This window comes from Cajanus cajan, chromosome 1 (assembly GCF_000230855.2).
Source record: "Cajanus cajan strain Asha chromosome 1, NIPB_CcT2T_4, whole genome shotgun sequence".
NCBI classification, from domain to species: Eukaryota; Viridiplantae; Streptophyta; class Magnoliopsida; order Fabales; family Fabaceae; genus Cajanus; species Cajanus cajan.
In genome coordinates this window covers 90,054,947-90,186,299 of record NC_138517.1, presented here as the reverse complement: position 1 = coordinate 90,186,299, position 131,353 = coordinate 90,054,947, and the positions used below count along the sequence as shown (strand labels likewise).

The following is a 131,353-nucleotide window of genomic DNA, read 5'->3' as shown; positions in this document are numbered from 1 at the left end:
AAAATTTATGGATACGTGCATTATGGAAGTCAGACCAAACACATACAAAATATAATATATTAAAACTTATACACTTTTTACACTGACAATCAATTATATTTTTTAATAGTACCATGTCAGTTGCTTATTTAATAAAATAAAAATAAAATAAAATAATTTAAAAAATTTTATTAGTTGTTAATGTAAAAAACTTTATACTAGAGTGTATAATACTTCACATATTACCGAGTGTACAGCGTTAAGGGTGCTCAAAGTCATATAACTAGCTGAATGTCTATTTGTTCGGCTTGTCTCAAATCTCAGTAGCTTTTTTTTTTTTTAGGTTCGTTCTTGGAGTATCATATAGCGGTGACTAATCTCTTCGTTACGAGGGATTCGAACCTCTAACCTTACTTAAGCGTGAATCAACCTCTACCGCTGAACCATACGCTTGGAGTTTCTCAAATCTCAGTAGTAACTAGTCATGAAACAAAGATGATCTCATTTCTGAATAAAGAATAGTATATTTTTCTTCAATGTCCTACATTGAAAAAAAAATGAAAATTTATTCAAATTTTATTTCCCAAAAATTATAAGAGAAATTCTACGGTACCCATCTTATTTGAGAAGGTACCAGAGGGTACCGGTACAGTTTTTTTATATTTTATATTTTTAATAATTTATTTAAATAATATTTATAATATTTTATTCTTTTAATTTTTAAATTATTTAGTTATTTTATTTTTATTTTATATATTCCAGTTTATTTGTAATAATATTATTTTATATTTAAATAGTTTAATTTTAATAATTTTTTAAGTATATTTTTATCTTTTTATTTAAAAATTTTGAATTTCTATATTTTAATTTTAATAATTTTTTAAGTATATTTTTTTTTGTCTTTTTGTCTTAAATTTTAGAATTTTTATATTGTAATTTTAATAATTTTTTATTTTTACTATTTATTAATTTTTTTCTTTTTTAATATTTTATAATATTATTAAAATCTTATAATTTTAATTTCTATAATTTTATCTTACTTTTTATTTTATAAGTATAATTTAGATTATTCATTTTATAATTAAATTAATTTTTTTAAAATATTTTATGAATTTATATAAAAAAATGTATTGAAACCCCTCTATTTTTGAGGGTACCATAGTAACTCCCAAATTATAAATTTTATGAGATTGAATTGACTTAAAAATATAAAAATTAATCATTTGATATATGATAATGTTGTCATGCTTAGTGTGCGACTCGTTGAAAGAAGCACGGAAATTATCGAGGTGAGTCTGTGAGTCATACGAAATAAGGGATTTTGTTATAATTAGGCATGCAGGAAGCACACCGGAAGAAATAAACATAAGAATTGATGAGACAAATAAAGATGACAACTTGCAAGAAAACTATGCTCAATAATTTCAATGAAATGCACGCGTATCATAATTTAATGATTTTTTTTTCTTATACGTATTTATTATAAAACTATTAATTTTTTTTTGTCACCACAAATTTCAATAGACTTTTCTCTAATGCATTACACTTTTTTACCTATTGTATACATACTTTAATCCACGTGAAAAACATATTACATGTTAATTTGAATTAATAAAATAAATATTAAATAATTTTTAAATTTTAAAAAAAATTATAGAGTTAATCTATTCAATAAAAATTTATAATTTAATGATTTCATCATTAAATTCAATGAAATCAGTTGGTTTAATTTTCGAAACGATCGTATTTAAGATAATTCTTGATTATATATACAAGGTCAAGGTTTGTTAACATTACATGTCAAGGTTTTCATAAAAATAAAAAAAGTACTATGTCAAAATTAGTGAAATTATACATTCAATAATTAAAAAAAAAAAAAAATTTAATCAATTTGACCATTGTAATTAATGTTCTTATTAATTGGATTAAATATACAAAATTTTATATAATTTCAAAATGATTTTATAGATAATTAAATTTCTTTACTTTAATGTAGAAAATGATATTAAAAAATTTGTAAATATTTATTGTTAAATAACATATTTAAAGAAGTTCAAATCTTGTAAATATTGATATACACAATTGTGAGTAAAGTGATATGATGAATTACCAAATAATTGTATAGTTGTATGTAATTTTATATATTTAATCTAATTAATAATATTATTAAATACAAATTAGATCAATTAAATTTACATTCTATAAAAATTACTAAAAATATTATTTTATTAATTTAATATTATGGTGTCAACAAATTTTGACTATATATATGAAAGAGATCTATTTATTTTAAAAGTATCTTTTAACGAAGTTATTATACTCATTGACTCATAAGTTGCATTGAATTATAATGATTCAATCGTTAAATTATAAATTTTTAAAATATATATATAAAGACTAAATAATTTTTGAAAATATTTAAAATTTCATTTTATTAATTTAAATTGACATATATTCATAAAAATATATTTTATATTAACATTACATTTATAAAATATAATAATTAATATTGTCAAAAATATCCATTTATTTAAATATTTATAAAATATTATATTAATAACATCAGTTAAATATATTTTTTTAGAATCAGTTAAATATTCCTAAATACATATATATTACCTTTAATCTTTAATATATATATATATATATATATATATTATTTTTAATTTGATAACTTCAAAACATATTTCATGAAAATAATTAAAGATTCTTTTAAAATGAAATTAACATATATTCATTTTTAGTAAGTTGTATATTTTAAATTCTCAAAGAAGTTGGTAATATTAATAATCATATTTATTATACAGTTTGCTGAATTATATGAATTGATATCTTGTTTTGATCTAAACTTTTAACTTTACAAAAAAAAATTGTATATTTTAACATAAGAAAAATGTTATAATATTTTCATATTAAAATTTATATAATTTTAAAACTATTTAATAATTTATTATATTATTTTATTTTAACATATAAAATAATATTTAAATTATGTACAAATATTCATTATTAAATAATATATCTAAAAAAGCATAAATAATATAAAATTTGATACACATAATTATGAGTATAATATTAATATTACATAATTCTACTATTTGATCATTTAAGTTTATATTATAAAAAAAATATTTAAAGTATAAAACTTGGTATGTATTTTTAGACTTATACATGATAAAATATTTTATTTATTTTCTTATGAAGATTTAAGGAGATTATTTTATTAAAAAAATTGATAAATATTAAGGAGGGGCTTTATTTTATTTATTAACATAAGAGGAGTGAAGTATAATATTTAAATTTACCAGGAAAGAAAAATATAATTTACCTTATAAGTAATATATTAACTAATCCATATATATTACCTATGATACATTTTAGAATGAACTAAATCAATCTGACCCAAGAACATTAAGTCAATTAACATTAACTAATACAATACAATGTTAAAAGAAAATCAATCAAATATAATACAAAAACTCAATTAACATCATTAAATCATAGTTGTTACATGTGTGTATAACAAAGATATAATACATCAAAAAATAAAATAGCCATAGTTGTTACATATGTGTATAATAAAGATAAATAATACATAAAAAAATAAAATAGAAAACAATGTGCCTAACGCCATCAAATAATAGATCGGAAGGATATGCATTTTGATATCATTTTCCACTTTGGTCTTCATAGGATTAGAAGGATGTATTTTAATTAGTACCATTTTTAACCTTCATTCCTTAAATCTTCAATAGAAAGGAGGGGTGAAATATGTTTATTGATATCATTTTGAATTTTCTTCCTTAGATCTTCATTAGACCCAAAGGATGCCTTTTTTCAATCATTTCCCCCCTTCAATTTCATTTTATTATCCACTTAAGAGTGGATTTAATAACAATCAAGTCCCTATCACTGCATAAACTAATTTTAAAAAGAATAATTCGTGACCATTAAGACAGAGACTTGATTAGAATATTAACTAAGGAAATCACAGTTGTTGAAAAATTCATTGAGGTAACCTTATTCAAGATCGGATCAACGCAGAATAAAAATGAGAAAGATATGCAGGCCATTTTTTTGGTACTAGAAGATCTAGAAGGGAGAGAGTTGAAGAATAGAGTGAAGGAATAAGATATGATAAATGGATGAATGAAGAAGAAATTAAAATTGGTGAGAGATGGAGGAGAGGATTTTTGTGTGGCTACATTGGATTGAAAGAGAAACCCTACCAATGTTGGATTGTGTTGTGTGTGAAGAGTGAGAAGGCATGCAGTGAATTTAAAGGAGTTGCCGCACGTGCTGATATCTCAGCCGCACGTACAAAATGACTTATTTAAAAAAAAATGGAAAATGAGAGGCTATTTGATTTTAACTGCAGGTGCAGATGCTTGTTGTATGGCAACCGCATAGGATCCATCAAGATAAAATTGTTTGCTGTTAGAATGTAATCGACGGCTGAAGTTGTACTTCTAGAAGAAGTTGATTATAAATTATTATTTCCTATCTTTAGTGTAAGAAACACTTCAGAAAATAAAAATGTAATACTTTTTATAAAACTTTTACAATTTTTATAAAATATTAATTTTATATTTCATGTTTTGTTTCTATTCTCTTTAGATCTATATATAAGAAAATAATAATAATTTTTTTGAATTTATATTATAAGTCTATTCTAATTCAATTAACTTTATTTAATATTTTTTAATCCAAAAATATATTTAAAACAATAAATAAGAATATTATTTGTTATAAATATGATTAAAAATATTTTAGTAAATGTATTGTATATTTTATATGAATTTTTAAAAATTAAATACATTAATTATCTTTCTTAATACGTATAAAATTAGTTATTTTTTCTTATATATAAATTAGAGAGAATATTAAAGATTATGAAAATAGAATTTGATAAATAAATATTTTCTTTCATTTCTTAAATTCTCATTAAATATTGAAGTATAAGTTTTGATATTAAATAATATTTTGACTTTTGTCTTATAAATCTAATAATACATTAAAAATGATAAAATAGTTACATTATTACTTTATTTTATAAATTTAATAAAATCAACTAATATAATTACTTTTAAAAGTATTTCATAATAAATTTCAGAAAGAGTAATGTTTATGCCTTTTTTATAAACAACTGCAGAAAGGGCATCATATATAACTTGAAAAGTGTGCTTTGAAGTAAATAGCCATTCACTAAGAATCTAAAAGTGAACTCTAGATTTTGCGGTGAAAAGTGCCCCTAGATTTCTAATGGAAAAACATTTAAAACGAAAACTAAATATTGTCAATTGTGTGTGGGACCCTTGTGAATTGTGATCGATTGTTAATTTAGTGTTCTGAACTGCTCAGCAAATGGGGAAAAAACAAATTAGGCTTGGAATTTACTATGGTGATGCTCAGAGAAATCCCAACACGTAGGACTGAATTATCATGTGCAATTGTGCATTACAACTTGAATAATGTTCTTACAATACATTACAAGATATATTTTATAACAATTAGTGTCTAGGAAACGCTTGTCGTTATTTTTCTTGTATAACTATATTTGGCTGTTGTTCCTTTTGTTGAGTGTCTGGATTCTATGCATTTTAAGTCTTTTATAGCTTTAGGTAAGGTGATATCTCTTTTGTGGAATTTCTGGATTCTGTGAATTATTTTAGCTTGTGTACCTGTTCGAAGGGCATACTAGTAATTTTCTCGTACTCTGAAGGCCGAACGAGAGATCCAAACGAATATTCCGGTGAGGGGGAGGGTACCTGCAAAAGACACTCTGACGCTCAAGTTAAGTATATCGAATTAATGAACAGTGACGTTACCTCGAGATATGAATTATTTATAGTGACATTATAATGGGTCCTGTCCTGTATAGGCCCGTGCTAGGTATATCGAATTAGGTAATACGTCATTAATCTTCTTACGTATGCGATTAGCCTCTAATCACTATTGGGGGTTGTTTATTTTGCAAATCATTCCTTAAGTCTAATCAGCAGTCAAGCATGTCGATTGGGTGTCGGGGACCAGGGACAGTCCTTTCGGGTCCTAATTATCTTTCTAAAATGATTCTCTTCGGCACTTGGCAAAATTGAACTAGTACGATGTCATCTGGTCTTTGTTAATGCTTCGTCTTGATGGGTTGTGTCGACATTCGGCCGTGTCGACATTCCCGATACCGAGTGGGGTGGCCGAACTGAAGGGTATGGCCGAAAGGCCTTACCCGTACACTTGCCCCCCAACCTTGAAGAGCTTGTAATTCACTTGTGTATTCTACTTGTACACGGGTTTGTGTGTGTCCTTAAAATATCTAATGGTTCATCGCGAGATTATATAACTCATTTTAGTGGAACATCATATATTAATATTTTTTTGCCAGTTGTCTTCATTATATTTCATTGCAGGATATATAGTGTGGGTAAGAAAATTGCATCGTCTTGTGTGATGTTGGAACAAGTCCATTATATACTCTTAGTGTAATGTTTAGAAAGGCTCCTATTAATGAAAATGAAGTTTGTTATGATCTTTGAAAAGTCATTAAAAATCTTTAACTCAAAAAAACTCTACTAAAACTAGTGCTTGCTTGTACTTTTACGATGATTGCTAATATCTGTATTGATACGATGATATGTTGTTACATGTATTCATGACCAACTATATATATATTGCTTTCATTTTTTTCTATCTCTGCCTTGCGGCAGTATTGTCATTCTTACAGATTCAAAAGTTGGGCAGATCGATGTAATAAAAAAGTAATATGTAATTTATTTATAAACTCTATCATCTGTAATAGTTATCAGTTTGAATGCTGATAAATGCTAAGAATTTCAGTTTAGACTTCTATATTTTCTTTCTTCTTTGCCTAAATCATGTAATCTTAACATAATTTACTCCATAAATAATATTAATTAATTTATATTATCTAAATCAATCTCTCTGTGAGAGAGAATATGTATAACAAATATAAATAATACATCAAATAATAAAATAGAACACAACCCTCGATATCATTTTCCATCTCTGTGCATGTTGTTGGAGTGCTTCTTGACATTATTTTTCACCTTCATTCTATTATCCACTCCATGGCAAACTTTAGAATATACAAATATTCTTAATCTATTTTTAAAAATAAAATTATGTCATCATTGAGACTGAGACTTTATAAAATCACTAAGTAAGAAAATCACAGTTGTTGATAAATTCATTGACATGATCCTACTCAAGATCAGATCACAACAAAGATGGAAAAGAAAAGCAGATCATCTTTTCAATGGCTCTCATATCACCAGATGTTAAACAATTGTACTCAAAAGTGGGATGACATGTTTGTAGGCTTAAGGGCATGATTCTCTTTGGTGCAGCGAGGTTGCATATTTGTAGATAGGTTTAGTTACATAAGAAAAAGTAAAAGGCAGAAACCCTACAAAAGTTGGGTGTGTGAAGAGTAAGTAGGCATGTTATGAATTTATGGGAGTTGCGTCACCTGTTAAATGTGTTTCTTCAACTTATGTTGCTGAATGCAGGTGATCATGAATTGAATATGTCAGCTGAGTAAGAGCCATTTGAAAAAGAAAAAAAAATAATTTCACTTTTTGGTACTTATAATTTTGCGAATGAACAAATTTGATCTTTCAAAAAAATTTATTACAAATTTGGTCTCATAATTTTTAAAATTAAGCAATGGTTCACTTATTAATATAATATCTAAAATTAAGTAAAAATATAGTTTAAGAAAAGTAAAAACTAAAAAATATTTTTCTCTTTATTTATTGCTATAGATGTATAAAATTAATAATAATAAAATATTAATCAATCTTAAACATGAATAATTAATATAAATTAGTGCCTAATATAAATAATTGTACGTTATATATCAAATTATACTTCTCCTAAGATATTAAAGTGTTATATCATTTTGTATTAAAATATACAATTCAAGTTATTTAACTTAAGGTAAGTATTACAATATATATCTTTCCTTTGTTAAAATGTTAAATAAATAACACTTTTCTTTTTTGAAAAATATGAGAATTATATTGTTATCTCTCACACACATTAAAATAATAACAATCCTAGATTAAAATAAATAATTTAGATTAAAATATTATAAATAAAACTATTACAAATTATCACTCAATAAATTATGTTAAATTAAAATATTAAAATTCTTAATGAATAGATCAAGTTTATAAATCCTTAAAAAATTTGAAAACAATATAATACTTATTTCATCAGCTCAAATTGACGGATAGTCAGAAAAACGTTATATACATTGATTTAAATTTAAATAAAAAATATATGATTTTCAAATTTTTTAAAAGAATTAAACTTAAATTATGGATTTTTTTTTTAATTTAACAGTTGAATCATTATAATTTGATATAGAGCATAAGTTATTGAGTGAAGTAAGTTTCTCATAACTTAATATTTGAGTAAATGGATCTTCTCTCTCTCTCTCTATATATATATATATATATTTATGAGTCAAAATTTGTTAATACTAAGTAAAAACTTACACCAAAACTTTTTGTATGATATGTACAAATTTAATCGATCCAACCATTAAATAATATGATATTATACTCAAGATCATAAATATCAAGTTTCTCATGATCATTCCAAAATTATTTAATATTTCATATCTAAAACAAAAATTTAACCTTAATCTTTATTTAAGACACACAAATGTCAATCTACTTGAGTTGGCGACTTTTGGTATATTATTTTTATGAGTCAAAATTTGTTAACACTAAGAAAAAATTTACACTAAATCTTATATTTTCAAAAAAAAAATTGTATAATACAAATTTAATTGATCTAACCATTAAATAATATAATATTATATTCAAAATCGCAAATATCAAATTTTACATTATTCTAAAATTATTTAATATTTTATGTCTAAGACAAAAATCTAATGCCAATATCCTTATTTAAAACGCACAAATGTTGATCTACTTGAGTTGGCAACTTTTAATATATTAATTTTAATTTGATATCTTTAAAATATATTTTATGAAAATAATAACTAAAAAATATTTTAAATATATAAATTTAATAGAACTCTTAAACAAAATAATTAATAATTAAATAAGTAAATTAGGAGATATAATGTTAAAGTGTAACATATTTACATTTGTTAAGAAAGTGAAGTGTTTAATACTAGAAAGAAAGGTGATATTATATTTGTATATCAAAAAAAATATCAATCTCTATATATTAAACATGAACTTCTATTTTGCACAAAAGTATTTTGTAGGAATTTTTTTAATTTTTTTATTTAGTTCAATTTTTGTTTATTATAAATATTTATGAATTAAATATTAATATTTTAAAATAAATTATCAATGAATAAAAATATTTTTTTACAATATAAACTATTTATCATAAATATAAAATATAATTTATATATTTAAATATAGTATTTATGTATATATATATATATATGACTTTAAATCTTAATTATATATAATAAATATATATGTATTACATAAATTAAAATACTAATTATTCTAAATATTGTTTTGATAATATTTTTTTTACACAAAATATTAACAAAATATTGAAAAAATAAATATAATATCATATATTAGAATCTTTCAAGCGAACTAACCGCGCATTTTAATATAGGTGAGGGAAGTTCAATATTCATATTTATCAAAGAGAAAAGTGTATAATTTACTCCATAAGTAATATTAATTAATCCAAATTACCCATAACAAATATAAATATTACATCAAATGATAAAACTTGAAACAAGTTGACATCATTTTTCATCTATGTTCTTGTTGTTGGAGGTGCTTTTTGATATAATTTATAAAATGCATAACAAATATAAATATTACATCAAATAATAAAACAGAAAATAACTTGACATCATTGTCCATCTATGTTCTTGTTGTTGAAGGTGCTTTTTGATATAATATATAAATGCATAACAAATATAAATATTACATCAAATAATAAAACAGAAAACAACTTGATATCATCTTCCATCTCCGTGCATGTTGTTGGAGCTGTTTTTTTATATAATTTTCCACCTTCATTTACTCAATTTACCTTGTCAGAGTGCTATGATATCATTCCTCAATTTCACTGTACTCTACAGCCAATGTCAAAAGATATCAATCATCACAATCTATTTTTAATAAAATTATTCACCATTAAGACAGAGACCTTATAAGAGCATTCAAAGAAAATCAGAGTTGTTGACAAATTCATTGACGTCAAAACAAAGATGGAAAAGAAATGCAAACCATCTTTTTAATGGTTGCCATATATATAATAATTAACAAGATCTTCAACAATTATAGGCTTAAAGATCTTGGTGTGGAGAGAGTTCAAGAAGCTTATACAACAGATTCAAAGGTACAAACTACAAGGTGAAGGAATTAAACATAATGTATGTATGGTTGAAGAAGAAAATAAAATTGATGAGGGATGAAAGAGAGGCTACATTGGGTTGAAAGAGGAATGACTCTTTTAGAAGATAGGTTTATTCATGTCAGAAGAAGTAAACTGCAGAAACCCTAACAATGTTGGGTGGGTGTGAAGTGTTAGAAGAAAAAGAAATGTGGTGAATTTATAGGAGTTGCGGCACGTGCTGATGTGTGTCTAGAACTTACTGTTTCCCAACCCACGTGATGTTAGTCAAATGAATATCTCAGCCGCACGTACAAAAAGAGTATATACGTATTTAGAAAATTGGAAATAGCAATCAAAAATTAAAAAATAAATGAAGGTAATTTAATTTTAACAGCAGGTGCAGTTGGTTGCTGTATGACAAGTTGACAACCGCAGAGGATAAAATTGTTTGCCTTTCGATATAATCTACGCGCTTTGCAGTTTCGTAATCCCACAGTTATATATAAAAGTTAATTACTCATTTCTTTTTATTTTGTTTTAAATTTTAATAATTTTTGTCTTAGTTGTTTCAGTTGATCCTTACAGTAAATATTAATGACTATCTTATATAACAGTATTTTTAGAGATTTTTTTTAAGAATTATTTTTTATTTACATTGATTATTTATGAATTAAAGTTTAATATTTTAAAATAAATATTAATAAATAAAAATATTCTGCTACAATATATTATTTTTAATAAAGCTAAAATATAATTTATAGGTTTCAAAATATTAATATATAAATTTTAATATAATTTATTTAAAATATAATATTTTGATATTTGAAATGTTAAGTGTATATAAAGTTTAATATTATATTTTTAAATAAAATTAACTTTAAATATACTTATAAAATTTAATATTATATTAATTTAATTAATGTTATATTTTTAAATAAAATTAACTTTAAATATATTTAATTATAAACATAGTTACCTTTAAATATATTTAATTATTTATAATCTGGAACAATATACAAATATAAATCTAAATAAATTTAAATTTAAATTTAAATTCAATTATAATTAACTTTTATATTTAATTCTAACATAATCTAAACAAATATACAACTTTAGTTAATTTTTTATTTTAATATTTTTCAATAAAAATGTAATAATATAATTTATCTAATTATTTTTGTTCAACTTTTATCCTATTTCATATTTTTACAAACTAAATTATTAAATATATCTAAAAACATTTCTTTTATTTGTACAAAATACGTTATTAAATATTAAATATAATGATTTTTTTTTTCATAAAATTTTAAAATATAAAATTACATTTATAAATTTCTTTATTTAAAGTCTAAAAATTATTAAAATCAGTTACAATATTTCTTTATTTAGTTTTACATATTAAGTAATTAATATTATAATTATAATATTTCACAAAATAATTTCAACATAATAAAATAATCACGATCATAAATATTATCAAATTAATTATATTTTCATATTTAAAACTTGTAACTAACTTTTAGTGAAAATATTAATCCAGATACAAGTTTTGAGATTAGATAAACACCACCTTATAAGATAAATATACAATATATATTAAAAATAAATAAAATTAAATATCAAGAAAAAAAAATATAATATAACAAATAATAATAAAAATATAATATAAAACACAAAAATCAATCAAGAAAGTGCACACCTCTTATCTTTCCTTTTCCGTCAGCTTTTCTAACAACGTGGCAAGGAGTGTTTTTTTCCGTCAGCTTTTCTGACAACGTGGCAAGGAGTGTGGTAGCGTGTGTATAGAAGGGGCACCACCCCTCCTCTTTCAATACAAACCGCAACGTGCATGGGCATATGCATATTGTGTGTGTCATACATTTTGCTTGAATATGCACTCCTTTAATAAAACAATTACGGTCACAAATATGACCAAATTAATTATATTTTCAAATTTAAAACTTGTAACTAACCTTTAGTGAAAATATTAATCCAAATACAAGTTATGAGATTAGATGAACACCACTCAACAAGATAAATTTATAATATATATTAAAAATAAATAAAATCAAAGATCAAGAACAAAGACAAAATACAATATAACAAATAATGATAAAAAATATAATATAAAACACAAAAATTAATCAAGAAGGTGCACACCCCCTCCTTTTATTTTTTCATCAACGTCCGCAGGAAGTGTGGCTTCCTGTGTATAAAAGGCGTACCACCCCCTCTTCTTTCCATACAAACTGCAACGCGCATGAAGGTATGCATATTGTATCTTGCCACACATTTTGCTTAAATGCGCACCCCGTGTATACCAGCCCCTGTTCTTTCGGTACAAACCGCAACACACATGGAAGTATGCATATTGTGTCTTGCCACACATTTTGCTTGAATGCACACTCCCCCGTCCCCACCCCACCTTTTGTTTTGCTTCTTTTGTAGACCATGTTGACAAAACTATTTATTTTGGTAAAAATAAAAATAAAAATTATTTTAGGTATTTTTATTTTTTAATTTATATTAGTTAAAAAAGCCACTAAAATAACAAATTGATGAAAATAGAAGAAGTAAAAGTATAATTTATAAAAAATATTTATTGAAACTCCAGAGATGTTTAGGTATACTTTATTTATTATATGGAATGAATTAAAAAAAACAACTGCTAGAGAAAGATGAAGTTTTAAAATTATAGTTTTTTATAATTGTAAGCAAACACAAATCATCCTCTGCTTACATAAAAATTTCTTAAAAATAAATTACTTGTACGAAAATTACTTTTTTTTAGCCTAAACAAACAGCCAAATAGCACCCTTTGCAAGCAACAAATTTTATATTAAAATCACCACAACTTAATTTGTATTTATGTTCCTAAAATTGGCATATTGACTAATATATAAAATAACCTTGGTCCTTAATAAAATTCTAGTTTTATTATAAATTGCCAATATTTTTATCAAATTTTAAAAATAATTAGTTTGTTATAAAAGTTTTGTCTGAGGATAGCAAGGCTCTATTCAAAATTCTAATCATCATCCTAACTTTGAGTCAGCCCAACAGATTGTGTTTCGTGACTAGAGTCGTGAGATTACACACATGATTGTTTCATCAATCATTCATCCAGGGCGCTGATACTTAGATTTTAATTTTCAAGTATGCTATGAACATCATCATATTATCAACATCCAGAAGAAATAATTTGTCAATTGTCATGGAAAATGGAAATCACCCAGAAAATGTAATCATAGACAAATCCCAACCAATTCCGAATGAACGAGTGCGCAAAATTCATGATAAATACAGGATCTCTAATATTAGATTTGTACATGGACAAATTCTACAACATGCAGGGCCACCAGAGCACATAGCCACAGACATGGCTCTCCAACAATCACCATTAAGCTGTCACAGAAACTCACCTATTCACCGGAAGGAAGAAATCATAACGTCAATAATTGTTTAATTGTCTTTAAAACATATCTTACATATCTGAGAATGGGGGATATAAGATTTTCAAACAGTTTAAACCTCTAAAAGACATACCATTGACTCCAGAGAACCACTTTTTTGATTTATATGATGAAATAATAACTCCTTCAGTTGCTATCTTTTTGATCTGTCACTTAACCCAAACAATGGTCATGTTAATAAAATTATAGTATTCAACATGCATAACGACTGCTAAGTGATCAACGAAAGACCTTAGCGGAGTAAATCTCCATCATCATATTTAAGGTTATTTTTTGGTAGATTCATATTTAAGTATTTTAAGTGGACGTATTTAACAATTCAAAGGTATAACTATGAGCAACAACAGAGCAATTAGTTAACAATTCTGATGACAAGTTGAGTTTGAAGACATGTAATATATTGAAAAGAGCAAATAGAATGAGTCCTTATTATAGGTCCTACTAATATGGGATGGTCAAAGGGGTAAAATATTGAAAAGAATAACCAAAGAAGCATACAATTTTATGAAAATTCGACTGGTAACTCTTGGTAAAAGCCACTAACATAGAAGGATTTTCAAATTCTCATTTATATTAATTTTGTTAATATCAATAAAAGGAGTTGTATTGAGTGGTAGATTAAGGAGAAAGGAATGCAAGCATTGTACATGAGAAGGAAACAAATGACTACAAAATCCCCTCAGTATTCATGCACCCCCTTGTACCTTTCCGAACATCCTTCATTTGTTTTGTTGGGGGAAAACAGTGATAGATGGATATCCTATTCTTGTAAACACTCATTTGATTTGACGCTCCTTACTTTATTGTTACATCTTATCACCTACCATATCTATATTTTTCTTTCTCAAGGTATCAAATAGCATGGGGGTGTCCAAGCATTTTCAAAAAAAAAATCATTTCAATAAGTTACCTTTCATCTATAGAATTAAGTAATTAACACCTCGTTACCTTTCTTCTATATATTGATAAAACTTCATAAAAACAAATATAGTGACATTTGCAACACTGAACAGCAAAATGAAAACTAAATGCAACAACGACAATCTAAAATAACCATACCTCGAAGAGCTGAAGTGAAACCACATGTAGTTAAATGCTGTGCAAGTTCCTCCCCCAATTGCTTCAGGTCATTTGGTGCAGTTTTTTGTTCAGGCAAAGGGGAAACAATTGCTGTCTCGGATGCCAGACTTACAATTGCAGATAACACTTGTGGCTGTCCACTCCATTAATCATTCGATATAAACAGATAAGAACACAAACTTAGGTTACAATAATAATATTCAAAGTATGTATAATTGAAGGGAAAATTGAAATCAGAACAAAGTCAATACTATTATCACTATCACTCTTATTACTTACTCGGCTTTCTAATATTTTTTTGACGCTATTTGCACATCCCTCGCACATCATTCCCTAAAGAGTGAGAAGTGAATTTGAATTTCTGGAATTTGATACCGTTTCAGAAAATGGAAATAGAGGAAGCGAGGAGGTCCAACTTACCCCGACGTGGAGATTAATGACGGCATCGCCGTCGGAAGAGCACCGCAAAGGCGTAACAGCGTTGAGGCGGCGACGAAGTGGCGTAACTCTGCCTCTCACCAAATGGCGATGCTTTAGAGGCTTGAAAAGCGCCACCGGAGTCAGCGTCGCACGCGGCGCAGAATCCATTGCGACCGGAATCGGAAACGGAATTGAAAGAGACGAAGACATGAGCACCTCACAAGACCAATTACTCAACGCTCTTGTTATCGTCAATGCTAGAATAATTATTAATAGGTTAAAATTCATTTTTATTCTCGATACATTTTTTATTTATTTAAAGTTTCTATAGTTTTTTTTACAACAAATTGTGATTTAATGATTTATTATATAATTATTAAATTATAATAAATATTGATTCTCTATAAAATTATTTAACCTCTTCATTTTTATTTTTGAAAGAAAGGGACAAAACACTTGAATCATAAGCTAAATTAAAATTCACGGGAAAAACTAGTCATACAAATATAAGTCCTAATGACAAATAAAATAAAAGATAATATAAAAGATTACATAATAGATAAACTCACATGTTTTATTATTTATATTTATGGTGTTGACTTTGTGTGTCATATCATTTGGTTTTTATTGTTGTATCTTATGGTTTAACTTCTTTTAATGTGCACATGAATTAAATTTTAATGTGACTTGTTTCGAATAGTAGTATTGAAAGTTTAAATATTTTGTTGTAATTGATTAAGACTCGTCTATCAAGTTAATCATGTCAATTGATATCCAATAGTTGATCCTTGATAAATATTAGTTGACCTTTAATTAATAGAATCAAATTAGTATAAATTAAATTTGGATCAATGATTCAAGATTTAAAAGATACAAAACTAATCATCAGTTGAAATTTAAATATTAATCATTACACCGCGAGTTGTAGTAGCTACAATCCATGTACGGTAAAGAAAGTCAAAATCAAGCATAAGTTGCAAACTAGACAACCAACCTAATTTTTTAACTCTATAAGAAGATCAAGGCATTCTATCATGTGAATGTGTAATGTGTCCAAACACTTGAGACCGGCAAGTTCCATCCCCAAAAACACCTATAGTTTTATTGAATTCCTAAAGTGTAAGCTACAAAAGGCATTTTGAGTTGTTCAAAATTTTAACATAAAGAAATAATAATAAAGTCAAAATAACAAATAATTTGAGTAATAATACAATGACAAAATAATAGTCCTAATTTTTTTATAAGACTCAAATATTTAATTTATCAAAACTAAGAAACTTAGTTAATTTATTTAATAACATCAAATTAGTCCTAGTTTTTTTTTTCAAAAGTATCCTTAATATTAATGAGACTCTTTTTTTACCAACTACTTATTTAAATGAGAGATGATTATAATTAAGAGTATTTCTTGTAAAAAATAATTAATGCAAAAAGACATTTTAGATTGATTATCATGAAGAAAACCAACTAACACATTCATTTTGGGTCTTATAATTTTTATTTTAAAAATTATTCCTAACATTAATGAGACTTTTATTCTACTAGTTATTTATTGAATAAAGAAATACAACTTTAATGAATAATATTTCTTGTAAAAAAAATTAATGCAAGAGACATTTTAAATTGATTCATATAAAAAGAACCAAATAACACTTTTAGTTTGGATCTTAAAAAAAGGGAAGGAATAAGGAAGTTGCAAAACATAATGCAACCATCACAATAATATCACATATAAGTAAAAGTATATTTACTAAAAGGAATTATATCACTTTACAAATATATTAAAAATCTTGAGTTTTTTTAACAATATATTCATTAGTATGAAATGTAATAGACAAAATGCATGTAACCACCTAAAGTTCATAAAAAGATTCTTATAATCAAATGAAGGATCAAGAGAACATATGTTCTATATCCATTAGTCAAATTTTGCATATATACATGGTTACTATGAATTTAAAGTATTGATACAAAGTTTTAGCGATTTAGTCAAGCTTATTATTATTGAGTATCCATTATCCAATACAGTATTATAAGAGTCATTAACTAACCTTTTGTGATTTCAGTTATGTCATAATGTACTTAATAATTTTCTATCTTATTCAATTAGTCACTTATAAACCAATATGGTTCGCCTTGACCCCCATGTTGTTTAATATAAAAATATAGAGGAAACAATTTAAAAACAACTTTTCATTTAAGAGACAATGTACCCACTAAAGATTTTCAACTTTGAGATCTTAGAGCACCACAATTTATATCCATAAAATAAGATATTTTAATTTTTAAAATAATTTTCCCTCCTCTAGTTTTTATGTAACTCAACTTAAATATGCATCACATGTCTATACAACTCAACTTGATCAAGATACTTCATACCACTTAAGCAACATACAACTTAATTAACTTCTCACAATAGACAACTTCCAAAATAATTAACTTAAAAAATTATTGTATATCATTATAGATTAATACATAATGAACTAGAATAAATCATCAACATATATATCATGTAAACCACCAACCTATTTCAATATTTAATCAACTAAGTTAAAAATTTCATTTAGCATAACTACGCTCAAAGCCATTCCTCCTGCATTAGACACCAATGAGGCGAAGAACCTCTCCTCACTCACATCTAATGTTAAACCACCTACACTAAGCGAAAATGAGATAAAGAGTCCTTATACTTATTTATTATAAGATATTTTTTTTTTATAAATATCAATAAAAACTATTCCATTATGTGAGGCATCTCATGTAACCTCTTGTTATTAAAACTTTTTGTAGTCTCATGTTAAAACAAAATGATGTTGGATTCAAGTGTAAATTTGAGATTTGAAACAAAGTATGTAAATAGAATTGAAGTGTAATAAAATGTCACAATGGGATTTGTGCCTTGGAGAATGACAAACTTAAGTGTGAAACAACTTTAAGGACTTTCACCAAGTTTCATATTAAAACAAAAAGTTAAGAATCGATTAGATAGAATTTGACACGTATTTTATATATTGATTTTAATTAATTTTGATTTTTTGGTCTTAAATCTAAATCCATCAAAATCATTCATATTTGAATTATTTTTTATCTAATGATTGATTTTATTACTAAAATAATTAGACAAATAAAAATATTATATTAGAAAACTTGTAAAACACAATGTCATGATATAAAGTCCAACTAATAATGATTACATACTTAAAAATATTTTAAAACTTGGATAGTGATTAACTTGGTAACATAGTTTTAAAAATTGGTTTGCATCAGTTGAAAATCGATTTGGGCATTTAATTCAATCAGATGCAATCAACTTGGTATAAATTCGCTATTTTTTTTTTGGTTGAATCACAAAACTAACAAGTCAAGGTTGGATCGATCCATCATTTTTAAAAACATTTAAAAATGGTCACTGGTAGGTAAGTATCATGGGGTTTAAATAATAAAATTTATAATGAGAGTCATGGTTTTAATTGTGAGTCATAGTAACCACTAGAGTACCATACAATTTTTTTTTTTTGATCAGCTAGAGTACCATACTATTAGTCTATCTCAACATTAAAGTGTCACGTTAAAGTTAACATGTCATGTCATTTATTATCATTCGTTACAATTGATAGAGGAAACTAAGAACTTGTTTAAATAATTTTTTTTTTAAAAAATACTTCCAAAAAAAAAAAAAGAAGAAAAATTGAAATAAGTTTTTTTTATAGATAAAAACTAGCGAGGAGATTAGTCACTGGTTGGCGGTAGATACTCTAGGGACGAACAAAAAAAAAAGCTTATGCATAAATTAAACATAATATTTTGAAGGAATTAATAGGAGAAATTTTTTAAAAATTAGACTATTAATAAACTAATTTTAGCTCAGAGAAAAATGAATTTTCTCTTTATTTTTCTATCCTATAAGTATTTTTTAAAAGAAATTTACCTAAATAATCTATAAAATTTTGTGATTTTAAAAATTAAAAGACCAAAATTACATAATTAAAAAAGGAAGATCAATATCACTAATAAAAATTGTGAGAGATTAAGAATATATTTTATCTAACTTAATTTAATTTTAATATAAACTAATTTTAGTTCATATAAATTTTTAAATTTATTTTTTTACGATAAAATTTACAATTTCTTTATATACAACCATATCTACCCTTGGAAATCCTACATCCTACTAATGGGAGAAATTATCTACATGAATTTACAGCTGGAGAAAGTCGGGTAATCAGGTTATTCAATCACCTATTCTATCCAATCCATAACGCGTCACTCAACTACTGGTCTCAAACCCCATTTGCATAAAATAATTACAGACAACGTTTTTAAATATTTTTACCTTTTCTCTTTACTTTTGACTTTTTTATTTCTCTCTACGTTTTTCTACTATATAAAAATTATACAGAAGTACCATTACTCTTTTGCAAATAAGAAAACGTTAATTCTATTCAGAATATATATATTTTTGTTAATAATAAGTTTTATTAAAGAAATGTGAGAGAGACTACGTTACTCTGTGTAGTACAGTATAAATACTAAAGAGTAGTAGCACACAGTATCAGTTTTTCCCTTTCTCACGTTACTTTCAGAATTGTGGTGGAAAGGAAAAAAAAAAAAAAAACTAAAAGAAAAGAACAAAGTCTCTGTCTCTCTGTCGTTCGCGTTGATCTCAGATTCAGTCTTCGCCATGGCGGAGGGTGCTTCATACGGACTGCGTCGCTCATTAGGTCATTTTCTAATTGCTTTTTTCTAATCGTATCTATTGCTTCTTAATTTCTCCTTCAATGCTTCGATCCTGTAATTTTAATTGCTTATTTGACGCGATTTCTCGTCACGGAGCTTGCTGGAATTTCAATCCTCAGCCACTGAATTGTGTTTCCTTCGTTGAATGAGACTAAGTGTCAGTTACTGTTTAGTGTTAATGGCTTCGCTAATGAATTGACCCAAACTTCGGCTCTTACTTAGGTCGATTTGGGGATAACTATTTTGGGATTTTTGAGTCCAATTAGGCTCTGTAGGTGGAAATGCGTATTTGGCACTAGGTTCGGACGATATGAACTATTGATAGGTATTGCTTCACTGCATCCGATTTTCCACTTGACTGGATTGTAAGTGGTGAACTAACACGCAGCTCCAATCCCCCCAAATGATAGTGTTGTTAAATTTGTAACTTTTCAAAATGATTTAGTTGGATGTAGAAAGCACGGTGCGTTCGAGGGATTTTACTTGCAGAGAAAACTAAAGATAACTAAAAGAAGCATCGATTTTTCCTAAGTCAGATTTGTTATTAGAGACTAAATTAAAGGCTATAATTTGTCAATTTCTTTTTACATCCTATCCTTGTTGATGCAAAACGTACAAGAAAAGGTTGGATTCAGATCAGTGGTATGGTATGGTAAGGTAAGACAGCCGCTTTTACTGTTCTTGTTTACTTTTATGTTATGTGAAGAGATTTGACGCTTTAAATGAAGATTCATTGAGGAAAGAAGAAATGAATTTGAATGAAGGATACATATCAGCTATTTAATTCTATCCATATTGAGATCTGATGGCTAAAAGAAGAGCCTGGAGGAATTAACAATCATTCAGACGAAATAGTGACGGAGTAGATTTTCTGTTATTCTCTCTTAAATGGTGGGTTGCTATCATGAACCTCTAGCCTTGTTTGTTACTTCAATCTTACACATCTATTCATTCAAAGAGAAAGTTAAAAGGTTGGTAACTGACATGTGATTTAATTTTTTGAAGCAAGCAAATGCCTCTTGTCATGATATGATGTAACGCCTTAACTTGGTGCTTGGTGGAGATGCTACCTATTTTATCACACAGATGATTGACATATTAGTTATTCTTATCAGTTATATACAAAATGGTTGGCGAATTCTGACCATACCTGCTAACAATCATTAGCTGGATCAGAGAAGAGGATGTAATGATAGGGACTTGGGTATTATGGGATGCTCATGTCCCACATTGAGTATTATGGGGTGCCCAAGTCCCACATCAAGTATCATGGGAAGCTTGGTGGAGTACTTAAGTGGCTTGGTTCTCCCCCTTGGTAGCTACCTTTTAAGAGAGGGTTCTCCAAGTGCTTGAGTGCTAATCATGTAGTGTCTGTATTTGATAATTTTACTCAAAACCAATGATGTCAAAATCATGTTAAAGATCACAGGATTGCACAATCCTATGATTTTCCAGCCAAATTGTGTTCAAAATTGGTTGTGGGGTTGTTTTTCTGTAAGATTGTTTTGAATTGTGATCTTCCTTGTCCTAGATTGTATGATCTGTGCTGTATTGATCTTCCTTTGGGTAGGGTTTTGAAACAAAACCTGTTTTCTGATCTGATCAACTTCACATACCCTAAGAAATATTGACCTTCTCCCTCTCTTAGTACTCGCTGACTCTGATTTGCACAGTATCTCACACTCTCTTGCTTGCTTTGCCTCATCTCAGCAATAACTCCCTCTGTTGCTTGCTTTGTCTCTGCCATTACACACTGGGGTTCTTCTTCTTGTCTTTGTCTCACACTTTCTTAGAGGTTTTGCTCACTTCATCTGCCATAAGTGGTACACTGGGGTTCTTCTTCTTGCCTTCTGCTGTGCCTTATCTTTGCTGTTGTTTACAAGCATATCCTTGGTTCTGCCTCATTCTCTGTAATAAGAAAATCTCCATTTTTGACTTTGATTTATTGCAGTTCTGACTTTGATTTTTTTACTTTAATTTGCTAAGTTTTGGCTCACATATTGGCTAGTTATAAAATACTAGTCTTGTATTAGCTAACTTTCCTAGATAATATGTTAGTATGTTACGTACACTATATATATATATATATATATATATGGATTATGTAACTTAATATCACATATTCATGTTTATACAATTAATATATAGTTATCAACAATCCCTAAAAATGTAATTATCATATACACCGTGTAGTATTTGTTTTCACTTGTAATTACAGGGTATCTAAAGAGATCACCCTTAACAAAATCAGTATTTATCAAGTTATCCTGTGTACGTGACATACATTATATAGGTTAATATGAGTATAAGAAAAGTTGCCCATATAAATCTTTGAATATAGCTTAAGTTTAGTTCAGTATTATCATTTATAAGATATTTTTCTTGTCTCTGTCATTTTTATCACATGTATATCTTTATGTATAATTCTGCTTCATTTGGTAGGATCTAATGATCTGTGTTACAACCCTTCAATTTATGATTTTTCATCCCCTGATCCGGTGTAAGATTTTGATTTGGCAACATTGCTCAAAACAGCTTTTCAGACCAAAACACCACAACATTTTGATTTTAAACTATTTTGAACACAAACTAAACTATTCCAAATAATCGCATAAAAAGACTAAAATCAAACAGATTCTGAAGAAAGGAATATTTTGGGTAGATAAAATGATGTTTTGGATGGACTAATAGGATGCTAAATTTGTATACTGGGATACATTGACCTCAATACTGCACTCATGACTGACAGTGTAGGTGTTCTTTTCATGTCTTTTTTATCTTTCCTTTTGATTATGTAACAAAAATATTCTTATTGATTTATGTGACTTTTGTGGCCTTGTTTTGATTCTTTACTCTTTCTTGAATAATTGTATATGTGATGTAATTCAATGATCAAATGTTTGACTGAATGCCTTATTATCAATGTGCAGATATTCAGCAATTACAATTTGAAGCCCAGCATCGGTGGTTGCGACCTGCAGAAATTTGTGAAATTCTTCGTAATTATCGGATGTTTCATATCACATCAGAACCTCATAACAGACCCCCAAGTATGGTTACTGCATGTTACTGATAGATTAATTGGCACCTGTATATATTATTATATAAATTTGTATATATATGGATTAGACACATCTTTCTTGTTGCCGAACAATGTGTTTTGACATGGATGTATTGCCCTCCATGATTTAATTTAACTGTGTTTTGGCTGAACAATTTGTGTAAATTTTTTAATTGTTTGTTATCTGAACTTAAGGTATTCATGTTCCAATAGATCCTATATATTTCAGTTCAAGGAATACAGGCACATTGGGTAATTTTGTAAATATTTTCTTCATGAAGTATGGTAGAGAAAAAGCATCTCATGATTAGTGCATAATCTTGACAATTCTGTAGTTTTTAGGATATTATTAGTAGTATTTTGTTGTTTTGCTTAAATCTTTCTTTGTTTTTAACTTGTGTCCATCTTTTAGCTCCTAAACCTATTCCTATCATTACTTCATGCTTATCAAGGCGTCAGTTAATTACTTGCATTTCATGATTCCAGGTGGTTCACTTTTTCTTTTTGATCGGAAGGTTTTGAGATACTTTAGAAAGGATGGGCATAATTGGAGAAAGAAAAAAGATGGAAAAACTGTGAAAGAAGCTCACGAAAAGTTGAAGGTAAGCTTATAATTTGCTTCAGTTTTGAGTTTATAGTTAATCAAATCTTTGTTAGACTAGCATATATATACAAAGATGATTGGAATTTTTTCAATTAGTCTTATCCAATTGGAAAACATTTTTTTATTATTATGATTATATAGTTGTTCACTGGGGTTGTAACATCATTCAAGCAAATTTAGGTTGGAAGTGTTGATGTGTTGCACTGCTACTATGCCCATGGAGAAGAAAACGAAAATTTTCAAAGACGAAGTTATTGGATGCTTGAACCGTGAGTATGAATTAATTTACTTACAAGATTTTGTGTAATAAGTCTTGGAAATTAAAGTACATTCATATTTCATGTCTTTGTTGCTTTGAAAGTTTCTTAGCAAATACTGTATTAGTGCATTTGCTATCATATCTGATGTCAATTTGTTGATAAAAATTTTAAAGGGTGTTTTTACCCTTAAACTTAGTGAACAGAGCTAAATTTTTGTCTTTCCTTTGGTGTTTGTATGCTTCAAAGGAGTTGCTAGCTTAGACATGTTGATTGAGAAGAGAAGATATACTGCATTCTTCTTACCTGTTCCTTTTGTTTTTAATATTTTTGAAGGATTTCTTGTCCTACCCTTATTAGTGATCCACTAATACACCTATTTCTCCCTAATATAATTTCTTTTTTATCTAATAAATTGTAGGTAACGGTTTTTAATTTTATTGGGTTGTAGCTTGGTACAGATATTGTGGATATATTACAGATATTGTGGATACAAACATTATGGTTATTATCCTCACTATCAATTAGGAATATGATTAGATTAGTTTCCAAATATTAGAGATTAGTATCTTTATCATTTATTGTATTCTCTCTATAAATAAGATTGGTGTGTGTACAACAATCCACACAATTCCTGAATTACAACATAGCTATTTTGCTGCATCTTAGTTAATTTGAGTTTTCAATGTATGTCTGCTGAAATATTTTATGTCTTTGTATATTTAATGAGAATATGGTTTTCTTTTTAATTTTCTTTTATTGCAGGGATATGATGCACATAGTATTTGTCCATTACTTGGAAGTTAAGGTATTTTGTTCACTTCTTTATATTGTTGCTGTTATCATTCTTTCTTGTTTCTACAAGCGGTTGTGTATATTTACCAGTTATAACTCTTTCATTTCTAGCTTTTGGACTATATCTATTTTGACTTTGTTGGAACATTTTACATACATAACTTTATTGTAGTCTGTGTCTTCCATCATGAATAATTAACAATACCATTGTAAATTAACAATATCATTCAGTCATTTCTGTGGAAGGATATGGTGGCTGTGTCAATTTGCAAGTAAAAAAGGCATTGTTATGGTCAATTTTGGTTTTGGTTATTTTTGAAAAAATAATCATATTCTTAATGCTTGTTTGGTTTCATGTTAGATTTCTATAGAATTATGTTGAAATACCAATTAACATGATTTTAGGTAAATTTTCACATGTTAGGTTCCACGTTGAGGAATTGATTCTGAGTTGAAACAATGTCGGGTAGCTTATGTTAGATAAAAAATTTAAACTGAGTTTTACTACTAACTTGCTTTTAAATAAATCACATCACTCCAAAATCAATTTCATTCAAAATCAATTTTGCCAACATTAATCCAAACACACACTTGATAGTTCTCGAGAAGTCAGAAGACAAGTGAATTATTTCTCCAATATAGGTGTGTTTGTTTAAGTTTTTTTTTTAAAAACATTTCTCCAAAAAAGTGAATCCAAACAGTTTTTGTTTTTGTTTTTTTTATTAAGCAACTCCTATCTGCTTAAAAAACACCTTTTTTAGAATATATTTTTTTAAAATTTTAAACCAACTGGCCCATAAGGTGACCAGACATGCACACCCATTTATCTTTACTAGAAAGGGAATTTTATCTGGGCTTGCTTGATGAAGGAGTTTAGGAAAGTCTAAAAAGGTTAAGTATAGATATATAGGAAGGGTATGGTTTAAGCCTTTATGGCTTCTCAGGGTACAAACCAGATTTGTTCTCTTCTATTTCTTCTTTAGTTGTCCATCTAATCTGGAAGGAGGGTATTACATATACTTTTTTCCCCTTCTAATTCAGATGCTATATGAGTTCCTTCTGTATATCTTGCCATGAGGATTGTGGAAAATATGCATTTAGTATTTGTGGTTGGATTCAAGCTGGTGGCCTGTGTCCAATGGGTTAACTAGGAAAGTGCTTTTGTTTGATGCAAAGTATTCCGCGTCAAGAGTTGTGCCTCTACCAACAACTTAAGCTTTTGGCATGGTGATAAAAGCACATGTGGTCATATACAATATTTTTTTTTTTAAAAGATTGTGAAATCAGGCAGAAAGAATTTGATGCTGTTCAATATAGAAGAATATGTATTTTGATTTTTTGGTCTTGATTGATTTGAGTGTATGGGTGACTTATTCATAGATTTATTATGGCTTTTTTTATTTCTCAGGGTAACAAAAATATTGTAGTAAATACTGAAGGTGATGAGGTCCTATCAGATTCCCAAAAGGTCACTTCTCCATCATCTAGCTTTCCCACAAATCATAGTGGTGTTCCTTCACTGAGTACAGATTCTGTGAGCCCAACATCCAGTTTGATGTCTTTACGTGAAGATGCTGATTCTGGTAATTCTGCTTAAATATATTTTACAAGGGTTCAAAATTTTATGTGGTCTGTGAAGTGAATTAATGAGCTAACTCTTCAAATATCTTATGTACTGTTCAACAAATATTTGCATAATAGTTTGGCCCATTTGGTCACCCACCCTTAAATGGTTTAATCATAATTCTTTCCAGAGGATATCCACCAAGCAAGTTCTGGGTTGCGCCCATTACATGAGTCACAACATATGGGGAATGGTCCATTTACGGGAAAGATTGATGCTGGTTTGAACAGTTCATATCCTATGCATCCCCTTTCAGGTTACCTTCCCTTCTTTTTCCTTATTTTTGTTGTCTCATGTATTTTCTAACTCTACTAGGAAATATCTGACACATGGTTCCCCCCATATATATCTTAAAAAATATTTTTAGGTGATCATGGACAATCAACAATTTCTGGAGTGGATTATATCCCAGTCCCAGTTGCTCACGGGGATAAATTTAGAGGAAATGATACTGCTTATATTGATGGTCATAAAACACATGGTGTGGCACCATGGGACACTGTCTTGGAAAGCACCGCCAAATTTCATAATGATCCTTCTCTTGCATCATTTCCTTCCATCACATCTAGTTCAACAGGAAACGTCCTTGAACAAGACCATACCATTTTTGGTGACCTCATAATGAGCAAAAAAGGTCTCACTGCGGATGCAGAGATCTCTCAGTCTCTCCAAGCAAATTGGCAGGTACATACTATTGCTGCATAGTATATGTACCAATAGCATTATCTCTCATCTGTGATTTTTTTGTTTGGAATGGAAATCCTAGTTTCTTGAACTGCTATTTTCATTAATAACATAGTTAAGCTAGCTCAATGATGAATTTATTGGCTATCTGGTATTGGGCTGCTTGTGTCATATCAAAAGGTTTTGAATTGTTTCTGAAACTTTAGAAATGCTACAATTCCAAATTTCCGTTTAATTTGTGACTTGAACTTTCTCCAGATGTATCCATATCAAACCTTTTGTCGAGATGAATATTTATTAGCTCAAACTCTTACTAGACAACTCACTGGGTAGCCATGGCTTGGTATTAGCTTGGCTTGGTGTCAGTTTTATCTTTTTATTGCTTAATTTGAAACATATTTTTAACTTTGGTTTCTCTTATATGTAATTTCAACTTACTACTACTTATGAGATTTAGCCAAAAATGTAAATTTATTCATTTTGTTATTTAATTTTATGCAGATCCCTTTTGAAGACAATTCAGGAGACACGCCAACTTTAACCCAATCATTTGGCCTACAATTTGGATCTGATTATGGCACCGGTTTACTAGGGAACTATACTCGTAATGCAAGTTCTGAAATTGCTCCAGTCCTGTATAATTTTCATGGTGAATCAAAAGAGCAGACTATGCAGCAAAACTATCCAGAAGAGCATGCAGATGAACAATCTCAATATGCAGTAAAATCCAATTCTGCAAATAAAATTCCTGATGAAGAAACCATCAATTATGGCTTAAATGTGAAGTACGCATTATTAGACAGAGACGAGAGCCTGAAGAAGGTTGATAGCTTCTCTCGATGGGTTACTAAAGAACTTGGAGAGGTGGCTGATTTGAATATGCAGTCCTCACCTGGTATTTCATGGAGTACAGATGAATGCCAGCATGTGATAGATGATACCTCATTGAGTCCATCTCTCTCTCAGGACCAACTGTTTAGTATAAATGATTTTTCACCTAAATGGGCTTATGCTGAGTCAGAAATTGAGGTACTGATTTTGTGGATATCTACATCTATATCTATAATTATATATATCTAGATATATTATGACCGATGGTTCTCTATCCAATTTTTTTTCCAACCCTACTTTCCCTTCTAATATTATCACATCATATATTATAGTATTATACTATTATATTATTATTACTATTATATCATTATCATATATTCATACATTATATTAATATAATATTCTATATGTAAAAATATTAAATTTCTTACATATATTATTATAATATTTATGTCTACAAAATCAAAACTTTAAAATTAATAATAAAAATGTTTTATTATTATTTATATAAAAATATTATTAATGTTTATTATTATTATTATTATTATTATTATTATTGTCTATGCATATTATAATTAAGGAATCATACAACCTCCAATTTGTTTTAATCATTTATATGATTTTTTTCATGTCTATTTTTCTGCCAATTTAAATAATCTTTTCATGCTAATTTTCACTTTTTTTTTTTGTTTATTTGCATTATTTTTTCACTAATTTGAATTATTTTTTCTCACCCATTGGAATGATTTTTGTCTTTTAATTTTTCACTCATTTGCATTTTTTTCTGGTTCGTTTAAATGAATTTTCCCCACTATTTTTTTGTTTTGCCTGTTTACTAATTGCATGTTTTTATGATCAATTTTATAATTTTTATCCCTGTTTAAATAATTTTTCTTGCCTATTTATATAGTTTTTAGTTATTCATCTGATTTTTTTTTGCTAGTTTTACTTGTTTTAATCATTTTTCCTACTTATTTTTCTTGCTCATTTGCATGATTTTTTCTCTTATCCATTTTGTGCGTATGTTAATTCACATAAGATTTATGTTTTTATAATAAATGTGTATGCACATCGTACATGAAATCTAGGTCATTTGATTAGGATTGTATATAATAACACCAGTGTAACTTTTACTAAGTATTATACCTCTCAATAACTTTATATTAAATGTGAATTTTGTAAATACAACCGTTAAATTGAAAGTTCTTTACTCTTATATCATATATACAAAATTTTATATTAATCCAAGATAATTTGATACTTCATTCTTATAAAACAAAATTGACATAATGTATATATTTCAAAATATATTAAAATATGAACAATTTGATTACCTTCAAGTTGTTGTTCAATTTTAACAAAATTTGATATAAACATATAAAGTGGTTGGATTTACAAAATTTACATTTAATATAAAGTTATTGAGCGGTGTAATACTTAGTAAAAGTTATACCGGTTTTATTATAACCTTCCTTTATATATATATATATATATATATATATATGTTTTATAAGCATTTTATAAAGTATAAGAATTTTAACCGTGGGTAGCTTGGGAAATTAAACTAGTACTTTCAATATTAGTACTTTCAATATTGAAGAAAGGAAAAACAGTTCAAAGAAAATAAGAAGGTATCAACTTATACAATGTCAGGTTTCAAGCCATTTTTTTTTCTGCTAACCTTATATAAATATGTGTACATGGCATTTTCATCGATCATAAGGACTTTTTCTTTTCTCCTCAAATATCAAATGCTTGTCCTAGTCAGAAGTTTGCATTTTTTGCTCTTAATTTTTTAATTTGTAATGTTCTCCATTTTTTATATTTCTTCTACATCTTGGTATTTCATAATGCATCCTGACAATCTTCCTTCTTTTCCCCTCCGCATTAGTATGTTATATATGATAATTGGTTTTACTCCTTTTCTATTTGAGATTGAGTTTGTTTCGAGATAAAATGAAAAACCATTTTTTGTTTGATTGACATCTTATCCTGTTAAAACCAATACAGGTGTTGATTATTGGATCATTTTTGAAGAGTCAGCCAGAGGTGACAACCTGTAAATGGTCCTGTATGTTTGGGGAAGTTGAGGTTCCTGCTGAGGTTTTAGCTGATGGAATTTTGTGCTGTCAAGCTCCACGTCATAAGGTTGGTCGGGTACCTTTCTATGTAACATGTTCGAATAGGTTAGCTTGCAGTGAAGTGCGGGAATTCGATTTCAGAGAGGGCTTTGCTAGAAATGTAGATTTTGCAGATTTTTATAACAGTTCGACTGAAATGTTGCTTCATTTGAGACTGGAGGATTTTCTATCTTTGAAGCCAGTGGACCCTTCAAATCATGCTTTTGAGGGTGACTTGGAGAAAAGAAACGTGATTTTTAAGCTTATATCACTGAGAGAGGAAGAGGAATATTCGATTAAGGAAGAGTCAACTACAGAATTAGATATATCTCAACACAAAGCGAAGGAGCATCTGTTTCTCAGGCAGGTTAAAGAGAAGCTGTACTCATGGCTTCTTCACAAAGTAACTGAGAGTGGTAAAGGGCCAAATATATTAGATGAGGATGGGCAGGGTGTGCTACATTTAGCAGCTGTTCTTGATTATGATTGGGCCATAAATCCAATTATATCAGCTGGAGTTAATATCAACTTCAGAGATGTTAATGGATGGACAGCTCTTCATTGGGCTGCATCCTATGGCAGGTAAGGTTCCTTGAGATTTATTCCTCTTTATTGAGTTGATTGAGCATAAGTTACGTCTGATAATCTGGTTCCCTGATATTCCTAATGCATTTTGACTTGTTTCAAGTTTGAATTTGTTTGTCCTAGCATATGAATCTAATTTAAATATTTGCATGAATGGACTCGTTCCCCCATCCACTCCCTAATATTTAAATTGTTTGGTGCTATGTTATGAAGAAATTTTTAGAATAAGATTTGTGGCTTGTATCCTTGCTAAGTCAGCAAGTCAGTTAGTTGTCAGTTTCTGTTTTGGAAAGGAAGTTAGAGTTTAAATAGTGGCTGGATAGACTGATTTCATGGATTCTTGAATTGTAATCTTTCCTGTATTTTTCCTATCAATAATAATACTCGCTTTGGATTCCTTTCTCATATAGGTATTCCTATTCATTCTTGTTCTTTGAATTGTTATGGTTCCTAGTTCTAAGAGAGTTCTTAACATGCTAAACATTAGAACAGTTTTTCTTGTGTAAATTATCTAACATAGAGTTATCCCTACAGCAATTGCGTTGGTTAGGCAAAGGCAAATCACTGAAGATTTTCTATTGTTTATTTTGCTTTCAGCATTAGTCAAAAGTATAGGGTTTTTATCCTCAAAAACTGTTCTCAATATATTTTGTTCAGCATAACGTAAAACTTTTCCTTATGTTATTCTTTCTCCTCCTTTTTTCAGAGAGCGGACAGTAGCTGTCCTTGTCTCCATGGGTGCAGATTGTGGAGCATCAACAGATCCATCTCCAGCATTTCGATCAGGTAGATCTGCTGCAGATCTTGCCTCTAGTAATGGACACAAAGGAATCTCTGGTTTTCTTGCTGAGTCTTCATTAACTCACCACCTTGAAACCCTCACAATGGATGATCAAAAGAGCGGTCAACAAGAAATTTCAGGAATGAAAGTGGTGCAGACAGTTTCAGAAAGAACTGCAACACCTGTGATCTATGGTGATATGCCAGATGCCCTCTGCCTGAAGGATTCACTTACTGCCGTGCGCAATGCAACACAAGCTGCTGATCGTATACATCAAGTATACAGAATGCAATCATTTCAGAGGAAGCAGTTAACTCAGTGTGAAGGTGATGATCAGCTTGGGTTGTCAGATCAACAAGCTCTTTCCCTTCTAGCTTCTAGGGCAGGCAAATCTGGACAAGGAGATGGTTTAGCCAATGCTGCTGCAACACAGATACAGAAAAAGTTTCGTGGTTGGAAGAAAAGAAAAGAATTCTTGATGATTCGTCAAAGAATTGTTAAAATTCAGGTTCATTGATCTGCCCTTTTTACTTGATTTATTTTTTTTAATCTTCTGGACGTTTTTTTAAGTAAACTAGAATGTTGTTAGATGTTCTTGATTTCTCATTGAATCATCTTATCAATTATTATGCCACTATGGAAATTAAAGTTGTTAAATTGATTACCTTGGAGATTTTGATCGATAATAACTCGGTATAAGAATGGAATAATGCTTCTGTTAACTTTTCCATCTCTTTGCCTCTTCTATAACTTGTGTATACATGTGGATCACACATTGGATTGTCAAAAATTGGAGAAAACAGTCCAGAATGTGAGGAAATCATACATTAAAATATTCTTTATAGTGAGTTCATCTTTCCATGCATTTACTTGTTGAGTTTTTGTTTAATATTCATCAAAACATGAGATTGGTCACCTAGTGGGCCTTAAAAGCATTCATATGTCATGGCAGATCCAGTGACAATTAAGAACCCTCTAGGGAGCAGTTTTCTCCCAAGAAAGTACACCAGAGGAAATCAAATATAGCACTATTGCCTTAAAAGTCTTTCCTTCCTTGCCCTCCTGCCACGACCTGTAAAGTAGTAAATTCAAATTGTGGACACAGCTGATATTCACAAAAAAAGGCTTTAGTTAAAAAAAAAAATGTAAAACTTAGGTGTGAAATTGATTTTCCCAGGCAACTCTGCTCTTCCCCTACTCTGCTAATTGTACCTCATCCTCCCTTTTCCCACAAGAAAATGACTACTTAGACTTTCCTGTTTTTGTTCGTTGTTGTTCCTATTCTTCATTTCTGTGTCCCTATACTCTTAATACATGCCTCCACTGACTGTTGAATTCTGTGGTGTCAAGGCCCATGTAAGAGGTCACCAGGTAAGGAAACAGTATAAAACAATTATCTGGTCCGTGGGAATCCTGGAGAAGGTCATATTACGTTGGAGGCGCAAGGGTAGTGGTTTACGTGGATTTCGACCAGATGCTGTTAATAAAGTCCCCAGTCAACAAAATGATTCTCCGAAAGAGGATGATTATGATTATCTCAAGGAGGGACGGAAACAAAAGGAGGAAATAATCCAAAAGGCCCTATCAAGGGTGAAGTCCATGGCTCAATATCCAGAGGCACGTGCTCAGTACCGGCGTCTGCTAAACGTTGTTGAGGACTTCCGTCAAACCAAGGTATTTGTTAACATCTGGCAGGTGTCTAAACTCACTAATATTTGGCTAAATAATGTGCTCATAGTCATTTGATATCTGACAGGCATCTGACAAGGGTTTCCTCAATTCTGAAGAGACAGTCGAAAGTGTGGAGGATTTGATTGATATTGATATGCTTTTAGATGATGATAATTTCATTCCTATAGCATTTGATTGATCTGCAGCTCCCATCTTCCCCACTGTAAATACATGGCCAGTTGGCTTTATTTGGCATTGGGGAGTCCTAACATCGCCTTGATGTATATATTTCTAATCAAAATTACTTGGATCCAAGGCTGCATATAAGTAGATTATGATAACTAGCATGCACTCTGCTTTGACAAGATATTGTAGTCTAATCAAACATGGTTTGATTTTATTTATGATTATTTTAGTATGACAGGATGATTCTGTTTATAGATGGTTGGGGATTATAACATAAATGATGTATCTTGCTAAAGTATTAAACTGCAATTTGTACAGAAGTTTACTGTGGCGAGAGGAATTATATACTAAGTCTTAATTATGATATCAAGCTTGTTTTATCGCTTGCATTTAAATTTCTTTTTTTACGAGTTAGTTCTACTTCTGCAAGTTGTCATTTTAGTTATAGTTTTTCTATAGAATTTTAACGTCGACATTGTAGAGGATATATAGTTTGTTTCTGATTATCCCCTTCACTCATATCCCTGCACGGACTGATAAATGCTGAGTTTTTGTTAGTGATCATGACATAAATTGGTGAATTTAGCACATTTTCAACTTGAAAAACTTGAGGAACTCATCTTTGTTTCAATCTTCTGTATGTCCTACGCCTGTCTTAAACTTGTAACGCGGGTTGGTCATGAGCTTACAAATACCATCGTGAAATAGATTTTTAAGTTTAACCAAGAGTAATGTTATATTAGTCTATACTTAATTTTCTTAATATTTTATAAAGAAAGTATTAAATGAAAAATAAATATATTTAATATTTTAAAATATAAAAAAATAATACTATCTTTTTTAGTAAATAAAATGATTAATTAAGAATATGAAAGATTTAGTATTCACTTCATGTAATTTTCTGTTTAATTATTTTTCTTTGCTTGATTTTGAAATGAAAAGAATCGTAATCAATGACTGTTAATAGTCAATTATGAAATATGATAGTCTATATATAATGTTAATAGTCAATTATGAAATATGGTAGTCTATATATAATTTTAATAGTCAATTATGAAATATGATAGTCTATATATAGATATTAAATAATAAGTTTGTATTTTACATTTTTATCTAATCAGTCTGTATAAATAATAAGTTCAAGTTTTACATTCTCATCCAATAATAATTTACATAAATAATAAGTTTATTAACTTTAATAATAATTATCTTAAAATTTATATAAATTGTGATTTATTGATTTTTTATAACTTTTTTTATATTGACAATGTATTATTATTAAATTCTTCCTATATTATTTTTGTGTAGAAAAAAGGAAAAAGATAATAGAAAGACTCCAACGAATTCTATGAGTGAGAGGTTATTATGAAGAGAAAGACTTACTTTGTACTTTTTTTTCTTCTTTTAATATAGTTTAAGCAAGACATTTTCTTTTATTCGCTTGAATCTATTCTCATAGCTTGTCGTATATCAAGATGACCATAAGTCCCAGCACTAATTCATCCATCAAGTGGGAGATTTTCACTGTTGTGCATATATGTGCACTGCATATGGATCATTAGGGGGCAAGTTCCTGTGTTCTTCAGAAAGGGGGGTGTACACGTGGCAATACCCCACCTCGTACACCTAAGTGACTGTTTGTTTCCACGCGTGTGATCTCGTGGCTTGTTGGATGCGATGATGACAATGCTAACGTTAACAAATAACAACAGCTTTTTCTTTTTGATTCCTTTTGTTTTGGGCCATCAAATCTGGATGGGATTTGACTTGGCTTTTGTGCTATTTATTCATTCCACCAAACACAAACACTGCATGCAGCGTTGACCCTTTCAAGTTTGTAATAATAACCACATCCACTATCATATGCTTATGCCATTTTTTTTAAGGATTAAAATATTTTTTTATTTCTATACTTTCATTAAAATATTTTTTAAGTTCTTTTTTTTTTTTTAATTTTTATAATTTAAGATAAATTATTTAGTTATTATATTTATAATTTTTTAATCTTTTTAATCACCGACATCAATTTTTTTTTAATGTTGTTATGTTTATTTTTGATGTAATAGATATATTAATTTAATTTTATATGTCAAATTTATTTTACTGATTATTCTGAATTAGAACTCTTTTTGTATTTTCATATGCGACATTAATTATTAAAAAAAAATTTTCTTATAAAATTGTAAATTTTTACTATGTCAACACAAAATAGATAATATTATTAAAAAAATTAATGATAAAGACTAAAATTTAGAAAATTCTAAATATAGAAACTAAAAAAGTTTATCTTAAAAGGATTAAAAAGGATAAAATAAATATAAATATAAAAATAAAAATATTTATTTTAAATTACAAAGACTAAACGATAAAATAAGTAAAAGTGTGAAATTATAAAGATTAAGAAGTATATTTTACTTTTTTTTTTCATTTTTCTTTTCCAATCTAAAATTTTATTAGTTATCCATTTTACAAATGTTAATCCTTAACATTTCATCGACTAATTTCAGATGGTGAGACTGAGATGTTGAATATTCTTTTTTGACAGATTTTTTTTGCGTCCAGGGACTGCATATATGTTTTAATATTAACTTTATAATGAAACATGTTGGATGACACATTTTATTTTATAATGAAATATAAATTCTGTATGTGATTTTGTCCTGAAAACGGTAAATAAACAAATAAATAAATGTTGACATTATGTGATTTTTTTTTTTGATTTATATGCTTTATATAAATTATTTTTACATTCTTTAAATTTGGAAAAAAAATTATTGTATTAATTTTTTAATTTAGATTTGGAGTGAAAAACTTGATATCAATTTTTTTTAATTGAAAAAAATAAATTAAATAAAGGATATTTTAAAATCATATCATGAAATTAATTTAAAATATTCTTATATTTTGATTCACCTGTCATGAAGATTTATTTATAATTTAAAGAGAGTAAATATATATATATATATATATATATATATATATATATATTGATAAATTAATTATTTTATGAAAGTTCTTTTACAAAATTGATAAAATCAAGTGATTATTTTTCAAAATATATTAAATAAAACATATATGAAGTCACAAAACAGAATATGGATGTCTTTATTATATATATATATATATATATATATATATTATAATAATAATAATAATATTAATATAAAATAATTATTAAATTTGTTGATTATTAATTTCTATCAATAAATTTTATTAGTCACTTTTAATAAGGTCTTCTCTTTTAAATCTCAATTATTATTTTTTTATTCAAAAGACTTGAATCCTAAATATTGTTTAAGACTAAACTTTGTAATACTAAAACTACCTATTTATTAGAATTATATGTAGATATTTATGAATACTAATAAAAGTTTTTAACTATTTAAAAAATAGATATAACCTATGATGATAATAATTTTTTACTAATCAATAAATTAGAAATATAAAGAATAATAATTTAAAATGTTATAAATAAATTTAAATTTTAATGTATTGTTAATATAAAAATAATTTTAAATGACCAATCAATTAATGTTTTCCTAAACGGTTAAAATAATTACTAAAAATTAAATAATTTATGATATACATATATATAAGAAGGAATCAAATGATACTAATGTAGTTTTTATCGATTATTACACCATTTAATAACTTTATTTTAACTGTGAATTTTATTGATATAACTGTTAAATTATAATTTCATATCAACTTATATGTTTGTAATAAATTTTGTTAAAATTGAACAATAATTTAAAAATAATCAAATTGTTCATATTTTATATTTTTAAAATGTATATATTACATAATTTTGATCTATATTAGTGAGGTATCAAATCATCTTAAATTAATATAAAATTTTTGTATATATGATATATAAATAAAAAACTTTTAATCTAATGATAAATTTTGAAAAATTCACATATAATACAAAGTGTAATGATTGATATAATTTATAATGGTATCATTTGATCCTCTCTCTTTATATATATAACAATTTTTGATGGTATTATTTGATGATTTTTTTTTTAATTTTTTACTACAAATATAGGAGAAGTCAAAATTTATTATACCAATAATTTGAATAAATCAATTAACTGAAGGAAGGAAAAAAATTAACAGTCACCCTATATATAAAAATATCTGTGTATCTAAACAAAAAAAAATTGTGATCTTCAAAATTTATTATACCAATAATTTGAATAAATCAATTAACTGATGAAAGAAAAAAAAATAACAGTCATCCTATATATAACAATATATGTGTATCTAAAAAAAAAAAATATTTGTGATCTTCAAAATTTATTATATTGAATAAATCAATTAACTGATAAAAGGAAAAATATTAACAGTCATCCTATATATATAACCATATTTGTGTATCTAAAAAAAATTGTGATATTCAAAATTTATTATACTAATGATTTGAATAAATCAATTAACTGACGAAAGGAAAAATAAAAATAAAAAAAAACAGTCATACTATATATAACAATATTTGTGATCTTAATAGTTACAACCAATACAGAAGAATTATAACAAAAGAGTTGAGTGAATCAATTACCTGATGAAGGGGAGAAAAAAGGGCAATTTAGTTTGAACATGGTTTTAATAGTTTTTTTTTAATGGTTTGAAATTTAAATTTGAAACTGAAATCCCACAATTTTGGGTGAAATGCTTGTTAGGGACATAGGACATGTTGCAGAGGCACATGAACAACCAAACAACTCTGGTACTGGAATTTGACCATTCAGCTTTTGCTGGTACATATACTAGTTGGTGGACCTGCACTATAATTTAGAACAAAAAACAAAAATTGGAGCAGGATGGTTGCTGACTTTCTGACCCTAACATTTTTAACTTCATCTAAAATTAAACCTGAGCCCCACAAGATTCCTTGCCTTCAAAGTTGCAGCTTCTCAGTTCTTCACTCTCACATTTGGCATTTAATGTCTCGTTTATAGGAAATAAAATAAGATCAAAGATTAAACCCATGATCCTCTTTTGTCGTCAATTGCTGATTGTATGTTTCTATGCTCAGAAAGTTAATGTCCTGTCTGAAAAATCTAACCTGCGGAGTTGACTTATTTAATGCAGATCCAATTCTACCTTATTATATCATATAGTACTATCATATAAAAGAATACTAACAAATTTATTTAATTTATATGTCAAATAAAAATTATAACAAGTATGACTCTTCTTTTTAATAATTATTGAAAAAGTTAATAATTTTTTTATTTATAATATTTGTAAAATTCCTTTATATTTCAAATATATATATATATATATATATACTCTAGTGATAAAAATTTTTGAGATAAATATATAAGAATCTAAATTTAATATTTATTATTTTTGTAATTTTTTATTAACTAGAAAACTATAGATAATGAAACATTATAAATAAGATATCACGTTATAAAGAGAATAAATAAGATAAATATATATCTTATTTATTATAAAGAGAATAAATTATAAATAACTATCTTTTATTTTTATTTTTAATGCATCATTATATCACGTTATATCTATTATAAATAAGATATATGATGAATAACTGTTTTTAGTTTTTACTTTTAATGAAATATTATATTTCTCGTATTTTCTAAGTAACCACCATCAATCATCTATTCAATTTATCTTTTCTATTTTATTTATAATTTTTAAAAAATAAGAGGTAGGAAATAACTCTTTTTCTTACTATTAAATCATAATATTTATAAGAATTTAATGATTTTCTACTGTTTTATGCTATTAATTAATAAAACTTATTAATAAATAAAAGTTACAAATTTATCTCACTTAATAATTTTTATTAGATGATAGTGTAAATAGCTTATTATTTTTATTCATATTGTTTGCTTAAGCAAGTGAAATTAAATAAAAAAATTCAAAGACTTAGGAGAATAAAATTGTTTTTGTTATCCTTTTGGGACAAGAGCTGTATCTGTGGGAGGGGAAATCAAATGAGAGAATTAATAGGAAGATACAGAGAGAGAAATTGTGAGGCTAGAAAGTGTTGCTGACTTTTGAAGTCTATGAGAAGTCCCCACTCCACCCAGGGATGAGAGAGAGAAAACTATGAAACCTCAAAACAGCTGTATGAAATAATCAAACAAAGTGTGTCAGCATAGCAATAAAACAACTACAAAACTGCAAAGTCAATAAGGGCAACCTTTGCCTTTTGTTCTCAACAACAACCAGACGGTTACACCCTTTCATCTTCTGTTCTATTCTTTCTTATTAATATCCTCTTTTTATCACAAGTTTTTGCTTTCTCTTCCTTTTCCATAAAGGAGACGACCCACTTCCCATACCGATCTCTCCTCTCGTTTTTCTCATTAAAGTTGAGATTTTTGGATTGGTTGGGGAATTTTTTGAGCCAGTTGATCATCTAGGCGTTGAAAATTTTCCTTTTTGCCCCCTCTTTTTAGGGGAGGGTTGTTGGAATTGCTTGCTTGAGTGATCGGAATGTTTTGCTGATAATTCGCTGTTGTTGGAGAGTTTTGGAGTTTCTCTGACGTCAAGCTTTTGTGAAATTTTCGGTTTTGAAGATTTGCAGAAGAGTTATATGTTGAGTGATAGAGGAGGAAGGTGAGGTGGGGCTGAATTATTAAATGGCTTGTTTCTGTTGCTTCGACTCTAAGGTGAGGATTTCTGGCCTCTTTATTAATGTTTTATTTATCAATCTTCATGCGTATACAAATCCTTTGGTGATTTCCATGTATTTTAGAGGGGGCGTTTGTGCAGTGAATGGTTCAGAACTGTCTCAAAATTTATTTTTCTATGCTTACTTGATAATGAAAATTGAAACTTAAGGATTGTTTTTGTGCTTTTAATCTGTAACCTCAGAAAAGTAGCAGATACTGATTGGGGGTAACATGGATATGAGCATTCGTGGATAATAACTAGATATGAGCATATGCTATACGTTTCGTGTTTCAAGACAGCTTTTTTATTGATATGATCATATATGGGATTCTCTACTTTCTTTGTGGCCTGAAAAATTTAAATGCAAAACCAAATACTGGCTTGTTTCTTGAGTCTTGACATGGATTAGGTACTTTACAGTGCTGGAGTAGTTTGAGCATTTAGCATTGAACTTTCTGATGTAAGTTAATTTTGCGAGACACCTCTCGATTCAAATGGTTGCTTTAAACACCAAAGCTGTCTAATAAATCCACTTTTGACCCTTGGATGTTTCATGAGTGCGTTTTGGTCTACTTATGAGCAAGGTTTTAAATTGTAGTCACGGTTTTGTGGTGATTATTCACATTGTGGGAAATTGCAAACACAATTGCAGTTGTGATGCTGCAGTTGTAGGGGTTCTAAAATCCTTGACATTGCAGCCGAAATTGCAGTTGTGGGCTGTTTCTTAAAACATTGTTTATGATCTATGTTTTATTTCTATCTCCTTTGGTTGTTGGTGGTGCTGATAAATAGTTAATATTCTGGGGGCTTGGCATTTTAAATCTGACACTTAAAACCGGAGTTATGTAGTACAGAATGTGTTTCTCTGTTTTATTTTTGAATGGTGTGTATTGACATTTGACAACTTCCTCTTTCCTTGCATTGCATTTATGTTATGTTCCTTTGATAATGAACTATGTTCCTTTGTTTTTTAATCATTTCTTTAATACTTGAATCATGTTCCTTGCATTGTATTTTATGTTAAACAGTAGATTCTTTTGTTACTGTATTTTAACTTCCATAGTTTTCAGGTGGTTGGAGGAAACTCTTCATGTAGCTCTGGCAAGGGTAAGGGCCATCAGTGCTCAGTTAAGTATGGCTTTAGCCTAGTTAAAGGGAAAGCAAACCACCCAATGGAGGACTACCATGTAGCGAAAATTGCCAAGTTTGGCGAGCGGGAATTAGGACTTTTTGCTATATATGATGGACACTTGGGGGACACTGTGCCGGCCTATTTACAAAAGCATCTCTTTTCTAATATCTTGGAGGAAGTGAGTCACTGAACCAATTTTAAGAAGTATCATGCATCAAATATTACCTTAATCACATTTGATTCCTTGGCCAAAGTTTCCCCCCTTTTTTTCCTAGTTTCTTCCCATACTCTTTTTTTTTGTGATCAATATAGACAATATGAAATATAGGGTCTGTTTGGATAATCTTTTCCAAAAGCACTTCTAGGAGAGAAAAATAAAAAGGAAATTTGAAATAAATTTCTTCATAAGTTAAAACTAGCTTATGCATTTGTTAAAATTAAGATTTTGAAGAAACCAAAAGTAGAGAACTTCTATAAATTAGCTTATGCATAAGTTAATTTCAGTTTATAGAGAAATTTATTTTGTTTTTCCTTCCTATTTTTCTCTCCTATAAGTACTTTTGGGAAAGTTTACCCAATCGAGCCCATAGTCTGATTGAACTTGATCTCTTGATGAAATCTGTAAAAACATCGCTCTTGTCAAACAAACTTGTAGTTTGGCCTAATTTTATTTTTGAATCCTTGTAATGACTCATGGCATAATTTTATTTTGGATTATTGCAGGAGGATTTCTGGACTGATACAGCCAGTTCCATCATTAAAGCTTATGAGACAACAGATCAGGCCATTCTTTCTCACAGTTCTGATTTGGGGAGAGGAGGATCAACTGCAGTGACAGCAATTCTTATTAATAATCAGAAGTTATGGGTAGCAAATGTTGGAGATTCACGAGCTGTTCTGTCAAGAAGAGGGGAAGCCATACAGATGACCATTGATCATGAGCCCAATACTGAAAGGGGCATCATCGAGAACAAAGGCGGCTTTGTCTCTAACATGCCAGGTTCTTTTATAAACCTTAATGTGTATATGTCTGTGAGATATTGCTTACATCTTCAATGCGGGATATATCTTGTCATTCTATGAGTTTTCAATGATGTGAAGTTCTTGTGAAAGGTATTTATACATCATGAGTTTCATTTGCATTTTCAAAGAGGAAGGGAAAGACACATGGTGATATACATCTTACCTTGTCTTTAAAAATAGTTTACTAACATCCAGTTGAAGTAAGGGTGAGCATGGACCAACTCGGCACGCTAATCTGATGTTAGCCCAAAATTGATTTGGACGAGCTTGAGCTTTGAAATTGAATCCAATGCATTTTTAGGATGTGTTTAAGTTATGTTTCCGGTTGTTCAACCTGATTTAATATATAACAATTTCTTAAAAAGCATAGTTTTTATTGAATTATTATGTATTAATAATAAAAATTTATTTAGTTATTAATAATTTTATAATACGATATTCTATTTATAATGGAATTATTTATTCTAAAAATATATATTATAAAATATACCTTATTTTTCCCCTCAATTCCACTCTTGTCTCGCAATTTGTTCACGTATTTGTATTTTATTCCGATATTTTTTTGGTAGGAATGACATGTCTTGAGTTGAGCAGTGTTATAAAAAAAATAAAATTCACATCATTTCCCAGCACAGATAGCAAAATGGAGTGACATGAAATGAGTTTTAACTTTTAACAATGTAAGGGCTGATTATTATATATTTTAAATCATTGACTAAATTGCAATTGTTGTACATTTTAGGCTCCAGACATTAAAAGTTTAAGATTTAAGGCACATATCATTTTTAAAGCTGGCAAGTGGCATCTACTGAAATATAAGATCTTACTAATAACAAAAGTTCTAATATAAGTCAATTATAGAATCTCTGTTATAACTTTGGGTGTGAAAAAATATGTTTTTTGTTTCTGATTAAAAAACTCTCACTTTTATGTAATTCTCACAAAGAATGTATTTCTGAGAAGTCATTGGCTTTGGCTTTACTGCAACTGTTCATATCTGTTGGCTGCATGCCTACATAATCCATAATAATAATAGATACAGATGCAATCTCCAGTTTTAATAACTCGCTGATCACATTAGGATTGTCCCACAGTGCTAGAGAGTGCCGATGACTTGGATAGTCAATTAAACAAGACTGTAAGTCTTGATTTTTGTGCTCTTCCAAAAGCTTTTGCTTGTCCTCTGCAAGAACAAGTTTCTTCTTGCTTTTGTGTCCTATCCTTGAACAGAATGGTGAACTTAAATTCACAATTTTAACAAGTTGTTTAGTATCTAGGTTAGCACTTAAACTTCATGGTACTTAACTGTAAAATCTTGCTTGAGATTTTCTGTGTGTGAAGAATTAAATTGTTTACTACTTCTTGGTGTTGAGTGTTTTAAGTCTTTTAATTTGGTTGTAATTTCAGTGGCTTTGACCATGCCCCTCTGAATAGACACGGTGATGAATAACAGTAATTAAGTCATGAACATGTTGGTAAATGTATATTGCATGTGACCAATCAATTTGACTTTTGTGGAATCATTTGTTTTGGCAAAAAACACTTCAGGTGCCACTTATGTTGAACTATCTTGACAGAAGTCATGGACCAAATGGAAATCCAAGTTTGGTTCAAATTTGTTAAATGCTATTAGTGGAACATGCTACTAATTTTTACGATCATTCAATCATGTTCTGATTCAAGGCATCTGATCAATTTGTCGAATAACTCTGAGCTTCACTTATAGAGAGTACAATCATCATTCCCCAATGAGTATATGATGCCTCACAAATGCTAATTAGCGATTACTATATATGCAAGCATAGTCACATACACAAGCATATGTCAATTCTACTCCAGTAACTTTTTATAAAATTAGATAATGAAGGATGAGTAGGATAGTTTTAATAAAACTGTACCCTTAGCATGGTTTTAAAAAACAGTCCACGACTGCAATTTTGACCATTGTCAAGGTTTTTAGTTCAGCCACATGTGGCTATTTGCCCACTAAATAAAATATTACATAGAAATTGCCAGAACCATGATCATAATCACAATTTAAAACCTCGACTCTTATTAAGGTTTATATGGCATGTTGATGATAGTATAGAAGGGTATTCGCAACATTAGCGAGTCCTTTTTGTTTGTGTTATGTAAATTGGAGTAATTTGTTCACTTGTGGGGGATTATATCAGGAGATGTTGCAAGAGTGAATGGGCAGCTTGCAGTTTCTCGAGCATTTGGAGACAAAAACCTAAAATCACACCTACGATCTGATCCTGATGTGCAACATGTTGATATTGACTCAGATTCTGAGCTTTTGATACTTGCTAGTGATGGTCTTTGGAAGGTTATCCATCAATATAACATCTTTCTGTCCATTATTTCTTAAAGAGAAATATACTTATACAACAATTTGTATAACATCATTTGTTGTGTCTATCTATCTCTTTATCACATCATTTATTATATTTATTAATGATGTAAAAAGATAGATACATAATATGATGCTGTATAAATTGTTGTATGGATTATTGTGCATGTATCATAACTCAAATATTGTACATAAAATATAATCGTTCATTTCATTCAATTTCAGGTAATGGGAAACCAAGAGGCAGTTGATATTGCAAGAAGGGTAAAAGATCCACAAAAGGCAGCGAAACAACTAGTTGCTGAGGCATTGAGCAGAGAGAGTAAAGATGATATTTCGTGCATTGTAGTTCGTTTCAAGGGATGAAAAACGGAACACAGCATAACTACTACCTAAATTTTCATGGTATATATTAGTCAATCTTGACTTCCAATATCCCTTCCATTTGTTGGGAGATCTCATGAAATTCATTTTCTACAACATAGGTTTTGCTCATTCCTCTGTAAAATTGAAGCTCTTCAAATTAGGCGGTGCCATTTAGTATCTCATGATTTGTTTTCTGTAGATTAATAGCATAATTTTTCTTTTGTAATTTGCATTATTATTTGTGGCAGTGTGGAGATGGACATAGTTTTTACATTTGAACGAAGGAGTTTTGCGTTTATCATAAACAACATTTACGATGTACTCAAAATTCCACTAGCTCGAATGCCTTATTTTCTTGCTTCTTGAAATCGTTTTATTTATTTATTTTTTTGAAGGAGATGTTGAAATAATTTAGCTTCTTGAACATCTGAAATTTTTAAATTTTTTTCAAACTTCAAATTCATCATAAATCAGTAGGCATAGATCCTCTCCTGATGATTTAAAATGGGAGTTTCATGTTCTAAAAATGAACCATTAAAATTTTCGTGTTCATTATCTTTGGGAACAGAGTTGTGGCTAAATTAAGTCCTAGATAAACTTTTTGAAAAATACTTTTATGTGAAAGATACAATTTCATGAAATCTCTTTTATGGATATAAGGAATATTCATTTCAAGAAGAATGTTAAATTATACTTTCAGATTTTTTTTTAAAGATTCATCTTAATCTTTTATATCTTTTAAATGTTCAATTTGATTTTTTATTTCTTAAATTTAAGTTGATTTATCTATTTTGAAATGATGATTATTTTTTAATTTTGAGACATGATTTTAATTTATAGCCTTTTGGATTTAAGTGTTGAATTTTATAGTTTTAAATTTTATATTTTTAATGATGATGTTTTAACAATCAACTAATATCATCATTTATTCACAATTGTTCTCTTTCATAATTTATCTTTCCTAAACATTAATATAGGTACCTCAACCTATTCATAAGATCATATATTTAAAAGTTAAGGTAATTCATGTCACCATTCACATACTACATTTTAATAACCTAATCTTTTATGAGCTTGTATGGTACAAATACAATATTTAAAGGTATATATTTGTTATCAAGTTGATCTTAACTGTGTTAGAAAGTTAAGGAAATTATTTATAAATTCTATGTTAACCTCCAGAGTTAATGTTGCCATCTATTATTTTTTAAAATTACAAAACTTAAGTGTTTTAGCTTAAATCCAATAGCTTGACATCTTCTCATTAATCTAATCATCATTTGAGTTCTAGACTTCATTTTTGAGTAATTTCAATGACATTTGAAAGCTAACATCTAGTGATACAATTTTTATGGATATCATAAACTTGATTTTGATGTTATCATGTTTGACATGTAGAGGACAACACCCTCTCTGCAACACTCAACCCAACATAGTTAAGGTCACGGTTATGTACGAACAATGTCAAATGACATTCGGCATGGGCCATTTAACGCCCAACACAATACTAATTCATGGAAAATTTGTAAGATGTGCGAAAATCACACATTACAAACTCGAAATGCCAAAACTTCAAATCAATCAATAAAAATCATGATTAAAGATTAATAATACTCTGTTATATTATTAATTACTTAAATATAATACCAATTTCACATTCTCACATGTTCATCTCTATTACCCCATATTAAATCAATGTGTATGTTTCCTAGGGTTCTCACAAGAACCCATGAACAATCCAAAATCCATAAAACTAATTTATATAACAATTAAACATACATATACATCAACATTATCAATTAGAATACTAAAGAATCATATATAATCATATGGGAAGAAAAAATACAAGTTAAGGCTAGAAGTTGAGATTGCCCTGTCATGCAACACATACAAGTAAGGATGTTCATAATTGATCTAGTCCAATGTAAACCGCATAAATTGAACCAAAAAATTCAAAAATTAAAACAAAAAAAATTGATTTTTTTAATTGGACTGAATCAATTTTTGATTCCAATAAGAAAACCAATCCAATCCAAATTGAATTGAACACTTATCTCTTTCTCTCTCTCTCTCTCTCTCTCTCTCTATATATATATATATATATATATATATATATATATATCTAATTATTGTCTTTTATGATTTTATACTTAAATCTATTGGTTTACTTCTTTATTTTAAGGTAGTGATTTTATCATGTTATTTAATGTTGATAGATTATCTCAATTCGTAATTTTGTATATTGTGACTTATATTATTATTGATGAATAATATTAATAAATTTTTTTGGCACATAATATTATAACTTTTTTTTCTCATAAATATATTATAGCTATGTTTGAAAAATTGGAAACCTATTCAATCTAAATTGAAATATACTTGAATTGGATTAGATTGGATTTGTTTTTTTAAACCAAATCGATTGAATGATCAATGAACAAAATTGAAGAGATTGAATCAGATGATTTTCTCCTCAAAATTGATCCAATTCAATATGTGAACATCATACAATGGAGAAAGAGATTGAGGTCAATCTTACTATCCAACATATATTCCACACAAGGAGTGAAACTACTCATTCCCCCTTGCCTCAATGAAAACTAGACAAAGGGTGCGAATCTCTATGACGATCCTCAGGTTCTTTAAAGTACATAAATATAAAGAAGAAAATAAAAAGCGTAAAAACATAAAACTGACCTAAACCCTTATAAAACTTTCTAAATCATATTTAACCCATTAGTTAATCACATAATTTGTGGTTACATTTTTCTTCACTTTAATTGATTAAAACTTATAAATAAATAATATATAAAATAAACATATTTCTCCTAACATAATTATAAATAAAATACATAAAAAAATTATAATAAAAATAATTTTTTCAAATACTTACTATACCAAAATAATTTGAATGCCTTGCTTTATTTAATTTAAAACACTCATAATTATTTAAAAGTCTCTAAATATGTTTATAAAACTCATAATTTAAAACATTCTTTTAATGATTTTAAAAAACTTAAAGTATTATAAGGAGAAGGGAGGAGAAGGCGAAGGGGAGGGAAATTAAGGAGGGAAAACCCTCATAATCTAGTTTTATCTTTTGTTCGATATTGTGTGATTTGGAAGAGAGAGAATATGAGAAATTTAAAAATATTTTTAGTAAAATGTATAAAATATTTTTATTTATGTTTTTAAATTTAAAATTATAGGAATACAATGGTAAATTTATTTTTAAAATTTGTCTACTTTTTTTATGAATAAAACAAGAAAAAATATACATTCCTTTTCTCTCAACTAAAAAAAAATTTCTAACTCCTTTTATCCTTTCTCATTCCTTCTTCTCCTCTCAATGAACAAAATCTATAACTTCTCTTCTACCTTCGTATTTCCTTTCTCCTTTCAACTAAATAAAATTTAGACCCCTCCTTTCCTTTTATCCCCCCTTTTTTGCTTCGCATTCTCACCCTTTTTTTTAATCAAAGAGATCCTTTGAGTACTTCATCTTTTTTCTTTCTTGTTTTTTACGCTCATTAATTTATTTGACATCATTTTTTTATCCTTTTCAATTAATAAAGTATTTTGTTTATCTTGCCATTCTTTCACTTTCATTATTATAAAAAAAATATTTTATATCATTTTAAATTTATCAATTAATTTTATTAAACTCTTTTAATTCAACCGGTTAACTTATGAACTTTTTACTTTTCAAACAACTTATAGTTTAAAAGTTCTCAACTAACTTATGAGTTAATTTTACCAAACACATCCTTAATACTCTCTTTCTCTCTCTCTATATATATATTAAGAATAATCTTCATCATATATAACTATATATCTTATATTAATCATTTTTATTTCTAATTATAACGAGTTATCAACGATAATCTTGAGCGGAATTAAGGTGGAGAATTGTCTTGGGTCCCATTTTAAAAAGGACACCATTTTTTTAATTATATATATATAATTTACATAATTAATTTTTATTAAAAATATATTATTATAAAAATAAATTAATTAACAACAATTAATGATCAATTGATATGTGATTATTGGCCCATTTTCTCTAATTTCTCTAATCCTATCCTTTTGGTCATTTAAAATATAAAAGAAATAAACAAATTGGTAGTGATATTGATTTTTAAAAGGATACTCTTGATAAATTTATTTTAAACATCATGTAATTTTTCTTTTAAAATGATAGAAATCTAAATAATCTACATTTCAAAGCTAATCTTTTTTAGGATAAAGAACTATATAAGAATAATGAAGAGCTTGATATTCTAGTTAAAATTAATAAAAATAAAGATGACTATCATGATAAAATTAAATATTTTAATAATAAAAATTAACATACTAAATAATCAAATCAGTATAATTTATTAGACATTTATAATCTAATAATATAAAATAACTTTAAAAGTGATTAATAAGATAAATAACTAAAAAATAATACTAAATAACACGATCATTTATGTCAGAAGTTATAAATCATATCATGTATTAAGTCCATGATTAAATAATATATATATATATTTATAACGATGTATTTAAAATTTAAATTGAATCCATCTAACTTGTTTAAAAAGAGAATAGCAAAGCGTCTTACAAAAACAAAACATTTAATAATCACGACTCGTGGCTGGATATATGAAAGAAGTGAAACATACATACATTCTCTCATTCTAAACTTTTAAAGTTGAAAAAAGAAATGAAGAGAGTGATTAGAAGAGTAGAGTAGATTGGCGCGACTGTTGGTGTTGGTTAAAATTTAATGATAGCATAGACATTCCTCTCTCTCTCTCTCTCTCTCTAAAACCCTTTTTCTGTTCCGTTGGATCACATTCACGATCATGCCCAAATTGTTGAAGCTCAATGCCTCCAACCCTAAACTATGGCTTCTCATCGGAATAGGAATCGCCGGCGTCGTCGTTCTGGCCGAGACCCGCCGCAGGCGCCGCCGGAAGCCTCTCAAAGAGGACTTTGGCGCATTCATCCAGCGTTTCGAACTTCTTCCCATTTCCCAGCCCTACCAAACGCAGAACCTCTCCGCTCTAACCTTCGCCATCAAAGACGTGTTCGTTTCTTCCTCCCTCACTTCCTTATTGTTTCAATGTTTGCATCGAATATATGTTTAGTAATTTTTGACGAGTCCTGTGTTCGCGGCAGATTCGATGTGAAAGGCTACGTGACGGGGTTTGGAAACCCTCAGTGGAAGAAGACGCACGGTGAGGCTGGGAAGACTGCGATTGTCATCACTGCTCTTCTCTCCAACGGTGCCACCTGCGTTGGCAAGACTGTTATGGATGAATTCTCTTTTGGGTATGTGATTGTAAGTGAAACCCTTCATTATCATTAAGACATGCATTAACCTTTTCCATTCTCAACTTGTTTACTTTACTCACTGTGGCTGCCATCCATCATCCATCGGCATGACAGGATTTCCGGTGAGAACAAGTTTTATGGAACGCCAACCAATCCTCTCATGCCCTCGTGTATCCCTGGAGGCTCTTCCAGTGGTTCAGCAGTGGCTGTTGCTGCTCGCCTCGTTGATTTTGCCATTGGTGAGTTTAGTTTACTTTACTAGCTCATATTTCATTTGAAAATGCTGTTCTCTCAATCACTTATTAGCCTGCCTATTCAATGTAACAATCAATCAACACCTCTATTTTGTTTGGGGCATTGGGATTGTTCTTGTGTTCAACTGTATTCCTGGAAAGTGCTTTTTGCTTTTGTGTGTATTATTTGGCCTTTCCTGTAGTTTAAGTCGATTGTACTAATAATTAACTTATGACTTTAGTTCCAACTATTTCTTAAAGGTTAAAAGTAGTATTTCACTCACTGCATTTGTCATGCATAATCCCACCTGGATCAATTTTCTATGAGATGACGAGGTTGTATCTGTCAACTTTCTTCTTAAGGTTCCTTTATATGATCTATATATTAACATCTATTTTAATTTCTCATTAAAAAAACTATATTTGAATTTTTCCTCCTTATTTCTAATTGTAAATCTTCTTCAGTGGTTAAATGAGTTTTAATTTGCTAACGCTGATAACTAACTTAAAATTCAGTTCCACGGTTACGGTGATTTACACATTATATTCTGATAGTTGTATGGTTAAATTTCAGGATTCCAGCTGTTAGTTTGTTATTTTGATCTCTTCCATGTATTATTGCAGCATGGTTTGCCATGCATGTCTGTCTCTTCTGATCCATATTAGGCTTAATGGACACAAACCGATTGTAATTGTATTGTGCTCAAAATTCATTTGCTTGAATTTTTCTCTCTCAAGTATTTGAATGTGGAAAAATATTGCATTTTTGTAGGTACTGATACTACAGGATGTGTTAGAATTCCTGCAGCATTCTGTGGTATTCTTGGGTTTCGACCATCTCATGGGGTTATATCCACCATTGGAGTTCTTCCAAATGCACAAAGCTTGGACACTGTTGGTATGATGCATAATTATATGATTTTGTCGCTCTGCTTTTGATTTTGTCATATATTAATATTATGAGGTTTTATCTCTTGGAACTATTCACATATACCTTTAATCTCTTTGAAATCATTGATCTCTGTATCATTTTTCCACGTGTCTAGTAGTAACTGGGGAAATTTGAGATGATGGGTTAATAAATTTACGTGAGTTCTATATAAAGAAATATGGTTGGCTGTGCTTTCTACAGTGTGACATGTCTTGTACATATATGCTCAAGGTCTTTGGTTTGCCATCCCAGTTTAACATATGATTACCTTAATTAAAAATTACTGCTCAGTGTGTCGTATTGGGACTTCTCTAATATTGCTCCTTTTTTGTACGCAGTTTTAATATTCTCTTCTTTCATTACTTATTCCCTCATACCGTAATTGCATTGTAGGATGGTTTGCTTGGGATCCTTCTGTTCTACATCGTGTTGGACTTGTTTTACTTCCATCAAATTCAGTGGAGCTCAAAAGGACAAGGCGTATTATTTTTGCTGACGATCTTTTTCAATTATCTAATGTTCCTTCACAGAAGACAGTATATATTATTGGCAAAGCTATTGAGTCTTTGTCTGGTTGTAAGTTTCCAGACCTTTGAACATCAATTTGTGATTCCTTTATACATACATATTTAATATAATTTTTGTGGCTGATTGTTAATACCTAGTGGAATAAGGCTTTTGTTGTTGTTGTATGGTTGGTTGTTAATGCAGTGGGTGAAACGGTTCTGAATATACCAGATAACAAGGAAATTTGTGTGTATTATGAACAATAGTCTTTTGGTTCTATTGGTTTTGCAGACCAGTCTCCGCAGCATGTGAATCTTTGCCAGTATATTGCTTCTAATGTGCCCAGTCTGAAGGGGTTTCTTGAGCGACTAACACTCCAACAGAATGGAGTATCTATATTGAAAGCTCTCACTTCGGTTATGGTTTCCTTACAAGGGTATTCTGATACATCCTTTAATATTTTATCATTGGATTTATGTTAGGTTATTCTTTATATTTTCATATGGTTGGCGATTAATCATATCCTGTTCTAATAAATATATTGCATTTTATATTTTGTCGAGGGCCTTATATAACCCTGTAATTGCAATTTTGCACTACAGATATGAATTCAAAACCAATCATGAAGAATGGGTTAAATCTGTCAAACCCAGGCTAGGGCGTGGTGTGTCTGATCGTGTTATTGCGGCCATGAATACTACACATGATAATATAAAAACCTTGTATAAAGTAAGAACTGAAATGCGGGGTGCTTTTCAACGTTTGTTAAAGGTACTGTAATATCTGCGGTAATTTTGTAAGTATTGCGTTAGTGTAATGTTATCAAGTTTCAAATGACGTTAAAACTAGCATGGTGACCTGTGCAATGCAGTCTGTATTTCATATAATTTAAAAATATTAAAAAAAAGAATATTTTTTACTAAAAAATTGTACAAAAGAAAATTTCTATGATATAATTTACCATCAAACTATTTTATTTATAGGTAATTTTTTTAGTGTAAATACTATTCATTTTAAAATACAAATTAAAAAAATAATTATATAACTAAAATATTTATATATGAATCAGAATATTATATATGATAATGAAATTATCATTTTTACTCTTTGGACTTATGGCCTAAATAAGAAAATAGTCATTAAACATTTTGAATGAAATAGTTGTAAAAATAAAAGATTATAATTTAAAGAGTTACAAAAAATAAAAAGAAAAATTATAGAAAAATAGTGTTTAATATATTAATATTGAATCAAATCCATAATATGTATGAAAAATGTAATTTTAAACTATTTATTTATCTAAACAATTTAAATGCTAATACCCTTTCATTTAACATTTTACTATAGTATGATGTATATATTTATTATAGATATATTAATATTAATATAGTTATATTAATGTTTTTCATAACTACAAGTTTTTAAATTTTGATGGTGAGAATATGCATGAGAAGATGACGCTTGTACAAACTTTCCAAATTATAGTCTTACATTACACACACACACACACACACACACACACACATATATATATATATATATATATATATAATAGAATATAGATTATATGTTACGGATAGATTATTACACCCAAATGGAAAAGCAAAATAAAGAGACTAATCTTGTCGCTTACCTCTCCCATTCTGGGTTTTTGGTTTTGAAAGTGACTTTTCTGAACTTGTTATATACAAGATTAGGGAAAGATGGAAAATAAATTAGTCGTCTAAAGTTGCATTTTCATACCAATTTTTGGAATAAGTTTTATGTCTTAAACTTCTAACATGGAGTTTCATTACCTTGAAAGACAATCAAGAATTCTTATTATGAAATGACAAATAACTTTTCTTAAGCTTACTGTATTTGTCCATGCTCTTTCGATTGTCCCACAGGATGATGGAATACTAGTTATTCCCACTGTTGCAGATGATCCATTAAAGCTTAATACAGATAAAGGGTTTTCTTCCGAGTTTCATGACAGAGCTTTTGCATTATCTAGCATTGCTAGTATCTCTGGATGTTGTCAGGTAATTTTGATATCTTTATGGCTCTGAAGAATGAATATATTTCCGTCTTCTTAATTTTTATTTATTTTGCTGAAATTTTGGTTGATTTTTATGTTTGCTTTTGTATCATTTACAGGTTGCAATTCCATTAGGATGTGACAAGAATTTTTGTGTTTCTGTTTCGTTCATCTCAGCACATGGGGCCGATAAGTTTCTTCTTGATACGGTTTTGGATATGTATACAACTCTTCAGGAGCAAGTTAGTGTTGCTTATGCTTTGCCACTGCCATATGCAAATGGTAGTATGGAAACTTCTGAGCTTTTGAAGGAGAAGGTTAGTCCTCTTTCAACATTGTCCGTATGGATCCTTTATAAAAATTCTTTTGTAAATGAAGTCATCTTGTAAAACTCACTAGACTTGATCACTTGATTAATAATGAATGTGAACTTCAATGTTGGGTTCTACAACTATTAAAGCTTACTGATACTTGGTTTGTGGGCTGCTCAATTAAATATATATATTTTTTGTTATATTTTTACATACTTATAATTGTAATAAATAATTAAAAAGTTAAATATGTTTTTAGTCCTTATAAATTATACTTTTGGTTTTAGTCTTTCAAAAAAAAATTATTGCTTTTATTTCTCATAAATTTATTTATTTTTTCAACATTGTCCCTATCCCTATCATCATTTAGTGATGATGTGACATACATCTAGATATGATGCATGAGCAATTACATATCATGTGACAAGTCTAGTTGCATGCCACACCATCAATAAATGGCAAGAGAGATCATATTCAAAACTTTTAAAATTTGTAATGATTAAAACCAACAAATTTTTTTTGGACTAAAATCATATTAAACCTACAATTAAATTTACTTTTAATTGTAATTTTTGATATTATAAGTTTAAACATTTTAAAATTATAATTTGAATCAATCCAATTTTATTTTTTAAATTGGTCTTTAGCTCAAGGCTGAATTCAGTTTCTAAACCTTAACTCAAGTTGAATATGGTATTTTTTTTTGTTTAAATCCTCTCCTAGTCTGAAGTTGGAAGCAAGAAACTGCTTTAATTGAAATAGTTTTTGAAAACTCATGTCTTGTGCATTACAAGGTCTGGCTACAGGCAATTAAAAATGTTATGATAAAAATGACTTTGAGGAGATCCGAGTAAAAATGTAACGACTCTGTTTTTAGCATTATGTTTAAATTCGAAGATATATAATAATCCTTCTGTGTTTCAAGTTGTTTATTTATACAATCTTTCGTGTAGTAATTTGAAAATATTATTGAGAAGGCAAGTTTTCTGCTGCTGCTCATTAGGGTTCTTTTGAACTATCGAAAGTTAAATGTTTTGAAGTTTGTGGTATTATACTATTATTCTGTCATTTGTATCTGGAAATCAATTTTGTTACGTATGGAATTTTTTCTTGATTAACGAGGGGATTTATAATCTTTTCTCTGTTGAAAATTTCTTCCTTGTGAAATCCAAAAATTATTTTGTTATTATTCTGTACATGTGTTGTTTGTTGCATTAGTGAGTGTAATTTGAGAACAACTTTTGTATACAATCTTGGCTGGATTTTTTTTATAGTTTTATTTTAGATTTTATTAATTATTTATCCAATTCTCTATTAATACAGAAAAAAAGAAATGAAATGTAAAATTCAATTGGATCTAATTGTATAAAAGTTTCTCAAGATGGGTCAATTGTTATATATGGGAAGAAGGTGTTGGAATGGTGGTAGTTTTCAGGATGTGGCATGGATCACTAAAAGGCATTTCTTCAGGGAAATGCGGCCTTTAAAGGAAGGCTGTGGAATAAAGCAGTTGATTACTACACAGAGGCTATTAACTTGAATGGCACAAATGCAACTTACTACAGCAACCGGGCAGCTGCTTTCTTAGAGTTAGGATGGTACGAGGTCTCTTCTGTTTTTACGATTGGTACTTTCACCATTTCTCTGTATATTGTGTAATTGGTGTATACCCTAATTATGCAGCTTTCAGCAAGCTGAAGAGGACTGCAATAAGGCCATATTACATGATAAGAAGGTGAGAAGATGGGCACGTGGCAATGACAATCATGAAAAGCTTGTATTCTAAAATCTGTCTTATATGATAATCAATGTTTTTAAAATCAGATCGGGCATTGAACCGGTTGAAGAACTAATTCAAAGTTCAATTGTTCTACCGTAGTTGAATTGAAGTTAAACCAGTATTAATAAAATAATGATTAAGTAATATGAATAATCTTAAATAAATATAATATCATGATTTAATAACACTAAAAATTAAAATAAAAATTTAATATTCAAAGTAAAATTTATAGTCCAAATATAATATTTAAGTTTAAATTTAATAAAATATAACAATGTCCATTAACAACAACAATTTTGCATCTATAATAAAAAATGTCATTTTATTGTACAATAAAATTGAAAAATATGAAGATATAAAATATTGTAAATTAATATAAATTACTAAATTATTCTTTATAGTTTATGAGAAAGTTATTAAAAAATAAAGAAATAATTTATTCCAATTTATAATCTTTATCAAGTATGTTTTTATTTATTATAAAATATTTTAAATACATTTTAAAATAAAAAAAACTGTCAAAATATAAAAAGTAAAAAAATATTTTTTAAATATTTGGTCCAACCTGGTTTTCTACACTGGTTACACCACTTGTAGACTGATTTGCACCGGTTCTGAAATCTACCAGTTTTTTCTTGTTGCTAGATTGGTCACCAGGTCTGCTCCCAGTTGCTAGGTCGGTTCCTGGTCAGACAGGTTGAACCGGTCTGTCCGGTCAAGTTTTGACGACTGTGATAATAATAAGTAATGAACTCTAAAAACTAGATGTCGTAGATAGGGTATTCCTAATATTATGCTAAATGTTATCTTCTAATACCTCAAAATGCTGGTCACATCATCTTACCTAATGGTCTTAGGAGCTTAATAGTGTGCTAATTCTCATTGATTTTAGCAATATACATTTACTATATTACTATATCTTGCAATTCTGTAGATTTTGACATCTGAATCTGTACAAATATCTACAAGATATATGAATGACATGAATATTTTATTTTATTCAGAATGTGAAGGCATATCTGAGACGTGGGACTGCTAGAGAATTACAGCTTCGTAATAAGGAGGCTCTAAAAGGTGTGTTTACTTTCAAAAAACTGTCTTGCATGTCATTTGTATCCGATTTGGAATGCTGGAGTTCTTGACAAGGACATCGTAGAACAGCCATGACTAGTTGATTTTGATACTGCACAGGCTGCCAATAATGTTTGGACTTTTTTTAATTTCGATGTTTGCTTTCTTGATTCTAAGTTGTGGATCCTGTAGAGCATGATGACATTTAAAAACACGTCAAACAAAACTGTTGACTGCAGAAGATGCAGATATGGGAATAATCATATTATATACCGGGTCTGTACTACTTTGGTCCTTTTAGATCTTTTCTTCTTTGAGGAAATGGAATGCTTAGTAATAAAGGTAGGAGAGAAAGGTTTGTTTTAGAGTTCAGTTGTTAGACTTCTGGACGTCTTAATTGTAAGTCTCGCATTAGTGTAGGCCGAGTTATTTGTTGTGTCCAGTATTTACTGGGGCAGATCCACTTAGGGAGTTGTGGGGGCAATTTCCGCCACAAAGTTTTTTTAATAGTTAAATATATGTAATAAAAAACAAATTTTCCCCATTAAACTATTTTTTAAATAAGCATTGAAAATTATAAATAAGTCAACTGTAATACAATGTAAATAAGTCACATAAAATTATAAATACATACCTTAATACAATATATCAAACTGAGAGAGAAAAAGGAGAAATCGTTGCTCTATCTATGAGACAACTGTAATTTATAGAAACTTAGGCATTTTGAATTTTTTTTAATCATGAAAATATGTATTTTGTAAAATCTTATTATATTTTTCTTCTATAAAAATATTACAGACTATTTTCTTGCCCCTATTAAAAAAATTTCTGGAGCCGATTTATTGCCTATTCTTGGCTCATTCTCTGACCATTACCATTGCCTTTTACCAGTTTAAGTGGGTCTATTTGTTAGCTTTCTGGGCCATCAACCTCTTTTATTCTTATTGCTGTTCCCTTTCCTTTGCCATTTTTTCATGCTATGCAGATTTCCAGCATGCTCTCGTTCTTGAACCACAGAACAAGACTGCTAGTCTTGCAGAGAAAAGACTCAGAAAATTGGTGAGTTGATACAAGCTGTTCTTTCAACACTGACCTTCCTCCTCCTTGAGAATGTCAATGCTGTGGAAATATGATTATGGCTCTTTTCTTGCATTATATACCTTGGATGTGAAGAAGGTAAGTCGAAGACAAAGGGAAGACTAGTCTATATGTTCCATTTTTGGTCTCATTTTGGGAATTTTGTTGTAAAAAATCTTATTCAATAGTGCATATAAGTTTTGGACTACGTATATGCTGCTATCTCACCGCTCCTTTTCTCCCTTCCCTCCTCTGTGTGCATGCATAATGCAACAGATGAGTTTTGTCTGCATAAGAGTTTGGCCTAACAGCCTCTTGTACATTTTAAGTTCTCTCTATAATGCTTTGCACTTTTGATTGTACGGAAAGGAACTTAGTTTCTGCTGATGTAATAGGATTTACCTTCTCTAAAGTGAGGGTACACTTTGGAGGATAAACTGTAGTTATAATTGTTAGAGAACCTATGTAATGCCTTACACAATGTCAGTCCCTTGGCTTCCTTGTAGGAGTGCAGGGACTAAAGTATGTCGGTGTCTGGAAGGGTAGCGATTCCATCACACTGTTCCATCGCTGATAATTGTTCCATATTCTTGGTCATTGACGTTTTTAAGTTGATACAATGGCTGAGGAGCCCAAAGATTGCAAGATGGATCTGGATGAGATTAGAGGACCGTAGAGGGATACTATGACATTCTTGACGTTGTCACGGTGAGAAGGGTTGTGACTGATGACGTAGTGTGGAATTTAGTATGTCTAGACTCTAGAGTAATCCTAGCTGAGATTTTTTGCTATTTGAGTCTCCTTTAAATGCTCAATCCTTTGGTTATGCCCTTAGATTAATAGAGTCAACTCCCAAATCATGTTGAGGAGTTCTTGAATCTTGATGCTCGAGAGCATGGCCGTTAGGAGGGAAATGATCCAAATCTTCAGTTTCTCGTCGCGGTGGAGGACAAAACTCTTATGCCTTTATCTGCCTTTCTGATGGAGGAAAGCGGCAATTTTACCACATTGTTGCCGGTGAGAAGCATTCTTGTAAGTGTCCACCATAGCTGGACATGAGGGGATAGATAATTGACGCGGAGAAGCAAGCAAGCACGATCAAGAATGGAGGTCAAGTTCATCAGTGGATTAAAGAGAGATTCCACGAATGACGTCAATGTTATCAAATCCTTAGGGGGAGTGATCTCACGTTATGGTGATTGCTGCGAGCTTTTTGACGTTGGTGATGTTAGGGGTTTACCTTTGTCACAGTATCGAATCCAAGGCTTACAAAGCTTTGTTGACTTATCTTTTAGCAATAAATGTAGTTATGAATGTGATTTGTTTTTTGAAATGTTAGGAGATGTTAGTTTCTTTTTATAGTAAGTGTCATTTTAGGTTAGTCGTTATATATCGACCAAGAAAAGTTAATAAATAAATAAAAAGTAATTATTTTATAAAATTAATCTTATATTTAATTTTTCTTACTAAAAATGTAGCACAATAATCACTTTATAAAAAAATATCATGAGAGTATAAATGAACAAGAGATAATTATTATCATATAAATGCTAACATGACATTTATTACGAGATTTTTTTTAATACTATTATTATGGGATGGAGAGTTGTTGGTTTTTACATGATTAAAATAGATAGCTACTAATTATCATATAATAGATATTTGGAAGGCTTTCTTGTATTTAGATATTATGATGAGTTACATCACAACTTTATGGGTTGGTTTTTGGTTGATCCCTAAAAAGAAAATAATGAGATGAAATGAAACAACACTAATTCTTTATGCACATGTTTATTTTTTTCTCATTAGTCAGGCATTAAATAAAAAATAACAAATTATTTCTTGTAAGTGTGGAACGGTTTAGCATGAAACACTTCCAAGTGCCTTATCGATGTAGAGAATTTAAAAAAAAAATTATTTTATTAGATAATTTATTTTATAATAATTTTTTTATGTTTAATAATTTTAAATTTTGCTTTAGTTAAATATTGGTGGTTACAAATAAAAATAACCTTTGTCTCTTGACCTCCTTACCGCCACGAACTGACGTTGGAGTTGACTTGTGTAAGTCTCAACACATCTTGGTAGAGTGTCATGAACCTTTCACTTCTGGGAGAAGACCCCTGACCCTTCCTTAGGACCCACGATGACGTCATGTGCGATGAGTTGCTTAAGAGGGAGAAGGAGGAAGAGGAGGTTGTGAGGGTTGCACCACTGTAACAAAAGCAGAAGATGAAAAGGAACTTGTGGTACTGGTCGCATGATGAAGGCGGCGTTGCAGCAACATAAAAGGCGAAAACCTAAGATTGGGACATGCTGGGCACCACGTGGAGTAGTAGGATGCGATCCCGACAATGGGGAGGGTCACGAATGTGACTTCGGGGAGGAGGATTCGGTACGGTAGGATGAAACTCCCATCCTTGGTTTAGTTGCGAATTTTGATGCTCATCAACGAGGCATTTGCTCAAGTGCTTCGTACAAGTTTTGTAAATGTGACACTGTCAACTATGTCAAAACATAAACATGTTTTACCTTGTACGTTTCTCTTCTAGACTGATTCACTTGATTTGTCACATTTCTCACTTATTGTGTACTTTTTTTTTCGTGATTAGGGTTACGACACAACGTTATGATGCCTTCTATAATTTATTATATACATATATAAATTTTATTCTTAAAATTTTAAATAATAAAAAATAATATTAAAAATTAATTATTTTTTATAAAAATAAAGTTTGAATTTAAGATCTTAATTAAGATAGTCTTATATAAAATAAATAATGTCATAAAAATAATAATTATGCTTTGTGTTAAAGTTTTTATTCATTTATTTATATTTTTATTGAAGAGCTAGTTCCATTATATCATTATATTCATGCATGTTGTCAATTTAAATAAAACTGCTTACAATAAGAAGTTATTGTTTTCCTTAAATATTATTAAATTAATAATCATATGCAAATGCAATCATGTTTGTCTATTTTTAGTCAGTTATAAAATAAAATAAATGATATATAATTATCCAGTATCCACCTACGTACCTGGATGGACGCCAGGTGTAAAGCTTATATGAAGGGTATACATTAGTCATTTCATTTTCCATGTTCCTCCTTGAGGCACAGAACAAAAACGGGGAACACTGAGTCAGTCCTGGATTCTTCTGTTTAATTGTTCTGTTCTCTCGAGGATCAAGTGATTAAATTTGAAAAGAAAAAAAATATTGGGTCGGTGTTAATGTTGAGTTTGGTTTGTTCCGTCCTTGAATAGTGTAAGGAAAAGAAAAACAGAAAAGGGAAGAGGTGGAGGGGCACGTGTGTGACATGAAATGGCAGGCCGCGTTTGTTGCATGAGGTCCTGTCGTGTTGGCCTGCCCTGATCTCGAATTGTCCGGATGTTTGCATAAACGTCCAATGCCATATGCAAAGCAACCAATGTCTCACACAAAACAACGCCAAACATTAATTTGGTGTTCCTTCCATCCCCTCCCAACCCATATCTTCCATGTTGCCCAAACTCTCCAAATGCATCAGCTTCACCGCTTCCCGCGACTGGCTCTACCGCCACCTCTTCGCCGCCGCCGGCCTCCGCTCCGTCGCCACCGACCTCGGCGAGGGCACCACCATGCACTGCTGGGTCCCTAAACTCCACAAGCCATGCAAGCCCAGCCTCCTCCTCGTGCACGGCTTCGGCGCCAACGCCATGTGGCAATACGGCGAACACATTCGCCACTTCATGCCGCACTTCAACGTCTACGTCCCTGACCTCGTCTTCTTCGGCGACTCTTTCACGTCGCGCCCCGAGAGGACCGAGTCCTTTCAGGCCCAATGCGTTGTCAAGATGATGGAGGCTCACGGGGTGCACCGTATGAGCCTCGTCGGGATCAGCTACGGCGGCTTTGTCGGCTACAGCGTGGCGGTTCAGTTCCCCGAGGTGGTGGAGAAGTTGGTGCTGTGTTGCGCCGGCGTTTGCTTGGAGGAGGTTGACATGGAAAATGGCTTGTTTAGGGTTTCCAATTTGGATGAGGCTTCCAGCATTTTGGTGCCGCAGACGCCTGACAAGCTCAGGGAGTTGATGAAGCTCTCCTTTGTTAGGCCCGCCAGGGGTGTTCCTACTTGGTTCCTTCAAGATTTCATTCATGTACCTCCTTATGTCTACGTTTCTTTCATCTTTTTCTCTTTCTCTTTTCGGTTCTCATCAAGAATCAACATGTTTGCTTACCATTCAATGAAAAATAGATGATATATTATTATTATTATTATTATTATTATTTTGTCTTTGGATGGATATCTTGATACTAATTTAATTAGACAACAAGATACCCATAAAAAATGTGAAGGCTGCATCAGCATTCAACTCTTGATGGTTGTAATGTCCTCTGTTTACTACTTTGGACAGGTGATGTGTACAGTCCACATTGAAGAGAAGAGAGAATTGCTTGAGGCAATATTGAAAGATAGGCAACTTTCTGATCTTCCCAAGATCCAACTGGTATCAATTCTTTCCTATTAAATTATGCCTTAAGGTTTTGGATTTGGCATGCTTGTCATTGTTGTTAATTCTTTTAGATTTTATATTATAGTGTACTGTGTCTGTGTCTGTGTATTTTTTGCAAATTTTTTCTTGATCACTCATGAACAACTAGGACTCTGAGTGTTTTATCATCTATTTTTGACTACTAGAATCCATATGCAGCAATAAACAAATAAAAGACAGGAAGGAGGAGAGGACATCTTCAACACTGAAAATGCCTAGCCAAATAATTGCCATCCTCTAATTTTGAGATGCATTGATTTTTAGTACTCAGAAAAAAATACCAAACAAGTAGATTATATGTTTCACCTTCTTTTGAATATTTAGTTCTATGAATATTTACAATATTGTGGGTTTTACATTGGAGCAGCCAACTCTAATTTTATGGGGAGATCAAGATCAGGTATTCCCATTGGAGTTAGGCCACAGATTAAAAAGGTGAGATTTCAATTCGGTGGAAGTTCATGTTGTTGCTCATGAATTGCATTCAAACATCATCTGAAACTGGCCAGTGTCTTTGGAGCAGGCATATAGGGGAAAATGCTCAAATGGTAGTCATAAAGAATGCAGGGCATGCAGTGAACCTAGAAAAGGCTAAAGAGTTTAGCAAGCACTTGAAAGCATTCCTAATAGATACTCAAACTACAAAGTCATGTCCCTCCTCACCACTTTCTTCTGGGGAGAAAGACGATTTATAACTTTATCTCATTTAGAAGCTAGAACCAACTTCCTTGCCAGTGATTTCAGCTTTTCCTAAATAAGAGCTTTTGTCAGATCCAATTTTCGATATTTTCTGGGGGAATTACTCGTATTTTTTAATTTGGAAGGGGGTGGGGGGTGGAATATAATTTTTTTTTTCTTCTGATTTAATGCAAAGAAAGGCTTAGCGTGCTAGTTTCTTCCATTTTTGGTAACGGTTGGATGTGGGGAAGGTTCTCTGTTATTTATTTATTTTTGTTTCTCAGGACATATGTACAAGAATAAATAATTTCAGAACATATGTACAAGAATAAATAATAAATGCCCCAACTTTTATACTGTAAAGGATTTTTGATTTATCTTGTTGGCTTTCATAATAGTTATCTTAGAACTTATATCAAAGATAATTTCTGTAAAAACTTTTATTATGACAATGCATGATTGTTAAACTCTGTACAATTGACTGAAGAAATCTCAATATATATCACTTTATTTTCCTCAGCAGTTAGAAATTGGTCAGGTAGGGTTGCATTGGCATGGTGTGGTGCTCTATTATGAAACCAAGTTGTTAGTAATAGCGAAAAATTTTCTTATCTTTATTCTAAATTAACGTGTGGTTGTCATTTTTCTTTTAATAATTAAGATGAGCCAAAAACGGTATCATTTGGTGCAATTGGGAACTAATGTGGTTTGGAGTCAGAATCGAATCATTGTTTTCTTTCTTAGTTGGCATATAGACCTGTTTGAGTTCAAAATATCCCATTTTCTAAGAATTTCTGTTCTGCTCTCGCTGGCCAATGTGATCGTGGACAATGTTTTTGTATTGATGAACCTGTGAGTTACTCATCAAATGCTGCTGCACAATAGCAGGACTAACCTATATATGCTCATTAATTCGCTAAATAAAACAAAATAATAAGCAACCACATTAAACATTTCCATTATAAGCCGGATAATGAGAGAGGCAATTTTTTCCTTCTAATTAATATCTTTTTTCTTATTTTTATGAGTAGGCAGAAATAGCATAGTAATTGCCCTCTTAGAAGCCAAACCTCTTCATCATTCCTTTATTTGTCTCTTTCCAACTTGACATTATTCATTTTCTGCCAACAAGACTAACGGTGTGTTTGGAAACACCGGTACAAACGCCATAAACCATATATATCAATATACTAAAAGACGTAGAAGCTATACCTGATAGCTTTACAGGTAACGCGAGAAAGGATATCAAGAATGTGTGACTTAACAAGCTGTAACCTCACCTATTCCTCTTGGTTTCTTTCTTTTTTTTCTTTTTCAATGCTTCTACCAATTACGTGTCACATTACAATCGGCTTTGAATAAATATCAAACTTCTCAGAACACGAAAGTTGTGGCTCCTGCAAACAAAACCCATATAGAATCATCAACTTCACATAAATTATGGTATGTCATCAATACATTAGAGAAAGGAATGGATCATATATAGAGTAATTGATGTAATACATGAGCATACTGCTGCCGTGTGTTCATGGCATGGTCTTGATCGTTTAGGCCAAATTCTTTTTCTTTAGCTCCACGGATTGTAGAGCGCATGGAATTAAGCAATTGGCCATAAGTCAAATTAGGTTCATCTTGCATGGCTTGGATGAAACTGAAAGTCAAGGCTCCAGAGCTTTCCTCACTGCTAAAGGCCTAATCAACCAATTAAAGCCTTGGAGGTTATGATAAAGTCTGCTTTATAATTCCATTATATGCATATAGAATTGGAAAGGAAAAAAAACTAGCAGAGTTGCCAACGAATCAAACCAACTCAACATTAGTTCGAGACTTAATTTGATAATTTATTGATCTTAGTTATTGTATTAAATGAATTGAACTTATAATCGGTCAATAATTGAGTTGAACTTGTACCAAGTATATTTGATTTATATACTGACTTTACATAAATAATATACTACCAACTTTACATAAATAATATATATAGTAATGTAATCAAAATAGTTTTAATTTGAATCAAGTTGGTTAGCAAACTTAGATCGAGTTTGAATTAAAAGAAAAGGTTGATATCAAATTTGAATAGTAGAATCCATTCTTATTGACATGAGTCAAACCCGATCTAAATCAAGTTGAAGTCCCAAGAAAAGAGATGCATGAATGACTAACCGAAGTGTCCGCTGCATTTCCATCATCATCACAAGCTGAAATGCAAACTGCTAGCCCTCCTCTTGTGCCTTTGTAACCAGATCTGGGGTGTCTATGATCTTCCCATCCATAATAACCTTTTCTGTTGGAACTCAAAAAAAAAAATCAGATTCAGACATACTCAGGACAAGATATAAAGCATTTTTAATTAAGTAACTAACTAACCGGTTCACCCTGCACATAAAAGGTAAATCAAGAATTGTCCCACTAAAGCACGTATCAACAAGGGCATGAAGTTTGGCACCACGAGGGAGAGGCCTAACAATTGTAGCGTTGATTTCATCGTCAATTATCTTGCCCTCGTGCTCGTAGTCAACGGGGCATATTGCTTCATCATATCCATCAACCTCATCCATGTTGGTGTCTACTTGCCGTGATCCATGTCCAGAGTAATGAAACACCAACGAGTCCCCTGATCTGCAACCCTCAACCAACCACCTCATTGCCATTCGCATGTTATACTTTGTTGGGATCCTCAATGGGTTCTTTTCCTCTGGATCATCTGCACATAGTTTCTCAGCCTTATAATGAGATTGTTGGTAGCTACTAGTTTTTGTTAGCCTTATAAAACTTGCATGCAATGTCGTAGGCTATGAAGCACCGATTTTGACATCGACAAAACTAAAGTCTAAAACATAGGGAACGGGATAGGGCACTTACACACATATAAAATTAAGAGACATCATTATCATTGAAAAGAAAATTTCACAATATCTAAATGAAAAAAATTGACTAACAACTCGGTAAGATCTTTAATATAAATCCCCAAAAAATTATTAAAAAAGAAAAATAGGAAATTTATTTATTACAATTATAATCTTATTTTTAAAATGATTGATAAAAAAGGTAACTATATCTATAACACATGTTCAATCATGTAAGATATGTATGTGTTAAGATACAAATAAGTCACACATCGATAAAATAACATGTAATAACATCCGTAATAAGATATTTAATTGAATATCAACATATATAATTAGATAAAGTTATAATTATGATAAAATAATAATAATATTATATGTGTATAGAAAATGAAATTCAAGTGAATTAATTTGGATAAGTTTCTCAATAAATATCTATCATATAAGAAAATAAAAAGAGGAAAAATAATTAAACTTTTGTCATATTATAGGCGTCAATTTTTATGAAAACCCTTTCATCTAACTTGAAGTTTATCCACGCAAAATAAGTACCTGTGAGCACGCGAATGGAATCACTGGGGAAACCCATCTTGTTAATGAGAAAATATTTCATGCTCTGAGCATCATTGACAGAGCCTTTAAGGCTGTGAATCTGATCAGCATAACTAATGCCAACTAACACAGCTTTCTTGTTGCCATGCGCAGAAGGAGGTGTCAATGAAGGTGGTGGTGCCCTCAGTCGCAAAGGCTGAGGATAATGCAACTGGTTAGGTGCCCTAGGTGCATAGCCATAGCCATAGCCATAGCCACAGCCATATCCATAGCCATATCCATAGCCACCAGCAGGATGATTAACGTAGGGTGGTGCAACATTGTTCACAAAAGCATAATTATTTGGTTGGTTTCTGCCTTGGCATGCATAACACATAACAATGGGAATGGAATAGGCTTCCATTGACACTAGCACGGGCCTTCCACATTGTGTGCAACTTGCTCTTCGAGTTGCCATCTCTTGGATTCAAGCTTCACACAAATTATATATTTTGTGAGTGACGAAGGAATTTATATATATTTTAGGTAGCCATAGATCATAGTGCATGCGAATGGACGTGTCTTTGCGTGACAGTATGGCCTTCTACGGAATCACATTCTATTTTCCTTTTCTAATAGATAGCTAATATATCAATGTATAGCCCACCGTTGATTATTATTATTATTATTATTAGAATTAGAATAAATATCTGTGCACTGTGCATGCATATAATTTCAATAGAGAATCAAGTCTTAGTCAGAAGAATAGTTTCACTCTATATCTCAACGTCTGAGAGAATATAATAATGCCACTTGATAATAGAGATTGATTAAAATAATGGCATAATCGCTGTGGTAAAAGATGTAGCGGTGATGCTTGCTCATTAGAATAATCCGCATATGTTCCGTTCCAAATACAATTAAAAAAAAAGCTTCTAACTTTTATATTTGGACCAGGTATTTTCTTTCTCTCAAATTCAAAAGTGATTCTTTTAGTATTCTTAATTTTGAAATAGCCCACTTTTGGTCATTGTAAAGGACTAAAATGATACAAATTAAGGACAAAAAAGAGTTCTTTCCAAATAACAAGAAATTAAAAAAAAAAAACACTTTTAAATTTGAAAAACCAAAAACAAATTTTGAAAGATGACTAATGATTTCTTATCTAATTAGTTGTATTTTTTTCCCCTTAATTTATCCTTATTAATTTTCGTATGTGTAGATGACAAACGGTCGAACCTCATCACTCTCTAAGAAGCATATGTAGTTTTGTTGTTAATTTGATTCTTACTTTGTAAGTCATTCAAGTATATTGTTATTGAAATTTTGTAGATATATAATAATTAATCAATAATATATGTTAATATTTTAATATAGTCAATTATGGGCAGAACTTTATTATTTTGGATATTTTCTGGACATTTAAGTTAATATTTTTATTTTGGGATTTATGTGTTTGCTATTCGACCAAAGCAAATTTAAGGTGCTTTTAATTTAATTGTGTAACAAATTATGAGACTTACAATGTTATTAATTATTATTTTGAGATTTTACAGAACAAATATATTTAGCAATGCATTGCACAATAATGGTAAAGGATGCAATAATAATTGTTATGGATATGTTTCTTTTTTATCACATACATTATATATAGTATTGGTTAACTTTTAATGTTCTTTCTTCTTAGTAGGTCTCTGTTTTTGTTGAAATTTGATAAAATCATGAGTTATATCAGGAAAAAAAATAAAAATCAATTATTACTTACTTTTTTCGATTAATAGTTTTAAAGCGGATTCAAAGGGGTGTTCAGGGAAGTTGTATGCATCCTTTTGCAAGTTTGTCTACCTGCACACATTCAATTCTATAAAAAAAAAATGTGCCTCATAACTTTCTTTGCATGTTTGAAGCCTTTTTCAGTATACACATTTATAGTCTTAACTATTTAAAATTCAGAGATCACTCGTTGCTATTTTAGCATACAAATGCAAATAATTGTGGACTCCAGATTTTTCTTCTGTCCTTCCATTGATTCAATCAACCACAATGATAGAGTTGTAAATTTGTGAATTGATTTTTTAATTTATTTAAATGTGGTAATCGTTGTCGACCTTATCAAACACTCCCATTATTAATTTTGTATGCATAATTAAATAATAAATACATAATCATTTTATAATTAAATTACATTATTAAGTATATGAAAAATATCACTTTTTCTATCTTGATATGATTCAATTATAATAAAAATGCATAAATATTTATCTTATTAACTTCAAATTTTAAATATTTATCTTTCTAAATAATATAAAATATTACACCTCACACAGGTCGAAGGTCTAGTTTAGTAAATAATTGTATTTTTAGTATTTCTCTTCCGTAAGATACTATTAGATTTAGACCCAAATATGTATGCAGTTGATCAATGGAAATATTTTAGATTTTATTTAGTTATAATATTTTTTGAGGAATATAATATATTTTTATTTTAATAGATGTTATTAAAAAGTAAAGTAAATAATTTAATAAATCTTTGAGAAGGTGTGAAATTTTTGCGAGATTCAAAATATTGTCTTCTTATTAGAGAAATCAACCGAGTGTTTGTGAAAATATTTGTTGAGAAGTAAAAGTTTTACTCACCAAGTGACTAAGCCCATAACAAGTGTTGTTTTATGGTTTTTTTTATGAGACAAAAGTTATTTACCATAAAAGATATAACACATCCTAAAAGATATTGTTAGAGACATAAATGAAAAATAATAATTAGAGAAAACTAAAATGATGAGGCTTAATTTGAAACTTATTTTTATGAGAGAGAGAGAGAGAGAGTATATTATAATAATTGTAAATATAATTATATAAGTAATTCATTATATTGAGTAATAATAACACTTAATAAAATTCATTATTTTGAGTAATTTGAGTAACTCATGGATTCTAATTTATTTGAAAACTAGAAATAAAAATAGAAATTATAGATGTAGGTATAGATTAGTTAAGGGAAAATGAAACAGTTGAAGTATCGAACAGACAATAATAAAAATGATAATGTGAAAGGAAAACGTTAGCTTAGTTGTCAACATTACACCTTATGCTTGAAGAAATAGATATAAATAGATAGATTGCCAATTGTTCAAGGGTTTAATTGAATGTGCAAAAAGGTTAAGGGATTAAACTTTTTGCATTCGGTTTAAAATCTTGCCCTGTTTATTTTATCTTCTGTTGTTGTAGAAACATCTCCACCAACACAATTACTTCTTTTGTCATGACAGCTATGAATCTATGGTGAATAGCCAACATTTGGTCCTGATCCTGACCTTGTCAACCAAATAGCAAATGAGATAATTGTCTTTTCCAACTCCCATGCTCACAATTCAAATTTTGTATTAGAAATATCAAATTCCTCTGACGATGATAAAAGAGGGTCCTGCCATGCACCAAAGAAAAGAATAAAATTTCATGGTAAAAATAAAACATCAGTAACTGCCAATTATGATTTATAATAAATTTTGATTGAGTTGGATAAACGTCTCACATTTAATGAGGAATAGAAGTTGATATAAATTCTTGATGCCGTTTCAAAGATATAACATATATCTCCTTTCAAATAGAATCATAGATGATGGTATAATTTTGGGTATAAAACAAAAATGCTAAAGTGATAAAATAAGATTACGTGCTCTAGAAATTGAAAATGAATATCACTGATTTTAGAGAATCTAAAACTCTTCTTTTCGTGGTGGTTCATACTTCATACTGATATGGCCTGTAGGGTGCAGATAACAATGCTTGGATGCAAGAAAACCAGATACTTAATTTCTATAATGCTATATCTTATACATTGAAAGGATAAAATCCACTTAAACAGGATTTGAGAAGATTATGTCAGGTAGTATCTTACACTCTTCTTAAAAGCTTTAGGACAAAAAATGCATTTATAAGAGGTAAAACAATGTTATGGCCAATAATGAAGGTTGGCTCCTAGGATTACCATTAAACAACATCTTGGATTGATGACACTTGAAACATGAAAGCAATTGCGACTAAAGAAGATGGAACATGGAAGCCTACCTGGTCAATTTTTCGATAAAAAATACGTCTCAAGCAGCCGTTATAGAATTTGCTTTGATGGATCATTCCAATTTCCTCATGTATATTTTCTAGTAACCTGGCATATGTTATTTCAGAATCTTCTCTGACTATTTTTGAGAAAAGATAGGTCATAATACCATTCTCATTTTTTCCATCAAAAGCCTGCACAGATTGGTCACAACTCAATTCAAGATGTGAAAGTGTCTAAATTTATTTCATTGCATTTCATCAGAGAGGGAACAAATGAAAATATAAAAGATTCTTACTGCACTATCACCAGCCATCTGACTATCATCACAGGCACTGAAGCAAATAGCAAGTCCACCATTTGTTTGTTTTGTCTTAGATGCTTTGTTATCCTCCCATTTCCAACTACCTCTGCAAGCATGCAAGAGACTAGTTAGTTGGATTTCAAGGGGCAAGAGTGATTTTATAATAGAAGCATCCTACAAAGAGTAAATTACAATAGCACAACCTAATAATTTGTGAAATTACACATAATTCTCTTGATCTTTTAGTGTTTACAACAACACTTTTATCGATGAGGGTGTAATATTTTTCAAACAATTAAGGGATTAATATATGTTATGTACAAACAAAGTTGCACATCATTGGATTATGAAGAAAAATAAAGATTTATAAAGTATAAAAAGTCTCTATTAGTATGGGGTCTTTTGGAAGATGATCAAAAACAAAATTATAAAAGTTTAGTCTCAAAGTGGATAATATCATATTAATGTGGATACATGTGTATATGTGAATCTCGAGTATCCTCTGATATCAGAGTCAATGATTGACTATGTGAATCTCATTATTTATAAAACACACATAGCCTTCATTGCATGAGACCTTTTGGGAGATGATCAAAAGTAAAATCATGAAAGTTTAAGTTCAAAGTAGACAATATCATACCAATATGAAAACATATGTATGTGAACCTTAAGTATCCAACAATATAAATTTAATATCTAAGAGTGTTGCTGTTATGTTTTTTAAACATTTAAGGAAAGTTAGTGTAAGAGTAAAAAAAACAAAAAACAAAGGGTTCATCTATAATCTCGTAAAACTTCACGCGAGGGTCAGTGTAATTTACTGTAAAATTAAGTGAAAGCAAGCATTAAACAAGTACTTACTTTTCTTTTTTGTAAACACATCTAAGATCAAGTGTTGTTCCACTATGACAAGCATCTATAATAGCATGAAGTTTGAAACCTTTCTTGAGAGGTCGAATAATGATAGAATTTAAGTCATTGTCAGTGATAACTCCATCTCCAACAAAATCAACAGGACAAATAGTTTCATCAAGCCCATCAACTTCATCTCCTTTTTTATGTTCTGGTTGTTGCGAACCATGTCCGGAGAAGTAGAACACTAATGAACCCTCTGACTGGCTGTCGCAGTTCTCCACAAGCCAATGCAAGGAGTTAAGTAAGTTCCTCCTAGTTGGAATTAAATTAGGATCCCTCTGATCTTCTGCAATTGTTAAGTTTTGGAATAAAATAATATGTATTTTTCCTTATAACTACCGAAAATAAAGAGTCTTTTTTTTTAAGAAAATTTCAAAAACTCTTTCAGTTTGTACCCTAAGAGGCTCTAAATCTGGCACTTTCAATGCATACTGACACTCATGCACAGGGAAAGTCCAATATAAGATATTACTCAAGTGAAAAACAAACCTTACTATTTATTTGCAAAATTGGTTCAACAAAAATCCCCAACAATAGCATAGCACTCGGTCTTTCAATACAGGTATTGACAATCTACTATAATATATACATTCTAGTCATAAGAAGTATCAAAATTATGTTCAGAAAGAGCTTTCAATTTTATTTTGTTATGCATTGAAACAAACATGAATCATACAAAATTCACATACCAATTAGAAAAAAAAGAAGACTAGGAGATACCTGTGAGGACACGTATGCACTCATTTGGGAATTTAAATTTATCAAGCAAAAGACTTTTGATGTTTTTAACATCATTAATGGTTCCTTTGAGCTTGAATTTTCTTTTCCCATACGTAACTCCACATATAACTGCACGCTTGTATCTTGGTGTGGAGAAGGACGAGGAAGAAGCTGGTGAAGGAGATAAACTTTTCTGTAAAGCTCCATTTTTGTTAGCACTGTTCAATTCATCATGTTTGAACACTTTGGCTCTACTCTCTTTCCTTGATTTCTCAGAACCTGAAATTGAATGACTGACACATAGACATTTATAGCAACGGTATGCAGTTGTGCTTATAGGTACTAGAAACTTGTGTTGGCAACCACTGCAGGCAAGTGTTGCTTCCCCCATAAGCTTTGAACTACTAATCTTCTGGTAAACAAAGCAACGAGTTGTAGAACTGTAACTAGTGTTTGTGGGATGAAAAATACTGTTTCCCCTTGTTCTAGTTTTTTGCTTACAATCCATTGTTTTAAAAATAGTTTTGTATATGGATCAGACATGCAATCAACAAGAATGATATATCAAAGAGATTAGTATGTCTATTAGGTGTGTGTATGGATAACTTTCGGTTCCACAGAAATCAATTAAAAAATCATGGTGATAGTCAAACTCAAAGTAATAAATAGTTGCTTTAATTTTTTCAAATTCTCACCATGATTTTACGGGTTAGAATTAATTATAGGAGGTATCCAAATACACTATAAGCAATTCAAACGAAGCTGCAAGATTGACAACTTTCACCTTTGTTCATGCGTTTCTCTTGATGTGTTGATAGTAATCCTTTTCTTTTATAAAAAGAAGCCAAATGTAGAATCCATTCCCATTGTCTGTCGAAAATGATGTACGCTGACCTTTATTCCAATCACAGGTTAAGCCAACTCTTTTTTCTTTTATGTAGTATACCAGTGTAAAATGTTCGCAACATGTATAAATATTTTCAGGAGAAGAAATTAATTTTAATAATGATTTTTATTTATATTTTAAATATTTAAATTTAATTTATTTAAATCATTTTATTATTTTAGAATAAAATAATATTAACATGTGATTTTTATATCACAATTTTTTTTTATATATAGAATGTTCATGAATAATATGAGATTATTCTTCTTTAATAAAAAAATATCTTTATAAAATTTAAATATAAAATTTATAAGAATTTAGGACTTAGCACATATAAAGAGTGAGAGCTGAGAGGTTCACATAATAGGATTTAGGATTTATAAAAATAATAAAATAAATAGTTGAAAGAAAACATTTTAAGTGTATTAAAGGTGGTTATAATTTATAAGAGTAAAATAATAATAAAAAATTCATGAAAACAAAAGACCACTTTTATATATAGATATAAACATAGACAATAGACATCAATTTGTTTTATTCGTAAGAATTATAATAATAATAATAATAATAATAATAACAAAATTTTAACTTAAATCTTTTGTATATTATTTTAACCCTCATTAATAAAGCTAATTTTAATGATTCAAATATTATAAACATCAATCATATTTTATAAAAAAAATAATCGTATTTGAGCCATGTGATTATTATGTGTGACAAAATTATCTTTTTAAGTGATTAATATAATTACATATCTCAAACTCAAACTCTATAGTAATTAAGTTTTTTCTAATCTCATCTATTTTAATTTATCATTTTCATCTTATTTTTAAATTAAATTTGTCACTATAAATTTTTTTATTATCATAAATCTAAACTAATTAACATATTTAAAAAAATATTTATTATGAGTTTTAGCTATATACAATAAAAAAAAATTATGCATCACCCGAAGTTAAAATATTATTTTATAATTTTGTGGCGAAAAAAAAGTGAGATAAAATAAATTTTGTAGAGATGAAAAATATAAAGAAATATTGTTGAAAAAAGTATCATGGAAAAACATAAACCGTTAGTGGCACATCTCTTTTGCGTCCAACATACGCTTTGTTCATTATTCTCGTTATACATAATCAAGAACCAGATGCTCCAAACCATTTGTTTAGCTGCTAAAACTGCATCCACTTTCCATATTCTTTTTTTTTTATATTATTATTATTGTTATTATATATATATATATATAAACAATGCCATGTGCCTACCTAAGAATTTCTCCCCCTCTACTTTCTCAGGTTGTTTCACATAAACTTTATGGTTTTCTAACAACCCAATGAAAAGAAAAAGTAAAAAGTCCAGCCGAACCACTTGTCTTTTATCAATTCACATTTTGCATAATTCACCCAACAGTGTTTGGCATGCAAAAGATTAAACATTTGATTTATTTATTCTCATGTTATTCAATATTAGATTATTATTTGTTGTCTATAATTTGTGAAACATTGCTCCGATAATCTAAATGTTTGCATTATTTAACTAATTACTTTCATATATTAGATTAATTTACTTCTATTTAAACACGCAAAAATGGATGCTTTATATTTATTTGAAAGAGCCACTGCCAATATAAGCTACTGAATTATCAATTTGTTTGTGATAATTTTAAAAACAAACCATCAATTCAGTATTTAAAGCATCATCCTCTTTCCTAAATAACCCTCTAATTAATAAAATTGTATAATTATTCTTTAAAGTATTGAATATCTATCCATTTAATCACTCAGTTAATATATTTTACTAACATTGAAGAACTAATTTAAAGAATTTTTCAATAGTTGAGAAACTATATAACATAATTTCTAATATTTTAAGGCCTGTTTATATAATTTCAATAGTTTAAGACTGTTTAGAAAAAAGATGGTACTTTAGGGACTAAATTCATGGGTTACTCTAATTTCAATCTGTTTAGTAACTATCACCATACACTGTTACAAAAGACTTGCGGATGAAAATAATACTACATGATAATATCCGTTCTCATACGAATAAACGGGGCAATGTGCAACAATACAACAATCGAGCAATACAAACTATACAATCAAGAAAGAGTATTCCATCAACCCCCAAATGCTGGCTTTTCTCTTCTAGATCATCTCTTTCTACTGTCTTTCGAAGATCATTCAGCTGCCAAAGTTAAAAACAAACTGTTTTAAGTTGACATGAAATATGATATAGCATCTGCAATTATGACAACTGACAAGTACCACGATAACAAGAGTTGATCATATTGGTAATAGATTTCCTCTGAAAAGAGTAAATCATATTGAAAACCACCCCCCTCTAGTGACTGCAAATTTTTTATTTTTGGTATTTTGGTCATTGCAGTAAGACTACTTTTTTGCTCGTCACTATAAAATTTTTGCTTCTTGAGTAACTATGAAATCAAATTAGAAGATAAGATTACGGAAACCATTCAAAACAAACCATTAATCTTCTGAGAATTAGCAATTACCATTTCTACAGACAGTCGGCGTTTGGCGATCCACAGTCCAACACATTGACTTGACCAGAGATTTTTGCCTTACAAGTTGGACACATGAATCCAACAGAATCTGGTTGTATTTCAGAATTAACAGCATCATGGTTAAATTCTATTCCACACCATACGCACACAGTTGTAAGCTGATTTCTGGCACCAATATTTAGCATAGCTTCTTGTGATTCAAGCTGAACTGAGGATGCATGTGTCCCTCCCATCACTGTGTTATTTGCCAATTCAATTGGTACATCAGGCAGAGGAGAATCTTGCACCCTTGCAAAATCATACTCAACAGTATCTATTTCATCAAACCTCAATTCATGGAAACCCTTCACATTATCGTGTTCATGGGCAACACTGCAAAATTGTTTTCCTCCCTGTCAATGAGAAACAACAAATTTTCAAGGTAAAGTTCAGTACTACCAACCAGTTGAGATGCATCATGGCTGGGTCGTAGCTAATTGCTCATAAGAGAATATAACTTTATTTAAAGTTAATGGTGCTATATTCCAATAATTATAATTAGCTTTTAGTAAGAGTTTAACTGAAGAAAGAGCAAAAAAAAACCAGAAATATACTAGACAAAGGTTGTTTCAAGTGCACAAGCACATAGTCATCACCTAACAATTAAAACACCTCAAATCTCCAGCACACGCTAAATTTAAGAAAAGCAAAGGACATGGCAGGGCTTTTGACAGGGCGAGTAAGATATGCAAACATTTTTAATCCTGGCAAGACTAAAGGCAGGTTATAGGTATGCTTCCTTCATTTCCCCCAAAACAAACTTTCCCAAATTAAAGAAATTTGTTATTTTTCTCTTTGGAAGATACATGATATGATACGATAAAAAGACGAATAATCAATTAAAATCTACATGGAAAGCCACAATTAGATTCTTAAATAATGGACTTGTTACTCAATCAACAATTAATAAATAATATAATTCATGTATTCTTTAAAGGACACATGCTGGAAGAACAAATGATTGACAGATGCATAGAGTAACAATAGCAGGTTAAAGTGAAATAGTTAAGGATAAAAAACTAGTGTTACATAGAAGCATTAACAAGCGTGCGAAAACCATGCTAAAGGATCACTATGGAAAATACAGCAATGGTTCAATACAAAATAAAACCAGAATACATTCAGAGACACAGATGAAGATACGCACAGTAGTCCACATGCCATGCATGTACATGCACATACAGATGGCCTAAAATCAATCACTTTTTAAAAGGACCTTGATATATTAAGATCTAAGACTATTCCCTCAGTTTTTCAACATATATGGAACCCTGAAAATAAAGGCATCCCCATGGATTATGCCTTATACCTTATCTGAGCTGCTGAATGCAGGCAAACAATCCAAAGATTGTTCTGTGGATACAGAGGGGTTAAAAACCCTAGAATGTGGTACATTTTCTTGAGAAGCTGGCATTACCATCTCTTGGACATTAGTGCTAACAGTAACAGGTACATCCTTCAAGCCAAGTAAACTGAATTCCAACTCACTCTTCTTACTAATGTCTTCATCAAGTTTAAGTTGACTCTTAGTATTAGTACATACACTCTTTTCAGATTCTTGTCCTATGTGATGTTCAGATTTAGGGTGTAACTGGTTTTGAGAAGCACCATCCAAATCAATCTCAGACTGATCAAGTTCCTCAATAGTCAATGCCACATCATCTTTTACCATAGAAGTCTCAAATGCATTAACATCTTGCTTATTTACGGATAACAAACCCATGTTATCTAGAAAAGTAACCATCTTTACATCAATCACATGGTTATCATCATCAATTTCTTCTAATTTTTCATCCAAATCACGAGCCACATTTTTTCCGGTCAAGCTATCTTCCATTTGCAGTTCACTGATAGGAGATTCAGAGTTTCCGTCTTGATCTAAATACTCAACAGCAACATCTGAAGCAGAAATCCTATTCAGTTTAGCAGAACTATGGGGTTCCGTGACAGTATCCTCCATAATAGAGTTTTGAGCAATTTCAATGAGGGCATCCATCTTAGATATCCTTAAAGGCACATATTCCCTGACTGGAGACTTGTCCATCCTCTGGACATTTGCCTGACCTGGCGAATCCTCAACTTTCCTCACATAATTCCTAACATGGATCCCCACGTGACCGTTGTAGCGACGCCTTTCCAGAAACACCTTATGGCAGAATTGGCACTCAAACTTCCCATCCTTAATTATAACTCCATCTCCAACAGACGAACCGAGCCGGTACCGCCTTGTTGTCCTCTGGTGAAAAGACAACAGGTGCTTCAAGTACGCATCCTTCTCGTCAAAGCTCATGCTGCACTTGCGACATTCAAACAGGTCATGAATCTGCACATCCGCAAGATTTTCAAACCCCAACAAGGCAACCTCCTTCACTCGCTCATTAGCAGCAGACAAACCAGACACATCTGAGTTAACAGCAACGATCTGCATCTGATCTTGAAGCTCCTGGGTAACACTTGCAGACTGCAGCACAAGCAAACACAGCCCTCCATAAATCTCCACAATAACATTTAACAAACAGATTTGAGTCATCTAAGTGAGAGTATTTGGATATGTATTTAACATAATAAAGTACAATGATAACTATTAAGAGTGTGTTCGGAAAAGATTTTTTTCCCGACCCAACTTTCAGCTGTTTCTATGAAGAAAAAAAAAGCTATTTGTGAAATAAGTCATTTAATTGGAACAACCGAAATTTGTAATGAATCCGGAAATTAGAAGCTTATGATATTTCCTAACAACTTTTTTTTCTCCTAAAATTGATTTTCTACATAAAAGCTGATTTGTTTTTTATGTATCTAAATAAAATTAAACATTTCAAAATTGATTTTCAACAAACTAACTCAAACAAAAACTCATTCCCACTATAATCGATTATACTCTATTATTAAAGTAATTTAATTTCATAGCTTTTTTGAACACACCCTAATTAGCAAGAATGTAGGCAATTTTTATATATTTGATTTTGTAATTAACGATTGCAAGCACATTGAATCGTGGAACGAGCACAGAGACATGCGTACTTACATTTTGAGCAGGCACTCTCTGTTCTGGCACTACAATTTCACTCCCACGAGTAATCTGCATGTGTGCATCACCGTGACCCAAAAGAGACTGCAAATAGGAAGACACCTCTTTGCAGGACACAAAATGCTGTCCACCGGGGCTGCACTCAAAATCAAATACATAAGCCCTAGGAAAGCAAAAAAGAGCAAAGGAGGATGATGAGAAGAAAACCTAATGTATCTACGGCAATAGATCCAGGCGCGACCATCCTTCCTCTTCAAGCCGAGAAGAAGCTTCCAGCGAATGGGCAAGACGTGGCCGAAATCAGCGGCGTCGACGATCCTCCGCTTCTTCCTGCGGCTACCCCACTGGCCGGGCAAGTCACGGAGAAAGGCTAAGAGGTCCTCTTCGTTGCGCAAGCCGTCGGTGCGTCTCTTGAGCTCCTGGGCGAAGGGGTCTTGGGCTTGGGCCAACTGGGAGAGATCGATTCCTCCACGGTAGCAGTCATCTAAGTGGACTTTGAGTTTGGGCTTTCTCCCTCGCTTCCGCTTGATCCGGGGAGGGGGACCGGAGGGCGGGGCCAGCTGGACTTGCTCGAACTTCGGGTCCTCTCGGATCAGCTCTTTCAGGTACTCGATGATCAGCCTGTTCTGGGCGTTTTCCGGGTGGAGGGGAGGGAGGCTGGGCGCCGGCAGGAGCCCCGAGAGGCGGCGGCGGCGGGCGCTCGGCGAGTAGGTCTGACGGCGGGAGCCTGCGCTCTCGTTGAAGAGGGCGGGGTCGACTTTGGGAGGGAGGGCGGAGGCGGAGGCGGAGGGAATGAGAGACGAGAGAGAGAGGGCGAGGAGCTCTGAATGTGAGAGTGTGGTGGAATCTATGCACGCAAGAGACTCTGACTTCAACGCTGCCTCCATCTTCTTCACCATAAGCACCCACTCTTGTCCTCCTTTTTTCACACTTCCCCCTCCCTTATTCCTTCAAATATACTTTTTCTTTTCTAACTATAATTATCTTCTAACTTTCTCATTTAATTATTCTTTTTATATTTATTAACCCCTTTAATAGTTCTATTTTAATAAGACAATAAGTTATTAAAATCATATTTCAACTCTAACTCTTACCTTTTACAAAAAACACAGTTAACCATTAGATTAATATATTTTAATATATAAATACAAATCGTAATATTTTTTTTTAACATAAGTTAAAGTTACACATATTGTCAAAGTGTATTATAATATATTATTATTTTTCGTAATATTTTACAATTATATAACCCATGATCTAAGTTATATATATTATAATTTGCATTGATGTATCAAAGAACGTGTACTTATTATTATTAAATAAACAATATTTATATATATTATTACTATTCTAAATTTTAATATTAATCCTAGGTAAAATATTTTAATAATTTTTATACATCATCATGTCTTATCCTCAACACATAACATTTGTGCCTCCATTATATAACATTATATCATAGTAATAATTTCATTTGTTTATACCACAACATTTTCATGTCACTCATCAATATCATGTCAACAAAAATTGTTAAAATTTTAATAAGGATTGATAACAATACTAAAATCGTACGTACGATACTTGATAACTAATTATGCTATGGTTATATAATTTTAATCTCCCAAAATTATTATTTATATTCAAGTTATTTTACATGCATATATACATATATTTTTATTGTTTTTGACTTCATTTTCTCCTCGAAATTAAAGTTTCACTCTGATATATTATGTGGGCATTTAATAAATAAGTTTTTAAGGCGAATTACGGAAGCAGAAGTCTATTTTTAATTGAAAAACAGCACCTAAGTATAAGTTTGGTCCAAACGTAAGACCCGGGTCAAGCTTTTGTCGTATCCCTCGTATTTATAATAAAATTACTATTTAGTATTCAGTGGGTAGATAAACGGATGAAGGCTAAAAAAGTAGAATAAAAAATTTAAATGCAAGTTTGACATCTCCATGAGAATCAGTTTCGTACTACATTCCATATAATATAATCAATGAAAGTAGCCAGATTAGAAGCTTTATTTTGTGCAAATATCCTAGGACTGGCTGTTTGGAAAGAAGTCGCATGCAGACTATAAAGGATAAAAATGGATCCACCTTTGAAACATCTCAAAGCATCGTTCATGGAAGTACTCTGTGGGAGAGTGACCTGCTCCCTGCTCAGAGATGTCCATTTTAGTATCACTCACATTCACATACAAATATAACTCACAGTTAAACACATCATTCTCTTACCTTCAAAGTTGCATAGGTCAACCGGTATCCTGTATTAGAATATATAACTTTATACCTACATATGTAACACAACCAAAACCATTCACAAGTCCACCATAAAATTAAATTACTTTTCAAATGCATGAAATAGTATACAATGTTTTTTCTGTATTAATTGTTTTTATAATCACTCACCCTGCAACTTGACCATCGACAAACCATGGCGTCCAAGAAGTATCAATGGTAAGATTCAGGTTTCTCAACCATTTTTCAGTTGATATGTGAGGAATAACCATGTCAAGGTCGCCACTACAAAGTACAAACCTTAGTCAAGTTAAAATCACTTACGCTAAATTAGTCTTTCAAATTACTAGACACCACAGTCAATTTAGCCTTTAAATTTACAAAAATATTATTTTAGTTCTTAAAATTGCCAAATTTGTAGTCCTTATTTTTGCAACTTCAAGAACTATAACTACCATTATTTTAAAAAGTTAACTTGACCGGTGCTGGTAATTTTAGTGACTAATTTGGTGTATTACACGTAACACGACAGTTTGTGAAAGATGAATAGGGTTCCGTACCCGTAAACTAATATTTGTAAACCTGAGTTGGTAAGATTCTTCTGATAAGGAATTACATTTCGAATGTCGTAATTGTATGCGTATTTGACGACTAGGTTGCATCTATACCATCGTTGACCACCCTGGTTTTCATGACGAAGGAAAAATAATTGGAATATGAGAAAAAACATATGTGACATTAACAAAGGACTACTAACATAACATGCACATACCTCGCGAACATATAGGGCTTCCTGAACGGTCTTATTGTTTGCCCATATGTCCGAAAGTATATAAACAAAGTTCTGCAAAACCAACATTGAAATATTTTAAGTAAGAAAAATTTATGAGAAAATAAGCTATATATGCAGAAATAGCATACAACATTTCTATACTTTCATCCCATCACAGACATCATGTATGGTAAACTTTGACAGTTGTAATAGACAACGTATAATGGCCATGACCATTCAACCCAACTCATATTTGTAATGAGGAATGTATACCATTATATTATATATGAAGGGCAACTATATATATAGTCATAGATGTTAACCTTGCACCACCAGTCCTTAAATTTATGTTTTGGAGATGGATGGGGGAAACGCCTGGCTTCTTTGAGAGCTCTTTGAGCCGATTCATCATCTGGTTTTGGTGATATTAGAGCACAATTAGATTCCAGAACATTGTCTTCATAAATATCACCAACGCACTACATTTATGAATATCCAAATACTTATGTTACTTTAAAATGTTATGAGAAAAAAGAATGTACACGACATGTTATCCTGAATATTTAAACTTCAGTAGCCATTAATCAATACCTGAGATATTGGTAGAAGTGCTTCCACACATTTTGCATTTGAGGGGTCTACTTCATAGTACCAACCATTGCAATTTTCTTTGGCTGCCTGTGAAAGAGAGTGCACTGTGAGCCACCGAATTTTACTTTCAATTGTAAACTTTACAACAAAGCTACAGTAACAGGGTTTATATATTCCTATTGGTCCTTAAATTTATAAAAAAAGAATTATCATGTTTGTCCTTCTAGTTCTAGTGTCTCAGGCTGACCAGGCTAAAAGACATATATATGTAATACAAATTTTATAAATTAAAGGACTAACTCGTATACATAAATAATTTAAAGGATTAAAATGTGAGTGATAGGAATATTTCCAACGACTAAGTTGTCAATAAAGCTGTTGTAATGCATTAAAACATTGATATAACTAGTACACAAATACCTCGTAAAGCTTGTCTGATATGAGTGCCATGTTGTGGGCATAGGGTACTTTTGAATTTCCCTCTAATGATGTATTAATATGGGGGGAGCCACTTAGGAATCCCTGAATACATGTTTAAGAAAATAAGAAAATACGTGATCTCTTGAAGATCCGAATGTGATGCATAGTGACTAAAGAAATCCATGCATCACTTACTATTAGGTTTATAAATGGCTGATGTTCAGCTGCATTACCTGCATTTGCCACAACCATTAGTCTTCTAAATTAAAGTCATGGTCTTAAAAATGGTAAACTCGAGGTCTCGGTAATAGCTTCCAAAATTTATTTATATATACTACAACGATATCTACAAATCACCTACTAAAGAAAGATTATAGGTAAGAATGAAACTAAGGAACTTTTTGTTGGCGTTGCTCAGTCCTATCCTATCATTTGAACCAACCTTTGAGTCAAACTTACCATCTAATATATACTGTGAAATGATTGGCGCAAATATTCCACTGTATGAATCCGTGGCAATATAGATCCTATTCGAGATATACTCTGGGTGTTCAATCAGCCACTGCATTTGAATTTAAGTTACATACACGTTGCTCATCATTTTAGTTAAGAACTTGAGATAATGTAACTATCAACTAGCTAGTATATATTATCTAGAATAAAATGTTACCTTCCTTAAGAATTTGTAAGTCTGTCTAGCTGATATAGTATCTGACATAAGGTAACCTTGTGGGGTTGTAGCATACGAGAAGCCAGTGCCAACAGGAACGTCAGGAAATATTATGCTTGCTGTCTACAAAATTTCTCATAAATTGGGCAAACATGGTTACAAGTTGATAAGAAAATTTTAATGGAGGAAAATGGAGTAATAATGTAAGTTTTTCACCTTTGTCCAGGCGTGTGACTTCAAGATTATTTGTGGTATACCCCCAGAATACTCTGTCCCATTGAAAGCCAGAGGACCTTAAGTTGGAGAAACAAACAGGATTAAAACTAAAAATTAAAATAAAGAGCTAAAATTCTAATTTAGACATAAAGAACTAAAAATAATAATTCTTACTCCATGATTGAAAAGAGTAGCACATATATTAAAACATACCAACTTGGTAGAATAGTGCATTTAAACCAGAGCATCCAGGACCTCCAACCAAGTAAAGGAGAAGAGGATCAATGCGTGGCTTTCCTGTTGACTCAACAAAATAGTAGAACAGCTCCGATTCCTCCACACTTACATATCTTTATCACAACAAATTATGTAACTTAGCATATCTGTTATTTATTAGAAAGGAAAGGGAACTTCATGTGCAAATTAAGTATCCATAAAATAAAATCACAAAGCCGAAGGAAAGGGAAAAATTTAGGGCATGCCCGTTTTCAATTTTCATTTTCACTGAAAATGAAATTTTGGGGGTGAAAATGCGTTTAGTTGTTATTTTAGAAAAAAAAAATTTAACATTTTTAAAATCAGTCTAAATTTGAAAAACGAAATATTATCGTTTTCAGATTTTCAAAGAAAATGAAACTAAAACTGAAAATGTCAAATTATCAATTAGAACAAAGACTAATTCTGCACTATACATAATTTTATCATAATGCAACATGGTATAGATAGACCCTGTGAGTCTGTGACCAATATGTTAGAGAACAACTAATTACGGAAGAACAAGATCTAAGAATAAATCAAGGTGTTAGCGAGAATGCTAATTAAATTGCTTAAATGACACAAATTCGAAGAACTGTTACAAATCAAATGTGAAAAAATTATCATAGATTATGATTATTATTTTTTAAGATAAGTTGTATTGATTATATTTACATTTATTTTGTTTGTAAAACATAAAATGCAATTACATAAAATGCAATGCTAATTGCATTTTTATTTATTTATTTTAATAAATAATGTAATAATGTTAATATTGTTGAATGATATATATATAAATTATAAATATATTATTATAAATAAGTAAACCAAACACATTTTCATTATTTTCATTTTTTAAAATTAGAAAATAAAAAATTAAATCAAACTTGTTTTCTAATTTTCAAAAATAAAAAATAAAAATAATTTTTAAAAATGAAAATAGAAAATATTTTATAAAATCAAACAGCTGTAGAAAACAAAATAAATACCACCACTAACCACGTTATCATTTACAGAATTAAATTTAAATTCACAATTTTGCAATCTAGGTTTTGATCAATAGTAAAGTTATAATAAAGTGATTTATATTCGCATGTCCTTATGAAAAATATGATGATGTTAGTTACGAATGCTTCTAGTTCAACTTAAAAGTAACATCTTTTACTTTTGGCTTAATTATACTTGGCCCTCGTAATTTAGTGTAGGAGCAATTTTAATCCTCATAATTTGAATTGCTTAATTTTGGTCCATAAATTTAAATAATAGATAATTTTAGTCCCACAAACAATTTACCATCCAAAATTTAACAGACGTTAATATATGAATTTTTTTTTTTCGTTTTGGATCTGAGCATGGTGTAAAACTGGATCCAGAACGGCCCGTTCTCCTTTCAGAATGGCCCGTTCTCCTTGCAGCACTTGCAGAATGGGTCATTCTCATTTTAGAACGGCCCGTTCCGGATGCAAAAATACATCCATGACGAAGGGATCAAAACGGGCCGTTCTGCTTGGACGTTCCAGTTTCAAAATTAACAAACTACGTGTGCAAGCAGAACGATTCATTCTGCTTGAAGAACGGTCGTTCCAGTTGCAACATTAACACACAACCTGAACTACAAACAGAAAAGAAATTAAATAATATATAATTAATGTTTATTTAGCATAAAATTCATATATTAACGTCTGTTAAATTTTGGATGATAAATTCTTTGTGGGACTAAAATTATCTATTATTTAAATTTATGGACCAAAATTAAGCAATTCAAATTATGAGGACCAAAATTACTCCTACACTAGATTAGGAGGACCAAAAGTGCAATTAAGCCTTTACTTTTACTCAAAGTATGGATTTTTTTTTATTATTTTTTTCTAAACAAAGACAACATTTTTAAGAGACGATCATAGCAAAGTTGTGCAGAGATGTTATGTAACCATAGAGCATCCTCTCACACTCCAGAGTCAAAGTATGGATTGAAAGCAACATTTAAATAGAAAGTGTTTTATTAAAATTGATATATTTGAATTGGGTTACTGATGAATGGTGTTAATTAATTAAAGCGATGATGATCATGTACAAGAGTGATGAGTATAGCAAGAGCAAGCTACATACCCAGTCTCGAGCTTGAATGGCAACGGACCCTGAAAGCCAGGTAAGGTTTTGACGATGTTGCCACTGCGTGCATTGCCAGAAAGAAACAATAGAAGCAGCAACAACTGTAGGAAGCACATGATGATGAACTTGTTCATGGAACTCACCAGCACACCCATTCTTGTGTTCTTATTTTTCAGCTCCCACAGCTACCCTACTCATAATAATTCAAATTAAGGCTTAATTAATTATTAAGTTTATTTATATGACATGACATAATATTGTAGTTTGGTCAGGAATATAGCTAGCTTGCATTTCTTTTAATTTTGCAGTGAAGTTCGGTTGCTTGAAAGTTTACATCTCCCATTCAACTAACTAGTCAGTGTCCGTGTGAAAACAATTAGCTATATGTATATGCATGCGTTGTTCTTGTTCATCACGTCTCCACCTCAGCATTTGATTTATGCAATCCAAGTCATATTTGAAACAAAAGTGTGGAATTTTCTCTCCTATACTTCAATGTTCTTTCAATCCAATTACTTCAAACTGCTGTACAAAATATATATGCATCATTGGGTTAATTATGAAGACCAATTATGTTCTTTCAATAATCCGAGAGCTCGAGTGTTGATCTATTATTATTTTAATATTCTCACGTATATTTTAACGTAAAATTTATTTTGTTAATTAAACATATATTTTAATTATCCTTAATAGTTTAAATTGATTTTATTAAAATATAAAAAAAAAAACATTATGAATATTTTGTACCGACTGTTCATATTGAATAATTTATTATATAAATTATAATCATCACTCAATTAATGCAACTATACTTCCTAATAAAAACAATTTGCTACTTTTTCTTTAATCTAATATTACATTTTCTTTTTCACTGACATCTTCCTTTAAAATAATTCTATTTCTAGACATCATTATTAAACATTAAATGTGGGCACCTGTAAAATAATTTGAATTTTTTAAAAGAAGAAAGTACACTTTAAAGAATATATATAAATCAACTGAGATTGTAATTGATTTTAATATTTATTATATATGCAACTTGTTGCGGATAATAAATAAGTAAATTAAATGAATTTTTACGAACAAAATCGGGATAAGTATAATGTACTCATTATATAATAATATTTAAACTATCCTTTGACATTTTTACAATATATAAAAGCAAGTATTATACTTTGGTAATTTTTTTAATGAATTATTTTTATTTGATAAAATGGTAATTAAATTTATTTTGTGAAATGGAAAAATAACGTAAAAAAAATACTTCCAAACAAATTAAGATAAACACAAGCTCAAAATTACTTTTAATATATTTTTTATTATCTTTAATTTTTATGCAGGCACTATAAACATCTAATTATACTTGTTATTTTTCTTTATTTTTTATCATATTATATCACTTTTAACGTCACAAGAATCTCACAAATAGTCTGATAATGATCAATTTTTATGCAATATTTGTAGTTGGATTTTTCAATATAAAAAAAGTTAACAAACTTGATTACCTTAAGTACTGATTGATGGAACCATCTTATACACATGATACTACATGTCTTTCCTATCCCAAAAAACATGGGGTAATTCAGAAAATATTAAATTCTGGATTTGATTTGATTAGTTCTAGAATTTTTGCTTGTTGACCAAGGAGTGTCCCAATTCGTTCTGAATATTTAAAAGAAAATTCTTATTTTAAGAAATTGATTTGATTCTGTTTGTTTTGAAAGAAATTCAAACTCTTCCTAATTGGTTTTCTGATAAATTTGAAGAATACTTTTGTTTTCCTTAGTTGTTAGGTTATTATTCCTTCATCAAAAATATATAAATCGGTAAAGGAATTTTTTTTTTTTTTATGAATGGAGTTTCTATAATCACTTCATTTTTTTTAGGTTTTTTTGTTGATGAAGATACATTTTCAAACTTATCTATGAATATTCTTTAGATTAATTTTAATTTGAACAATATGATAGGTCACCATACTTATCATAAAAAATCTACATTAAACAAAAGTTAAAACATACATAAAGTAAAATGTATAGAATATACACAACATATATAAATATAGTACATAAATTACATATGTCAAAGATTAAACTACTACAAATATCTCCTTGGCAGTCAGTCGAGGACTCTAAACCATGACTCCACCAGAAGAGTCATACAAAACAAGTCACCTCCAACATGACTTGCTAGTGAACAATCCAACTAATTTACCTAATTCTACTCTGCTCACATACCAAGTATGGTCATCGCACTCCAACCACAAGAAAAAGAAGGGTAAGCTTACAAAAGAAACAATATACAACAATACAACAAAATCAACAAAACATATATCAACATCAATACAACTTACAACTTATTAGTTTGCTTAACATTTATCAACTTTATAATGATCAACATCTTAACATACATATATTAACAACTAATACGTCATCATGCATGTCAACTAAGGAGATCTCTTATAGCATAAGAAGTAGTTTAAGTGGTTTGATCCTATCAAATCACAACATTAGACCTATCTCAGTCGGGTCAAGTATAATACAACGTTAGGCCTCAGAGAAAGTCAAGTATAAACAACTTAGTTTGATTACTCAAATTTTGTTACTTAAACTATGAAGTATAGTACTATGTCAAAGTAAAACAGTTTGAGTATTGTTTACCACAACATTAGCTTATAACATTAAACCACCTATGAAATTAGTACATCGACTATCTTCCAAATATTACAACCCTCTGATATTAAGTTAGAGACCAAGTTTTTAACTTCGTACTTTACTCAATTAGTTATTCAATTAAGATATGATTCGACTATACCTCCATATCAATCTACATAGATCCCAGAGGGAAAACCAACTTTAAAAACAACATAATTCATCTCTAATATCTATGTGCCTTAATTTAAGACATTTATCTTAACCACATGTGCACAACTTCACAACTTAATATTGTTATACATACAACTCGTATCTTACCATCATCAATTCATCTATTGACCTACAACATAGATTATCATCATTATATGTATATCAACATACAAACAACTTTATCATCAATATTCAACTATAATTCATCATAAAGCAGTCAGCATATAACAATTTAAATTAATGAAATAAAACATTAAATAATTTTAAATTTAAAAAAAATTGTAAACTTGTCTATGCATTAAAATTATGGTTTTTTTTAATTTAACGATTAAATCGTTAAAATTTGATATAAAATATAAATTATTGAGTAAATTAAATTTATAAAAATTTAGACAAATAGATTTATGCTATTATTTATTTATATATGAAGTGATTATAGGATGGAGGAATATGATGCTTTGAGGAGGGATATACCAAAGGAGTTATATGGAGGGATTGGATTTGAATATCCCTAAACATGCTAATTCGGGAAAACAAAAGTACATAGAATTTTCCAAACTAGTGATTGCTCATAGTCATATGCCGTAATACTTCGGTCACTAGTATTGTCCTTTTCACACAATATACGTCCGAGTTTCAACCAAAAGAGTTAAAGAAAGAGACGGGACAATGTCGACTTTTTTTTTTTTTTTAATATATTGTTTTTCTTTTAATTGTTTAAATAATTTGGGCAGGTTTTTATTTATCCAAATGATTTATTTTCAGGCCCAGGTGAGAAATCAGTTATCTAGTAACCGATTTTTCAATGGTTTTTTTTTTCGTTTTTTGGTTTTTATTTCAGATTTTTGATTTTTTTTTCATTTTTGATTTTTTTGATTTTTGCATATTTAAAAAATTTATAATTAATTTTAAAAAATTCATTTATTTTAGATTTTAGAATATAAAAAATATATTTAATATTTAAATTAAATAATTTTTAAAGAATAAAATTTAATAAAATTAATATTAAATATAATTTTAAATAAATGACAATATTATTATATTAAATCACAACATTAAATAAGAACAATTTTAATTGAGATGAACAATTTTAAATAAAAACAAAATAATAATAACAAAATAGGAGATCGAATAAAAGAGAACAACAACACGATTACAATCCACCAAATTACAATTCAACTTTAATGATGTCTATGCCCACTAGTGCCACACCTCGGAGGTTGTCGGTTCCTTGTTGGGTTTCGACGACCAATGCGTGGTGTTGTGGTTCAACTTGCTCCTCATCATGTTCTATATGAATAGTATTGGTGGCTGGATTCGACGAAGCACTTCCACCGACCTCAAAGTGATAAGAAGAAAATGAAGGAAAATTCATGCTTTACATGTAATCATATGCCCTTTGTGGCATGTGTACGTCGACACCGAAAAGATTGCTCATTAAGTCCCTTGTTGGAGTTGTTATTGATGGTGGGGTGTACATGAATTGTTCATGGTGCGTATGAAATGGTGGATTCATTAAAAGAGACTGGGGATGTTGTTCCACACTATAAGGTGGGTGGTTATCTCCAGCCACTAGGGATGTTGTTCCTATAGTTGTTGGGAGTTGTGTATTAGAAGTGGATGCACGAGATGAAGAATATTAGTTAAAAGAAATAAATTTTGAATTAGCACGAAACTATTGCAAATACTCAAGAGTGTTTTGGAGAGGCCCTTGAAGTGGTTCTCCAAAAATAACATATGTTTGCATCTGTCTTTCCAAATGGAAATCTAGTCTACATGTTGTTCATCCTAGTTGGTGTCGCTATGTCCTTTCATGTCTATTTCGTGCATTTTATCAAGATTGTGGGCTTCATTGGAGATTGGTTGCCACAAGCCAAATTGCAATTGGACTATGTTACTTTGATGCCAGACTACAACTGTAAATGAAGTTAAAACAGTACAAGAAGTGCATATTCTAGAATCCTTATAATCACGTATTGGTAATGAGGACTGAAATTCCCTATATCGCATTCATAGAAACTGAAAAAGAAAAAGGTTTAGGGTATAAATTAATTGAATAAAAGAGAGTATATGTGGGAAAATTTGAGAGAATTTGACATCGTATTACCTCGTTATGATTTATGTTGTTATATCTTAATTTGTAGCCAAGTAAGTCTCCATGGGGCGTGCCTGTAAATCTTAGCCCTCTTCCTGACCACCTAAAAAATTTGTACATTGATAAGATTTTTGGTAGAAAATTTTAGTTGTTCGATGTATTAAAGTGGTATAAAAATTAATTGATATCTCGATGTTAGCAAAAATGTAATATCCCGTTAGACTCTTGGTTGGATGAAGGGCATTCGATACCAAGCCCAAGACTGTAAAAGCAAAGAACATCCACCCATTTTCTTTGACGATAGATAGATTGTCCTACACATTTCTCTGTACAAATGTGTCAAACAAGTAGAACCCCAACTACATCGTCCTGCACATTCCAAGTCAGCCAACAGTGATAATTACATTAAGTGAAGTCTGTTACCTAACTTGTCTGGCATAATGACATCACCGATCAACCCTAAGATATATGCCCTACAATGTTATTGCAATTGTTGTTTAATGGGCTCATCTGGTAGTGCAATTGTATGGTCCCTTAACCATTTTAGTTTTATGGTTGAGCCAACTAGAGCTTCCCCTTTCAAAGGTACGAAGCCTAACAACTCATAACACAATTCATCCTAGTCAAAGAAAGTTGGTCCTATGACTGGGTTGTAGTGCCACATCTTCTAAAGTGACAGTGCACTCACCAACTGGGAGGTGAAAAGCATGTGTCTCAGGCCTTGACCTCTCCACCAAAGACATTATCAGACAACATCAATTTTAAAATGTCTAACTTTCGCTACCTCACCAAACCCAGCAACCTCCAACAATTGTTCAATTCTTGGGTCAAGTGTAGGCATGGAATGATAGTAAGATTGAATTACTTCATCACTTGTTGTCTACGAATATGGTAGAATTGAAATGCTAGTAATGAATAATATTAGTTGTAAACATTATGCAATATATATTAACTTACTATAAGATGAGTTTCATTTGACCTATAGAGGTGTTGTTTCCACAACATAGTTGAAGATGAAGAAGAAATTCTTGAAAAACAATAGCAACGAAATTGAAGAGTGCAATAGCTGAAGAGAATTGATCTTTTGTTGTGTGTTTAGGGTTGGAACGTATGTAGTGTATATATAGTACAAAAAATTTGAATTAGTTTGTCTCATTGCGTAAGGAATCCAAAGAATTTGTGCAGAGTGTCATTGTCTTGGTTCTAGAGCGTCAGGAATCCAATGACTTTGTGCAGAGTGTCATCAATTTCTTTGTCCCAAAGTGTCAAAAAATTAATGCTTTACACAGAGTGTCATTGTGTTGGTTCTAGAGCGTCAGGAATCCAATGACTTTGTGCAGTGACATCAATTGCTTGGTCTCATAGCGTCAAAAATGTAATGCTTTGTGCAGAGTATCATTGCCTTGGTCCTAGAGCGTAAAAAATTTAATGTTTTGTGCAGGGTGTTATTGCCTTGATCCTAAAGCGCCAGGAATCCAATGACTTTGCGCAGTGTCATCAATTGCTTTGCCTAGAATATCAGAAAATTAATGTTTTGTGCAGAGTGTCATTGCATTGGTCCCAGAGTGTCAGGAATCTAATGACTTTGTGCAGTGTCATCAATTACTTTATCCTAGAGTGTCAGAAAATTAATGCTTTACGTAGAGTATCATTGCCTTGGTCCCAGAGCATCAAGAATCCAATTACTTGCGTTTGTCCACATTAGCTTGCTTTAGTTCTATATAATGTTCTGTAACATATATGCTAAAATGCATTAGATTGAAACGTCCAATCAATGGAGTCGTTAATTGTTCCGGCCACTGTTTATTATGATGGACAAATTGTCTCCGCTGAGCATGGAGATACGTTTGTTAGCAACGAGGTTAGAACCCTACTGGTAAGCAACATGATGACTTATCTGCAACTTAAGCAGGTTATTAATAATAACCTTAATCTTCCTCATTACAAAGTTGTCATAGATATCCACTACCGATACCCAATTTCATGTATCGGTAGTGTATATAAATATATAACGTGTTGTTTTAGGGATGATGAACATGTGGAGTGTATGTTTTCATTATTCATAGAACTGCACAACCTAACAAGTCTCAAATTGTATACTATGACGACGTATATTGGATTATTGCATGGGATGAAAACGATTGAAAGATACATTGACCAAACAATGAAGTTAGACAACTAATGTTATATGATTTAGGATTTATGTTATTTATCTACTATATTTGAAGTTTGTTTAAATTGTGTTTTTTTTTAAGTTATTTTCATTTTAATGATGTAACTGTTATAATTAGTGTACTTAATATATAATGTCATTAATATTTAATAAATAATATTATCATTTATTTAATAATAAATTTAATTATCTATAATTATTAATACAAAATCTATATATTTATTATTATATTACATTATTCAATTTTCTATATTTAATAAATTTAATTTAAATAATAAAATCAATTTTAAAATTCTAAAATCTAGTAAAATAAATAAGTTTTAACATTTTCTTTATTTTTAACATAAATTTAAAATATTATACATAATTTTATAATTTCATATATAATTCTAAAATAAAATTAACTATATTTAAAAAAATCAGAAATATTATAATTTATAAATAAATATAATATTAATTTTATTATTAAATATTATTCTTTATAAATTATTTAATTTAAATACTAAATATATTTTTTAATATCTGAATATTTAATTAAATTAATTGTTAAAATTTTTAAAAAACAAAAAACAGAAAGAAAAAAAAAACTAAAAATGGGTTATTTTGGTAAATAAAAATGGACCCAGATTATTTAAAAAAAAATTAAAAAATAATATATTAAAAAAAAGGTCACGGGACAATGTCGACTTTTTCACTAGTAGTGTCCTTTTCACTCGATAAACGTCCGAGTTAAAACCAAAAGGGTTAAAGATAGACACGGGACAATGTCGAGTTTTTCACTAGTATTGTCCTTTTCACTCAATATACGTCCGAGGTTTCAACCAAAAGAGTTAAAGATATACAGACACGGGACAATGTCTAGCTCTCCCAGGGCTAGTTAGGCAGTGGGCACGAATTTTACGTAAGAGTTACTTTACTTTTCACTATTATTTTGTAGTTTTTGGCTTTAAAATGTCCAGATATGCTGCTATAATTTTATTTGTATCAAATAAATTTCAAGAGAAGTAAAATAAATTTTATTTGAGAATTTTTGTTTTCTATAAGAGATTCAGTGGGCTAGCTGTATTGGTATACCTCAAGCAGAGGCTTATCAGTTTTCTCTAACCTTCATCTTCACAGAAAAAAAGAATGACGAAGATGAGCTACAATGATGAGAGAAAGCCGCACGCTGTGTTCACTCCAGTGCCAGCACAAGGCCATATCAACCCTTTGTTAAAACTAGCGAAGCTGTTTCACCTCAGAGGCTTTCACATAACTTTTGTACACACTGAGTACAACTACAAACGCTTGCTCAAATCAAGGGGTCCTAATGCCCTTGATGGCCTACCAGACTTTAGATTTGAGACCATCCCAGATGGTCTGGATGATGATGATGGTGATGTTACTCAGCATGCACCCTCTCTTTTTGACTCTATCAGAAAGAACTTCCTCCAACCCTTTTGCAACCTTCTTCATAGACTTAACCACTCTGCAACTGCTGGTCTCATTCCCCCAGTTACATGCTTATTTTCTGACGGTTGCATGCCCTTCACTATACAAGCTGCACAACAATTTGGACTCCCTAACGTTATCTTCTGGCCTGCTAGTGCCTGTTCATTCTTGTCTGTCATCAACTTTCCTACTCTTGTCCAGAAAGGTCTCACACCACTCAAAGGTATCGACTTATGTTCTTTCGTTTTAATGTTTAGGCTGTGTTTAGATAAACTTATACATAATCCATTTATTTAGGAGAATTTTTTTTATAAAAAAAAGTTAAAATAAACTTGATTTCTTTCGTGAGATAAAATCAACTTATGCATGGCTTAGTTTATGAGGAAGTTAGATATTTATGATATGTATATATTTATGTATTAAAATGAATTCATACATGGAGCTTTAAGATAGCAACTTTTGTGTTTATGATATGCAGATGAGAGTTATTTGACAAATGGGTATTTAGACACCAATGTGGATTGGATCCCTGGAATGCAGAACTTCAGGCTGAAGGACTTTCTTGACTTTATAAGGACAACGGATCTAAATGATGCGATGTTACAATTTTTCATTGAAGTTGCAAATGGAGTGGATAGAAACGCTACTTTTGTTTTTAATACTTTTGAGGGCCTTGAGGGTGACGTAATCAATGCTCTATCCTCTATGTTCCCTTCTCTCTATACGATTGGTCCTTTCCCTTTATTATTAAATCAAAGTCCACATAACCACTTGGCATCTTTAGGTTCCAATCTTTGGAAAGAAGACACTGAGTGTCTTGAATGGCTTGAATCCAAGGAACCTAGATCCGTGGTTTATGTGAACTTTGGCAGCTTCACAGTTATGTCTGAAGAACAACTCTTGGAGTTTGCTTGGGGTTTAGCCAATAGCAAGAAACCCTTTATGTGGATCATTAGGCCTGACCTTGTCATTGGTGGATCCGTGATTTTGTCATCTGAGTTTGTGAATGAAACAAGAGACAGAAGCCTAATAGCAAGTTGGTGCCCACAAGAGCAAGTGTTGAACCATCCTTCAATTGGTGGATTCTTGACTCATTGTGGATGGAACTCAGCCACTGAAAGTGTTTGTGCTGGAGTGCCAATGTTGTGTTGGCCATTTTTTGCAGATCATCCAACAAACTGTAGATATATTTGCAATGAGTGGGAAATTGGGATTGAAATTGATACCAACGTGAAGAGAGAGGAGGTGAAGAAGTTGGTCAATGAGTTAATGGACGGGGAGAAGGGAAAGAAGATGAGACAAAAGACCATGGAGTTGAAGAAGAAGGCAGAAGAGGAAACCAAGCCCGGTGGTTGTTCATACATGAACTTGGACAAAGTAATTAAGGTGTTGCTTAATTAGACCATCAGATTGAAGGCTTATTATTTTTATAATGCTTTAGTTTTTTATCCATTATCAAACTCAGTACCATGAGAATTTTCAATAATTCAGTCAACCAACTGAGTTAAATCACTTTAGTTAATTTAGTTTACTGTGATAGTTCATTGATCTTCTATAGAATTTGTTGCATTGTAAAAATAATGCACTAGTTGCAGGTGCTAGTTTGTGTTTTCTTTTTAGTTGTATGTAATGTAATATCTTCGTCTTGACATTTCAGACTGTGATTTAATTGTCTTATCCACTATATCATAACCTAAAGAACGAGACTTTCTAAAATTAAGAAAAAAACTTAGAAAAATATTAAAGAATACACTATATTGAATGCACTCTTGTGATTGAAATTTATTAAGTAATGGTGGAATTAGAGATCAACACTTAGCAGCCAAAATATATCAGGTAAAATCCATCGCTAGAGTATGTGATCAAGATATCATAATCATAGGATCCCAGAAAAAGAAATTCAATAATTAATATTTTTTTTTATAGTGATCTTTGATAAGATGGTCTTAAAGAAACCCAAAAGAGATAAAATTAAATAATTGAAGAACTTTATAAGTTGTTCTTAGAATATTAAAATATCGTAATATTTAATTTTAATGTTATTTTATATTTTTTAAATAGGATAATGACACTCGTACGATGTTCCTTAGTGCTATTAAATTATAAATAATGTATCATTTAGTTTATTAGACATGAATGAGAAATAGTAGTGTTTGTGCTTATCTTTTCTACAATTTTTTTATAACCTTAAACCCTAAAATATTTTGTTTTTTTTAACAATTTTGTTAAAATTGATTAATATTATATTATTTATTTAATATAATAAAGTATAGTATGTCATTTTTAATTAAATAATATATTTATTTTTAGGTTATAATATTTACATTTTTTACAAGATAAATAGTTAAATTTAAAGATACTCATATACAATAGTTCTTAATGATCAATTTGTTGTATTCATAAATTATCAATAACAATCTACTTAATACTACTTAGACTTAATTATAAGTAACATATATAAGACAAATTATTCATATTAAGAAAAGTAATTAAATTAGTTATTTTTAATTAATTTTACAATAAAATTTTACTTTTATTTGAAAGATACTATATATTTTAAATGGTTGTTATATTTAGTATAACTGATTAGAAAATAGAGTTAGCGATTAATTAAAGGTATGAAAGAAATTTATCTTTAAATTATTTTAAAAATCAATGATGATTGTTTATAATTAAGAAAAAAAATCAATTTATTATTTATAATTAAAACTAAAGGTAATATACTAGTAATATATTGATTATTAACCTATACCACCTTGTGTATTATAAAAGAAATAATTGTAAATTGATCAAAATAGAACACTTATTTTAAAAAATACTAAAATAGAATTTTAAGAAATATTAGATAGGTACTACGAATAGACATATGGGTCAAAGTCCTCACACAGTTCCGTTTAGGGCTTTTGGCTAGAATAAATTAAAAAAAGTTAAAAACTTTTGAAATAAATTATTTAAAAAATAATTTACCAAAATAAATTATTTTAGTCACGTGGACACAGCTCAAAAAACATTATAGGGTTCAACATTTTGCATATAAGAGTAAAAGAATGAAGAAAAAAAAAGGTCAATACAAGTGACGTTTTATGCTTGCAAAAAATTCATAACCCAACAGAAAACGTGACATGCATTCAGGTTTTCCATGCAAGCAAAACGAAATCGAAAAAACATGAAAAACATCATACATATTAACATCTTTAGTGAGAATTTGATGAAAAAAAATACCATATATAATGACGTTTTTCTTTCAACTATGATGAACCGAAAAACATCATATATATTGACGTTTTTGAAGCAACAAAATACATCATAGTTGGTGATATTTTGTAGCATGCCCAATTTCCAAAGTACCTCATGTGTTCGTGGGTTAGTTTACTCCTAACTTAAACCATCGTAATGATGTACCATTTGAAATGAAAATAGGAGGAAATAAAAGAAAATATTTTTTTTTAGTTTTAATGCAAATAAAAAGGAAAAAAATTAATGAACATCATATTTTACTTCATTTTAATTTGAAAAGTAAGGGAGAAAAAAAAAAAGAGGGATCAATTGATAGTGGGTATCAAATTTTTTTACGCATGTACTATTTAATAATTTAAAAAAAACACAAATTTAACTAATCCAATTAAAAAATTTATAAAATTAATATAAATGAAAAAGTAATTGATACTTTACTCCACTATTTTATTTTAATGTATAATATATTATTTAAAAAATTAATTGATAAATGTTAAATAGAATACTAACAAATGTTTAAAATATATTAAATTTAATATCTATGAGCACGAAAATAATATCAAATAATTAAACAATTAAATTTGTAAAATACATATTTTCAAAATGTTATTAAATGACACAGGTGTAATAATTTGACAAGTACTAATTAAAGAGTATTTAAACTTTTAAACATAATGTTTAGTTGAAGAATTTAAAACATGGGAAAATTAGTAAAAGAAATAAAGATTGTAGACTATATAGACTACCTGGTTGTGCGTGTGCCACTTCAGCCTTTGAAAATAAATGCAAATTAGTAGTTATAATTTGTTTAGATTTATGCCACCTGTTCAATTTTTTAAAAAAATATGTGTTGAATATTTTTCCATGTGATTTTATACTTTATTATGATAATAATATTTTCTTTTATTTTCATTTCAAACGTTACATCATCATAAGCTAATCCACGAATACAATGGGTACTTGGGCATGCATGCTACAAAATGTCACCCACAGGAACGTTTTTTGTTGCTTCAAAAATGTCAAAATGTATGATGTTTTCTGGTTCACCGTGATTGCAAGAAAAACGTCAATATCGCCAAATGTCCACTAAAAACGTCATTATGTGTGTCGTTCTCCATGTTTTTCAGTTTCATTTTGCTTGTATAAAAACATCAATGCATGTAACGTTTTCCAGTTGGATTTTACATTTTTGGCATGCATAAAATGTCACTTGTATTGACGTTTTCTTCATTTTTTTTATCCTTACATGGAAAACATTAAATCCTATGCCGTTTTTTAGTGTTTATGGGATCAAAATAATTTATTTTAATAAATTTTTTATTAAAATAATTTGTTTTTAATTTATTCTAGCCAAAAGGCCTCCGTTTAGTGAATTTTTTACCAAAATAATATTTTTAAAAGAAAAATTACAAGATTAACAATTGTGCAAGTTTATTTACCACAATAGAACCATTTACTATGCATGCTTAGAATTCGGTTCCCGAGAAACCGAATTTTAAGCTTCAAAGTGTTATTTTTTTGTATCTTCTTCTCAGAACTCGGTTCCCGGGGAACCAAATTCTGAGTTGTTTTAATATTATTTTTTTTTCATGTTTGTGGGGAATTTTGGGCAGATGTTGGAAGTGGAACGGCCCGTTCCGCTTTCGGAACGGGCCGTTTTGCTTAAAGCCACAGAGTCATTTTTTTGAAATTAAAACGGGCTAAGAACGGGCCGTTCCAGAATTAAGAATTAACGGAAAAATAGACCATGAAACGGCCCGTTTTAAAGAATTTTTTTAGTTATTTTTTTTAACCTGGAACGGGCCGTTCTTGTTTTAGAACAACCCGTTCCAAAATAGAAATTTACACATTTTTTTGAATGTGGAACGGCCTTGAAACGACCCGTTCCAGGAGCTGTTTTAACGAAAGAGAACGTGGTTTGGAACGGGCCGTTCTGGTTTTGGAACGACCCGTTCTGGGCAAATAGTAAAAACACAGGTTTTCCTATAAATAGGCCATCTCCCCTTCATTTTTTTCATACGATTTCAGCTAAGTTTCTCTCCTTTATTCCTTCCCTGTACTGCTTCTGATTCACCTTCATAGTAAGAAATTCTTTTTTTGGTTAAATTTTCATTAACCAAATATCAAAAATGTTGTTGTGGAAGCAAAATGAGCATAGGTCTGTCTTCATTGGTAGAACGGTAAGTTTAGCACTTTCGTTATTTACTTTAAATTTCAATGAACTTGTAACAAATTAGTACTAATTTTGGTAATTATTGCAGGAGACTGAGAATATTATTTGTTCTTACTGTCATTCAATGCCAGAACCCCACCCTCTAATTGTTCCTATACTAGAAGAAGTTGGTTTATCTGGGGTTGCAAACCTCAGACATCTGAAAGTGGATCACGCATTAATCACAACTTTGGTTGAAAGATGGAGACTTGAGACTCATACATTCCATTTTCCAACTGGAGAGTGCACCATAACACTGGAGGATGTTGCACTTCAACTTGGCCTAAGAGTTGATGGTTTACCAGTCATTGGCCCAACATTATATGACTGGGAGGAAATGTGCTCCACCTATCTCGGTATCATGCCAGTTAAAGGTGAGTCACTAGTTGGCTCTATGATTAAATTAAAGTGGTTAAGAGAAAATATGTTAGAATTACCAGAGGAACCATCTCAAGAACAACTTGATGCACATTATAGAGCATATATATTAGGTTTAATAGGAGGTGTTTTGATACCTGACAAAACAGGCAATAAGGTACATCTTATGTATTTATCTTTATTAATAAATCTTAGAAGAACAAGACGATATAGTTAGGGGTCGGCTTGTTTAGCTATGTTATATAGGGAAATGTGTAGAGCTACAAATGTTAGTAGCAAAACAATGGGTGGTTGTGCATCTTTGTTACAGTCTTGGGCATGACATTGCATGCCATATATTGCGCCTATTTCCAAGATACCAGCAACGTTCCCTCTAGTCTGTAAATGGAGCGGGGGCAGAGTTTTAAACTTTCAAAATGTACCTCATAATGATGTTGTTGGATATAGATCAAGGTTTGATCACATTCAGAATGATCAGGTAACTCTTTAAAATCATTTATTATTTTTTTATTTTCTTTTGTTTAGCATAATATGTTAACTAAAAAAGTTTAATTTTTTTGTAGTTTTTATGGGCGCCATATGCAGTATTGCAAACAGTAATACCGATGCAAGCATATATAGATGCTCTGCTATGGACATCATGCACCTCCATTATTTGTTTTGCAATTGTTGAATGACACCAATCTGATAGAGTGAAATTGCAATTTCGTCTCTTCCAGGATGTCCCTTCTCCACCGAATAATTTGGATAACCTGCACAACATTGACATGAGGGGAAGACAAGATGAAAATTGGGTTACAAGACATGCTCAATGGATCGACATATGGAACAATAGACGTGAGCACACATTGATGGGTCATCCAATGCAAGGCCCATTATTTCACACACGAGAATACATGGAATGGTACATGACCAATTTCATCTATTTTTTATCTGTGCCACGACTACTACAAGATCCAAGGACCCATCAACAACAAAGGACTTCCACAACATTTGAGACTGGTGGAACTTCCATGCGATCGCATGACGAGACTGGTCAGCATGTATCAAATCCTCACTACGTCACTCTTGAACAAAACATAATTGACAGACGACATTCATTTGCAATAACTTCAGAGGATTTTTTTACAAATTTATTTGGAATAGATTTTAGAACTCCATCTTCAGCACAATTATACATGCAATCTCTTTACCGTCCACAATTCGGTAATGAACCTGGAAGTTCTTCAACACCATTTCAACATCCGGTGGTTGATGATGAACCAAATCCTTTTGAGCAACAACCTCCACGGCGTAATCTAGGCCGTAATAGACGTCGCCCTCGTTGTGGAACTGGATACCATTACGGAGATTGAAAAATGTATATAAATCACTCTATGTTAATGTTATTATTTTTTTATTTTAATGTACTATGTGTCTTTATCAATGTAATATAAATTTTAATGTTATGCATTTTTACATTTAATGCACTAAGAAGGTTATAAACTATTATAATTATAAGTATTGTAGTGAACATAATATACGATTTCAACACAAACACAACGTAGTATCCGATACTAACACCAAGTAATTAACTTTAATATTACATAACTAAATAAATTTATTACAACTGATTACAACAATAATGATCAATGTTGGCGGGAACTACATCCATGACTAATATTCGGACATGTCTTCCTAGTGTGACCAGGAGTGTGACAATAAGAACAATTTTTTACATGATTATGTTGTTCTCTAATATCTATCTTTGTTCTAATCCTGGTGGACTTTGGTCGACCCTTGGAAGTTCTCTTCAGTTCTGGATTTGGCCACAAAGTTGGACCAGTGTAAGTAGGCCAATAATCTTCATGTCGAAGCTCTCCAAACTGTCCTTCGTATACCTTTGCAACTTGTTGTAAGGTATATATGGGAGATATGTACCTTTCATAGTCATGATGTGCATGTAAGCATGAAGCAAGTACATGTGAGCAAGGGATATGAACTTTCTGGAACTTGCCACAATCACACCACAATTCATTAAGCCTTACTACAAATCTCCCAGCTGGTCGAACTTCTCTAGAATGTTGCGTTTCTTCCACTAGAAATCTACTGCTTAATCTGTCAAAGCTGATAACTCTATGAGTATTTGCCTTAGACTGTGCATCTTGAATAGTTTTATTTGCAATTTCCGAGTATACATGTCCAACATTAATCATTGCATCCACTTCCCTACCTCTTTGAACGAAAAACTTGTTGCAACGAGTGTATGTGGCCATTACCATGGAACAAATTGGCAAATTTCGTGTTTTCTTCAATACGGAATTAATTGACTCAGCTAGGTTTGTTGTCATGTGTCCCCAACGTCGTCCATTGTCCCATGCTAGTGTCCATTTTTCCCTAGGAATGTTGTCTAACCATTGAGCTGCTTCAACATTAGTATCTCTTACTATGTTGTAATAGTAAAAGAATCTAGGTTCAGTCATCCCGTAGGCTGCAAAAAAAATATATTAAATAATTAAAAGTAATAATCAAATGCTTTTAAAAAAGTAATGATAAACTTACCCATATTGACGACATCCTTCTTCAGTGCTGCATTTTTGAATCATCCTATGAAATTTTGTGCAATATGTCGAATACAATAGACATGGACAGAATTGTTTTCCGTCCAACCACTTCCATTTCTTGAGTATGCACTTCGAATAGCTTCATGACGATCAGAAATAAGGCACAACTCATTTTGCGATGTTACATACCGCCTTAAGTTCTTAAGAAAAAAAAACCATGCATCGCTAGTTTCACCTTCAACAACAGCAAATGCAATAGGAATTATGTTGTTGCGATCATCTTGCGCAACTGCGACCAATAGTGTACCTTTGTATCGTCCAAAAGCCACCTTGGTAAGCCGGTTGCGTATTTAATTTCCAAATAAAACATGGAACATACATTTGCATTGCTTGCAAAATACCTAGTAACTTATTGTACGACTCCTCCTAGTTTCCAAAGATATTCTCAATGGCATGTTGCTTGGCCAACCATCCTTTTCTGTAACTAATTGTATAACCCATGGTGGACTTGATGTGGGCTATGATGGTTGAAATGGATGCCAATGGATCAACCTCAATAATTTCACCAATGCTTTGAGCAATCATTTGTGATCCCAATTTATTATGATCTTGGGAGATAAGTGGGGAAACACGTGTGGGGGCCCTCAAGGATCATGATTTCCCAATGTTGTTCCCTGGTGCGCAATATACCACGACATCTCCAGGCACAGTCATGGTGAACGCATTCCATAACAAGCTTACTACTGCTTGAGTTTTTAACCTTGTAAGTGCAATGGTTGACAATGTGAAATCTATTTATGGCGTCCTACATTTGTTCTTTTGTTTGGAAGCGTTGGCCAACAAATAGTGTTCCAGGTGGATACACAACCATATCACGCTCCAACAAATGGCTATACTCAGTGTCTTGTTGGATTTCATTGGGAAACTCTAAAAAGTGTGGAGGTGGGTTGTATATGGCTACTGGTTGTAGTGGTGGATTATTTGGAATTGGGAGGGTTTCTTCATCATCATCTTCATGTGCAGAGAGAATTTCGTCTTCGTCCTCGCTAAAAGGATCATAGACATTTTATGTTGGGAGACCAACAACAACATCATCTTCAATGTTGGTTTCAACATTGGGTTGAGAAGTAGAAGGTGTAGCTTGCTCAAATGGCTGAGAAGGTATTTGATTAAGGTCCATGATTGGACCACTTAAAAGTTGTGTGTATGACTCAATGTCGTAGTTGGAGAGGATATCATAAGAAGGGCCAAATGAGTTAGTGTTCTGGTAACTTTGATAAATTTCGTAAGGTGAACGTGAAGGTGAAACTTGCGGTGCATGTGATTCAACTGTAGTAAATGTAGCATATAATTCAATACCTGATTGAAGTTGATTAGAATCGTGAACATTGAAAAGTGCCTCAATGTCTTCATCATCCGTCAACTCAACACAGGTATAGTTACTAACCCCTGGGCCAAGTCTAATAGGGTACCAAAAATGTATGCTAGCCACCCTCTCAGAATCTTGTCGATGTAGCTTTGTGTGGATGACTCTTTGAAGCCTTTCTAGAGTAATTCCTCTCTTGATACGAACTAATTTTGCAGATGGAGAGGAGAAGGTGATTCCTTCATTCGGACATTGGTTAATGGAACCATCAGAATGAACAATAACGTAGATTGAAGAAGTCATTTTATGAAAGGTTTAAAGGAAAAGAATGTGATTCTAAGAAAGTAATTCAAAAGGAGTAGACGGAAGGAATAAAGGAGAGAAGGTAAGCTGAAATCGTGTGAAAATAATGAAGGGGAGAGGGCCTATTTATAGGAAAACCAGCGTTTTTACTGTTTGCCCAGAACGGGCCGTTCCAAAACCAGAACGGCCCGTTCCAAAACACGTTTTCTTTCGTTAAAACAGCTCCTGGAACAGGCCGTTCCACGTTCAAAAAAATGTGCAAATTTCTATTTTGGAACGGGTTGTTCTAAAACAAGAACGGCCCGTTCCAGGTTAAAAAATATAACTAAAAAAATTCTTTAAGACGGGCCGTTTCATGGGTCAATTTTTCCGTTAATTCTTGATTCTGGAACGGCCCGTTCTTGACCCGTTTTAATTTCAAAAAAATGACTCTGTGGCTTTAAGCAGAACGGCCCGTTCTGCTTTCGGAACGGGCCGTTCCACTTCCAACATCTGTCCAAAATTCCCCACAAACACGAAAAATATATATATATATTAAAACAACTCAGAATTCGGTTCCCCGGGAACCGAATTCTGAGCATGCACAGTAAATGGTTCTAGTGTGGTAAATAAACCTGCACAGTTGTTAATCTTGTAATTTTACTTTTAAAAAATATTATTTTGGTAAAAAATTCCCGTTTAGTCCGCAACCTGTGCTGATACAAGCTTGTAACTTTAGAATTTGTATCATCCTAATGATTTTTTTTTTCTCCAATATGTGAAGCTTGCTGTTTTCGCCTGTTAAATTTGCGGAACTTGGAGACTAATCCATTTAATATTAAGACTTAATAATATTTACTTTTAGGATATTAAGATTTTAATTTATAATTAATATATTTTAGCTTTTAAAATATTGAACTATTAAAATTTAAGATTCTGTTTGTTATAATGTGTGAATATTTATATCTTAAGACTTTAAATTTTTATTTAAAATTTTTTATGTTGTTTATCAATGTATTTATTTTATTTTTTAAAAATATTATTTTTCTTTCTCATATTTTAATACTTAAAAATGGGGAAAAAAATTCTCTTGAATTTAAAATATTTATTTTAAAAAGAAAATCTAAATTTTGGGCTGCAAATCAGCCCATTTCAATAAAAATTCTCATGTTTTCCAAAAAATTATTTTGACTATTTCGCAGACCAAAATCGATTAAAAATGAGGATTTCATCACCTAAATCATCCCTAGTTTTATAACATGTCACACAACTGTGTACGGGGTTGTAAGTTCTAATAAGTATTACTATAATATTGAAAATCTTAATACTTTTTTTTTAAAATTGCCAGAAGTAGTGAAGTATAACTATAAGCAAATATAAGAATTTAACTTACATGCATCCTAATAATGTAAGATCTTAATTACACATATATTCAATAGAAATCATATCCTCGTATCATTATTAATGGATAAGATAATATATATATAAAATAATCAAATATAATATTTTTTTTGTTTTATTTATCATTTTCATTTATATTCAAAAGGATTTTCACTAAGAATACTTTTGAAATTTAATTTGTATATGTAGTTATTGTATTTTGGTATTAGTTAGTATGTCTATTTGTTTGTGTTGGGTGGTTGGCATCCGAAAGAAAGAGCCAAAAATCTTGAAGCAGTTCGGTTCACCATGCTCGTAGGTAAACAACCAAAACTCTCTTGGAATGTGGCAAACGATATCTTTCAGGACCGGCCAGGAGTTAAAACGTAACATGCTTTATTTTGTTTGAAATGCTAGCTAGAGCTACTATCGTTTCTTATTATTAGAATATACTTTTTTACATGTACTCTTTAATTTCTAATTTTAAGAAATTATTAATAGACAATTGCATTTAACACTGACCTCACAATTTTTATATTCACTGGTCCATGTGTGTTGTGAGAAAAGTATTTTTGAGACTAAAATCTTCTTCATTGAGTGAGCTATGTATATTTGTTGACGTGAAACAAAGGATTATCCGTGGTGTTGTCTCTAACATCATCTTCACATAAACATAAAGATGAGTTACACTGCAGAGAGAAAGCCACACGCTGTGTTGACTCCATATCCAGCACAAGGCCATGTCAAACCTTTGTTAAAACTAGCGAAGCTGCTTCATCTAAGAGGCTTCCACATAACCTTTGTACACACTGAGTACAACTATAACCGCTTGCTCAAATCAAGGGGTCCTGATGCCCTTGATGGCCTACCAGACTTTAAATTTGAGGCCATTCCAGATGGACTGAATGATGATGATGGTGATGTTACTCAACACATACCCTCTCTTTCTGACTCTATCAGAAAGAACTTCCTCCAACCCTTTCGCAACCTTCTTCATAGGCTTAACCATTCTGCAACTGCTCCCCCAGTTACTTGCTTAGTCTCTGATTGTAGCATGTTCTTTACTATACAAGCTGCTGAAGAACTTGGAGTTCCAAACCTTCTCTGTTGGCCTGCTTGTGCCTCTTCATTCTTAGCTTTCATCAACATTCCCCTTCTCGTTCAAAAAGGTCTCATTCCACTCAAAGGTATCAATTAAATTGTGTTTTTACTTGTTTTATTTTAAAAGAATTTTAAAGAAATTATATTTTATAAAAGTTAAGTAAATATTCTTGTCTTAAATTATAAGAGAAAGTTAATTTATTTTACCTTCTTATTTTATTTTATTTTTATAAATTTTATAGAGAAGTTTATGTTATATATTACAAGTGCCAAATATGTATGTATATATTTATGTGTTAATATTAATTCATACATGGAGTTTTAAGTTATGTGCTTGTGTTTGTGATGTGCAGATGAGAGTTATCTGACAAATGGGTATTTGGAATTCAAAGTAGATTGGATTCCTGGATTACAGAACTTTCGGCTAAAGGACTTGCCTGACTTCATATGGACAACGAATCTAAATGATGTGATGTTACAATTTTTAATTGAACTTACAGTTAGAGTTCATAAAAACTCCACTATTGTTTTTAATACTTTGGAAGAACTCGAGGGTGATGTAATCAATGTTCTATCCTCTATGTTCCCTTCTCTTTACACGATCGGTCCTTTCTCTTTATTGTTAAATCGAAGTCCACATAACCACTTGGCATCTTTAGGTTCCAATCTTTGGAAAGAAGATACTGAGTGTCTTGAATGGCTTGAATCCAAGGAACCTAGATCCGTGGTTTATGTGAACTTTGGCAGCATCACAGTTATGTCTGCAGAACAACTCTTGGAGTTTGCTTGGGGTTTGGCCAATAGCAAGAAACCCTTTATGTGGATCACTAGGCCTGACCTTGTCATTGGTGGATCCGTGATTTTGTCATCTGAGTTTGTGAATGAAACAAGAGACAGAAGCCTAATAGCAAGTTGGTGCCCACAAGAGCAAGTGTTGAACCATCCTTCAATTGGTGGATTCTTGACTCATTGTGGATGGAACTCAACCACCGAAAGTGTTTGTGCTGGAGTGCCAATGTTGTGTTGGCCATTCTTTGCAGATCAGCCAACAAACTGTAGATATATTTGCAATGAGTGGGAAATTGGGATTGAAATTGATAGCAATGTGAAGAGAGAGGAGGTGGAGAGGTTGGTCAATGAGTTGATGGAGGGGGAGAAGGGAAAGAAGATGCGAGAAAAGGCCATGGAGTTGAAGAAGAAGGGAGAGGAGAAAACCAAGCCTGGTGGTTCTTCATACAAGAACTTGGACAGAGTAATTAAGGAGGTGTTGCTTAAACAAAACTAGATATGTTAATCTTCTTCGCAGCATAGTTATGTTGATCTTCTTCTCTTGTGGCTTCTGCTGACTGTAGTTCTTCCTTTCTTGGAGGGACAAATATTGGAAGTGTATAACTTCTCATTAGCTTATAATAATTGCTAGTAATCAACAACGAACTTTGGAGATTCCATCATTCCCAATTTCTAAATGGTACGAAATATTTTTTTACGAATGTTTTTACTTGATATAATTGATTTAAAATTGGTATATAAAAACTTTGTTAATTAGCTAAAATCATGGGTGATTAGTTATATGTAATTCGTATAAGACGAATTCGTATCAATTTGCATTTTCCTTTTTCCTTATGTTGAATGCCTCTTTTTCCTTTATTTCTCTTCTTATAATATTATATTTATATATATTTTCTCTCCCTCTTTTATAGAATTTCTTTTTTAAATATCATAACTATCATCTATTCAAGACAATTCTGTTGAAGTCAATTTGTACCCTTGTAACAACAAAAGTCTTAACATACACTTCAATAAAAGTGATTTTATAGCAAAACTATCATCGAATCATTCGATATCTTTTAACATTAGGTAGTATAATATTTTATAATTTTCTGTTTTATCTTATATTGCATAAATTAAAGTATATATTGGGAAAAAAATGTGATTGATAGCTAAAATATTATAATTTCAAGTGATTTTTTTAGGCCGTAGTTAAGTGATTTAGTGTTATATTTGATGTTATTATTATATTTTCAATATAAAAGATATATATATACTGATTTAATATATTTTAAATAATTATTTACTTTATATATGATTTTGAATATATTCCTCTCTCAATATTCTTACATAATCTATCTATTTTATTTATAATATAAAAATCGAATTATTCTGAATTACCTCGACATGTCAATTTAAAATATATCTAACATATTGTTATGTCATATAAGTAAAAATGTTTATGTGTCAATCGTATAATGTCTTTCTTATACTATTATAACTTTATAGTAACATACTCTATATCTCCATAGCCACAAAATCTAAATATTTGGATTAATTTTTTCAATAAGGTCTCCCATCAAGCATATTCATAACTCTTCTAATTGCAACGACTACACTTCATCACCTTTATCATCTCTCACCACCTACCCACCATCTCCATGTTCATCCCCCAAATCCTCCAAAATCTTCACCAGTTGTGGCTTCTCTGTCGAAGCTAAAACGACAATCACTCCTTCGCATCCGTCTTTGCTTACTTCTAAATTTTCCAAATCTTCATTGGTCACTACTTCTTTGTTGAACCGAAAACTGTGACAGCCGCACCTTGGTCACAAACATGTCAACTTTATTACAATTTTGTCTTCTATTTACAACTTTTTACTTCTAAATATTCTACCCAACTCACCTCTACATAAGAATCCAATAGAGACTATTTTCTTTCTTTTTGTTCATCTCTCCCATTTATTTGTTCTTCTTTCCAACTCTATTTTTTCCTATCATTTTTATCTATCAATATATTTTGGTTACATTTTTATTTATCAATATTGATGTATAATTTATCAACCAGATAACTATGAACCATTCTATTAACCTTCACTACCTTAAGAATGTAGTCCACTATGTACTCCCCTTTTAAGTTTGAAGGTCCCCATTGAAAAATCAAGTTGTCAAAAGAGAAGTAGATCTGAGTGTGAAGGGAGTTCTAATTCAATTACTACCAACAATCATGTCAAAGTTCTAAATATCCTTTCTATTGGCATTGGAACTATTAATATTGTTGTCAAGTTTGAAATAATATCTAACATATTAGATGAATTTTCATCTTTAATATTATCAATTAATGAAGACCATAACTTTAAACATATTATTCAAACTCAATAGCATGAAAGAGAACATGTAAATGCATGGAGGATTAATATAACTTTAGATATGTGGAGAAATACTACTTAGGAGGGCATTAATTATAGTTAATTATTTGACAAAAGATATAAATAGTTATTTGTCAAAAGATAATGTTGATTTTACTTTTCTTTATTATTTATGTTCTATTTTTTTATTAATTCTTGTAGCATTTAATGTGTTTTACAAATCCATATTTTCCTATAAAATTCATAAAATTCTTTAAAATTGTATGAAATAAATTCATCAAAATATGTTAAAATCCATTAAAATATGAACTATAAAGTCTTGATTAAAATTCATGTTTGCAAAGTCTTTTAAAAAAAACTTAAAAGTCACGATATTCATTTAAAGTCTTTTAAAATTCATAAGACCTTTTCATACTAAAATAATCTTCCGAAATCTCAATCCAATATACCTGGATCCCCCATATATTATAAAATTCATATTTTCCTATAAAATTCTTGTAGTATTTAATGTGTTTTACAAATCCATATTTTTCTATAAAATTCATAAAATTCTTTAAAATCGTATGATATAAATTCATCAAAATTTGTTAAAATCCATTAAAATATGAACCATAAAGTCTTGATTAAAATTAATGTTTGAAAAGTCTTTTAAAAAAAATCTTAAAAGTCATAATATTCATTTAAAGTCTTTTAAAATTCATTAAAATTTATAAGACCTTTTCATACTAAAATAATCTTTCAAAATCTCAATCAAATACACCTAGATTCCCATATATTATAGGGATTATGTAATTTTATATTTTTATTTTAATTGTCTACACGTTGATCTAGAAAGATAATTACATACTTATAAAATGAGAATTAATATGTATTATCTGACTACTAATTAAATTTCAGGATATTATTTTTAGCATTGTATGTTCATTATTTTTTTTTTCTCTTATAGCTTTGTTTATTTTTTTAATATCTTTAATTTCAATTATCATCTTATAATTTACTTGAATTTCAAAATTAATGTAGTAAAAATTTAAAAACAAAAACATAACACATTTATTTTTTAGTGACATGTTGGACACAAAAAACTAAAATAACAGCAAAATTCAATGTTTTGTGAAATTCTTTTTCCTAATTTGTCACAAACATATTTAGTATCCTACATATAATTATTATACACTTGTTATTTTTTTTAATATTTATTAAATATAATAATTTAACATAATTTTAATCTCTTTAAAATATAGTATATATATTTTTTGCCTATGCAACACATAAACTATGAGTTATTACGTTAGCACATCGTTATAAAACTAATCTCAAATGTTGCCACATGAATATTTTTGCTAATGTATCAACCCTTCTCCATCTCTCTACGTTTCTCATATAAGTGTTGGTTGTTAGGATCACAATCAATATAATATTTGATAGTTACAACCTTCACCATCAGTTAATTTGGTGATGTAATTTTTGCTATTAAAATTTAAGGTAATTTTCACAATTCTCTTTCTTATTTCGTTCTTTATATTTTCTTTTTCTTTTTCTCATGTTCATTTTTTTCTAATTTAAATATTCTAAATTTTAATTTTAATGTTCATCTTATGTTGCAATTTTTATCTTTGTCAATGTCAATGTGTATAAGAGATTCTATATTTATCTCTCTAACTAAAAACTTTATTATAATTTTAATGTTGTCGTTATCATTATTAAAAACAATTAATGAAACAGCTTCGAATGTAACGCCTTATTGAATAACAGTAATGCAGATCACATGGTCATAATAATTAATCCTACCTGAGTACCGTCTAACCACTTTTTATTTTCATTACGTTACGTTTCATACACTATTCACCATTAGTTATTGTATAAAGAGATAGTTAGCCCCAAGATTTAACGCGGCTGCATATACAAGGCAGGATTCGAACCCCTGACCTTGCTTAAGCGTGGATCAACCCCTACCGCTGAACCACACGCTTGGAGTTTCCTTTACACTTATCTAACATAAGGTTTGCCTTTTGGATTTTTTTTTTCATTTTTTGTATATAAAATAGTAAATTTTCCTCTTATGTCTGCGTTGTGAAAATTACTTCTGTTAATGGCAGTTTTTTTAAGCACCTTTACTTATTCTTAAGCAATACAGTAAGCCCCTTCCATTAGAGATATTCTAATGCAGTTAATTTTTAAAATATATTTATTATTATAATATAAAAGTTAAGTTATATTATATTATTCTTTTACATCTATACGATATTATAAAATTAATTTTATATATTATTATATTGGTATATATTTATTTATGTGACAATTTATAATATAAAAACTGAGTTATATTTTATGTTTGTAAATTTTGTAAATTAATTTTTAAATATATATATTTGTCATATTTTCTTTTTACTTTCTATATATTATATTTCTTTACATTTTATTTAATTTAAATTTTATTTTTTTATTGTCTAATTTTTATTTCATCATCATAAAATACTACATTTTTTCTCTCTTTTTTTTTTCTCTTCTACCTTTTATATTATATGTTTATATTCTATCTAATGTGTCTCTTATCTTTTTTATTTAATTTTCATCCCACATAACAATCTTTATTATTATAATATAAAAGTTAAGTTACATTCTATTACATTGACACGTTATTATAAAATTAATTTTATATATTATCATGTCAACATATTTATGTACATGACAATTTATAATATAAAAATTGAGCTACATTCTATGTTAGCAAATTTTTTAAACTAATTCTTTAAATTTTTATCTTTTATCACATTTTTTCTTTACTTTCTATATATTATATCTCTTTGCATTCTATTTAATTTAACTCTCAATTCTCTATTGTCTAATTTTTATTTCATCATTATCAAAAAGGTACTACTTTTTTCTTTTCCTTTTTTTCCCTCTACCCTTTGTATTATATATTTATGTTCTATCTAATCTATATTTTTTCTTTTTGTTTAATTTTCATTTCAAATAACAATCTTTGTCAGAAATGAAAGGTACTACTCTTTTTTTTTCTCCTATACCTTTTATATTATATATTTACATTCTATCTAATTTATCTCTCACCATCTTTGTTTATTTTTCATATATATATATATATATATATATATACTCACATACACACACGGTCTATCTAATTTATCTCTTACCCTCTTTGTTTATTTTTCATTTCACATGGTAATCTTTGTTAGAAATGAAAGTTTTCTTCCTTTTTTTTCTCTCCAACCCTCTATATTACATATTTATATTTTATCTAATTTATTTCCTTTTTTTTAATTTTCATCTCACATGATAACCTTTGTTAGAAATAGAAGATACTACTTTTTTCATCTTCTTTTTACTATTCTCAATTTATTTTGCATGAAAATGAAGGAAAAATAAATTATTAATGTTGAATTGAATCTTTACTTACATATTCATTGCCAATAAACCAATATGATTTATTTATTTATTTTAATTTTAATAGAAATTGAAAGTGACAATGATATATTATTTATATAACACTTTCTATAATATCATTTTTATTGTCCTTCTATATTTGTATTGAGTAAAAAATAGTTTGAAATTGTATTTAATTAATAAATTAGTAATTATATAAATAATATTAATAATTAAGAGATTAAATTTAATTAAAGTGTTCATTATAAAAAATAAAAATAAAAAAAAATATTGTGCAATTATTATTAATTATGAATAACATAAAAATATTTATTTCATCAAAACTATATATGAATTAATAATTTTATTAATTAAGAGATTAAATTTTGTTAAGTTTTCAGTTACAAACAAAACATTTTTAATTACAAATAAAAATGAAACAATATTAATTGATATTAATTGTAGATTAAAATATTCGATCATTAATTTATTATTTAATAAATTTAATTTGATTAAATTCTCCATTTCAAAAAAGAAATTATAATAATTAATATTAATGTTAATTATAAACCACTATCAAAAGAATCGTTTTTACTGAAACCTAATAATTATTATTAATTTATATTTTTGTTCATTAATAAGAAAAATAATAAATTTGATTAATATTAATTTTAAACAATAATTTTTTTTGACAAATCTCTCAACAATTGTATTTGTATATAAGGAGTTACATATTAATATATGTATATTCTTTATTATCAATTTATTAATTTATAAAATATTAAAATAAATTATTTTATAATTTAGTTATAAAAAATATTTATTTGGATTTATTACCTTTAATTATGAACTTTTTAAAAGATTATTTACTTGAGTCTTATATTTTTGAATTTGAATCTTAAAAAAAAAATAAAGGATGAAATATTATATAAATATAAATATCAAAAATATTTATAATAATACTTTTTCTTTATAAACCCTATTACTTGTAAAAAAAAATCAATAACAGACTTATATTATATAATTAAAAAAATTTATATATATAATTTATATATATAACTAATAAAATAATATTTTTTTAATTTAAATAATTTATTTTTTATCCTCGCATTGTGCGTGTCTATATCCGGTTTATATTTATGTTCGTAAAGCTTTGGCTGTCACTTCACAAATGACAAATCAGAGATAAGAGTTTCGCTTTACAAATGAAAAATCAGAGCAAGAGTTTTTGTGGACAGAAGTAATGACTTCCAATTCCAAATAAGGCAACTTCGCACATACCACCTCGTTGAATAAAATCATTTTACGCTAACAATCAACAATATATATTAATAGTAACTTTTTTATTTTAATTTAATTAAATAAACAAATAACATAACATTATTAACATATCTACCGGTGTAAAAACATGCATATAAATGATTAACTTTTAATAATTTAGATGACACAAAAGATTCAAATAAAATAATAGCACTTATCTTCCTCTCCCATATGTGTGGTAATAGAACAATATTTTTGAAACAATGATCTTCATTCATTGTGCTATATTTATTGACATGAGGTAGAGGCTGGTACTTGTCTTTCCCTTCATCTTCACAGAAAAAGAAAAAGAAATTGGAAGATGAGCAACATTGCAGAAAGAAAACCACACGCTGTGTTCACTCCATTTCCACTTCAAGGCCATATCAACCCATTGTTCAAACTAGCGAAGGTGCTTCATCTCAGAGGCTTTCACATAACCTTTGTCCACACTGAGTACAACCACAAACGCTACCTCAAAACAAGGGGTCCCAATGCCCTTGATGGCCTACCAGATTTTCGGTTTGAAACCATCCCAGATGGCCTTCCTCCCTTGGATGATGATGCTAATGGAGATGTTAGCCAAGACATACCCACACTTTGTGACTCTTTCAGAAAGAACTTCCTCCAACCCTTTTGCAACCTTCTTACTAGGCTTAGCCACTCTGCCATTGCTGGTCTCATCCCCCCAGTTACTTGCCTAGTTACTGATTGTTTCATGAGCTTTCCCATACAAGCTGCTCAAGAGTTTTCACTCCCTTTACTTTTCTTTTCCCCAGTTGGTGCTGGTGCATTCTCGTCTTTTATTCACTTTACTACTCTGTTTGATAGAGGAATCCTACCCTTTAAAGGTACCGATTTGAATTCTTCCTCCATTTGGTATAGTATGTATATGCAAGGGAAAATGAGTTTTAAGTTCCATTTAGACTCGATCACAATTAGTTTTAGTCTGGATACAAGGTTATAGTACTTTTCAAAAAATTTCTATTTGAAAAAGTTCTATATTTTTAAAGGACATGTCTTTAAATAGAATTTTAGTCCCTATATTTAAAAACATGGGTTTGGTTCTCGAGTTTTTTGGAATGTGATGGATTTCGCCCCTATACTTCTTTTTAACTTAACCAAGGCAAAATTCACCCACATTTGAGAAAACACAATGATCATAATCACAATTTTTAAAATGTAGGGCCAAAAACTATTTTTGTCCAAGTTCTGAGAGACCTAAAATACATTTAACCCCATATGCATTATGTTGTGTATGTGTTGATGTATGGATCTGTCACAGCTATTGACTTTTGTAATTATGATATGCAGATAAGAGTTATCTGACAAATGGATATTTGGACACCAAAGTAGATTGTATTCCAGGTTTACAAAATTTTCGCCTTAAGGACCTCCCTAGCTATATAAGGATAACAGATCCAAATGATTTCATGCTTGAATATTTCATTGAAGTAGCTAACCGAATTCCCAGAGCCTCTGCTGTTGTTTTCAATACTTTTGATGAACTTGAGAGGGATGCACTGAATGCGCTCTCCTCTGTGTTCCCTTCTCTTTATGCCGTTGGACCTTTCCCTTCATTTTTAGATCAAAGTCCACACTTGGCATCTTTAGGTTCCAATCTTTGGAAGGAAGATCCCAAGTGTCTTGAGTGGCTTGAATCCCAGGAACCCGGATCCGTTGTTTATGTGAACTTTGGCAGCATCACAATTATGTCTCCAGATCAACTCTTGGAGTTTGCTTGGGGTTTGGCCAATAGCAAGAAACCTTTTCTGTGGATCATTAGGCCTGACCTTGTCATTGGTGGATCCGTGATTTTGTCATCTGAGTTTGTGAATGAAACAAGAGACAGAAGCCTAATAGCAAGTTGGTGTCCACAAGAACAAGTGCTGAACCATCCTTCAGTTGGTGGGTTCTTGACTCATTGTGGATGGAACTCAACCACTGAAAGTGTTTGTGCTGGAGTGCCAATGTTGTGTTGGCCATTTTTTGCAGATCAGCCAACAAACTGTAGATATATTTGCAATGAGTGGGAAGTTGGGATTGAAATTGATACCAATGTGAAGAGAAATGAGGTGGAGGAGCGGGTCAATGAATTGATGGTGGGAGAGAAGGGAAAGAAGATGAGACAAAAGATCATGGAGCTTAAAAAGAGCGCAGAGAAGGAAATCAGGCCCGGTGGTTGTTCTTACAAGAACTTGGACAAATTAATTAAGGTGTTGCTTAATCAGAGATCAACAGATTGAAGGCTTTTTCTGTTTTACAATGCTTTACTATGATAATTGATTGATCTTCTCCTCTAGAATTTGCTTTATTGTGACAGAAATTATGCACCAGTTACGAGTGTGTTTGTGTTTTTCTTTGAATTGTTATGTAATATCTTCATCTTGGCATTTCAAACTATGATTCATTCCTGACATGGAGGATAATTCGATGAATAGCGTTACTGTTAGTACTTTCTATTAGTTGACTTAATTAATTTATTAGAGTGTTGTAATTAATTAACTCTCAGTTTATATTACCACGTTGGATGCATGTTACAACTTGTAGGTAGTAGGTAAAATTTCTATGATTGGAATTACAACTATCTATTTAATAATTATCATTAATATTTCAACCATGTAAGCTGCGCCAGCGACATAAATATATGCAGACAATATTACAATTTATATAGTAATATTGTAGGGTCTCAATGTGATTGATTGTATTTAATAATTTTTGTTTGACAGATTGTATTTAATAAGTTTAAAAGCCATAAATTTGGTCAAAATTAAAAACGCAAAACTAACTAATCATTATCTCCCTCTAGGTTTCTTCGTTTGGGACAGGATATTAGATCATCATAACTGAGGCGAGAGAGAAAATATGGATTGATATTGATAATTTTAGTTATAGATGCTTCTATCTCAACTCAAAAGTAACTTTCTTTATTTTGGCCGAAAGTTTGATTTGAAACATTTCATTTGGACAATAGTGTTGATTTTTTTGTGTTTAAATAATAAAAACAATAGTACTCATACCATTTCCTTTGAATGGGACATATCGAGATACAAACAATATCTCACATTAATAAAAATAAAACGAGAAATAATAATTTATACATACTTTAATAATTGAGAAATTTTTTGAGAAATAATCAAAAATAAAACCGTAAGAATTTAAACCCAAAGCAGATAATATCTCATCATTATGAAAATATATGTGAAATAACTTTATAAAAAATAATAAAGTTATAACTCTCTCCTCTTAATATAAATATCTCCTTAAACAAGCGCCAAAAAATAACTCTAACAATGGTATTATAGTCGCAAATTGGATTCGGTAATAACCAGTAAGTTATAACAAAAAGTGATAAGTGATAATATGATAACAAAGATAGATTCTATTGAATGAGAGATTAGATTCCTTGTTTGAGGGAAAAATTATTAAGATACAAACATGATCTCACATCGATAAAAAATAAGAGAAATAACAATTTATAAAACATAAGCATACTTCAATGATTGAAAGGTCTTATAAGTGATTATCAAAAGAAATACCGTGAAACTTTAAATTCAAAGTGGATAATATTTCACCATTATAAAATTATGAAATAATCTTATAAAAATAAGAAAATCATAATCATCCTTAAGATATAAATATATTCTCTCAAACAAGTTGAGAGAAAATAATCTCAATAGGTCACTGATTCTGATGTGAGAACATCGAGGTGGATAAGCAAGTCCATCAAGCAATGGTGCGGGAGAGAGAAAACAATGAACTTAGACAAAGTGATTAAGGAGGAGCTGTTAAAACTAAATTTGGTTTCTTTTGTCTTCAGTGATGTATAATGGTGAAGCAATTAAACATATTGATTATTTTCTTCTTTTTTTTCCCTGCAGTGATATTGTAATATTACATATTTCTCCAGATGAATTACAGTGAAAATGAAATTTTTATTATGAACTTCGATTTGAAACTGGTACTCTTCTTGTTATTCCACGACCACTACTGAATGTAAGCCTGCTCTTTCTTGGCATTGACAATCTATTTTAAGGTTTGCTGCATTATAAGTTGAGCCCCTTCAACTAGCCTCTCTACCACTTCACCAGCAGGCAGAATTTCCTTGATGAGACCAACACCTTCGCCAGCAAACATCACCATGCTCTCAAGATCTCCTGTAGTTGTCTTGTTTGGGACAGTACCTGCATAACGTCGTATCTCTTTCTCCTGTTGCATGCCAAAAGTATATATAGTCAAAACACAAATGTCTGTAGTATACTACAGTTGCATTGTATATATATAAGGCTAGCATTGTTGCTGAAACCATACCACGCCATTAATTGTTGAATGGCCAATGATGGGTTGGTTGACTTCACTTTCATGTGCTGGAAGGGATCCACAATCCTTATAGAAAGATGTTTGCAAGACACGATGAGGGGCACCAGGCCATCTTGCCCTCCCAAATACATCTGTGTACGCAGTTTCTTCAAGCTCAACTAACTTTCTTTTGTATGTAGGATGAGCATTGCTTTCCTCAGTAGCCAAAAACCTGCAAACAAGATTCTTGCATGAAAACAAATAACAGTGCCAGAAATAAGTCCAATTTAAATTGAGATTATTAGGTTGGAGTGTTGGATATGGTGATAATGTTGGGAACTGTCGTATATCCGATCACTACCAACTGAATCTAATCATAATCTCATCATGAGGAATAAATTGTGTAATTTATTAGCCTGATGATAGGATTCTTTGGAGTCTGCAATTATTCTCAAGTTGAACACAAAAACCGCATATGTTAAGATATTACTGCAACTATATGAGAACAATTTCCTTAAATATGATTGATGTGAGAGTAATATTTCCAAACCTAGTGCCTAGACAGATGCCTTGAGCACCAAGTGCTACGGCAGCAACATAGCCTCGAGCATCCACAATTCCTCCAGCTGCAATAACTGGTATCTCTCTGTCACCAACAAGATCAACCACCCTTGGAACCAATGAAATTAAACCATCCTGCAATTCAATGCAGGGGAAAGCAATATCTTAGTGGCAAAAATGGAAAGTAGTATTGTGTAGTTCAGATTTGAAAAAATATGATTAGCTATCATTCACATAAGCTATAAAAGATCAACAAAGCAATGATAGACAATAGAAAGATGAACTTTCAAAATTTGTGAGAGCACTGCATATATAAGTGACGGTCTTCCCCTGACAACAACTAAGGACATGAGGCAGTAAATACAGAAGAGACAGAACAAGCCTCATTTCAACAATACTTCTAACAAGAAAAAATTTCAGTATGTATAAGGGGGAATATTTAGAATTATGCAGTCATTTTTTCTGATGGAAGAGCATTGATGATGAAATTTTGCTTTTTACCTCAAATTAAGGCTTTTCCTGATTTTTCTAGAGTTCAAAAAACAAGCAAAATGATCCAACATCTTCAGATATAAAATTGAACCCGAGAGGCAGAATGCTAAAAGATCGTGAATGTTTTTGTGGTAAAGCGCCTCAAGGAAAAAGAATGTAATGCCTACTTGTTCGACCCCTGCAACCACTACTGCATAAGTGTTGTCTCCGAATCTAAGTACAACTTGTCCCACTTGAATCTTTCGTATCAAACACAGATACGAGTCATATGACAGGCATGGAGACAACAATGTTGTTGTCGATTGTGACTGTAGGCCTTGTGTATGACATTAGCCACTTATGCTTGAATTTGATACAGAAAATCAACGATTCTTATTTATCAACAGAATCAACACCAAGATAAGCTACCTATGTTCTACGTATATACATAAAAAAATGACAAGCATGCATACCTGACCAATGACATGACCACCAGCTTCAAGTCCTTGTACAATTATTCCATCGACACCTGCTTCAATTGCCTGTTTTGCACCTTCAATATTCCCGACCTGTAATAGGATTACAAATAAAAGTAACAGGTTAGATACCAGTGACACAAAAAAATGAAAATAACATCTCGGTAAACAACACTAACCTACAATTAGCTTTCAACATGCCTCATTAAAGGGATAGCCTATCACCTAAGTAGTTAAATCAAACAACCTACCTACTAGCAATCAAGCAATTGCTGTTTTGAAAGCAACTTAATAAGGAGGAAGGATCACGAATTCTAAACTCTGCAACGGTTTTGATCTCAACTCAGAAAGTCAAGAAAAAGAGTAGAGCAGGCTGAGAGGTTCACTTTCTTGAAACAAACTTGGAGTTTAATTATCTTTAATTTAAAAGTAAAAGGAACGTAGTCTAATTTAAGCACACACATAAGAACGGAATCCTTAATTACCGGAGCAAAACCAAAATTAGAATATCATTGCCTCTTAGGATTTGCTTATAGTTTTGTAACCTAGTACTACTAATAAATGGGCACAAAACTCACTTGAGGAACAACTTTGACCCCAGCAGAATGAGCCTTATTTACCAATTCCCTCGTACAATCGCCCCACGAAATTTGCAAGACTGCAACTTTTTCATGGAGAATGACCTTCAAATTCTCCTCAAAAGGAAAGGCTAGAACGACACCAACCCCGAAGGGTTTATCAGTTAAGGTCCTAGTCGTCTTTATAAGTTCCCTCAAGTAATCCGGCGATTCCTGTTACAAGATCAAAAAACAATGCTCACACTTGATTACAAGAAACTTGTACCAAAATTTCATACATTTACACTTTACACTGAGCAATGAATTGAAGAACAAAAGCAACATACTGAAGCATTAGCATTAGCATACCCAGTCAGGGGCCCTAAGAAATCCAAGAGCACCAGCATTGGCCACTGCAGCAACAAGGTGGGGAGAAGAGATATCTGGGCCTAATGGTGCCTGAACTATACCATATTCAAAACCCAATAACCCTCTCCAACCCATCTTCCTCTTCAACTTCCTTTACCCAAAAATGGATCCGCATGCGTGGGGCTTTATAAGGTTAAATGATCCACACCACGTGTCATATCTTCGCTAGTTCTTATCAACTTAACATAAGCGAATAAGTATCATAGTTGCACTTGAACTCTTCTTCATATGATACAATTATTATTTTAACTGTTGGGGTTATTATATGTATCTATCCGAGGAGGTATTTTATAAGGTTATTTTTATAAAATTATTATATAAATATATTCTATAATTATGAGATATTGTTGGCATGAAAAGTTAGGTTTTTTATTTGAGAGAAAAATTATTGGGATACAAACAAGTCTCATATCGATAAAATATAATAAAAAAATAATAATTTATATAACATAAACATTCTTCAATAATTGAGAGACCTTTTGAGTGATGACCAAAAGTAAAATTATGAGAGTTAAGTTCTAAAGTGAACAATATCTCATTATTATGGAATATGTTTGTATAATAACCTTATAAAAATAACTCTTATAAAATATCCTCTCAGATAAATACCATATAATAACTCCAACATTAACGAACCCGTCAATTAATATAACAAGAAAAGCATAAGATGTATAAACTAGATTTTTAGTTTTGTCACTTGTCACATTCTAACTAGTTTATATTATAGCTTTATTTTGTTTCATACAGGAAGTTGGATTCAATTTTAATTTTTAAAGCTAATTATTATTTTTGTTGCTCATTGAACAGAGACCAAAATTATTATAACTTCCTCCAACTAACATTTCTTTCAAGTATTTGACTAACAAGAAAAGATAGATCTTACCTTAAAGAAGCACAAATCAAATGAAACTCCACCAACTACCTTAAATATTTAGAGGAATGGAATGTGGTAAACTGGTACTAGTCAATAACGTAGTTGAGTGGTACAAAAAGGGTAAACTCACTATATAAAACTTACATAGGTAGAGTGATTTGGAATAATCCAAATTCCAAATCACTCTCAACGACTTAAAATCTTCGGATTTTTATACCTCCTCTTTTACAGAGTTTGGGTTGAAACAGTTCTCCCTGATTTAAAAACAAGAAAAGGTTATGACAATATTATAAGTACGCCCATCAATTTCCATGGTCATGATACTCTAATACACTAAATCAGTAATCCTGTAACATGTTTGGGGAAGTATTGGAGTTTCCATTCATTATCACAAATATGACTTTGAAAAAATTGTTAGTCTGGCTGTACCAAAGTAAATGTTAAGTTTATTCTTAAAAGAACATTTAAGTACAAGTAATTTTTTTTTTGTAGCTATGTAAAAAATTATATTCAATTTTATTAATAAGTTTTTTTTCAGGAAAAAAATTAAAGTATAGATCACTTAAATTTAACTAAAATTAAGATTATTCAAAATCAAGTTTACAATTGTTTAAGCTATATCTGGAAAGACGATGAAATATAATTTTTCTCTTTCCAATGCATTTAACCATAAGTAATGAATGTATTGAAAAAGACAGAGAAACAAAATACATATGCGTTTAAGGAAAGACTGTTTCTACCATCTTTCCAAACATATGCTTAATGAAACACATTATAAAATATAAATCTTCCTAAAGTTGAAAAACAACAATCTTGTTAATTTGTATCCATAAACAGATATTTACATGTGTAATTAAAAATCTTAACAAAATATATTTTTTAAACAAAATTTTACGATATCATTTATGGTTGAGATTTGTATACAGTTTTCGCCAATGATAGTTTTGATCCACTGCAATCGAATAAAATGAACGAGTTACTTGGTCACCCACAAACAAATATATGTGATGATAATACTTTATAAGAGACTTGGTGGTGTTTCATTCCTTCTTACCAATATTCAATCTTTGAAAAGAACTGGGCTAAGTTGAAAGTTGTCCAAAAATATGTTCTCAAACACAATTTGTATCGAGAAGTTTTAGGATAGGCCGATGATATATACACTTTTTTTTTTAAGTACACCTTTTATTTTTATTTTTTTTAAATTCCTAAAATATCTTACATCTTATTTTTTTTAACTTTATACTTCCAACTTTCTTCTTTCTCTCAGTTATCGCATACATCCTCTTGTCTTCCCCGATTCTCCACTTATTTCAGTAAGTAATTTTAATTTTTTTTATTTTCACATTACTCTCTTCTCTCCTCACTTTTTTCACTTTTTCATATATACTTAGAACTAGTGCGCGACAACATTGTAGATATATACGGTTTCCTCGACTGTTTCTACTAAGCTAGACCCACATTTTTTTCTTTCAACACTTTCTTCTCTTTCACATCTCTAAAACCCTTAACATTAAGTTTAATGTTATGAAAAAGACATTCTGAAACACTAATTTCACTATTTTTGAGTACTTTTTGGGATAATGAAATTAGTGTTCGAGAAAGCATTTTCCAGAATTATGTTTTTTACATACTTTAGAAAAGTACTTTCTGGAATAGAAAACTTAATATTTAAGAAAGTGTTTTTCAAAATAGTAAAACTAATGTTTGGAAAAGTATTTTTCGGAAATGTGTTGTTTTACATAATTTTATAAAGTATTTTCTGAAACACTAAATTTACTTTCCCAAAAGGTATTTTCCAAGAGTATGTTTTGAAAAATATTTTCAAGAACTAATTTTAATATTCCAAAAAGTATTTTCTAGAACACTAAAATTATTTGATATTGTGTTTTCTAAATGTTTAAATAGGGAGAAATGCTCGAAGAAAAAATGCGCATTTAGCTCAACACTTCTAACATTATCGAGAAAGTTACATGCGCCTATAATACTGTTAAAAACTAGTTCTATGCCCTAGATGCATGTTAAAACTAAAAGATGAGAGGGAAAGATAATAGTGTGAAAAATGAAAGCGGAGGGAGAAGAGAATAATGTAAAACCAAAAGAATTAAAATTACCTACTAAAATAAGTGAAAGTGTGGAAAAAAAAGTAAGGGAGTACATGTGAAAACTAAAAAGAGGGGCGAAGGAGGTGCGTAAAAAAAAAGAAATATATATATTAAATTAAATATTTAGGGTGTAAAATTAAAACAAAAAAATTAAAAAAATTTTAAATTTTTAAATTTTTAAACAAAAAAAAAAAGAGATATACTTATGTAAAAAAATAAAAGGAGGTATATATATAATGAGTCTTTAGAATATTTTTTCATAAATTCCAAAATGAATCTTTACTGTGGGCCCAAATCCCATATTTTTTGGGTTGGGCCCAAATTTCTAAGTTGAAAGTTGGCCCAGTTCTCTAATTAGTGTGGAGCTAATACTATTGATCAGTCTCACACAAACACGTAGGCAGTACTGTTGGAATTCGACGGAAGGATCAACCCTTCAAATTTTTCGTTTAACTAAACAAAGGATTTGATGACATGATCAATGCGTTCTTAAAAATCTAGTGAAAAACCTAACTATTTGTCATATTCTGAACTGAGCGTATGCTTCAATTACATAATTTTAATGCATTTTTTACTAGAATTGGGATGTAAGCAAAATCTCACATCATTTAAACAAGAAAATAGACATGGGTTATATACACACTTGTCTCCATTGATTGAGAGACATTTTAGGTGATGTTTAAAAGTAAATCTGTGAGAACTTGGTCTCAAAGTGAATAATATGGTAGAGACATGTGTATATGTATGGTAACCCCTGATGTTCAACAAATGATATAGTCTGAGGTAACCGGCTTGACGAGTATGATGGCTACAGGTGAATCCAAGTTTCAAGTTTGGGTAAGCTCTCTGAGGAGGGTAAATGGACATGGGAATATCTCACTGGATTGTTAAGATTAATTGTTAAAGATTTTAGTTATTTTTTTTAATAACATTTTGTTGAAAGTTTATAACCATTTCCCTCAAGTCCACTTCCATAATACAAGGCTCTTTACATACAGTGTTGGGTTCCTCAAGTTCACCTTGGACCCATGCTGAAGGGACTTAAAAAAAATTCAAACAACTTAAAAAAAAAAAAAAAAAAAAAACTCTTTAACAGTGACATTTCAACTTTAATAATTATTGAGCTTATTGTTAAAAATATTATCCTCCGATTTCCTTATCTTTCAATATATCATTTTCAGATAATTTTTCAGCGTTATACTTTTCTTATAACAACAGGCAGCAATACCAAAAAATAAAATAAAATAAAAGGTCGGAAGATAGTCCCAACACACCATGCCATGCCTTAAATAAATCATTATCCATTTTGACAACGAAGTTTAAATAATATCTTTGTTCGAACTACGAAAGATTCGTGAATCACGGACTATTTCTACATGCAATTAAATAATTAATTAAGCAAGTTCTTATTGAAAAAAGAAAACTACTTTTGTGTGTTTGAGCAGTGCTTTGGTGCTTAAAATTTCAGACATTGCTGATGTGGTGATTGCATCAGAGATATCACAGTCTACCTTGGATTTTAATCCTTTACTGTGTTATTGTTTTTTCTGAAAACAGATAAAAGTGTCTCCTTTGAAGACAGACTTTGTTTTAAATTATAGCAAGAAAAAGCCAAATTGGAAGTCAAATGGGTCCTGAATAATTGAGCTCAGTTTGAACTTATCCTCAATTTTCTAGTGTTTATTTTTTGTCACGGCCAGATTCTCAAAGCTACTTTCCAGAAAGTACCCTTTGCTTTTATTCATGGTCTTCAAAATCACTAAGTGGATTTACTTCAGATACTGTCCCTAATAAATATCTACCTTGGGAATTTTGTACTTGAAAGACCATCATGATTTAGATTAAATAAACAAAAACTTAATTAAATAGTGCTAATGTTTGCTTTGGGCCTTAGAACATAATATCTTGTAGCCATCAAAACAAAACTGGAGTGATGGTATTTGGTCTATACAATGGAAGCTGGTGGCATGTCAAATTTGGCTGCTTCAATAATAATTATGAAGACAAAGTTTAATTAATAAATAATCTCATTGATACGGTACATAATGGATTTGGGTGGATAATGATGAAGGTAGCTAATAACCAATTGGTGGTCGACATGCACTGTGATTTCAATATTGGCTTAATATAGCTTGACCCATTTCAGTTACAGCTTGATGTTGTTGATGGATCATTAACATTTTCTTGCAATTATATGCAACTTACTAGGACGTGTTCCATTTTTGTCATTGAAGCATCCATCTCAAGAAATAGAACAAGATGCATCCTCCCATGACCCCCTTTATATTATTGAAGTTGGGCAATTCAAACATGAACACAATGACAAACCTATCTAGATTGGTCTTATCCATTCCTTTTTTTTTCTTCAGAACTACAGTGGATTTTGTCAGATTATCAAATCACAAAATGGACAACAAAAAAGTTGTTTCAAATCTTTTTCTTTTTTAAGTTTCAATCGTGATTTTAATTTTGTTGAAGAATTTCTTACTGTTTTTTAAATGAATAATTAGCGCGTCAAAAAGTCAAAATATGTCACCAATTGTCAACTCGTGTAGTGAATTCGAAAGAATGCAAACATAATTGATTAGGTGAGTAAAGTGGATAAAATTCTAAATACGCATTGTACACATACTTGTTATTTTATTTTATTTAAGTTTCTTACAAGTAATTTTTTTCCAAATAATTTTATTTAAGATATATTTTTTTAATTATAATATTAATATGAATTATTTATTAATTAATCTCTTTCAATAATTGTAAGCATAACAAGATGGATATTCTTCATTTTAATATAGTCTATTTTATAATAACTTCTAAGATTTTGATCTTGAATAATTGAATTAAAAGACACAAATCACTATCATTTATGTCCATATGTCCACATTATTATTATTATTATTTGAGATACTATTAAATGTTAAATATGAGTTACTCTTTTATTATTAAAAATAATATTAAATAATATCCATAAATGCTAGACAAGAAATTATAATTTATAAAAGATTTTTTAGATTAAATATCATTGTCTATTTAATGATTCACCAAAATTCAGTTTAATCCAAAATTTTCCTTACAGACATTTACTTAAAAAAAATTCCCTTTTAATATAAAAAAATTTATTTTGAATAAATATATTCAGGAAATTACAATTTGAATATAAGATAATCCTATCATATCATTTCCATGGCTGTCACGTATTATGGTAATAAACCAAAATTTGATGTTTTCGATGTTGAGATCGAGTAATTAGTTTGAATGTATAACTATCAAGCATTGAGTTCACATACATCTATGACATTATAAATTAAGAAATAATTGGTCACACGTCAAACCAAAATTCTTCTCGAGTAATTTCCAATATACCTTACTGAATCAATAATATTTTCTTATATATCGACCCAATCAGTCAGTCACAACGAGAAGCGAGCATAATTACGAATCAAACATTAAATTTTACAATTTTGGGTAGAACAAAGATGACTATGTCATGCATCCACGCAATAACCAACCCCTAGGTTAACTATTTGATCAAGTACCTTTACTAAATATACGCTTAAGAATATAAATTTCATACACTATCAATATATGTAAAAAAGAAATTATATAGTTATCCAACTTAAAATAATCTTAAATATAATAATGCCTTGCAATCTTATTATATATATTAATCTATAACCTTTTAAAAAAATATATAGTAACATACACTTGTATTAAAATCTAAAAAGCATTTACACTGTTACTAAATTTTAATTAAACTTCATGTGTTTTAGTTTATATTACTAATATAAATATGATTACATTATTAATTAATTAAAAACTATTTAAGATATAACTTTTAAAATAATTATTATAAAAATTAATAATTTTATCGTGCATATCAATATTTCATTAAAAATCACAGTATAAGAATTAGGAGCGAAACATTTACCGATAGATTTACATCTGATGGTTATAGAAAGTAAGAACTTTTATAATTTATCAATTCAACATCTTATAATAGTCAATATACATAGTTACCAATTAATTGCTAGATTAGACCTAGTAAATAATTATAGATGTAGGTCCATTTAAAATGTACATATATATCGTGAAATTTTTCACCTTTTAAGCATGTTCATTTTGGCGCTATTAATGAACAAACAAATGATGTAGCATTATGAATATAGCAATTTTTGTTCCTAATCAACCAAATCCATACGTTATAAAATTAGTCACAGAATTAGGCATGGAATTGGAATGCTCTGTTTCATTATTTGGAGTTGCGTGGACGAATTGGCAATGCTATTGTCGGTTGAGAAATGAGAATGAGAACTTAAATTGGCCACTTTTGTGGAGTGTTACGGTTCTTCATTATTATTTATTTATTTATTTGGCTAAAACTGTTTACATACAGTGACACCCTCTTCATGAAGTCTCAAATCTTTTGTTATGTGGCTTTCATTGCATGATTACATTACATACATCAAAATGATGGAATACCCACATCTACTAATTATAATGCTCCTCATTTTGATTGAGGCAAAGTCATCTATAATGTCACTCTCACACGTGCCATAGAAAGTAATATATACATGACATGGGTTGCATGCAGATTATTTTTGAACCCTAGAGGGTCCATTTCCATCGAATACGATGTGTTTAAAGTTTTCACGAGTCACTGCCAATCACAGGTTCATTGAGAAAGACGTGAAGAGAAAATATATGGAGTAAAGAATTAAATTAGGTGTTACATGCTGACTAACTAATTTCTCCTAATACATGCACTACGAACAACTTGGACAGACAATTACAGGCTATCCTACAGTTTAGAAAAAAAGGAAAGGTTTTAATGTTTTAATGCATACATAATTGTTCGAGAATCTTGAGCCACAATTAATGTATATATTCGAATATTATATTAGTTGTTGATGATTGTATGTGGCTCCATGTCACTCCGAAATTTTATTATCCAAGATGTAAGTGTCCAGGATAAATTTATTATGATGTAGTTATTTAATAAGTTAATAAAATTATACATGAAGTAATTTTTTTATGCACATTAATTCATATAATATTTTAAAACTAATAATTAAAAATTAATTTATATTTTATAAAATATAATTTTTATTAATCAAATATTATTTTTTAATATAAATAAGAATTGAACTTAAAAATATTATATTAATCGAAGTTTGGATATATACTTACACTTACATTAACACCTTTCAACCCTTATCCAATGTATGTCATATATTTGTATGTTTGGTTTATGCTTCATATACTTCGTAAATTTTCAATCATTAATAAATAGAGACATTATAAGCTTATTTAATTACTTTGCTTACATATAATGATTAGAACAGAGAGAATATAATAGCATTTGCTTTACGGAGTACAGTGTTGGAAAAGTATTTTAAGGATGAAATTTTCTCATTGTAAGTACTACGAAATATGTAGCTTACAAATAATAATAATCATCAATTGATAATCAACAGTTAAATTTGATAAAGTATATGTATTTATAAAATAGTAGTCCCACTTTTTCAATTTAAAATGTTTCATAAAGCTTACTCAAGTCGTTTATATTAAAAACTTAACAAAATTTGTAACATAATGACAATATCTTCATTGTTCTGTTTCTGTAATAAGGGATATTAATGGGTTATATTCTATGAAAGAAAAAAAAAAAGACAGAGAGTGAAACGATACCAATATAGTAAAGGAAAATAAGTCTATTAATATTAGTTGATTTGATTAATGTATTAGTTGATTTTATTAATGTTATGATTGATCTTCAACAATACAGTAAAGGAGAATAAGTCAATTAATATTAGTTGGTTTAATTAATGATATAATTGATCTTCAATTTAAAATGTCGAATATAAATTTTGAATTTGATTAAAAAAAATGACTTTTGAGAAGGGGAATCTTAAAACAATAAAGTTATGAAAGAAATAGTTTTGGCCAATACCATGATAAAAAAAAGAAGAAAAAAAAAAGATTTAAAATCATGAAAACCACCTTTTTCTTTGTATTACTGCTACCATCCAAATAACTTTGTGGAACTTTGAAGAGTGGACAAAAACACATTGAACTGATTTGGAGAAGTGATATCCAAACATTTTTCTTAAGAATTGATGTCATGGTCCCCAAAGTTGCATTTAAAACACGGGTCAAATGTGAATCTATAACCACCGAAAGGAAGAAGAAAGTATACCAAAATGCACCAAATTCTAAGACAACTGTAGATGCCTCATTCTACACTGCATTAATGAGGTTGTCCTTTCACTCTATTTTAAATGTTAATGTCTTCGAGGTAAATTGATTGACATGCTATATTAAGAAATATTATTAGT

General features: G+C 30.1%; 13 protein-coding genes across 22 annotated transcripts; 7 read left to right on the top strand and 6 right to left on the bottom strand.

The window, feature by feature from the left end:
• Positions 1–13,490: 13,490 nt before the first annotated feature.
• Positions 13,491–15,582, bottom strand: LOC109805170 (copper-transporting ATPase PAA1, chloroplastic). Of its 3 annotated transcripts, none has more exons than XM_020367169.3 (5): positions 15,321–15,582; positions 15,180–15,233; positions 14,880–15,033; positions 13,894–13,972; positions 13,491–13,769 (listed from the first exon to the last, which is right to left on the bottom strand). In XM_020367169.3, the coding sequence occupies exons 1-4, from the start codon at positions 15,528–15,530 to the stop codon at positions 13,947–13,949; spliced, it is 444 nt and encodes a 147-aa protein (XP_020222758.2). In that variant the 5' UTR covers positions 15,531–15,582; the 3' UTR covers positions 13,491–13,769; positions 13,894–13,946. The 3 variants fall into 3 exon arrangements, with proteins under 3 accessions (XP_020222758.2, XP_020222759.2, XP_082923710.1); XM_020367170.3 differs by having other exon boundaries at positions 13,894–13,966; positions 15,321–15,581; XM_083067584.1 differs by lacking the exon at positions 13,894–13,972.
• A 4,284-nt stretch (positions 15,583–19,866) lies between these two features.
• On the top strand, positions 19,867–33,645 carry LOC109804786 (calmodulin-binding transcription activator 2). Of its 2 annotated transcripts, none has more exons than XM_083067582.1 (13): positions 19,867–20,041; positions 22,988–23,107; positions 23,605–23,720; positions 23,903–23,991; positions 24,745–24,787; positions 26,183–26,357; positions 26,529–26,654; positions 26,766–27,082; positions 27,584–28,111; positions 29,924–30,615; positions 31,325–31,907; positions 32,750–33,073; positions 33,156–33,645. In XM_083067582.1, the coding sequence occupies exons 1-13, from the start codon at positions 20,002–20,004 to the stop codon at positions 33,267–33,269; spliced, it is 3,267 nt and encodes a 1,088-aa protein (XP_082923708.1). In that variant the 5' UTR covers positions 19,867–20,001; the 3' UTR covers positions 33,270–33,645. The 2 variants fall into 2 exon arrangements, with proteins under 2 accessions (XP_082923708.1, XP_082923709.1); XM_083067583.1 differs by lacking the exon at positions 19,867–20,041 and adding an exon at positions 20,121–20,948.
• Positions 33,646–39,261: 5,616 nt separating this feature from the next.
• LOC109805147 (putative protein phosphatase 2C 9) lies at positions 39,262–45,149 on the top strand. 3 transcript variants are annotated; one of them, XM_083067580.1, is made up of 6 exons: positions 39,262–39,903; positions 40,978–41,217; positions 41,763–42,039; positions 44,237–44,391; positions 44,641–44,820; positions 44,901–45,149. In XM_083067580.1, exons 1-5 carry the CDS (start codon positions 39,874–39,876, stop codon positions 44,779–44,781), a joined length of 843 nt encoding a protein of 280 aa, XP_082923706.1. In that variant the 5' UTR covers positions 39,262–39,873; the 3' UTR covers positions 44,782–44,820; positions 44,901–45,149. The 3 variants fall into 3 exon arrangements, with proteins under 3 accessions (XP_082923706.1, XP_020222725.1, XP_082923705.1); XM_020367136.3 differs by having other exon boundaries at positions 39,264–39,463; positions 39,811–39,903; positions 44,641–45,149; XM_083067579.1 differs by having other exon boundaries at positions 39,264–39,903; positions 44,641–45,149.
• A 4,289-nt stretch (positions 45,150–49,438) lies between these two features.
• TOC64-V (translocon at the outer membrane of chloroplasts 64-V) lies at positions 49,439–59,392 on the top strand. 3 transcript variants are annotated; one of them, XM_083067577.1, is made up of 14 exons: positions 49,441–49,855; positions 49,948–50,100; positions 50,218–50,342; positions 51,109–51,234; positions 51,661–51,843; positions 52,066–52,210; positions 52,377–52,545; positions 53,664–53,798; positions 53,914–54,111; positions 55,576–55,703; positions 55,789–55,840; positions 56,890–56,959; positions 57,942–58,015; positions 58,540–59,392. In XM_083067577.1, exons 1-14 carry the CDS (start codon positions 49,632–49,634, stop codon positions 58,552–58,554), a joined length of 1,797 nt encoding a protein of 598 aa, XP_082923703.1. In that variant the 5' UTR covers positions 49,441–49,631; the 3' UTR covers positions 58,555–59,392. The 3 variants fall into 3 exon arrangements, 2 of the variants coding, with proteins under 2 accessions (XP_082923704.1, XP_082923703.1); XR_014431019.1 differs by lacking the exons at positions 57,942–58,015; positions 58,540–59,392 and having other exon boundaries at positions 49,439–49,855; positions 55,541–55,703; XM_083067578.1 differs by lacking the exons at positions 55,789–55,840; positions 56,890–56,959; positions 57,942–58,015; positions 58,540–59,392 and having other exon boundaries at positions 49,439–49,855; positions 55,429–55,684.
• A 1,638-nt stretch (positions 59,393–61,030) lies between these two features.
• Positions 61,031–63,621, top strand: LOC109804744 (alpha/beta-Hydrolases superfamily protein). The gene is made up of 4 exons (XM_020366579.3): positions 61,031–62,170; positions 62,429–62,521; positions 62,934–63,001; positions 63,090–63,621. The coding sequence occupies exons 1-4, from the start codon at positions 61,535–61,537 to the stop codon at positions 63,259–63,261; spliced, it is 969 nt and encodes a 322-aa protein (XP_020222168.1). The 5' UTR covers positions 61,031–61,534; the 3' UTR covers positions 63,262–63,621.
• LOC109804745 (metacaspase-1) lies at positions 63,372–67,136 on the bottom strand. The gene is made up of 5 exons (XM_020366580.3): positions 66,643–67,136; positions 65,612–65,948; positions 65,408–65,528; positions 64,748–64,936; positions 63,372–64,641 (listed from the first exon to the last, which is right to left on the bottom strand). Exons 1-5 carry the CDS (start codon positions 67,097–67,099, stop codon positions 64,582–64,584), a joined length of 1,164 nt encoding a protein of 387 aa, XP_020222169.1. The 5' UTR covers positions 67,100–67,136; the 3' UTR covers positions 63,372–64,581.
• A 2,502-nt stretch (positions 67,137–69,638) lies between these two features.
• LOC109804746 (metacaspase-3) lies at positions 69,639–73,533 on the bottom strand. Of its 2 annotated transcripts, XM_020366583.3 has the most exons (6): positions 73,402–73,533; positions 72,618–72,896; positions 71,844–72,183; positions 70,977–71,088; positions 70,690–70,872; positions 69,639–70,045 (listed from the first exon to the last, which is right to left on the bottom strand). In XM_020366583.3, exons 1-6 carry the CDS (start codon positions 73,409–73,411, stop codon positions 69,986–69,988), a joined length of 984 nt encoding a protein of 327 aa, XP_020222172.1. In that variant the 5' UTR covers positions 73,412–73,533; the 3' UTR covers positions 69,639–69,985. The 2 variants fall into 2 exon arrangements, with proteins under 2 accessions (XP_020222172.1, XP_020222171.1); XM_020366582.3 differs by having other exon boundaries at positions 72,618–73,518.
• Positions 73,534–75,424: 1,891 nt separating this feature from the next.
• Positions 75,425–80,050, bottom strand: LOC109804747 (uncharacterized). Its single transcript, XM_020366584.3, has 5 exons — positions 79,299–80,050; positions 79,089–79,227; positions 77,373–78,524; positions 76,013–76,416; positions 75,425–75,684 (listed from the first exon to the last, which is right to left on the bottom strand). Exons 1-4 carry the CDS (start codon positions 79,988–79,990, stop codon positions 76,018–76,020), a joined length of 2,382 nt encoding a protein of 793 aa, XP_020222173.1. The 5' UTR covers positions 79,991–80,050; the 3' UTR covers positions 75,425–75,684; positions 76,013–76,017.
• A 951-nt stretch (positions 80,051–81,001) lies between these two features.
• On the bottom strand, positions 81,002–86,528 carry LOC109804951 (serine carboxypeptidase-like 17). The gene is made up of 14 exons (XM_020366876.3): positions 86,371–86,528; positions 84,220–84,356; positions 84,007–84,083; positions 83,791–83,913; positions 83,580–83,682; positions 83,316–83,353; positions 83,121–83,222; positions 82,701–82,787; positions 82,433–82,588; positions 82,110–82,181; positions 81,898–82,019; positions 81,509–81,622; positions 81,335–81,389; positions 81,002–81,255 (listed from the first exon to the last, which is right to left on the bottom strand). The coding sequence occupies exons 1-14, from the start codon at positions 86,526–86,528 to the stop codon at positions 81,172–81,174; spliced, it is 1,428 nt and encodes a 475-aa protein (XP_020222465.3). The 3' UTR covers positions 81,002–81,171.
• Positions 86,529–94,470: 7,942 nt separating this feature from the next.
• LOC109805159 (7-deoxyloganetin glucosyltransferase) lies at positions 94,471–96,589 on the top strand. Its single transcript, XM_020367157.3, has 2 exons — positions 94,471–95,156; positions 95,412–96,589. The coding sequence occupies exons 1-2, from the start codon at positions 94,631–94,633 to the stop codon at positions 96,332–96,334; spliced, it is 1,449 nt and encodes a 482-aa protein (XP_020222746.1). The 5' UTR covers positions 94,471–94,630; the 3' UTR covers positions 96,335–96,589.
• A 9,774-nt stretch (positions 96,590–106,363) lies between these two features.
• LOC109805049 (7-deoxyloganetin glucosyltransferase) lies at positions 106,364–108,880 on the top strand. Its single transcript, XM_020366992.3, has 2 exons — positions 106,364–107,515; positions 107,783–108,880. The coding sequence occupies exons 1-2, from the start codon at positions 107,008–107,010 to the stop codon at positions 108,712–108,714; spliced, it is 1,440 nt and encodes a 479-aa protein (XP_020222581.1). The 5' UTR covers positions 106,364–107,007; the 3' UTR covers positions 108,715–108,880.
• A 6,551-nt stretch (positions 108,881–115,431) lies between these two features.
• LOC109804833 (7-deoxyloganetin glucosyltransferase) lies at positions 115,432–117,698 on the top strand. Its single transcript, XM_020366708.3, has 2 exons — positions 115,432–116,097; positions 116,561–117,698. The coding sequence occupies exons 1-2, from the start codon at positions 115,569–115,571 to the stop codon at positions 117,490–117,492; spliced, it is 1,461 nt and encodes a 486-aa protein (XP_020222297.1). The 5' UTR covers positions 115,432–115,568; the 3' UTR covers positions 117,493–117,698.
• A 1,336-nt stretch (positions 117,699–119,034) lies between these two features.
• On the bottom strand, positions 119,035–122,145 carry LOC109804835 (Aldolase-type TIM barrel family protein). Of its 2 annotated transcripts, none has more exons than XM_083067576.1 (6): positions 121,958–122,145; positions 121,632–121,844; positions 121,051–121,146; positions 120,096–120,241; positions 119,558–119,777; positions 119,035–119,455 (listed from the first exon to the last, which is right to left on the bottom strand). In XM_083067576.1, exons 1-6 carry the CDS (start codon positions 122,015–122,017, stop codon positions 119,273–119,275), a joined length of 918 nt encoding a protein of 305 aa, XP_082923702.1. In that variant the 5' UTR covers positions 122,018–122,145; the 3' UTR covers positions 119,035–119,272. The 2 variants fall into 2 exon arrangements, with proteins under 2 accessions (XP_082923702.1, XP_020222298.1); XM_020366709.3 differs by having other exon boundaries at positions 121,980–122,145.
• Positions 122,146–131,353: the final 9,208 nt, after the last annotated feature.

Coding starts and splice junctions, on each gene's coding strand:
- LOC109805170 (XM_020367169.3), bottom strand. CDS start 15,530: ATGTCTTCGTCTCTTTCAATTCCGTTTCCGATTCCGGTCGCAATGGAT. Junction 15,234..15,320: donor TCATTAATCTCCACGTCGGG/GTAAGTTGGACC, acceptor CTCACTCTTTAG/GGAATGATGTGCGAGGGATG. Junction 15,034..15,179: donor AAAAAATATTAGAAAGCCGA/GTAAGTAATAAG, acceptor TGGAGTGGACAG/CCACAAGTGTTATCTGCAAT.
- LOC109804786 (XM_083067582.1), top strand. CDS start 20,002: ATGGCGGAGGGTGCTTCATACGGACTGCGTCGCTCATTAG. Junction 31,908..32,749: donor AAAGAATTGTTAAAATTCAG/GTTCATTGATCT, acceptor TGTGGTGTCAAG/GCCCATGTAAGAGGTCACCA. Junction 33,074..33,155: donor AGGACTTCCGTCAAACCAAG/GTATTTGTTAAC, acceptor GATATCTGACAG/GCATCTGACAAGGGTTTCCT.
- LOC109805147 (XM_083067580.1), top strand. CDS start 39,874: ATGGCTTGTTTCTGTTGCTTCGACTCTAAG. Junction 41,218..41,762: donor TTTCTAATATCTTGGAGGAA/GTGAGTCACTGA, acceptor GGATTATTGCAG/GAGGATTTCTGGACTGATAC. Junction 42,040..44,236: donor CTTTGTCTCTAACATGCCAG/GTTCTTTTATAA, acceptor GGATTATATCAG/GAGATGTTGCAAGAGTGAAT.
- TOC64-V (XM_083067577.1), top strand. CDS start 49,632: ATGCCCAAATTGTTGAAGCTCAATGCCTCCAACCCTAAACTATGGCTT. Junction 53,799..53,913: donor GTATCTCTGGATGTTGTCAG/GTAATTTTGATA, acceptor TATCATTTACAG/GTTGCAATTCCATTAGGATG. Junction 56,960..57,941: donor TAATAAGGAGGCTCTAAAAG/GTGTGTTTACTT, acceptor CATGCTATGCAG/ATTTCCAGCATGCTCTCGTT.
- LOC109804744 (XM_020366579.3), top strand. CDS start 61,535: ATGTTGCCCAAACTCTCCAAATGCATCAGCTTCACCGCTTCCCGCGAC. Junction 62,171..62,428: donor TCCTTCAAGATTTCATTCAT/GTACCTCCTTAT, acceptor TACTTTGGACAG/GTGATGTGTACAGTCCACAT. Junction 62,522..62,933: donor ATCTTCCCAAGATCCAACTG/GTATCAATTCTT, acceptor ACATTGGAGCAG/CCAACTCTAATTTTATGGGG.
- LOC109804745 (XM_020366580.3), bottom strand. CDS start 67,099: ATGGCAACTCGAAGAGCAAGTTGCACACAATGTGGAAGGCCCGTGCTA. Junction 65,949..66,642: donor TTCCATTCGCGTGCTCACAG/GTACTTATTTTG, acceptor AACTATGTGCAG/ATGATCCAGAGGAAAAGAAC. Junction 64,937..65,407: donor GAAATGCAGCGGACACTTCG/GTTAGTCATTCA, acceptor TTGGTTGATTAG/GCCTTTAGCAGTGAGGAAAG.
- LOC109804746 (XM_020366582.3), bottom strand. CDS start 73,125: ATGGATTGTAAGCAAAAAACTAGAACAAGGGGAAACAGTATTTTTCAT. Junction 71,089..71,843: donor TGTGTTTACAAAAAAGAAAA/GTAAGTACTTGT, acceptor GCATGCTTGCAG/AGGTAGTTGGAAATGGGAGG. Junction 70,873..70,976: donor AGATGGCTGGTGATAGTGCA/GTAAGAATCTTT, acceptor CAATCTGTGCAG/GCTTTTGATGGAAAAAATGA.
- LOC109804747 (XM_020366584.3), bottom strand. CDS start 79,990: ATGGTGAAGAAGATGGAGGCAGCGTTGAAGTCAGAGTCTCTTGCGTGC. Junction 79,228..79,298: donor TATTGCCGTAGATACATTAG/GTTTTCTTCTCA, acceptor TTTTGAGTGCAG/CCCCGGTGGACAGCATTTTG. Junction 76,417..77,372: donor CATTCAGCAGCTCAGATAAG/GTATAAGGCATA, acceptor TCTCATTGACAG/GGAGGAAAACAATTTTGCAG.
- LOC109804951 (XM_020366876.3), bottom strand. CDS start 86,528: ATGGGTGTGCTGGTGAGTTCCATGAACAAGTTCATCATCATGTGCTTC. Junction 83,354..83,579: donor TTCACAGTATATATTAGATG/GTAAGTTTGACT, acceptor TGGCAAATGCAG/GTAATGCAGCTGAACATCAG. Junction 82,788..83,120: donor TATCAGACAAGCTTTACGAG/GTATTTGTGTAC, acceptor TCTCTTTCACAG/GCAGCCAAAGAAAATTGCAA.
- LOC109805159 (XM_020367157.3), top strand. CDS start 94,631: ATGACGAAGATGAGCTACAATGATGAGAGAAAGCCGCACGCTGTGTTC. Junction 95,157..95,411: donor AGGTCTCACACCACTCAAAG/GTATCGACTTAT, acceptor TATGATATGCAG/ATGAGAGTTATTTGACAAAT.
- LOC109805049 (XM_020366992.3), top strand. CDS start 107,008: ATGAGTTACACTGCAGAGAGAAAGCCACACGCTGTGTTGACTCCATAT. Junction 107,516..107,782: donor AGGTCTCATTCCACTCAAAG/GTATCAATTAAA, acceptor TGTGATGTGCAG/ATGAGAGTTATCTGACAAAT.
- LOC109804833 (XM_020366708.3), top strand. CDS start 115,569: ATGAGCAACATTGCAGAAAGAAAACCACACGCTGTGTTCACTCCATTT. Junction 116,098..116,560: donor AGGAATCCTACCCTTTAAAG/GTACCGATTTGA, acceptor TATGATATGCAG/ATAAGAGTTATCTGACAAAT.
- LOC109804835 (XM_020366709.3), bottom strand. CDS start 122,114: ATGGGTTGGAGAGGGTTATTGGGTTTTGAATATGGTATAGTTCAGGCA. Junction 119,778..120,095: donor GGCATCTGTCTAGGCACTAG/GTTTGGAAATAT, acceptor TCTTGTTTGCAG/GTTTTTGGCTACTGAGGAAA. Junction 119,456..119,557: donor ATTCAACAATTAATGGCGTG/GTATGGTTTCAG, acceptor GGCATGCAACAG/GAGAAAGAGATACGACGTTA.